The following is a 144,179-nucleotide window of genomic DNA, read 5'->3' as shown; positions in this document are numbered from 1 at the left end:
CTTCATCCCATATGTAGCAGAGTTGGAAAAGTCATATCACTAAGATCTGAACTATACAAGTTGAAAGCATAAAAGGATGAAGGGATATCTTCATGTACTACCAAATCATCACAAATAAGGAATCAACCTCAAGATCTAGGAGAGATGATATCTGATAACGAAATGATTACCATTGTGTTAAATGCATTAACTGATGAACAATGTAACCTTGTATCAAAGGCTTATGAAGAGAATAAATCTATCCCATTCAATAATTTATGGTCACTATGCAAGATTGAAGAAAATAGGTTGAAGGAAAAAAGTGATGTAGGATCAAATGAGCAGGTTCAAACATTTGTTGTCATGACAAGAAGAAAAGGAAAATTTGGAAAGTTTGGTCCTCAGAAAAAGAAGAAGATCAATATGTCGCAGATCCAATGCTATGGATGTCAAGAATATGGGCACTACAAGAGAGAGTGTCCTAAGCTCAAGAAGGACAACAACAAACGAAGAAGGGAAGAAGCCCATATCATTGAAGAAGTGGAAGAAGCTAAAAAGAAGAAATTGAAGGAGGAAGTAAACTATATCTACTATTGTTGAGATAAGTCTTCCTCACCTAGCTCTTTTTAATTTTCTGTTTTCTATTGTAAAGTATATCTATCATGATATGCATAATTATAAGCATGATAAGATGCATCATGTTAGGAGATGGCATCATAGAAACATACAATTTAAAGCAAGAGCTCATGACATCATCATATAAGCGTATGAAAGATAGTTGAAATAGATGTCTATAGAAGTCACCTGTAGAAGGATGTAGCTCTCGGTAACCTCCTTATAGGCATAAGTAGTACTTATGGAAGAATAAATTCATTTAGTATGGAGCTCATCATGCATCCTTCAAGAGGAGCATTTGTTGGATAAGGATGATCAAGATCCTTCGTTGAAATATTCATTGGAAGGTTCACCTACTGAAAGAAGCAAGTATCTCATCGAGAATTCCACCTTGTATGAGATTCACGGAATGATGGTATGATGTTGTAAGAGATGAAGCAATTTAAAGTGCTTGAAGTTATTTCGATCAAGGAAGCTGTTGAAGGAAGTCTAGATGACCTAAAGGAAGAAATGAGGTATGTATGTATATATTTAATTGAGTCATGTCATACGATTGTAGATAACATGGATAAATACTCTACCTCATGAGAATGATCAAGAGAAAGGGATGTGCTTCTTTGAAAAGATTCCTGAAGGCATGGTTCACATATTGACTAAATATGAAACAAACATAATAAGTCATATGAAATATGAGGTGGTTGACAAAAATAAAGGAACTATGGATAGAAGTTCCTGGGATGTAATATGTGAAGAAAATAAAGCAAGATCATGAAAAACACAACTATGAAGAAGGATATCAACATCCAAGGACTAAAATATTTGACTATGATACTCCATGGGAAACATATGAAGATCCTAATGAAGTATGAAAAACAAAGGGACCCTTGAAATTGTATATATTTATGGAGATGTGTCAATATATATGAAGGATGTTGATGCAAACAAGGAGATGTCATGATGAAAGACCATCACAAAGGTATTTTTGATTTAATGTTCATTTTATATTTTTGAACAATATCTAGATAGACTAATGTAGGGCTACCAAAGGAAAATTTATAGATATCATTTATGTGGTAGGATGAAAGATCCTTAAGGAAACATGATGTGAAGAAGGTAGAAAGGTATGATAGAAAGACCAGATATGAACTAATGGATAAATTTCCAATGAAAGAAAGGATGACATGACTGACATGATTCATGAATGAAGGTGATGGATGGTCGGTGCCCTATGAAGAAGTCCCAAAAATATGAACACTCATGAATAAATAAAAGGAAGCTCATCACATAGAATGGAGGAGCTCTTCAAGCAGTTGGTTGTCCCATGGTCTCCACCTAAAGAGATGCTGGAAGCAAGTCCCTGGTCAAGAGGGAGCTTGGTCAAGTCCCTAATTAAGAGGGATCTTGGGTACATTCATTTTATAGGAATGGGTACATTCCTTCACTGGAATGGGCATATCCTCCCTAATTGAGAGGGAGAGATAGACACATCATTTTTGGCTTCAATTGGGAAGATAGAATGGAGGATTGGGTAAGAATTTGGCATCCGATACTCTTTGAGGATGTGGTAGAGAATCCAAGATAAGAGTAGTTGTAAAGGACTGATATTGTTTGAGGACTAGGAATCCAAGATAAGAATAACCCTAGTGGAACATACTATGAGAGAACCCAGGTGGGGTATGTTCCAAGAGAGACAATGATGAGGTTGTTTATAAATCATTGGTCTTGCCAACATCGTGATCTGATCTTGTAGAGAGATAGAGATGTTATTCAAGGCCTTGATATGTGACAATGTTGGATGATATGATGCTATATAGAAGGGTTACCAATCCGACTCTTCTTATGAGAATTCTTTAGACCGAGAATGTACAAGTACCTTGTATGATTATGAATACATCCCTAGTTAAGAGGGAGTGTTGAAATATCTAACTAGGTTCAGTATTCATAATGACATATGTAATGTTGATTTTATGTATTCAATGAAAATATAAAAATAAATTTATTATTGTTGTTCTTGAAGCATGGGTTTCATGCTCAAGAGAAATTTATTTTTAGTTCAAGCTCCCATTGTGAGCTCTTAGGGTTGTTCATTGAGTTATAAAGTCAAGAATGTAATTGTCATGTATAATAGACCCTTCTTGGGAATGTTACATATTGTAAGAAAGTCAAAGTTAAGTCAAATAACCCCCCAAGGCCTTTTCAATTTCTTATGATCAATTCGGCCTACAAAGGAGAAATCCAACCTCTCTAGAAGATGAATTCGGCCTATTTGAGGGCTCATGAAGGGCTATATAGAGGAGTGCTCAGCCTCACTAAACGGTCACTCACTCATGCATCAAGAAAAGTTTGATCAAGGAAGAGTAAGGTGTCTTATTCCAAGCGAAGAAATAAGAGCGAAGCTTTTTCTGATCTATTTTGGACTAATTCTCTTCCACACGTTTGAAGGTTAGGGCATCATTTGTAGTAGTGAAAACCAAAAATTGTAGCCACTTAAAGGGAGACGAAGTTGGGTTAAAGAAGGTCAAATTAGTAAGCTGAATAGTCAAGGAAGGGAGTCTAGGTCAAGTGAAGTCAAAAGGAGGATGATCTATCCATAGTCTTGCCACATGTGTGATCTAGGGTTTCTGCAGAAGAGGCCGAAATTGCAGGTCTACAACAACTAGCCAAAATTCTAAGTTAGGGTTGAAATTTGAAGTTGTGGTACAAGTTTGACTAGTGTTGACTAAGAGAAGGAAAAGTTCATCAAGAAGAAGCATTGACTTGGTCTTGGAGGGGTTGTTAGTCAAGGATCTTGGTCTTGGTATTCATCAATTAAAGATTCTATAAGAAGAAGAATTCAATGGGTTTTCCTCTCAATATTGGAGAGGTTTTGGCCTTGGCTAATAGCCTATATCTTGTGTCATTTGTGTCATCGTTATTTTTGGTTTGGTATCTATTTGATGAAGAAGAACACACAATAATAAACAAGTCATGGAAGAACTTAGTTAAGAAAGAAAAAAAAAATATTCACAAGTAGTTATCATTGCTAGAGAAATCACCAAATCTCTCTAACCTAAATTTCTCAACAAGTAGACCCCCTGAATGATACTATCCTTCATGATATTATGTATTGTTGACTGATTCTGGTGAACTAGAAAGATATGAAGAATCAATGTAGGTAGAAATTAGGAAGAAGTGGGAGAAAGCCATGGAAGAAGAGATGGACTCCTTGATGCATAACCAGACTTAGGACTTAGTCAAGTTGCCTATAGGTAAAACAACATTGCAGAATAAATGGGTTTACAGGTTTAAGGAAGAAGATGGAGGTAAACATAGGTATAAGGCTATAATTGTGGTGAAGCATTTGCACAAAAGAAAGGTATAGCCTTTGATGAATTTTTTTCTCCTGTTGTTAAAATGACTTCAATGAGAACTATTTTAAGTCTAGTGGCAACATAAAATTTGCATCTTGAGTAGTTAGATGTAAAGAAAACCTTTCTCCATGAGAATTTGGAGGAAGAAATATATATGCAGTAGCCACAAGGGTATGAGGTAAAAGGGAAGGAGAAATTAGTGTGCAGGTTGAAGAAGAGCTTGTATGGCCTAAAACAGGCTCCAAGGCAATGACATCTGAAATTTGATAGGTTTATGTCTGAACAAGGTTATATTGGATGTCATTCTGATCACTGTGTTTTTCTTAAGAAACAAAATGATGGAAGCTATATTATATTGCTATTATATGTAGATGACATGCTTGTTACAAGGTCTAACATGTAGGAAATAAATGTGCTCAAAGGAAAATTGGAAAATTCATTTGCAATGAAGGATTTGGGTGCTGCAAACAAATCCTTGGTTTGAGAATAACTAGAGATAGGAAAAATCACAAATTAACATTGTCTCAAAGTGTGTACAGAGAAAAGGTGTTGAAGAGATTTAATATGCATAATGCAAAACCAATTACTACCCCTTTGGATAGCCATTTCAAAATAAGTAAGGATATGTGTCCCAAGACTCAGGAAGAGATGGATTATATGTGTAAAGTTCCATATGCATCAGTAGTTGGAAGACTAATGTATGAAATGGTCTACACAAGGCTTGATATTGCACATGCAGTGGGATTTGTAAGAAGGTAAATGAACAATCCAAGAGAAGAGCATTGTATGGAAGTGAAGTGGATTCTTAGTTTTTTGAGAGGTCCCACAAATCAAGCATTATGCTTTGGTGGTTCAAACATTTCTCTATAGGGATATGTTGACGCAGATATGGAAGGTGATAGAGATAATAAGAGGAGCATCACAGGGAATATGTTTACTATAGGTGGAACAACTGTCAGTTGGGTTTCAAATTTGCAAAACATTGTTGCACTTTAACCAACGGAAGCAGAGTATTTTGTTGCTATAGAGGCTAGTAAAAAAATGATTTGGTTACAAAAGTTTATGGATGAGTTGGGAAAGAATCAAGAGATGGGAAGGTTATACAGTGACAGCCAGAGTGCCATTCATCTTGAAAAGAACTCAAAATTTCATTCTAAGACTCAACATATGTAGCTCAAGTACCATTTCATACTATTAGTGTTGGAAGATGGACAGTTGAAGCTCGAAAAGATACACACTATCCAGAATCTTGCAGACATGTTAACAAAATTTGTAACCAGGCTAAACTGAGATTTTTCTCAGTTTCAATTGGTCTTCAAGTATGATGATGAAGATGAGAAACAACAAGGTCCAGAGTGGAAGCATTGTCCAACAAGTGAAACATTGATGGAGTTTTTATAATAAGTCTCCAAGTGGGAGATTGTTGGGTGTGGAGCTTGATTATCTTCCTAATTGTTTAGAGGTTTTTGTTTTAGTCACTTTGGATCCCTGTTCCTATCGAGGTGGAAAAAATGACCATTTAATCGTTGTTAGGGGGTCCAAGTGGGGGCGAAGACAAATTTTATGAGCCCCCCATGGTAGGGGTTCAGTGGTAGTGCCCTTGATGCTAAAAATAGATGAAAATTTTCCTTGTAAAATATTGTAATTTTGTAGTCAATATGGGCTATTCATTAGGTGAATGATATGATGGAAGAATTTATGTTAATTTAGGTTTTCACCCCCTTGGTTTATATGAGGGAATTGTATTGCAGTTGTGGATAATTATTCTGAGTGAGAGAGATAGAGGAGACTATGTGAGAGCAAAGAGGAAATTACACTGGATCTGCTATAGGTTGTATCTCTTCATTTTGCTTGATAATATAAAAGGAAGGACTGGTTGTTTCTCTGTGGACGTAGCCCAAATTGGGTGAACCACACATATCTATGTCTTTATTATTTTATGCATTTCTGTATTTGTGTTTCTGCAATATTTTGTGTATTTCATTTCTATGATAATTAATTTCTAATAACGATTACATAGATCTTGTCAATACCTTTCCAACGATATAACTTACAAAGAAAAATTCCTCTGAGATGAGAAGTTATAGCCAATTAAAAAATCTACATTAGTTGGGTCAAATTGAAAAGGGAAAATTATTGGGAAAAACCCAAATTATGAAAAGGTTAAATAGTGCTCATCTTTTGGGTACATCTACTATATATTGTATTGATCAATGGAATGTGCACACTTGTTAATCACGCTAAACAATGTGCACTTTCTCGCCAATTTGGTGGTTCATGATCAACATTGTTAAAATGGATGATGGATGAGAATGATAGTTTCATGACCTTTAACATATATTCATGACCCAATGGAATTGCACCACGTGGGCTAGTTTATCTATGACACTTGTCATGATGTCATTGGAACATAGCTTGGAAACATGTCAGACATCCGTAGGATGTGATGTGGTAGAAAAGACAACATGGAAGGACATGTCAATGCTAACATCATGATGATGATGTGGTGACGCTTGGGGATTCCACATGGCATGGTGATTTGGAAATTTTGGATTGGTCAAAAGAATGAAATAGGTGACACATGGAACCCCTCATGGCCACCACATGGCATGATGATATCATGCTAATGTCATCATGCATGAGACCTAGGATCCTTAAGGAGCTTGTCTCGAGGCACAATAACATGGAGAGGTTGTATTGAAAATAAGAGGCCAAGGTAGTTTATGAGCCCCAAGTCACATTAACATGGGCATATGGCATAGTTGACTTTGTTCAAAGCCTCAAGTTACCTAGCTTTACCATTGATGTTTTGAGTCATCTCCTACACATGGATCCTCTATATATATTAGTGCCTTCCTCCCAAAAAAACACAACAAAAATTCATCAAATGATATAAGTGTGGTGAAAATTATAGTCAAAGTACTTTGTTTGGTTTGGCAGTATCCGATTAGAATTTTGGTTACATGTAGGTCAGAGGCCTGGAAATCCAAAAAATTTGATTATGATGCAAGCAAGGTTTTGGTTTAAATTTATTTAGCGACATGGTTACATATAGGTCAGAGGCCTAATGATCCATTGTTGGTTACATTAAATTTTAATTGAGTATCAGTTTTGATTGTGGTTGGTAGTATCCACAGGAAGAGGGCCCAAAAACATTGGTTGTAGTTGCATTTAATCTGAGTCTCAGTTCTAATTATGGTTGGTAAGGCCAAGGGCCCAACAACATTGGTTTTGGTTGCATTTGATATGTGTCTCAGTTCTGATCATGGTTGGTGAGGATGAGATCCCAACAACATTGGTTGTAGTTGCACTTGATTTGAGTATCGTTTCTGATTGTGGTTGGCAAGGTTGAGAGCCCAACAATATTGATTAATTTTGCATTTTATCTGAGTCTTGTTTCTAATTGTGGTTGGAAGAATGTGTTAACACCTTTGTTGCAGATGAGTCGAGGGCCATTGATCCAACAAACATTGGTTGGGGCTTGCATCCAATATATATGGGGATCCATGGTTTATAAATGAATTATGGTTTTGATACCAACAGGCTACGATGTGCATCATGATTGGTATGGAGCTTTGTTAAGAACTCAATGGTCATAGGTTCAATCCTCGACGTTGAACAAGTCGAGTTATTTTTTAATTTTGTATAGATTACCATTTTTTCACATAGTTTTCATTATCTGGTATCTAGCATCGGAATCTGACAATTTGTTGAAGACCACCTAGAAATATTATGTTTGTAGAATATTTAAATTGTTATATAGTTATATTTGGTTATTTATTGTTTTTGGGCTCAATATTAGTCCAAATTTGATTCCCAAAGAAGTTGTACGATCAAGAATATTAGATGGATGTAACCAGGGATGCATGATTGTTATATGGGATTTACAATTGCGGAAAAAACGTATCTCCCCTAGATTTGGTGGCTAACCTAGAACAAAAGAGAGAAAAGGAATACAATGCTTTCCTTAAATTAAATAGATGATAGTATGAAGCCTACCTAGAATCCGCAGGTTTCGCTCAATTTATAGCTTGAATTCTCCAATTCCAACTTCAATTTCCAAAATTAGAACCTAAACAGTCAGATGACACAAGCCAAGAAACTACGAGATCTATGTAGTATCATCTAAATACTCTATTCAATAGATCAACACGATATTGAAATACATTGAATAACAACATCACATATGGGAAAACATAGAATTCTTTGCATTAATATAAATGGAAGGAGTTTACAACCATAAATGGGTGTTGATCATATATAAGAGCTCCTCCAAGGCTGACTTGTCCTTTCCTTGTCACAATGTGCACCTCCAATCACCCTAAATGCATGAAGTGAAACCTCTTACCACAACAGCATAAGGGTATAATCACTCGCCAAAATCCAACCTCTTGCATATGGAAGGTTGTAAATATATAGAGGAGTAGGGTAAGTTGGGAGTTCTTATCCAATTACTAATATAAGATTTTTATATCCACCTTTGATGGGAGGATGGGATCAAAGGATAAGGGATGGAAACTCCAAAGTAGGGTGGAATAGGATCCAAATGTTTTATTTCAGGTAAATGGTTGTGACAAATTCTGGAAGAGGAGGCTTTCGGAATTTCTCTTTTTTTCCCAAATTTCTAGAACCAACGTAGGTGAAAATGGGAGAAACCTATAGGTGATCAACGCAGGCCATAGTGGAGAAACCTGTAGGTGAACACAGTCTAGCGAGAGGCTAGGGTGTGTTGGTCCTAAAACTAGCTCAGATGATGCAGTTTCAGACAAAAACTTTGGGGAACGAAAGATGCATGCTTAGGGATTTGTCGAATGATGATGACAAGGGGGAATAGGATGTTGATTGATCCCATTAGGAGGCCTATTGATCATATGTGATAAAATGGCCTATAACAGAGTGCCCCCTAAAGTGCAAAGTTAGAAATGATGACTGATGATTGAAGTGATTTACCTTGTCACAAGTCAAGATCCAGAACAACCAACGAGCTTGATCTGTTACAATACATTTTGATCATGGAATCTTTGTTGCTGAGGGAGGCATACCCATACTCAAAACATAAGCTAACATAACATGTACAATGATAAAAAATACACTCCATGGATGACAATTGGTGAACCCATGAATGGATGACTGTCTACATGATCATGGTCATCATACATTGTGATCTCTGTATAACTCCTGAAATCGCAGGTCAGATGGATGAAACTAGATCCAGGGTCCTATATCTCCTTCACACAACCAACCAATGTACGAGTCTAACCATGTGAATCAATAAGCTGAGGTCAATCATGGTATACACCAACTGATTGCTGACTGATGATGTAAGCGATTAACAGACATGAGAGAAATCACTGATGTTTTTAACGATTCTCAAGGTACTACAATACAATCTGTATGGTATGAATAAATGAGTTGATGTCGAACACTACAAAAAGTATTTTGGTTGAAGTCCATTAATGTAAACCTATCACCGAGAGTGAAGAAATTTTCCATTGATGTATGCAAGCACCAAGGTAACAAAGGGTGTTTCTAAAACATTCCTAGATAATGTGTTGATGTTGACAAGAAGCAACTTGTCGCAAGAGGGCCTTGATGTATCCCCCATCAACGACACGAAATAGGTATCATGATTATGAAAAAATGATGTTGATACAAAACTAGCTCAGGAAAGGAAAACATGGAATGAAGGCTTAAGAGTATTATAACAGATATCAACTAAATGACTTGTCTTGAACACACCGATGACACTTAATGGAGTTGGCAGTATTGACCCAAAACTGAATTGGAGGCTTTGAAAATGGTATGATAACCAAAATACAAGAAGATTACCCAATCCAACAGCCATGGAGATTAAGTGGAATATTTTCATGGTCAAGAATGACTCACTGCCATTAGCAAATGGAATACCCTATTTTCCCAATTTCCCCAACCATACTAGTCATTACCTCTTTACTTTTTAACAAGCTTGAGGAGGATAACATATGCTTAATCTGTAAGTTCATCCTTTGGATGAATCCCTTTGAGTATATTTAATGAACCCTAAGAAGGAGAGGTTCGTCCTTGTCATGTTTTACAAGTCCATCATTTTTTGATGTTTTAATGAGTCCAGTGGAGGTTAAAATTGATATGTTTTTCATGTTCAGAGAGTTTGAAAAAGAGGTGAAAAAAAAACTCCAGATGCCCCTTCTCATATATAGTCTGTCATGTCTGAAAAGTTAGAAAACAATACTCAAGAGATCCTCTTAGCCATGATCGACTAAGGTATTCCTTTTTTATAAATAGTCTATCTTAGTCAAGAGAGGGGTTAAACTTATAATGAGTAGATGTCTTTTCATTTACTTTAACGAGTTCGAAAAGAGAAGTGATCGATGATATTTTCCTATTTTGGGAGTCTAAAAATAGCTGAAAGAGGACTCCTCCTGGAGGAATGAGTGGTATGAAGGATAGTAACTGGTTATGGCCATGATGGAACTGCTCAAAAAACACAGAGGTTAAGACACTGGCTAATAAGCCCACTCATCACAATGGTTCCTCAAGAAAGGGTTAAAACCAAGTGAAAGCATATGATCAGCCAGGTAGATGGTGATGATGGAATGAAAAAACCAAGGTTCATCTGGACAAAATAGGCTGATAGAAATGGAAATCCGAGGGATAAAATGGGAATGGTTTCATTTTTACATAAGCTTGAAACATGGGAAACTATGATTGGAATTGGTTTCATTTTTACGCAAGCTTGAAACATGAGAAACTATGCTTAAAATTAGTTTGCATGCCCCAATTATAATGAATCAATTCGAGGTACATGACCCCCAATATTCATTTCATGCACCTAAGTAGACTACTGTGTACTAACAGGTTGATGGAATGAAGGTTCATTTATGAGATCAAGTGAAAGACTCAACTAAGAATTTATGATATCTAATCAAAGACTGTAATTGAAAGGGGATTTGTTTAATTTTTTAACAAGCTTGACACAGGAAAAGAACTATGCTCATAGGAACCTATTTCATTTTTTAATGAGGTTGACATAGTAAAAGAATTATCCTCATAAGAGATTGTTTCAATTTTTTAATGAGCTTGACAAAAGAAAAGGAAATTTTCTCCGGGACCTTGTTTCATTTTTTAAGGAGATTGACACAAGAAAAAGAACTCTGCTCTAGGACCTTGTTTCAATTTTTAAGGAGTTTGACACACGAAAAGGAACTCTACTCCAAGAATCTTGTTTCATTTTTTAACGAGCTTAACACAAGAAAAATAACATTGCTCTGACCCTGATCATGGCCTCCAAGAGACCATGGCTTGCAAGATGTTCTCATTAGATGGGAGAACAACACTTTGGAAGGGATACATATCAAGGGATCCAATGGAAAGATCAGACTCTAATGCCCCTAGTAAATGATTCACTATATCACCTACTAGATCTAGGTTGTTAGTATTCGCGGGCATGGAACAGGTTGCCACAAAATTAATCTGTGGTGGGGAAGATACCACTTGCATATAAGGAACATTTAGTGATGCTATTTTATTAGGAGTCAAATTAGGACTAACAAACAAAAGTTAGTCAATGATCACGATCCTTCCTTCATGTGGGAAATTCTTCACATGAAAGAGTGAAGAGAGAAGAGCTCCCATGCCATAAAAATAGTCATGCCCAAGGAGTAAAATAAAATCCAAAGGGCCTTGGACTACCATCACATCAATATGTACAGTCTTTCCTCCCAAAGTAATAGGAAACCTAGGAAGGATCCCTAATGGTTGATTGGTTCCTCTGTTAAGAGCCAACAGATTTTGGGTAACAGAAACAAGCTGCAGAGAACCTAAATCTTGCCAATTAGTTAAGGACACAATATAACAAATGAACCTTCATCTATTATTGTGCTAGGTACGACCACATTATAATCCTGTACCATTGTCTGGAAGGGCAGGTAAGGAGGAAGACGATATCCTGTCAATCAACTCCAATCAAAGGAAGTGACCATGCTACATGGAGGGGTTGTCATGGGAACAGGAGAACTACCCCCTTGTGATATGGTAATGGGATAATTTCTCTCCATTGTTGTGGTAATGGGAGGATTTCCTCCCTGTTTCGTTGAAATGGGAGAACTATCGCCCCGTTCATTATAACCTGAAGAAACAATAAGAACCAGAGCGGTATGAAGTTCATTCTCTACGAGAAAGGTATGATCAACTAAAGGTGGAATCGATTCAACAATTTTCTCAACCAATGGTTGGTCAAGAATAGAATCATGGGATTCATGTTCAGAGAGAGAGATATTGATTGGATTTAGATTCTAATCAATCACTTCATAAACTAGTGGAGGATTGGGAGAAATCTTCTGGTAACCAATTGGAAGTCGTGGCTGAGAAGCTGTAAGGTTTTCCAACACTTTTGAGACTGCATACATATAATGAAAAAGATGAATAGGATGATTCCCTTCACATAATTTATAGCGAAATTACCCCTTTTCCCATGTACCTTACTATCGCTAGTTGAAGATTTGTCACCAGCATGATTTCCAGAAGCTGAAGACAAAGGTTGATGTGAGCTTGTGGACCACACTTCTAATACCTTGGGAACACCAGGAAAATATCTAAGAAGGTGGTCAACCTTACATAACATGCAAGGGAATTTAACTTTATGGGGATGATTGGAAGATTTGTCCATACTAGTTTCATCAATAGCAATGGTTGCTTGGTTTCCCCCATCCTTATTTTGCTTCTTCTTCTTCATCCTTTTCTTCTTCTTCTTAGCTTCCTAGTTAATAGAATAGGGAATTTAACCACGAAAAGAGGAAGAAAGGGATGAAGAAACAATAGGTGAAGAAGAAAAAGGGATAACTTTAAGATCAATATGAGGTTGATGTTTTTCAGGTGGAGGAGAACATGGTTGAGAAGCAGTTTGGGCAATCGGAATCACAGTGGTAAAAAAAAACCAAACTGGAAAACCATTGGTGAATCTGGGAAGGGACAACATTTCTATATAAGGAGCACCAATATTTCTGAAAGGAGGAAAAGGACTAGGATTCCCATCAGAGGGGTTTCCCTGACTAGTGGACTATGGAACTATTTCCATTAGTCTCAACCTAAGAACTACTAAGGAGTTGTTCCATGGGGAGGATGTTATTCCACAATAAATTAATTGATTTTAGAAATTAAAGACACAAACAAAGTAAAGGGGTAAATATGCATAAATTTTTACCAAACAACCGCGAATTGCAATAAACACCTCAGCGAACCAAGGACTTAACGTATGTGTAGGAAATCTCCCCGAATGTTGTGTTCAGTGTATCATGGTATATAAGACGGTCGACTTGGTAACCTATGGATGGATAGAAACCTATAAGGGACTCCCAAAATATACTTGATGGTATGTGGGAGTGCAGTCTGTAGTAGTGGTGTCTAATGTGTAACTATTCGATGAGATCATTAATCCCATATACGTTATGTTCGTCAAGCACTATCCTATATACCCAAAGGTACGCGGAGTATGATCCTATACACTTACCTATGTGGAAAGGGATATCACTCACGAGACGCAACACTGGAAAACAATGACAACTCCTATGTTTAAGGACATCGGAACACATCTCTAGCTAAGCCTCTAAGTGTTTGCGTTAATGTTACAAATTATCCTTAGGTTAATTAAGGTGAATTTTAGAGTTTATCTTGAATTAGATTTCAATTTCAAGGCTTAAAACTCGATATCACTTGAACACACCTATGATGCAACTAATATGATGAAAATAACTCTTTTCATTTTCTTTTTAATAATGAAAGGCCTAACTAAGTAGGGGAAGAGGTGCACACAATGATGCAACAATCAAATATGTAGCCAACAAGAGCTACCTAACTAGATATTTAATTTTCACTATTCCAATGAGATTTAAAGGATTAAAAGATGTCAAACCATGCAATGTAATCTATGCATGATTCCCTTGAAAACTATGCAAATGTAATCTATGGACAATTTCCTTTCCAGCTATGAAATGAGAGTTCTAACTATGCAAATGTGATATATGCAAGATAATTCTTCAAAAGAAACATAAGAGGATTCCAATGAAATCAAACGTAATCTGGGATTTCATGAATAGAGGACTCAAACTGAAATTGGGTGAAACTTTCAAAAATCAAAAGAGATGACACTCAAAGACAATTAACACTCGTACACAATTCAACCCCCCACACCCCCCCTACGATTGAGGAGGACTTTTTTTGCCAAAATGAAAGCAAAAACACACAATTTCACACTAGGGAATTCCAATTTCACACACAAAACCCTAGATGCAAATGCAAAGATTTTTCTTTTTAACACACTTAATTTTTTAAATGAGGAAAACTAAGATGAAAAAGTTTAATCACTGATCCAAATGAACTTTTCAGAATGAGGACTTGAACAAAAATTCATTCAAGTGGCCAACGACAAAACGAAATCAGTTTGCAAGCAACCAGATGATAAGAACAAAGAAAAATAAAAAAAAATTCTTACCAAAGGAAATCAAACACAAATGAAAACCAAATGGAGGCTTAAGAGAGACCACAAGATACTCAAGACTTAGGGAAGGTCAGCTAGAGGTAGGCTGATCAAAGAGACACTCAATACAAGGGCAAGTTTTGTGAACAAATAGGGGCCAATGCTAGTGCAGAAGAGGCACCAGTGCTTTGAAACACTAGTACAAAGTGGGCCCAGGTGAGGTGAAATGTTTTTTTAGAGGCATTGGGGGAGCATAGGTCCAAGGATAGAGGATTTCGACACAAAAATTGCAAAAGAGACTCAATGAGATCACTTCCCATGTCCGTTCTTGGCTGGGTAAAGCAACAAAGGTCTATCAAAGAAGTAATCAAACACAATGGAAAAAGAAACCACCAAGGGAATACATTGTTCCCTAGTATGGTCACCAATTTTTTATACAAGATTTATGATTGTGGACAAAAGTATCTCCCCTAGGTTTGATGGCTAACCTAGAACAACAAAGAGACAAGGAATACAATGTTTTCCTTAAAGTAAATAGATGATAGTATGAAGCTTACTTGGAATCCATCGTGGGTTTCACTCCTTCTTTAGCTTGAATTCTCCAATTCCAGCTCTGATTGCCAAAATTAGAACCTGCACAGTCAGATGACATAAGCCAAGAAACTAGGCGACCTATGAAGTATCATCTAAATATTTTTTCAATAGATCAACATGGTATTGAAATACATGAAATAACAACATCACATAAAGGGAAACAAAGAATTCTTTGCATTAATATAAATGGAAGGAATTTAGAACCATAAATATGCATTGATATTATAGAAGAGCTCCTCCAAGGCTGACTTGTCATTTCCTTGTCACAATGTGCATCTCCAATCACCCTAAATGCATGAAATGAAACATCTCACCACAATAGCATAAGGGTAGAACCACTTTCCAAAAACCAACCTCTTGCATATGGAAGGTGCTAAATATATAGAGGAGTAGGGCAAGTTGGGAGTTCTTATCCAATTACCAATCTAAGGTTTTAGATCCACCTTTAATGGGAGGATGGGATCAAAGGATAAGGGATGGAAACTCCAAAGTAGGGTAGGATAGGATCCAGATGTTTTATCTAAGGTAAATGGTTGTAAAAAAATTTGGAAGATTATGGAAGAGGAGGCCTATGGAATTTCTCTCTTTTTCCTGAATTTCTAGAATCAACGTAGGTGCAAAGGGGAGCAACCTGTAGGTGATCAATGCAGGAAACAATGGAGAAACCTATATGTGAACACTGTTCAACAAGATCCCAAGGTGCATTGGTCCTAAAAATGGCTCAGATGATGCAGTCTCAGGTAGAAACTCTGGGGAATGAAAGATGCATGCTTAGGCCTTTGTCCAATGATGATGACAAGGGGGAATAACATGTTGATTGATCCCATTAGGATGCCTATTGACCGGATGTGATAAAATGGAATATAACAATGATGCTATTTTAACTCTTATTTGATGGCCATAATTGCTTATGTATACTTCAAGGGTCCATAAGCATGTAGCAGGTGTTTTTAGATATATAATGAAAACAAGATCTGAAAGAGTTTGAGTGATCAAATTGGTGAACTTGTTGGAGCAGAGCATGGGCAAAAATTTTTATAAGATTTTTTTGTAGTGAAAGTGCTTGCAAGTTTATAGTGATGGTGGTAGAGATAGTATGAGCAAATTGAGATTATGGTATAGGTTGTGATGTTGACTGTAGATTATGAACTTACTTATAATTCAGTGATGTATGATGAAAGTGGATCCAATTTAAAAATGATATGAAGTAGAGGTCCACAAGGAAGTTGAAGAAAGAGGTTGGAGCCTAGAGCATGTTAGAGGCTGATAATTATGGAGGTTGGAGCTTTAATCAAGTCGAAGCCTAGAGAAGGTTGGAGTTTTCTCATTATCGAGGTTGGAGTCTATTCATTCTTGATGTTGGAGCCTATTCATTCTCGAGGTTGGAGCCTCAATCAGGTTGTATCTTACAGTGAACAACTACTTGCATCTTTAGAGGTTGGTGACTTAATCAGGTTGCAGCCTACTGAAAATGGCACTTTAAATATCTTGGGGGTAGTTGCCTTGAGGAGGTTGGAGCCTACAAATTGACGTAAATAAATTGAAGAGGAAGAAAAAGATTTGTGGTTTTCTCTTATATGGATTTCCATCTAAAACAATTGTGTTTGTTTGTGATGAGATGGTTTCTTGATCTGTTGATGATTCTTTTATGTTTATTAAATGATGATGCATTATTATAATCAATGATATAATGACTATGGTTCATTGCAATATGAATGTATGATTAATAAAGGTTTTGAAATTATAAAATTGACCTCACACTGATTCAACACCCCCCCCCCCCTCCCCAACTCTCAATGTGACCTTTGGGCCAATAAAATTATCATCCTATTCAAACAATATAATTTCATCAAATACAAAACTCTATGTGGCTAACCTGTCTCTCTTTTCCATTTTAATGTAATGTAACTAAATCACAAAAACAGAAGAAAGGATAGATCAACGACTTGACAATAAGCCTCTTCAAGGGGGAAACCTCCTTTTACATCACATAAATGAACAATTCTTGGATGATTCAAATGAAAATACCTCATTGGTATATATATGAGTCCAAGAGGTCTAAATATAATTAGGGCCAGAATAATAATTTAAGGGCACAACAATAACAATAGCGGCCTTCTATGGGGCACAACATTAACAATATGGGGGATACATTAGTATTAGAGGGACCTAACATGCCCCTGTCCTTAAAAAAGTGTTGTCCTCAATGCTTGAGTAGTTTTGGATGCATCTGAATAAAATACTCATCCTCTTAAAGAGATACTACGAAATTGATCCTTCTCGACCCTACGATAAGTTTTTAAAAATCTCGAGTCCCCTCCTATAGGAGAGGTGTGAAATTTTGAAAAAACCTTTTGTTTGAGATGGAAGTTCTTACATAGATATAAGTGATCCTTGTACCACAGTGAATTATTTCTCTAAATAAATGAATCAAATGCATTAGGATCTTGCTGCAACTTTTGAATGAGTGCCCATACCTAGTCATCATTCTTCAATTCATCCCTTGCTTCAGTTATCCAATCAGGTTGGGTAATATCAATGGCACAAAGCAATGCTTCCACATCCTCATCCCTTCTTGAGAGTTCATCCGCAACAACATTTTTCTTCCCTTTTTTGTAGATGATTTCAAAGTCATAACCCAACGTCTTCCTAACCCATTTTTTCTTCTCTTCTGAAGATAATATTTGTTCCAAGAAGTATTTAAGACTATCGTGATCTGTTTTTACCTTGGAGTGTCTTCCCATAAGGTAAGGATTCCATTTCTTTAGTGCATGTAGTATTGCCGACATTTCCTTCTCATAAATACATTTTTGTAAATAATTTCCATTGATTGGATGAATTTCAAAAGCAATGGATCTTCCTTCTTTCATTAAAACAACATCAATGCCATTTCTTGAGGCATCACATTCCAAAATAAAGGTTTTTGTGAAGTCTAGAGTAGCTCATACCGGAGCTTGGCACATTGCCTCTTTAATATGTTCAGAGGCGTTAGTTGCTTTTGGAGTCCCAAAAAATGTATGTTTCTTCAGTAATGTCGTTATAGGTTCTACTATCTTCCCATAATTCTTAATAAAATTTCTATAATACCTTGTCAACCTGAGAAATCCTCAAATATTTTGTAAGGTTGTGGTGATTTTCCATTCCTTGATGGCTTAATTCCGTTAGGGTCCACCTTGACACCCTCATGGGATACAATATGACCCAGATATTCCACTTAATTTACACTAAAGAAACATTTGGAGGATTTTGCATACAATTGTTTCTCCTCAAATAGTTTGAGCACTTTGCCAACATGTTGAACATGATATTTCCAAGACTTTCAATAGATTAGTATATCATCCAAAATACTAACACAAATTTTCTAAGGAAGGGTTTGAAAGTGGAATTTATCAAACCTTGAAATGTGGAGGGTGCATTAGTAAGGAAAAAAGGCATGACCAAAAATTCATAATGACCTTCATGATTTCTAAATATTTTTTTGAGATGTATTCTATCTTCATTCTAATTTTATGATATCCTGAAAAAAGGTCCAGCTTCTTGAAGTAAATTTCTCCATGTAGTTAATCTAGCAATTAATTAATGACAGGGATGGGAAACTATCTTTAATAGTAAGCTTATTGAGTTCTCTACAATCCAGACACATAAGCTATGATCCATCCTTCTTGTGCACCAATACTACTGGAGAAGAGAAAGAAATTTGGTTAGGTTGAATTTTACATGCCTATAACATTTCCACAACCATATGTTCAATTTCATTCATCTGGGCATAAGGATGTCTATAAGGTCTAATGTTTGGAGTAAAAATTCCTAGAATCAAGTTAATATCATGATCATGATCGTGCATAGGTGGGAGGCCTTTGGGAGTCTCAAATACCTTGGAATGATTGTCAAGGATTCTTTGGAGATTTGGAGAAACGGATGACTTATATGTTTTGAAATATAGTGAACATAATTGTGCAATTACCCCTCATTGTTCCTTCTTCAAAAGCTTTTTCATGTCATTAAAGCTAATTATCTTCCCAAGTTTTCCTGCGATACCCCTTAATTCAATTTCCTTTCCTTCAGAGAAAAAATTCAAGAAAAGTTCTTGAAAATTAAAATTTATCGTCCCCAAAGATTGTAATGATTGGAATCCTAATACAAAATCTATACCACCCATTGGAATGGCAAGCATTATGCTATTCAATACATATTCCCCCATAGTTATATTGATATTATGGTACTTCCATGAGAAAATTATAGTTCCTTTGTTTGCAACCATCACTTGACACTCTGGTGCTGGATATAGAAAGAAATTCAAATCCATGGCTATCTTACAAAGAATAAAATTATGAGTACTACATAAATCAATCAACACTATTACCTTTTTCTTCTTGATATATCTTTCTATCTTGAGGGTTTGAGGAGTGGTAATTCCTGCCAATGCATTACATGCTATTTTCAGATTCATTTCTTATTTTTCAACCCCTGGGGTTGGTTCTTGGTGTATATCTGCTTCTTTTTGTTGATAGGTGGTTGTCATTGATGTCAACCCAAGCAACACTAGGAGCCACCCTAATCTTCAATGGAAAATTTGACATGACAATTAATGGAATCTCATGTTAGGATCCTTTTAGATAGATTCACCTCAATGAGATGTTTCTATTGATATATGGTACACCCCATGGTTCATTCTGGTTTGAGAGAAAATTGAGTTTGAAGTTGAAGACCTAGTTTTGTGGGCTAAAACCCCAAGGGGTAGTGACATGACACCTTATTCACCTATAGTTTTCAATATATGACAATTATTCTCGCTACAATCTCATTGTGTATAAGTTGAATATATTCAAGAACCTAGGGTAGTAACTCAATTATTGACTTCACAATCTTGGTAGGAATAAATACACTAAGCCAATCATTGGTTTGCTTGCTATTAACATCAAATTGAAGGGTTTTCTTAAGAGTTATTAAGGGTATGTCACTAATAAGAGATCATTTCAGTCAATAAGAATTAATACAAATATTAGGAGGAATATTAAAGTGTAATAGCCCTTGGTTGATTTCCTATGTAAATAAATAAAAATAAGACCAAGGTCATGGGACACATATTCCAAGTTGAATGGTGGGAAAAACATAGTGATGGGGATCATTAGTGATTAATAAATTGCTATGGAAATTATCAAAGGCATTGTCAAAGGAAAAGTGGCATTAATTGGCATTTATTTATGAAAATAAAGGAAAATAGGAGAAAAGGAAGGTGAAAGGTCACATGTTTGCATGTGAGGAAAATTGAAGGAAAATAGAGGAAAATGAAGAAAATAGAGGCCTTAATGATAAAGATGCTTCTAAGGATCAGTTCATAGCTTTTGGCTAGTTAGCTTTTTTTAGCTGAACTTTTTGTCAGTTTTATCTTGGATCTCTCTCTCCATTCTCTCTCTCATACTCTTGCACACTTAGAGAAATCTTGGAGAATGCTTGAAGCACTCTAGTTTTCATTGGATTTTGAGAAAGAAGGAAAAAAAGAAGTGGTAAAGCGTAAGGGAACAGGTGGATCTACAACTACAACTGGATTTATTTGTAGGTGACATGTTCCCTGTGTGATTTTCCTTGTTGATTATGGATGCATGGTATATGCATGTTATTATCTGGTTATGATCTATCATTGGCATGGAGTATTGCCTGGATTGACAGTGGTTTTTCCTAACCTTTCCATTTCCTAGATAACAATGGTGTTGTGGGTTTTTCCACTTGTTTTTTTATTGGTGCTCCTGTTCCTTATGGATATGGGTTGAGTTACTAGTTCCTGGAGCTTTTGGTTAGAACAAATGCTCTGGAGCCCTGGAACAACTAGGGTTGCGTTACTAGTCCTGGAGCCTAGGTTAGAAAAAAACTTTGGAGCCCTTGGTGGGTTGAGTTACTAGTCCTGGAGCCGATTTGGACAAACACTCTAGAGCCCTTGAAGGTTGTGGGTTGAGTTATTAGTTCCTCGAGCCATGATTGGGACAAACATTCTGGAGCCCTGGATAGATTGGATAGTGTTGTAGCGGCTACAACCACCCTCCAAAATTTTTCCTTAGGTTCGTTTGGAGCCTCCCTACCAACCTTTCATAGCAGCATGTCTTGATTTGTTGAGTAGACAAGCTTCAATGTTTTTCTTGCAGAAAGGCAGCCTGTGTATCAAAGCTTGATGCGTCCCCCTCACAGGTTGTTTTTCCAGATTTGGTCCAGTTGCAAGCTGAGTGGCTCCCTCAATAAATTGCACAATTCAGGAGGGCAACTAGCCTTCCCTCTAGAAATTGTGCAATTTAGTCTGGTAGCCTACTAGGTTCCAGAATTACGCAATTCTTCTATTCATGCTTCATCCAGAAAATTGCACAATTCCTCCCAATAGGGCTGCTTAGCTCAAGAATTGCGCAATCCTGGGCAACAATCAGTTGCTCTTCCCAAAAATTGTGCAAATCTCTTGGGCAGCCAGTAGAGCTCCCTTCCAGAAATGTGCATTTTCTCCCAATAGTTGAGCAGCCTATTACATGTCTAATTGAGTTGACTGGTTCACTCCAGGGCCGAGAAAAACAAATTTGCATGCATGGGCTGCTTCTTCCAAAGTAGCATGTAAAGGAATTCCTTGATTTAGGGATCTAGTTTTAGCAGTTGGAGGTTGCATGCCAGGATCATCTCGAAAACCTGCCACCAAGTGTCGCTCTTCCTAGATTTGTGGCATGCACATCACATCTTCTTTTTTATCAAAACTCATGAACCGAACACTACAGAGCTCATTCCTAACATAAACCTTGTAGCTCTGACATTCCACATCACATCTAGGAGTCGTCAACACATTCAGCTTAGCTGTTTTGGGGTAAGACGGCTTCACATGTCTTATGTTGCATTTTTGGTGCATTTTGTCTTTCACTTTGTATGAATGTTGTCTACTTTATTTCAATGAGTGCTTGCTGTCACTTTGATACATACTATCTTGTACTAGCATTGTTTTAGTTTTCGTTAACATCTCATTGGTGTCGCATGCATGAAATTGTTTTTCACGAATGGTCGTTGATTCAGCGACTCACCTCACCCACATGCATGTTGTTCCATTTTTTGAATCTGTCATTCACTGTTTGCATGCATGATCATTCAATAATGCTTACACTCAGTATCACCATGCATTCACTTTCAGTTTCTCGTTGGCGAGTCTGCGCAACCTTGGCTCAGACTCTGCCTCACCAAGACAACATTGCGCAATCTTGAGAGGGAAGGATTTGTCTTCCTCTTAGGAAATGTGCATTTCTACCCAGTGACTGTCCTCCAGTCTTGCATTGCACAATTCTGAGGAATAGTGACCACTGGCCCAGAAAATTGCACAATGCACTCACTAAGCCTGCAACCATTGGAAACTGAGATTGTGCATTGCACAATTCCAACAGTTAGCATCCAAACTGGATTGTGCATTGCGTAGTTCCAATAGTCAGTCAGCCTCCCAGTAGCCCAGATTGTTCCTTGCACAGTCTTGGTAGTCAGTCTCCTGACATCCCAGTGGAAATTGTGCAACCTTCATGATCAGTCACACAAGTATGTTGTAAGTCAATTCTCAAGTTCATTTTGGTTTTTGACTAACAGATTGCTTGCCACGAATGTTTCCATATCTCCAGGTATTGCAGGTGTTCATTTGCCTCTTAGTAGTGCAGGAAAAATGGTTTCAAAGAGAGTAGAGTCGAAGACACCGTTCAAAGCACACTTGGGGATGTAGTCGATCAAGTGTCTATGGACTTTCCTACACACGAAGGCATCAAGTTATTTGTAGACAAGGACATCAAGATATGACGGTCGCAACATCACAATGAGTAGCATCATGAACAATAGCTGAAGGTATCATACCAAATGCAATGAATGCAAGAGGAAGGTTGTTGACAACACAACGGTGGAACAAAGTTGCAAGTTCAAGCAGATCCACTTGTGGTGAAAGCAACTTTGGAGACTCGGGCTATGAAGTGACGATGCGACATGAAGGCAAAGAACATAAAAAAGAAGGAGTTGCATGTGCTCAAGCATCAACTCAAGGAAGAACAAGAGCTGGATAGACAAGAGAATAAGTTGTAGCAAGAACAGGTATAGTAGCGGGCGCAACAAGCACTCATGGATGAAACTACACATGTACAAGTTAAAGATCCATCCTAGCAGCTAGCACAAAGAAAACATGGTGAGTAGTGTTGTTGATCACATGCAAGGGAATTCAGCAGCATGCATGTCATCGTGCGGACGCATGCGATCCCACCCATTCAGCACACTCACCGAGGCAAAGACAAGAAGCAAGTCCAATTGGAACTGAACATGTAGTTGATAGTTGATGCGCATGACCACTAGCACACACTGGAAGATCAACACAGACACTCTGCATCTGTGTGTTTCCATTTCTGCTGCACCCAAGAAGACCATGCGCATGTTAGCAGACGAGCTAGATGGAGGAGCCACACCAATGCACCCAGATGCAATAGAGGCAATAGTTCGCTTCAACAAGATGTCACCATGGAGCACATGCACATCATCACAGACGACCAATCTTGGCATCAGCTCACCACCTTCACCATCACAAGCATGTCAAAGAGTTTGTCTCACCACAACGGACCGAGTGTTAGTGATGTCTTGCATGGCTTTCTCAAGCCATTTTGTTTCACATGGGCACATGTGCATTGTAATGTAACGTCTTGTCAAGTGGAAGTTCAAGTGTCGATAGTTGGATGTAAAAACCATAGAGTAGATGAAGAGTCATGAGGGTAGATGAATTGTCACAAAGGGGAATGTCAAGGGTCACCCCACCCTTTGCTATAAATAGAACCTCATAACTCATTGTAAAGGCTTTTGGTCAGCCAAGCTTCCAATAATATTATCTTGGGGAAAGCTTGGATAGTATTGTAACGAGCCTTGGCTTCTCCACTGCGCAGAGTTAGTACATCTCTTTGTAGGAGTAGGCAGTTGTGGTTGTAACGTTCTACTATCGGAACAAGTGGTTGGACATGGATGTATTGTATGACTGGAACTTACACTTCTTAATATAACAAGAGCCAACATGTTTCATGCATGTGTTGTTTTGTATTCTATGCTATATGGTTTACTCTAAATGATATATGTATTGGTTTTTTTATGCATGCATATATAGCTATCTGTTTATGTATGTATGAATCTTTCTGATATGTGTTGTTGGTTTAACCATCACTTTGGATTGCTTGCTAACTTGCCTTCCATGTTGTGATGCATCTTCACTCGTGTGTTCCCTTCTTAACTGCATGCTATCACAGGTTTCCAAGGGGTGCACTCATCTCAAACCCCGTGTGTTAGAACCTCTCATGCACCTTCCTTATCTCACTGCAGCTATCACACCCTTGATACCAATAGAGTTATCCTACTTGCCTTTGTGCGAAATTGCGGTTAAGGCATTACCCTATGACCCACTACTAGGACTCCTACACCAAATAGTTTGAGGTCTAATTGGGACTTCTTACCGAGGAGATCCCCTTGCATGTTGGCAGGTCCAACACCATCAACATTTTAGTGCTAGATGGAGGGCCGGATGACAAGCTGAGTCCTCACATCTGTTTTGAATCTCTACATATCTATCATGACTAACTACCGAGTTTCTCTTTCGAAGTGCATGTCTTATGGAAATGATTTCATTATCTTGGAAAAGCTCTCAAATAACTTGTCTCATAAAACATATGATGGTAGAGGCCACATGGCCTTGGTTACACACGCGGTTGATGTTGTAGACTCATGCCAAAGACATGGATTCTCTGAGGAATACAAGACCTGCGCATTGTTCATCTAAAAGCTTCGAGGGCACCCAACGTACTGGTGTGCCATGCTACTCGAAAAATCTATTCATTCTCTTGCTCATATGATCACAGAGATAGACCATGCTTTCAATCACTTTAACTATAAAGCACTCAAAAAATAAATTCTAGAATTACGAAAAGGACCCGATGAATCCATTGAACAATTTTACACACGCTTTTGTAATCTTGCATACCGATTCCCTGAAGATGATATTGATTGGGAATTTCTTGATGGAAGATTTGAGTATCTTCTTCACATATCCGAACCCCACTCAACACACTTCGATGATGGAGCTGCGCCATCATAGGCAGGCATAGTTGTTGTCTCAAGCGACTATCTGCCTTCACCTCATCAAACAACTCCACCACTGTGGAGTGGTGTGGGAGATCATGCACACACATTTGTTGAACTATCACGTTCTCCCACCCCACCTGCTCTTGATATCTGTGTATATTTGGCTTGCAAGCCTGTTGGTTGTCACGTGGATTCGTTCCCTTGACCTATGTCCTTGCGGTCTGTTCATCTTTCGGATTGTATTGTCTTGTGTTCTCCCATTCCAGACTCCTCACTTGCTATGAATGAAGATCAAGTTGTTGACAGAGTTGGTGTTATGTAGCCAACCTGTCCCATCATTCATGATGAGTGTATGTAGGATCTAAAGAAGAACTTGCGGTGAAGGATGACTCCCTTCCAGCCGTGCCTCATCCTCTTTATCCTGACATCCCTTGTGATTTTTCCACTGTTGATTTCCCCTGTGAAAACCCATTTCCAGATGTTTCTACTTCTGATCATTCACAGGACACGTCGAATGTCAGTTTGTCATTATAGTGCAGAGAGGACACATCTTCCTCGGAAAATCCATCCAATCTGTCATCTATCTTTCCTGAAAACATAGAGGGTGAACATCTTTGCTTCCCATCTACCCCTCTGCCCGATTCATCAAATCATGAGGATGCCGACAAACATCCTGAATTTTCTGATCTTGGTTGTCATGATCTATCCACTTCCTCATCCGATCACGATGTTGATTCAATCATTGTTAATTTGTCCAAGACACTAGTCTACGATGATCTATTTGTCGACGAACTCGAAACCCTGTAGACTGTCGAGGCACTTCAACCTGAGCTGATGGTTATGTCAGGACCTTGCTATCCTGAGGTTGGTTTCACTTCCGGTCAGGAAATTGTTGAAACACTCAAGGCTCCTCATCACTCTCTGCTTTGCATTGAAGATCAACCAAACACCCGAATCTCGCTTCCTCCACTCGAACTACACGATCACATCGCTCATGCATTGGAGGAATCTTACATAGCAAGCACACATGCACAACGTAAGTGGTCTACCTTTCTCACATTTGCTTTCTTTTCATAGTCAAGAGAATGAGTACACTAAACATCTACATGCAAGTAAATCGTTGTCGCTAAGGTTGATGGCCTTGTATATCGAGGAGTCACCGATTTTCCGATTCATCGATCGCCGATTAGATCCTGGCTGTTGATCTACTTTTCCAATCTGATGGCTGAGATTGCACATCCCTGATCGGTGATCGGAACTGCAATGGCCCAAAGGTCTGGGTCTTGTGCCTTGGGTTTCGTCGACCCAATCCGCCGATGCCGACCACTTTATGTCCCCGATATCACCGATTGCCTATCCCCTGATTGCAATTAGTCGTAGATCACTAATCAGGGCTTTCGCTACCCTTGCTTCTCCTCCTTTTGACTTCTCCGACCCGATATATCGACAATCACTGATCGGGGGTCTTAAAGTCCACCCTTTGCATGATTTCCGATGTGATTCCCTTTTAAAGCTAACAACCCATTTTTTTAGGGAAAAATCCTCATTTTCCAAAGGAACAAGGTGACCTTCTTTCTTCCATAACTTCATCATCCAGACTCGGATTGGAGTGTCGTTTGCACCATTGGAATCAAGGTGATGAACACTTCGATCTAATGTCAGGATACTTGATTTTCTTCCACTTTGAATTTTGAGCTTTTCCATGTGACTGTATCCGAAGATCCATTGGATCATGAAGAGTCATGAGGGTAGATGAACTATCACAAAGGAGAATGTTAAGGGTCACCCCACCCTTTGCTATAAATAGAACCTCATAACTCATTGTAAAGGCTTTTAGTCAGCCAAGCTTCCAATAAAACTATCTTGGGGAAAGCTTGGACAGTATTGTAACGAGCCTTTGGTTCTCCACTGCACAGAGCTAGTACATCTCTTTAGAGGAGCAGGTGGTCGTGGCTGTAACGTTCCGCTGTCGGAACTAGTGGTTGGACATGGATGTATTGTATGACTGGAACTTACGCTTCTTAATATAACAAGATCCAACATGTTTCATGCATATGTTGTATTGTATTCTATGTTATCTGGTTTAGTCTAAATGATATATGTATTGGTTTGCTTAGACATGCATGTATAGCTATCTGTGTATGTATGAACCTTTCTGAAATGTGTTGTTGGTTTAACCATAACTTTGGATTGCTTTCTAACTTGCCTTCCATGTTTTGATGCATCTACGCTCGTGTGTTCCCTTCTTAACTGCGTGCTATCACAGGTTTCCAAAGGGTGCACTCATCTCAACCCCCGTGTGTTAGAACCTCTCATGCACCTTCCTTGGCTCACTATAGCTGTCACACCCTTGTTACCAATAGACTTATCCTACTTGCCTTTATACGAAATCATGGTCAAGGCATTAGCGTACAACCTACTATTGGGACTCCTACACCAAAGAGTCTAAGGTCTACTTGGGACTTCTTATCGGGGAGATCCGCTTGCATGTTGGCGGGTCCAACACCATCAATAGGTAGAGACCAACTTGGTTGGTGTTTGTGATGTCCGACTATGAGGTGGAATCACTAGTTGAGGGTTGAGGTGGTTTGGCTTATGGAATCCTTGGTTTAGTTTTTCTTGGATTATTCCATGAGATCCCACATTCATGCTTGGAATATGGCACCAGGATGATTGGATGAAAGAGAGATTTGGTTTAGCCCAATCTATGGTTAGTTGGTATGTAGAAGTCCCTACATTGGTTGGATTTTTCATATGTTAATAAGAAGTATTTTCCTTTTGTATTTTCATGAGTAATTGTACTTGTTATTATGTGGCTTTGATGGTTGTTCTATCATGGTTACTATTCTGGTTATATGTTGGTTATAAGTATGGGTTCTTAACAGGTTCTAGCTATGACTCTAGATATGTTTTTATTGTCGATGAATGGTTAATGAATGCATGAGATAATAGATGTTATTGAAAATATTATGAGAGAGATTTAGACATTCTTAATGATTTTCAGATAAGTGTCAAACCCCTATGTTTAATTATGCATTCATAACTTGTAGATTACATGTGCTCAACATGTTTTACGAAATGACTGTCATGGTTAGGCCTGGTTAGGTTAACTCTTTGATCAAATTTTGTATGAATGGATTTTTCAATGTATCTTATCATTTTGGAAGTCTCATTGAGTTCTAGGCAGTGGTCTGGAGGCTGATGTAGAATTTTAACTCAGAATCCATGACCACTACCTCTGAACTATAAAATTTTGGTTGCAACCACATGGATGTAGGCTTGTGCATGCATTTGAAGGCTTCAAACCACATGGAGGGATTGTTGTGGGTGCAGTTTGGGACCTGGGTCAGAGAAAAGGGTGTCCAACTCAGTTTTGGTCACCTAAGGTGGTTACCTAGACACTGAGTGACTTTTAGTCCCTATAGGATGTTATGAGATGTTATTTTTTCTTCTGCAACTAACCCCACTTCCTTAATGGGACCTAGAAGGTCAGGTCATGTCATAGTAGTTCCTCCTCTCATGTTTACCCTGACAGGTTAGTGAAACTAGGTAGATATGGGAGGGGTGGTTACATAAAGTGATCCACTTACCTTAGAATAAAAAGATACATATTTTAACATATATAAGATTCTAAATATATTATGAATTACTCCTCCAACATACATTAAGAATCCCGTCCTTAACACCCAATGGTCAAATGTTCATGGCTTATTGTCACATAAGGAAGTTATGTCTCCTACAACCAAGGATCCCTATTCAACATACATATGATATATATTAAGAGACCTTTGACATAAATGAAAGGGATGTGAGATTAATGAATATCATCTTTCTGAATCTTGATTACCCTACAAAATTCAATATAGAAATTCTTGTTTTGGGGTTTAGTCTACAACTTGAAATAGGTTTGAGTTTTGTTTAATCTAAATTGAAGGTTGGATTTTGGCTAGGCATGTGAAGATTATGATATTTTTGTCCTTTCTGTTGGGGTGTGTGTTATATTCTTTCCACGAATACCCCACATGCAGTGACGGGGTAGCATTCCCTATACGTTGCGCTAGGCACAGCAGGGGGGCGACATCCCTCCTACAACACTCCGGAATTTTTTTTTTGGACCCTATATTAGGTGGGCAGACCTACCTATGGTTTTGTGCATGGATTTTGCACATGGTTTTGGGCATGATGGTTTTTTGTCCATGGTATTTTGTAGATCCGGTCAAGGGAACTATGATTATGTTGTAATATAGGGTTAATGGATGCTTTAGCATGTATATATATGTATTGTAACATTAAAAGGAATATAATGAAAAATCAATCTAGTAGTCCTGATTTTTGGATCTAGGAGAAAATCTCTAAGTATATCATTTTTTATGTTTTATGCTTTCACTATTGTTTATTTTCTAGTTTTAGAATTCATATGCAGGTAATTTCTATACAAGGTTAAAACCTTCATTTGTGAGGTGAAGATCACTACAATACACTTATAATTGTCATCACATAATAACGCGAGGTATGTTTTTGTTCTTGATTGCATGATGGAGTTTAGCCTTAGGTAGGACTGCATTATAGGGCTTGCAAATGAAATTTGATAACTATGATCCCTTTAATAAAGATCATTGCATCTTAAGTGAAGAAGAGTCTTTGTACGAGACAACTTGTTTTTAGTATTGAATAAATGTTTTTGTCTTCCACTACATGGAAAAAAAACCCTAAAGGTCTCAACATTAAGGAATTTGCATTATTTCAGGATAACGAGGGTATCCAAAGGTTTTTTCAGGTCTTGGTCTTCCACAGGACCTCGTTGAAATACATGTGAACTTTTGCAAGAAAAAATTTATGGCACTAGTCTCAAATTTCAGTAAGTTGTGTTGCTTACAGTTTGTCTTTAAGTTATATTTGAAGCAAGTCTGAGTTCATGTCTTGCATTAGGAAAATTATTTTGAGCCTTATATTTCAATTTCAAGGTTTGTACATATTTAAATTCCTTTCATTGTGTACTTGAATGACTATTTTTATATGAAATTGAGGATTGCACAATAGTGTGTAGTAGGATAGTTTTGAGCTAAGTTGTAGTTGAATTAGTATTGTAAGTTGTGTTCAATTTTGATAGTTGTTGTAAGTTATGTCTTAAGTGTGTCTAGACTTCCTTGTCATCTTTGTATCTAAGGCTTCTAGCTATAGTATTCATTGGTGTCTAGTCTTGCTTAGAACCTAGGTCAGTGTCATGGTATGTTTTGGTTAAGAACTAGTTGAATAAGAAGAGTGTAGGTTACTGCAACAAGTCAAGAACAAAAGGGACATACTCAAAACACAAGCACATCTTAGGTACATATTGTAATCATTTAATTTTGTACTTTCACTATTATGTACTTACATGTGTATTGCAGGAAAAGGTAAGTTGAAGGGTATTTTGTTTTTGTTTGGGATTGGGTCTTGTTTGGGAAACTTTGTATGCAGGTAGAAGAAGACATACAAGAACTTGAAGTATCAAATCATCATCTCTTGAAGGCAACATTGCAACAAGGACATTTCTTGAAGACAGAGTAACTATACTTGTCACATCATCAACATTTGTTCCATGTATTAAGAAGTATTGTCAAGGTCAAGAGTCAAATCATTGTAATTGGGCCATTATCTCTAGTACGAGAGCCCATATTTGGTAAAGAGTCAAGCTGCCTAAGATTTGTAAATAGAATTATTGGGGAGATTCATTCTTATTTTTAGTTTCTGTCGGAATAAGGGTATGGTCCTTGTATTGTCAATCATTTATTGAAAATCATTGTAATGTGGATCATTGTCCCTGGTACGAGAATCCACATCTTTTATTATATTTTGTCTTTATAGGGTGGTAGGCTAGTGAATGAAGTCACCTACAAGTTGAGGCATGTAAATACTTCAGGGTGGTAGGGTGGTGCTAGGGCGAGTTTTGGCTCACTAGGGTGTTGGGGCATCCTTTAAGCTAACTGCTGATAAAACAAGGGCATTGGGACGTCCTTCTAGTGGGAGCTGGAGAAGAATGATTTTTTAGAGTTATAGGAAGTTGTAGCTTTATTTTTAGTTGGTCTTGGAGATTAAATAACTTATTATAAAATCATTTCATGGTTGTTGACTCGGAGGGGGTTTTCCACCTAAAAATATTGTGCCTATTGTCTCTATATTTTGCATTGTTGTATACTACTTTTATTGAATAATTATAATAACTGGAGATTAACTAATGCTCTAAAAAAAATTAATAAATTGATAATTGATAAGAAATATTGATTCACCCCCTCCCCCCCTCTCTTAGTATTTCCAACACTTTAGATGTTTGTTGTTCTTTTTCTTCCTCTCTTCACAATCTATGTAAAATAATTTCTTCTCAACACACTTATGACCTTTACTGTCTTTATTATCTTAAATATAACAAAGCCCTTTTGCTCTTTTTCCCACCAGTTGTTGTGGTGTCAACCTTGTAGGTTGTGGGAAGCTAGGAGAAACAACACTTCCATCTTTGTAGTTGTGAGTGCTAGACCTCCTTGTTTCCCTAATTTTTCTTTCAATTTTTCTTGCCACCCTGAATGCATTCTCCAATGACTTAGGTTCCAAAAGGTGAACCTCATGTTGGATGTTATCCTTTAAAGTCCATGTGAATACGTTAGTTAGATGCTCCTATGGAATATCCATTACCTTGATATTTAATCTTTGAAAGTATTCAATGTGCTCCCCAATTGAACCCTTTCATTTTAGATTTATCATTTGGCTAAATAAGGTATTTCTCTTGTATCCTCATAATTTGTTATCAATTTCTTCGTAAAAATTGTCCAAGTGAGTAGCTTTACGAGAAAAAATCCATTGATACCATCAAATTGATTGGGTTCTAAATCTAAATATGCAATGCGTACTTTTTGTGTACGTTTCACATTGTGGAGATTCCACAATCAAAGAACTTCTCCATCTATAGTATCCATGTTACCAAATCCTTGCCATCAAACTTCCTCATATCGATTTTTGAAATTTTTTGGGTCTTAAACCCAATGTTGGAGTCTCTAAAATCATAATTCATAGTCCATTTTTCCTCATCATGATTTTCATGGAGTACCTTGTCACCACTAGGAAGCATTTGTTGTAGCAAATTTGTCAAACCTTCCACGTCCCTTTTCATTTATGTTTTTAAACCATCCTTCAAACCTTCCATCTATTATTTTAAAACATTCTTCAAACCATCCATATTAGCTTCTAGTTCATTTTTGGTTACTCTTTGCAAGAGTGAAATTTGTTGCACTTGGCCTCGTAATTTTGATATATCATGTTGCATTTCTACCTCTTCTATATGTGTCACATTATAGCTTTCTATTGGCTTATTGGGTGTACCCATTTATTTTGTTTCAAGGAATTTAGGAACCAAATAATGATATCTATGCTTCATTATGCCCCTTGAATCACTTCAAACTATTTTTTAAAACAAAAATTTTCCAAATTTGAAAAAATACACACCTTTTTCTTTTTTTTAGGAGCACAATATTGTTGTATCTCTGTAATTTTGGCCTCCGAAGATATGAAAATTTGTTCGGACATAGATTTAAGTGTCATATTTCCAACCCCATAATTTTAACCAAAATAGGATTCTTCAAGGTGAAGTTATACCAAACTCTCCCACGATGACCTGATTATAGACTAGTACAGTATAAAAAACTTATACAGACTACCACGTGTCTGTTTCAACCTTTAGCCTTGAAACTCGTCATGAAGAAACTAAATTCATGTACTTTCAGTTACATTTTACATAATTCAAATGCGGTGCTCAAAGATAAATTTATGATGATTTTCCTTAGGTCACCTATTTGAGATTGAATTTTGGAGTATGCAAAAACCATAAATTCATTGGAGCATATCTCTGAAAATATAGCAAACCAAGATTTAAAATTTTTGCACAAAGTTTACAAATATTTTCAATCCACATGGTAAAGTATTCAACTTTTAAAGCCTTGCAGAAATAAATAAATAAATAAATAAATTATATCGAAAATACCAAAATGACCCATTTGAAGTAGCAAAACCTAGGATCCAAAGCTCTAATACCAAATGTTATGTAAATAGATCACAAAAATAGAAGAAAAGATAGATCAACGACTTGAAAATAAGCCTCTTAGAGGGGAAAACAACTTTTACATCACATAAATGAATAATTCTTGGATGTTTCAAATGAAAAGATCTCTTTGATATAAATAGGAGTATACGGGGTCAAAATATAATTAGGGCCTACATAAAAATACTAATGTAAGGGCACAACAATAAAATTAATGAGTGTTTATGGGGCACAACAAGAACAATATTGGGACTAAACTAGTAGTATAGGGACCTAACAATGTTGGACCTAATCATTATATAGGTTGGAGCTTTAATCAAGTTGGAACGTAGAGAAGGGTGGAGCTTGCTCATTATCAAGGTTGAAGCCTCGATAATGTTGGAGCCTCGAGAAGGTTAGAGCCTATTCATTCTCTAGGTTGGAGCCTCATTCAAGTTGTAGCCTACAATGAATAGCTACTTGCATCTTTTGAGGTTGCTGCCTCAATCGGGTTGTAGCCTACTACAAGTGGTAGCTTGCATATATTGGGGGTAGTTTCCTTGAGAAGGTTCGAGTCTGCAAATTGATATAAATAAATTCGAGATGAGGAAGATTGGTGGTTTTATCCCGTACGAGTTTCCACCTAAAAAACTTGTGTCTGTTTGTGATGTGATGGTTTTTTGATTTGTTGATGGCTTCTTGAATGTTGCTTATATGATGATGCATTGTTATAACTGATGATATAAAATCTATGGTTCATTGCTATATGAATGTATGACTAAGAAAGGTTGTGAAATTTTAAAATTAACCTCACACTGATTCAACCCCGCCCCCACTCTAAGTGTGACCCTGGGTCAATAGAATCATAATCCAAACTGAAATATTTACAAATATCACATCTATTCAAACAATATAGTTTCATCAAATCCAACACTCTATGTGGCTAAAGTGTCTCTATTTTCCATTTTAACTTGATTAAATTTTTGAGATTCATGGGGTGGAATTTTATCAAGGAAAAAACATTACCATGTTTAATATTTCACAACCTTCCATGATCGTCACCATATAAAAGGAATAATCTCCTAAAAAATATTAATGAAGGATAAACATATCTTTGTTATATTATATATAACTAAAGATGCATAATTATTAACATAATCCTATATTTCTAATATTGTTCATCTATACATTAACAATGTAGATGTATTTTATCATTGTAATAATGTAGATGTCCTTTATCATTGTAAACTATTATTTGATGGGCATACATATTCATATATTTTCAATATTATTATAAAATGTGATACCCAACCTTACCTTATATTATAAATCAAACAAAAATATATTTTATTAAGTTTAATTTAATTAGAATTAATATCATTAATATCATTTTGAAAGATATATATTGATGATATTATAAATAAAAATTTAAAATCAAATATTTAGTTTAAAGAGGTTATGAGATGTTCCATAAATATTATGCAAAATTGTAAACCTACGACTAGAATTGTAATTAAAATTTAGATAATAATTAGACAAACCTTTAATTACAAGGTCTAATCAATGATATGTTACTTTACACCTATTTTAACAAATCAACTATTTCAAACTTTATTATATACATATTAAACACGATTTATAATCTTAAACAAACTAAATTAATCAATAAACTATTAGTTATTAATTCAAGATAGCGCATAGTGGACCCTAAAACAATAAATGAGTACAAACTATAGGAAAAACTATGATAGTTTCACCCAAAAATTAAAGTGGTTTAACTTCTCTTTCAAACAAGGAAAATTTTCAGGATGGAAATCTATATTAAAGTGTAGAAACCTTGGAAAATCTTCCATAACATGTAAACTTCAAAATGTTGGGCAATATTTGAGAAATTTAGACCTCAAAATTTCCTATTTCAAATTGGGAAAATTGACTTTCATTGTGCCCAAAGGTGTTGTACAACTAGTATAGGGGAGATGTGTAGGTGTAATGTAAGAAGTTTGTCAAAATTTTTACATATAGACTCATTATGTTGAATTTATATTAATGGCATAAAGAATTTGTAAACATTTACATTAAACAATAATAAAAGGTTAATGTAGATGTTGTAATGTCCCTAAAAAGTTAAAAGTAATAAAAAAAAATAAAATTCAATTAATTTTGTTTTTATTTATAAATTTACCAATAACTTTTTAGATAAAATAAAGTAGTAGCTATAAATTAAGATCCATTTTACCTTATAAATTAAAATATTTTTGTAATTATATTTAAATTTAATTAATATGAACATAAAAACTTTAATACTTACAATGTAACAATATTTTTTAAGCATATATATATATATATATATATATATATATGCCCACTTTACCATAGATATTATTAACTTTTAATAGGCTTTGTTATAATAGCATGGGCCAATACCATGGATTATCAATACCACATGCCAAAAAACCATCTCTCATTTCTTTTTTTTTAACACGATCAGTTACTTTTGTATTATAAAAACTTCAAGGAATAAGTCCTATTACATATGATAGCAGGAACAGAGAGGGGAGGATCCAAAATGGGCATGGAGACCCTTGATCCTTGTTGGTGGACTTGTGGAATGTAGTTTGACAAAGATAATGGCTATATTGCCGTACAAACAAGCCTGCTAGGAAACAAAATTTACAAGACATATATCAATTTACAGCTGCTGGTTGACAGAGTCATCGGGCTGTGGCTCCTTTTTTGCGCTGGCCCTTGTTGAGGCCTTTGCTTGCATGCTCTGGGTTATTGCTTTGATGTGAGCGATGGCTTCTTCCATATGGTTGCATTTTTCCTTGAGACCTTCGATCTCTGCTTTCTGCTTCTCCAGCTTTTTTCTTTTTGATTTGCTGTCTGCTTGGAATTCCTCCTTGAGATCGTTGAAGTGATTTACAAATCTTGCTATCATGAAACAGTGAGCTTTGCATAAAGTACAGCTACTGTTGGTGATTACACGCTCTAGGGGGTTCTCAGCTGGCTCACGGTCTGCTGGATTCTCTGCCATTTCAGAGCCTCTGTTGAGGGAAATTTGGAGGAGATGATACAGAAGGAAGAAACAGGGGGAGCAGAAGGAAGATTGGGGAAGGGAAAAGGATGAAGGAGAGAACAGGAAGAGGACGCGGGTCTGAGGAGGATCGATAACAGCGATGAGGGGGAAGGAAGGAAGAATGGGGAGCAGCGGGGCGGATGAGACCAGAAGGCGGGAGAAGACTAAAGGGAGAGGGCACTGGATCACGCAAACAGAGCTCTGGTTAGAATGAAAATATAACAAGAACTTAAGAACACAATATTTACCACTGTGAATGGATGAAGGCAGCCTCCTGTCGACAGTGATCGTGATGTAACCTCTGAAATTGAAGAGCTTCAGAAACTTTCTGAGGTAGGTCGAGCCTTTGCGCTTTTGCACTAGAGAGTTGAAGCTCTAAGGTATGCGGAGAGGGAGGTTCTCTTGTGCATATAAAGTGGAAGGAGAGGCTGATCGACTGGGTCTGTTGATTGATATGCAGGGATTTGGCTGGTCTTGAGAACAGGCCTTGGATTTTTGCTGCAGTCAATGAAGATTTTGATGCGACAAGCGCCTAACTCCTGCTTGGGAATGTCACAGGTGTTCTAAGGTATCTTGAGCCCGTACCTGCTCATATTGGCAACAGAGATTTCATTTGCGTCATTCAAGGTGAGGAGGGGGTCAGTGTCAGGGAGGATGAAGGCTGCGGGCAGCTTGACAAGCTTCGGGTAGAGAGCAGGAGGAGTAGAACGATTACCGAGGTGACCGAAATTCAGAGAGTTTGGAGAATGGAGGATCGGGCTACGGTATTGGCTTGTCATAGATGGTGTCATTTTCTCTGACTTAACCGATGGATCTGTTGGTTGCCCTGGTGGAGAATGTATCAGCTTCTGTATTATTGTCCCTCAAGACGTGCTTGAAGGTGGTGTCCCCCAATTGACTGATGTTGTCCATGATCCTTAGTTTTTGATTGCTGAGAGCCACTTTTTTGAATTCTCCCCCTGTAGCCATAGCTGCGATTACTATTGCTGAGTCTCCCATGATGATTGGGTTCTGGATTCTCATCTGTTTCAGAATGGTTGTGCCTAGGAGGAGGCTGTAAGCCTCAGCCATGTTGTTTGACATTTGACCCAGACCCCATTCATATGTTAAAAGAGCTTTGCCATACTGATCCTTTATAATTCCCCCTGTGCCAGCTTTCCCCAGATTATTTTTGGAGGCTCCATCAAACTAGAGAGTGATTCGATTTTGAGCTAGAAGCCAATGACTTATGTCCTCCTTGGTATCTCTAAGTTTCCAGTTGTTCCTTCTCTTGTCTACTTTGGAGTGGGATTGCTTGTTCTTGTCGTAGCTGAGACAGAATTTGTTGAACCAGTCGTTCTCATCTTTGTGCCGACTGGATCGATCTGGTTGAGAGACAGAGTTGGCGCTTATTGTGTCAGAGATAAGAGCCATAGTTTTTTCCAAGGTGTGGGCTGGGTTTGGCTTCTGGTTGTTGAAGATACAATGGTTTCGGGTGAGCCAGAGTTGCCAGCTGATCGTTGAGGGGATGCATTTCCACAGGCAAAGGATAGGGGTCTTGTTTTTCTTAGGAAAGAGGTAGCATTTCTCCCAATTTTTGTATAGAGAGGGAAGCTGGTCAAAGGTCTCTCCAATTTTCAGAGGACTGATTAGCTGATTCCAGCAGCTTTGGGCATAGGGACAGTCAAAAAAGAGGTGTTGGCTGCTTTCCTCTTCTGCACGGCAAAGGCAGCAGATTGAGGGGCCAAGTTTACCTCTTTTTTTAAGGTTCTCAGCTGTGAGAATATTGCCTTTGAGAAGGGTCCAGTTAATGAACTTGATCTTTGGCAAGCACTCTGATTTCCACACTGCTGTACCGAGGTTCCGTTTACCTGTTGCTGTGGTTGCCTGTAGAAGTTTGTACCCCTCTTTAACTGTGAAGTTTCCTCCACTGGGGTCCCATATGTACCTGTCATTAGCTACTTTGTTTGTGGGGGCAGATCCTGAGAGAGAGATCTTAAGGTCGGCCCAAAGGTTCCTGAGATCAATTGGTAGAGGGAGGCCCTTCCAATCAAGCCAACTATTATGATCCCAAAGAGAGATGTCATATAGAGATATCAAATTTTTTGCTTCCATCCAAGTTTGCAGGGGTCTGAAGTTCTGGAGTAGGTTTCTTGGTTTTTCTCCCATGATTCTGTCTGACCAGATATTTGTTTCCTTATCATTGCCAGGCACTTTTATATGTGGTTTCTGAATTGAGGGAGGACTTTTTTGATGAGCTTCCATACAGGAGTGCACGAGCTTTCAACAATTGGTTCAGAGAGGACATTAGAATTTGGACCATTGAGATACTTTCTTTTCAAAACCTCCACCCACCAGGAGCCTTTTCCTATAAGCATTCTCCAGATCAGTTTGAATCCCATAGCTCTATTGGAGAGACTTGGGATTTTGATGGCTAGGCCCCCTTTTTCGAATGGAAGAATAACTTGGTCCCATCTGACAAGGCTAAATTTTTTTGAGTCTTGCTTCCCTCCCTGCCAGAGGAAGCTTCTCATAATTAGTTCCATATGCTTGTGGGTGATGGCGGGAGCCAAGGTTACTGCATATTGATAGATGGGGAGGGCGGAAAGGATAGCCTTGATGAGGGTAGTTCTGCCAGCCAAGTTTAGCCAAGATAACCCCCAGCTTTGGAGTAGTCCTCTCATTTTTTCTATGTGCTTTACCTAGATTTCGGACTTAACTGTTTCTTTTGCTAAGGGCAGACCCAAATATGAGAAATAGCTCGAATTTCTTTGCACTGGAATGTCCAGGATCGAGGAGATTCTTTGCATGATTTGAGGAGAGACATTCCAGGTGTATATCTTGCATTTTTTATTGTTTAGCTTTCCCCTTGAGGCTGCCAGGAATGAGTCTAGATATTTCTTGAATCTTTTTGCCATCAGACTTGAGGCTCCCCCGATTAGAAGGGTGTCATCCGTAAAGAGCGAATGATTGATTTCTTTGATCCATCTTTTTATACTGATCCCTGTGATCTCCTTTTGCTTGCGAAGTTTTTCCAAGTGGATGCTCAAGGTTTCCGCCATTATGATGAACAAAAATGGTGAGAGGGGGCAGCCTTGCCTCAGGCCCCTAGAGCTTCTAAAGTAGCTTCTTGGTCGACCATTGATCAGGGGGGCGGTCCAGGGGTTAGAGATGCACTCCTTGATGATGCTTATGAATTTTTTGGAGATCTCAAATTTTTTGAGGACTTCTGTCAGGAAGTGGTGGTCAACCTTGTCAAAGGCATTTGCCATGTCTAATTTGATGATCATGCCTCTTTCTTTTTTGTTGATGCTACTATGAATTGCTTCTTGTATCAAAATGACATTGTCCGTGATTTGTCTGTGAGGGACAAATCCGCCTTGATTCTCTGAAATGAGATAGGGAAGAAGCTTTTTCAGCCTGTTGGCTAGGATTTTAGTGACTATATTGTAAGAGACATTGCATAGAGAGATAGGCCTGAAACGGTCGAAGAAAAGGGGATTAAGGTCCTTGGGGATGAGGGCAAGGTGTGAGGATTTAGTATTTTCCCCCATTTTGAATTTTTTGAAGACATTTTTTACCATCCTTACGAAGTCTTTTTTTATTGTGTCCCAGTGATTTCTGAAGAAGGCGGCAGTGAAACCGTTGGGTCCCGGGGCCTTCTCCAGCTGCATGCTGAAGACCGCCAACTTGATCTCCTCCTCTGAGACATTGAGGTCCAGTTCTCTGTTTTGCAAATCAGAGATTTTACTCTCGACAGGACTAAGAAAATCTGTGTTGTCCGAGGACTGAGGAACTGCTGATAATAGAGCTTTAAAATGTCTGTGCGCTGCCTCTTTGATTCCTTCTTGGTCGCTGATCTCATTCCCCTCTGCCAAAATTTTGTCGATTTGGTTTCCGGCCTGTCTGCGCTTCATGCTGTTGTGGAAGAAGGAAGTGTTTTTGTCCCAGCTCTAAGCCAGAGACACCTTGATTTCTGCCTTTGTTCTTCTTCCTTGATTCTATTTTGCCTGTAAAATTCCTTGTCCATTTCATTTTCTTGGATTTGGTCTTCCTTTGTGAATTGGGTGTTCTCTTTGTCCTGGTTCCACTACTCCAACTGCTTATGAAGATCTGCTCTGTTTTTGGTTTCCATTGCTGCGTTTGTTCTTGCCCGCTGTTTTATAGCTGTTCTGAGAGACTTTAATTTTGTTTCCCAAATGTAGTGGGGCGAGCCAGTGACTTCCTTAGCCCATTGATCTTTTATAAGTGTGTGGAAGTCATCTTTGGAGTCCCAGACTTTGTTGTATTTGAAGGGGAGGGGCCCCAGATTTCTTCCCTTGTCCAAAGTCATGACCACGGGCTTATGGTCAGAGGCAGAGGCATGGATGATTTTGCTTTTGATTGAGGAAAAGCTTGCTACAATTCTTTCATGTACAAGGATTCTGTCAAGTCTCTCTTTAATGTTGTGAATGCCAATTCTTTTGTTGCTCCAAGTAAATTTCCCGTTATGAGGAGGGATGTCGATAAGATTGTGAGTTTGGATTATTGCTTCCAGTGAGTCTCTTGAAGGGTCCGCAAGAAAGTTCCCGCCTAGTTTTTCCTCAACATTCCTTATTAGATTCAGATCTTCGCCCAAGAAAATGTTCCTATCTTGAGCAGCCTGAAAATCTAAAGTTATTGAATCCCAACAGAGAGCTTTGTCCTTGTAGTGGTCTGGGGCGTAGATGTTATAGACAATGTATTCTTCTTTTGAGACTTTGTTTTTAAGGTCTGTTCTTACCCACCAATTGCAAGAATGTTGATTGGTAAGGTCCCATTTGTTCTTGTTCCATAAACTTCCTATACCTCCTGAGGCACCTGCTGTGCCTATTGCTGTACCTGTAAAGCTTTTGTATCTTTGATATGTTTTTGGAAGTCTTGTTCAGATATTTTGGTCTCCTAGATAAGGAGGAGGTCTGGTTGCTCTTGGTTGATTAAGTCCCGAACTGCATTTTCTTTTAGGGAGGAGCCCATCCCCCTGCAATTCCAAGAGACCAATATCATCATTTACCAATTTTTGAGTGAGTCCCGCTCCTCTCCTTTGTCTTTTCCCCATTTCCTTTTTGTTTGTCTAGGTATGTGTCCATTTGTTGCTCGGTTCCAGTGGCCATTTCTTTCACTGCTGTTTCATCTCTGATTTCCTTGTTTGACTTCCTGCCTACTTTTCTTGGAGGGTCAGAGGAGAGGCTAGCTTCTTTCAGTTTGTTTCTGGTAAGGATTCACTCAATGGTTGGGGGGGGGGAGGACGGGGGCAGCGAGGGGGAGGGGATGACTGCTAGGGCAGTGTCTCGGGGAGATGAGGGGGGAGATATGGGGTCTTCCACTGACAGGGATTCAAAGGGGTTGGAGGATGAGGGGAAGGGAGGGGCTGAATTGGAGGGGGGGAGGAGGAGCAATAGGGGATTCCGGAGGAGGCTTGGAGAGGGGGTATATTTTTTCCTTTTTACTTGCTCCCAAGAGCCTTCTGAGGTTTCAGAATTTCCATTAGACTCATTTAATTTTGACTTGCTACACCTATTTGCGAAATGTCCATATTCGTGACATACCTTACATTTGAAGGGCAGCTTCTCGTAGTTTAGCTGTTGGATGTGTGTCCATTGATCTACTTTGATCTTGATGGCTTCCGGCAGGCCTTTCCCAAGGTCGACTTCAACGCAAATCCTTGCGCAAGTGTGCATGTTCTCCTTTGGCTCAGATATGTCGATGTATTTACCGACTGTGTTCCCAATATCCTTTACTGATTCGTCTCCCCAGCAGTGGAGCGGCAGATGGGGTAGGCATACCCAAACCGGGACAACATTTGGAATGTCCATTTCCGGATCAAAGTCAGGAGACCATCTGTTCAGGTAGAGGCATTGAGAGTCCATGAAATAGGGCCCGTTTCTCAAGATTAGGTTCTTGTCCTCTTTTGATTCGAACAGAAAGGTGTAGAAGCCCCTTCCACAGAATCTGATGGCTATTTTTCCTTGTATTATCGCATTCCAGTTGCGTTCCACCCATTTTTGGACTGCTCTGGGTGAAGTCCAGAGGCCGATGAACTGGCCTACGAGGCCTCTTTCAGCTAAAGCAATTGCAGCCTTCCTCGGGAGGGTGGGGGGAAGAGATACTTCAGGGATTTCATCAAGTTTCTTGACGAACTTTGTCGCAGATGGGTGGATTCTTGTTGATGCGTTCTCACTTCTCAGGGATGAGAGATGCGAATAGTTTCTCATAGTCTTCCGGTTCTGGGGACGATGGATCAGTACCAGCCATTGGAGCGGATAATAGCTAGAGCGCAGTCAATCCGGGAAGAGAGCGAGAGCTGCAGGGATGGGCCCCAGAGCTGGGGCCGGGCAGGAGGCTCGAGGGAAAGTGGCAGGTGGAGGGGAGCCCAGGAGGGGCGTAGAGAAGACCTAGCAGCGGGGCTGCCAGGTAGGGGCCGGGAGGGCGCAGAGACCAGTCAGCGGTCGCGTGGGAGCTTAAAAAGTCACCCACCGAGCTCTGAGAAGTTCTCTTGGTGTAGAGAAAGAATGGGCATTGCAGGGCTGGATAAATGACTAAGCTCTCTTGTGGCCCCCTGTGGAAAGAAAACAACCAAAAACCATCTCTCGTTTCACAATCAAAATATTTTATAATTACTTTTGAGATATATTTAAACCCTTTATCACATTAAAGTATATAAGATATAAATAATAGCTATAACTTAAGATTTTGAACTATGGATATTCACATACGCTTTGTTACAATACCATGGGCCAATACTATGGCTCTTCAATACCACATGCGCAAAAACCATCCCTCATTTCATAAATAAAATAATTTTTAATTTTTTTATAATTTAATTTTATTACATATTTTTGCCAAGCTTAAGAGATGTTGTAATGCCCTGTTATGTTATGTTATACACACAGGTGAGTCTCTTTGCAAATCGATTAATATTTTGACTCAGCCAAATGACATATATATATATATATATATATATATATATATATATATATATATATATAAACATTTTGAGTAAGTGAAATTACATAAAAAATAATAATAAAATTATTAATTATAATTTTTAAGTATTAGTAATTAAACTAGCCTAAATTAAATTAAAAAAATGATTAATTATAATTATTAAGTATTAGAAATTAAACTAGCCTAGATCCATCTTAACTCTAGATCTATCAAGTTCCGAGAGAGATCAAATCTCTATGAGGTGCAAACCTTTCCTCAAGTTTGCATTCAAAAAAAAGGTTTGCACATTGAGATATTTGATCCCTCTTGGGGCTTGATAGATCTGAAGTTAAGATGGATCTCCATGAGGTGCAAACCCTTCCTCAAGTTTTCATTCAAAAAAAAGGTTTGCACATTGAGATATTTGATCCCTCTTGGGGCTTGATAGATCTGAAGTTAAGATGGATCTCGGAGCTAGTTTCATCTTTTTTCCCTGTCATTGTGTTGAAATCAAGTAAGTTACTGCACCGAAATATATTTTAGCCATAGATCACGGTGAGAAATTAAATTTGTGATAAATATACAATTTTAATGCAAAATATTATATATTTTCCCTTGCTTGATGTCATAACTATGATGCTCCATTACATACCCTCATTTTTATCCATGTGTAAAGTAACTTATAGAAACAATAATAAATTTTGGTGGTTTCACCCCACTTAAAAGCATATTTAAATTCCTTTTAAATATGGCAGAATCACATTGATTGGCCCGTGCACATGGAGAGTGGTACCACCTTTTTGTCCATAAACTATGACTAGAAACAAATTATTGACAAAAGCATGTAATTGTCTACAAATTAAAATGAAACTCCTCATAAAACAATAATGATAAAAAACTATACTAACATAAAAATCTTTAGGGGCCCCTCCCATCGAGTGCAAGAACGAAAGAGCTTCAATCAACGAATTATTCACCCACGCATTTGATCATAAACAGAACAAAATAGTTGTATTGAAAACAAAGGTATTCCGTACAGTGATGTGTGGTTTGACGGTAAGTCACATGGGTGAAGCCTGGGTAGACCGAAGTTCAAATCTCATTGAGTACAATGACCTGCTGTGGTGGCGGCTAGAGGGGCAGATTCTCCTTTCTCGTGAGTCTGCTCTTGCTAAAATAATAGGAACTTAGTATACCCGACTTGCAGGTGGTTGGTTATGCTCTTGGTGTTATAGTGGCAGCTATGAGGTTTGATCTTGGGTCTCCCATAGATTAGGCCTGACAGTTACCAATTCACGATGTGGTTAAAAAAAAAAAAACACAAGTCTTCCAATAGCAATGATTACAAAATTAGGAATCTCCATTTGTCCTCACTTCAAATCTATTTATAATATCTCTCAGATAATAGTTCGAAGAGTTATAAGTCGAGGAGGTAGTTTATATTTGACAACTAAATCATTAAGTCAAAACAAGAACTATGCTTCTCATGTTTTTATACAAGAAGAGAAAATCACAAGAATATTTCAAATTGACACATCATAAAATTTAATCCCAATCGTTTCTTATTCAATCCCATGCTCGTTTGATAATGCCATGAACTTCCTTTAAACTTTGTGCAAGGATAGAGTGTTGTAACTAGAGTTGACTTCTAGTTTGACCATCATGATTCTTGAACCATGTGAGTTACATGCTTAAAAATTTTCACCTACCTATATGATTTATTCTCCTTCGAACGTGTTGGAACCTACCAAATGATGGATTGAGCTACAAAATCTTTGGTTAGCTATAGAATTAGTGCATTTTGGTAGCCATAAAGATGTTTTGATTATATTTCAAAAATAAATTATAAATTATAATTATGAATGAATGATACCTTTTATTCTGTCTAAGCATATTTGAGGTGACCTTATAGCTTGAAAATATAGAAAAATTATCATGAAAAAGCTGGAGGCGAAGGTAAAAGGGTGTAAAAAAGAGAACAATTTAGGAACTCAATAGTTTGTTCCTTGAATGTCAAATATATATTGTTGTTACTTGAATTCTAATTTCTGAACCATCTCAAGAGAAATATTCTAAGTCATGCCTCCTTGACCCAATCCATAATCAACCCCAACACTACTCCTAATAATCCCTAAGATCTGACCTGAATAGATTTCAACCTAAACTTCTAAAATAGGTCAATAATATTCCTTATTCCAAAGCCTCCTTAAGCCCTAACTAGATTTTCCTTTTTCTCATCCAATAAGCCTTTATTTTCTCTTATTATGTGCTAGGAGTGGTTGTATTACATAACATAAACAATCCTTTGATTGGCCTTGGATGTGGGTTTTATACCATGCCAAAAAATTTGATCAAAAACTCAAAATCACCACAAACTGTTGCCTAAGTCATGACCAAAAATATGCTCGAGAATAGCGTTGATATATTCCACATATTCTATCACATAACAACCTCAAGTTTTTCGTCATAGGGTGCAAAAATTTCCTCATATTAGACCTCCAGAAGGACGAAAACATACCTCAGATGTGTCTACATCAAAGCCCCAAAATTTCCATCAGATAGCTCTTAGGAAAGACAAAAATAGACCTCAGAAGTGTCTGCATCACAGAACTAATATTTCTCTCATATAGGACAAATAGGAGCCTTAGAAACTGGTGTAAAATGTGCCAAAAAAAGATGTTTCTTCCCAGCAGAGAGTCATCCCAAAAAATGTAGAAATTAAGTTAAAAACCCTTCTTGAAACATGGCCTTCTCTAGATCTTCAATATAGATCTGGCCTCCTACTGCTCTTGATTTGTTACTTCCTCAAGTCATCTAAAATCCTTGCCTTAATTTCTCACGACTAGTGTGAATACATATGCAATTTGGAGGAGGCTATATTAGGGACGAATTGGAACAAATAAAAAATTATTTTGAAAGGTCAAATCTATACTGGAGATGACTCGAGTTGTAAAAATAACTCCCTTTGGAGAGCCACCTCTATTTAGGATGTAACCTAAACAAGAAGGATTAGGAACATTAAAAACAAAAAAAAAAAACTGTCCCTCATACTGTCTTCATTTAAGGCTGATTTGGACATATGGATTTGTGATAGTTTCAATTTCAATTTTTACCTCCTTCTACAAAAACAATGGGCTTCCTTTTGACATGAATTTGTGGGACAAGATTTTGGTGCTAAATCCATCCATTTTGGGCGTCATACTTCAAAAATAAACATCTCTCCAACTAGGAGGACTCACAAAATGTGCCACCTATCAAATGAAATGGCATGAAGAGGGATATCAATATGGGAGGTCCTTGTATCCAAATTCATTTTCCCTTGTATGCATATCATCAAACAAATGTTGGCCCATTCACCATTTGACACCAATGAGAACTCTTCCAACAATCCCTCTCTTTTCATTGATGTAAAGACTCACACTCCCCCTGTCTCCATGCTTCACTTCCTTCATCTCAATGCTACACTTCCTTTTATCTCCCCCTTTGACATCAATGGAAAATGGTGGCTTACATTTGTTGGGTTACTCCCCGTAATGATATTTTTCTTTTTTCTCAACATGTTTTCTTCTCCAAACATTACTGGGTTTTCTTTCTTGTCTGGTCTCCTTAGGAATGCACTTCATGTCACTTCTACAATCTTAAGAAATATGTCCAAAATTATGATATTTAAAGAATTATATGATGTACCTAAATGATGGAGAAAATGTTGTGTACCATTTGTTGTAGAATCCATTGACTTGTTTTCTTTGATGATATCGTTTGTAGTTAACCCTACTATAATATTTACAATCCCTAGACTTATGCCTAAATTTTTTACATGAAGAACAATAGCCAAGAAATATATTTGGGTACCTTGGTTAGTTAGATTGTGATGATGGTCTACTCAAATTATTCCGCCTTAAAGGAGGTCTAGTCCTCACTACTCTTCTTGATAAGGTATCTTCTTGAGAACATTAACATAAATTCTTAGATTGGAAACTTCATGTTTCTTATGATTCTCACTTGGAATCTTAAGGACAAACATTTTTATTTTAAGTGTTTCTTCAATTTTTTCCTTTTGGGAAGTGGTACTTGCATCTTCTTTTCATGAAGGTTCACATAGACTTGATTTTTTGCAGCTGACAATGTTATCCAACACTAACGAGTTGTTCAAGTTTTTATTAATCTTATCAACTTCAACCATTAATTATGAAACATATTCTTCATGATTCTTGCAATATTCTTCCATCTTCTTAACTTGGAATTTGGTCACTTGTTCAATTTTTATTGCTTCCTCGAGTTGGTTCTTCAAGGAGATAATTTCTTCTCTAAGCCTTCTCTCTAGTTGATCAAATTCATGTCGTAGTTTGATTAAATTCTAAGATTTTTCTTTTAGATGATTTGTCAAAATTTCTTCTCTCCTTTTTCCTGTTGAACCTCAATCTTTAAGTGAGTAGTTTCCTTTTCATCTTGTATTGTATAAATCTCTTCTAGTCTTTCCAAAATATCTTTAGCCAAGGATCGTTTTCCCAACTTGTTTTTTACAAAATATGATAAGCCTCTTAGAATGGTATCCATTTCTCTTGCATGATATTCCTTTGACTCCTTTATGGTGTATCTCTGGTAACAACTGTGAGCCATATATAATGTAGGGTTTTCAAATAGACCACCATAGACATGCTCCATAACTCATAGTCTATTCCATAAAAAACGAGAGGTTGTGAAGACATGACAGCTAGGTCAAATTGATATTAATAAATGACTTTAGTATGTTTTGGCATCATTGCAATATAGGAGATTCCCTTTTCCTTTAATAATTTGGAGGCTAGATTTTTTTCCTTTAACATATTTATTACCAAGATCTACCTTCCAGTTGTTAGACTATGATGAAAGAACCTACTTTGATACCAATTGTTAGAAATATTGAGATGGGTTGGGGGGGGGGGGGTGTTGAATCAATATTTCATAAATTTCAATAATTAGAGATCACAGAGAATTCACTAATAACATTACATCAAGAGCACACAAAATTTGTAGGAACAATTTATTTATATTAAAAGGGAAACTACAAGTTCTAGTTTACTAGCTACAACTAGAAGGTCTACAACCCAAAGATATTAACCAACTACTATTGGAAGGAGCTACAACTCCTAGTTTAGTAGCATCCACTAGAAGGAGACAAAAACCTCCTGAAGGAAGCTACAACTTCCTTGTGTAGCACTACCCTGCTACCCCGCCACCCTTAACAATAAAATATAGAACACAAATCTTAGGATCTCATACTAGGGATAATGGCCCACTAACAATAATTCTCAATCCTCTTCAACAAATCACTATTAAGAAATGTCCATTGTAACTGTGTCATTTAACATTCCTTGCATTCATTTACAATTTTGGTATCACTACAACTCTTGTACTTGACCTGCTTCCTCAAGCACAAACCAATGTGCCATTGGTTTTCCCTATGACCAACCTTAATCTACCTCAACCTTAGCCTTAAGAAAAATAATTTCATCAACCCTTCATCTTCATCTTCAAAATTATGCCTCATATTTTTCCCTAATCAAAGAACATAACTTCACAAATGATATTCAAAAACTTGCTGCAAGTTTGTTCCTTGAATGCCAAATATATATTGTTGTTACTTGAATTCTAATTTCCAAAATAATTCAAGAGAAAGATTATAGCTCATACCTGCTTGAATCAATCCATAATCATCCCCAACACTACTCCTGATGATCCCTAAGATCCTACTTGAATATATATCAACCTCAGCTGCTAAAGCAAGTCAAGAATATTCCTTATTCCAAAGCTTCCTTAATCCCTAAAACGATTGTCCTTTTTCTCATCCAATACACCTTTATTTTCTCTTATTTTGTGCTAGGAGTGGTTTTCTTTTGTAGCCTAAAAAATCCTCTAATTGGTCTCGGATGTGAGTTTTATATCTTACTTCAGATATTTGATTGGATCTCAAAACCACCACAAACGGTTGCCTCTGTTATGGATGAAAATATGCTTGAGAATAGGGTTGATATTTTCCAAATATTGGGTCACAAAACAACCTTATATTTTCCCTTTGAGGGTGTTAAAATTTCCTTAGACTATGCATTAGGAAGGCCAAAAATAGGCATCAATGTGTCTCCCTCAGAGTCTCAAAATTTCCCTAAGAGATGCCTCAGTAAGGATGAAAAAAGACCTCATAAGTGTCTACCTTAGAGACCCAATATTTCCCTTAGAGAGGCTAAATAAGAGCCCCAGAAACTGGTGTGAAGTGTGATAAGAAAATAGGTTGTTGCCCAATGAAGAACCATCCTAGAAAATGTAGAAACTAAGTTAGAAACACTTTTTGAAACCTAACCTTATTTAGATCTTGAATATAGCTCTAGCCTCAGGAAGCCCTTGATTCGTTGTTTCCTCGGGTCATATTAAATCCTTGCCTCAATTTCTCAAGACTAGGGTGAATATATATATTCATTTTGGAGGAGGCTATACTAGGGACGGCCTGAAAAAATAAAAAATAAAAAAATCTTTTCAAATGTCACGTCTACGCTAGAGTTGACCTAAACCATTTCAAAAAAATTCCCTTTGAAAAGTGATGTCTATTTAGGAGCCAACCTGATCAAGGAGGATATATGGATTTAGGACAATTTGAATTTCAATTTTTACCTCCTTCGAGAGTATAAATGAACTTATTTTTTACATGAATTTGTGGGGAAAGATGTTGGTGCTAAACCCATCCATTTGGGGCATCAAACTTAAAAAATCAATCTCTCTCTAACTAGGAGGACCAACAAAATGTGCCATCAATAAAAAAAAATGGCATGACAGGGGCTATCAATATAGGAGGTCCTTGTATCCAAATTCAATGTCTCTTGCATGCATATCATCAAACAAATGTCGACCCATTTACCCTTTGAAATCAATGACAATTCTTCCAACACTTTCCCCCCAAAAATTAAAATTTCATTCATGTTATTTATGTTTGTATTTGGGTTTTCATAATGCTAATGCTAACTTCAGTTTTCAAGAACATAGAATCGAAGGTTTGTTTTTGTTTATGTGAAGGTCATAGATGAGAATATTCAATACAAAATCAAGATCTCAAGGAATTCAATCACTACAATTGCTAGAGAGCCACTTTCTAGGATAAGGTGAATCTGAATCTTCTTCTTATTTACTTTTGTTTTTCACATTTGCATTGTGAATTATCTAGGTTAAGTAAACTCCATCACACTATTAAGCAGTGATTATCATTGATGTCAAGTTAAGTCATTGATGACAAAGGGGAACTTGTTGGAACAATATTGAGTAGTTGTGTAGGAATAAGGAATTACTGAGAAGGGGGAGGGGTGAATCAGTACTAGTGAGGTTTTTAAGAGTTAAGATCAATTCTTAAATTACATTTTAATTTTTCTAGTTACTTGTGAGATAATTCATACTATAATATGTATGTATATATATATATATATATATATATATATATATACAACAAAGAAAAACATTCACGTGAGAACATAGTCCATCAATTGAGAAACACACATATTGACGCAAGCATTTTTACATGGAAACACAAAGGGGGAAAACCACCAACATGTTTATTATTATGATGTAAATTAAGCACCCACTTAATTACATCAAGGTATTTGTGAGAATCCACTCACAAGAGGCGCTGCATCCAACACTTTACCTTCTGCTCTACAGTTCCATTATGCACTGCTCTCTTCACTGTTCAACCAACACTTGTATCTTCCCTTAGACACTCTTCATTTATAACACTCTCATACAATACCTCGCACCCTGTATAAATTCTCACTGTAGATCACCTGATAATGCAATATACTAAAGCAAAATACTTGATCTACTTCTATAAATAAATTTGTGGACGCTTAAACGATTTTGAGAAAGATCAAATAGAACACATATAATAGATGAAGAAGAAATCAATCACACATGAACACAAAAGAATACTCTGGGGAAAGCCTCAACTAAAAACCCCGCTATCTGTATTATCATACAAGCGGAAATATCTCAGGATTACACAAAGCTTTAGCTCACAAGATATCCAGCTCTCAGTACAATCCCTCATTAATGCTCATAGACAGAATAGACAACACATATGCCTTTCCTATGCCCTCCAAGCCTTCTATTTCCTTGCGCAATTTCTCCTGGGTCCTCAAGCTGCCACCTATGTGTAATTACCTCACGCACTGCTCACTAACCTATGAAATAACTACGCAATCCTCAAGGAAAGAATTCCTTCTGCATGCAAGAGATATCCTCATGGGAATATTCTTGCAACTGATAGTACACTATCCCATCCTTTCATCTCAATTGGGTCTCTGTTTGAACTGACATGCATGAGTTATTTATGACAGAATATTAAGTTATCTGAAGTACACTAGTTGCATGCATGCATGCATTGACTAACTGAACTCACAATCAGTTCCACAAACTGTTGGAACTAATCTAACTGGACTTAACTCAGTTAATTGAGCTAACTAATTACAACTCAAAGTACAACTCATCTTGATCTCCTTAATTAAGGGATAACTTCCTCAATCAAAGGGATAATTGTTTCATGTCTTCACATACAGTTCATGTTTGATTTTCTCCAACTAATTTACTCAAGATGAATTAATTAATTATTTTACAAATAGCTGTTGAGATCAAATTCAAATTTTAATTCTGAATTTTAATTTAGGGACTAATTAAAATTAGAATGTATCCCGAAATTCTATCTATAGGAATGTTATTTTTAGCATTTATATTTTTATAATTTCTTGTTGCTATTTTCAACACTCCCTCTCAAAAATAAATGGATTATCTGTCACCTCGATCCTGTCTCTGTGGAACTCGAATTTGCATTTTGACAATTCCTTCGTCAAAATGTCTGCATCCTACTCCTCGGTCGAAACATACTACAACAACATGATCCTCTTCACCACACAGTCTCGAAGATGCTACTACTGGATATCTATGTGCTTGGACCTGTCATGAAATACTGGATTCTCAGAGAGATTGATACAACTCTGATTATTGCAGTAGATCACAATTGGATCCATCCTCTGATCAGACAATCCACCTAGAATTTTCCACATCCAAATGGCCTCACATGCTGCCTGGCTTGCAGCCATGTATTCAACCTCTACTAAGCTAAGTGCAACTGGCCTTTGTTTCCTGCTGTACTAAGAAACTACAACTGAACCAAGGTTGAAAATTCCTCCTGAAGTGCTCTTCTGATCTAATGGACTCCCTGCCCAATTTGCATCTATGAAGCCCTGAAGCTTCACTCCCTCTATCCGTCTGTACCATAATCCATACTAAGATGTGCCTCTGATGTATCTCAGCACATGCTTAGTTGCCTTCCAAAATAGCTTGGTAGGCTGAACCGTAGCTTGACTCGGCTGGTTCACTGCAAAGCACAAATCTGGTCATGTGTTCACTAAATACATCAATGAACCCACAAGCTATCGATACACAGTAGCAACTACTACCTCACCTGAAGTAGCATCCTCCTTCCTCCAGTTACCTGCTAGATGAGTCTACATGGGCTTTCACTTCTCCATGTGGAATCTCTTGAGTATCTCATTGGCATACTTGCCTTGAGACACAAACACTTTCCCATCCTTCTGCCACACTTCCATGCCTAGAAAGTAGTGCATGAGACCCATGTCTTTCATCTCGAACTCTCTTGCAAGGTCCTCCTTGCAAGACATGATCAAGTAATCATCACCTATCAATATCAGATCATACACATAAAGAACAATGATCAACTGCTACCTTCCACCATGATGTGGTATAAGTTTGCATCTTCTTCACTCTTTGTGAAGTCCAACCCGGTGAAATAGTTGTCGATCCTGGCGTACCAAGCACGAGGTGCTTGCTTCAGCCCATACAAAGCTCTCTTGAGTCGGAACACATGCGACTCACGATCGAAGGTCTCAAATCCTTACAGCTACTCTATGTACACCTCTTCCTAAATCTTTCCATTGAGGAATGCAGTCTTCACATCCATCTGATGGATCTTCTAACCCATCTGTGCTGATAGTGCCAACATCGATCTGATAGATGAGTACCTTGATACAGGAGCAAAGTCTCATCATAGTCGATCCCCTCGACCTGTGAGAAACCACGGGCAACAAACCTTGCCTTATGTTTCTCCACACTACCATTAGCTACTTGCTTTACCTTGTAAAGCCAACAGGAACTCACCACTAACTTGCTCTCCGGTCTTGGAACAACATCCCAAACACTATTCTGAACTATGGAGTCATAATCCTCTACCATAGCATCAACCCAAACTGGCTACTACATTGCTTCGTCGAAGGAAGATGGTTCGGTCTCTATACATTCCCCAACAAGGGCCATGTACCCAGTGTGCCACTCACGTGACCTCCGCTGTCTGCGCTGAGAAGATGGCTCTCCCACATTCTCTCTCGCATCCATCAACACTATGTTAGCTTCCCTTGAGCATTTCCTCCCATCTCTGGAAGACTCTGCATGGGTGGATGTCTCCACTCTTGGATCCTTTGCATGCGGCTGCTCCGCATCAATCTGAGGCTCCTCCTCCTTAGGAACCAAAAGTTACCCCTCTGCATGCAACTTGAGATCCCTCTCAAGGGAAACTCTCATGGCCTTCAGCTCATTGAACTTAAGATCTCTGCGAACCACTGTCGTTTGACTGGTATGAAAATACACCCGACAGTTGTGGGGAGTATCAGTGTATCCCACAAGTATCCCCAACTCTATTGTTGGCTCTAGCTTCTTCAGGGCATCTTTGGTCAAATGGAAAAATACTAATGAGCCAAAGATCCTGAAGTGACTCACATTTGTTCTCTTCCCGGAGAAAGCCTCCTTTGGTGTCTTCATCCGAAGTATGTAGTGCGGGCTTCTATTCTGCAAGTATACCATTGTATTGCATGTCTCAGCCCACAAATGAAGTGGTAGGCCTTGGTCATGCAACATCGCCCAAGCTGCTCCCACAATCGTTCTATTCTTGCTTTTGGCCACCCCATTTTTTTGTGGGTTATGGGGTGCCGTCAACTCTCGTTTAATTCCTTCTGCTGCACAGAAGTCCTTAAACTCTTGAGAGACATACTCTCCACCATTGTCGCTTCACAAGGTTGTGATCTTCTTTCCTGATTATTTCTCAACCAAGGCTTTGAACTCACAAAACCTTGAGAAGGTTTGATCTTTCTTCTGCATGAAATAGATCCAGCATCTACGAGAAAAATCATCAATGAAAATAACATAGTACCTTTTTTTAGCTGTGGAGGCTGTCAAGAATGGTCCACACACATCTGTATGAACTCGCTCCAAGATTGCTTCAACTCGACTGTCTCGATCATGAAAGGAAGATTTTGCATACTTACCCAAGGTACAACCTTTGCATGCATCCACTTGCTCAATTTTACCCTTGGGAAGTCCGATACAAATCTGTTGCATGATCTTCAAGGCCCCATGGTGCAAGTGGCCCAATCTTCTATGCCATAGCTTGCCAATATCTTGTCTTTGCACCAAATTTTCTTTGGAACTCAATGTAGCACAGTCATATACCTCCAGCTTGTAGAGATTCTTTACTCGAATCCCAATCCTCTTGGTCTGACCTGTGGCGATGTGTCTTAGGAATGCCTTTCCTTTACTAAATACTACATCATATCCTTTGTCTTCCAACATTGCGACAGATACCAAGTTATTCTTCAGTCTAGGCACATACTTTACATCAGTCAGGGTGAGAGGAGCTCCATGCTCCCTCTGAAACACAGCCGTGCCTTCACCTGAAACACAGTACTTTCCATCATCACCCATCTCTATGCGCATATGGAGGTCCTTCTCCTCCAAGGTACTGAATAAACTCTTTTCGTTGGTCATGTGGAATGAGGCTCCACTGTCTAGGTACCAAACACAACCCACCATCAATGAAACCATCCATGCGATGAGGGAAAAATCCAATTCGAGCTATGAGGCCAGTGCCTCACCATCTGATCCTTTTGAGGATCCCTTCTTGGATTTCTTCTGTGGATAATTTATTGCATAATGGTCCACCTCATGACAATTAAAGCATCGCACTTTAGATTTGTCAATCTTCTTCCCACCATGGGAAGAACTCGATTTGGAATGGGAAGCCTTCCCTTTCCCTTTCATCGCCTTACTTTCTAAGGATAGATTTTCTTCATCATCATGCTTTGATGAATAACCATCTCTGGTGCTTCTCTTGATCTCCTCTTGCATAAAATCTGACCATATTCGTTCCCAATCTGGTAGTTTCTCTCTTCCATTCACTGAGTCTTGGTAGCTATAGTAGCTCTTAGGAAGACTAAGGAGAGCAAGACTCACCATGTCATCATCGGCTGTTGTGATTCCTACACTTCCAAGCTCATCCATGCAGGTGGTGAGCTTGTTCAAATATATAGAGATCGTGTCGCCCTATTCACACTTGATTTTTCAAAGCTTGTCTTTCAGTGCCAGCTTCCTTTGATCATTGTTGTTCTGTTATAGATCCTTCAATGTCTTCCACATTGAAAACAATGTCTCCTTCCCATGAAGACTTGAGACAATATGGTCTCGAACTCCCTCCAGAAGAATCCTCCTCGCTCTAGCCACACATTTCTTCCATTCATCCAATTCTTGGGCATTAGCTACTGCAGGCTTGGGGACTTCTTGATCAATGAAGTCCTTCAAACTGTTGTCCTCTAATACCGCTTCCATGCAATCCTTCCAGGATATATAATTCAAGCTGCCATCCAGGGCATACTCAAGTCTCAAACCATTGAATGATATTGGTGAACTTTGAGATGTGATAAGAATTCGATTTCTATAATCAAGAACTTAAACCTTCAAACCTCTCCCTTCTTTGTATACTATTTGTTGAATTATGATTCAGGTTTGGCGCTATGGCACAGGGGTTGTACTTGATGGCAACTCACTCAAGTGGAAAATCTCTGTTCAAGCTCTCAAAATGATGAAAATAAGGGGTTCGCAGGTACACCGTTCAAAAGGTACGGGCCCGCAGGCACGCCATTCACAAAGTGCGGTCATGTCCGCAGGTTATCCAAATAGAAGGTGCGGACCCCAGTTCACTCACTCCAATGCAAAGAAGCACACACACATGGGAATTCTTATGTTTGGCCCATGGTATTTAGCCCGACGTTCATGATCCTATGGTTTTGGTCCGTGGTATAGGATCTAAATTATTGAACCCCGGTTTGGATCCCTTGTATTGGTTTTCGATGGTTTTTTGCCATGGTTTGAATAAGGGCTTGCCTATAAAAAGGAAAGGAGATCACTTGGCTAGTCACTTGTGAAATTTGAATATCTTAAGATCTAAAATTTTGGGTGATCGGTTTGAAAAGCTAGATCTAAATCAAGGTGAAATTTAAGGCGAATCTATTGATAGGTCATGATCTCTCGGGCGCATGATCAGATCTGTGGATCTGACTGTCTATGGCACATTGGAGGACTGTTAATTTGGCTCTATTTAGAGGTCCGCAGGCGATCCACAACGCAAGTGCGGGGGTCCACAGCGCAGCAAAAAGTGCAGGCGCGGGGGTCTGCAACGAAGGAGAAGGCGTTGGTGCAGAGGTACGCAGCGCAGCAGAAGGCACAGTGCGGAGGTGCGCAGAGGAATAGAAGGACCAGGTGCGGAGGTACGCTATCAGGCAGACAATGCAGGTGCAGATCTGTGCAGAGGTATGCAGTGCAGCAGAAGGAGTAGGTGCGGAGGTACACAGAGCAGAAGAAGGACCAGGTGCGGATTTGCGCAGTTTAGACACGGAAGAGCTGCGTATATTCGCAGGTTTCTATTGGTGAAGTTGCAGACTTTTCTTGAAATATTTGTTGGCTGCCTTTTATCTATTGCTGAAGAGTTCTGGGTTTAGATTACTGGTATTGCTGTTCTGGTTACTGCATTCTGAGAAGTTATTGGTTGATTCATTGGTTGATTGAAAAAGGAGATTGGTTGATTCACATGTACTTGATGATTATTTGATATTTATGGATCCAGTTTGAAAGTTTATGAAAAGTGGTCCTTGGAAGAAAAGAAGTAGGTCAGCACCTACGTAGATTAGCTAATACAAGAGCTAAGAGGGTTGTATCTCCCTTCCAGGAGAGACTGAAAAATGAGAGAGGGTTGTAGCTCTCAGCAGGTTGCAGCCTGTGTATTGGTAAAGGACTACACTAGTACAAAATCATTGTAAAAGGATTTTCTAATTGAAAGAAGATAGAGACATATTGTAGTAGGTGGCTTTCACCCACATTGGGTTTCCACCTTATATCTGGTGTTCTTTGGTGTGATTATCTGTTTTTCCTGTTCTTTTCATTATTATATGGCACTGACATACAAACTCATGATCAATATCTGAAGAATAAATTAAAGTATAAATCTGGAAGATATATTGAAAAGAATTTAATAATACTGATTCACCCCCCCTCTCAGTATTATTTCCAACAATTGGTATCAGAGCAGGTCCTTCTAAAGAAGCTTGATCGCTTGAAGGAAGATCCATCATCATGAGCAACTACGAGAGAGAAGCATCTATTAGGCCACCAATTTTTGATGGGACAAACTTCGTATATTGGAAGGTAAGAGTTACTGCCTATCTTCAATCTCTTGGGACAGAAGTCTGGGATATCATAGATACAGGGTACACTTTTCCATCAGCAACTCCTATAGATCCGGTTGAGAAGAAGAAATATGAAACAAATGCAAAGGCTGTCAATACTCTACTAGGATGTCTATCTCAATCAGAATTCGTGAAGGTTATGCAGTATAAATCCGCAAAAGAAATATGAGACAATATTGTTCTGAGCTATGAAGGAGATGATCAGGCAAAACGAGCAAAACTTCAAACCCTCAGAATTCAGTATGAAAATCTTAGAATGCACAACGATGAAAGTGTGGCTAACTATTTCCTTCATGTAGATGAGATTTTTAATTGTATGAAAATTTTTGGTGAAGAAATAAAAGAGGCTGCTGTGGTTGAAAAGGTTCTAAGATCTTTGTCCCCTAGGTTTGAATCTAAAGTTTCTGCAATAGAAGAAAAGGAGAATCTACGAAACCTTACCATGTCACAGCTGCACAGAATTCTGACTGCTTATGAAATGAGGAAAGGAGGACCATCAGATAGGAGAGAAGCTACCTTCAAGGCTTCCGGCAAAGGAGATTACTATGAGTCAGGACACGTGTCAGAAGAAGAAGAAGAATCAAATTTTGTCAAAAACCTTCAACGGGGTGTTGGACGATTCTGAGGTAAGTTACCTTTCAAATGCTTTGCTTGTGGAAGAGTCGGTCACTATGCTGCCAAATGTCCTCATAAGGATAAGATTGACAAGGGGAAGGAACCTGTTAGGTAGAACAAGAAACATAATGCAAATAAGAAAAGCTATTACACTCATGAAGATAGTGATGGACTTTCAAATAGTGACGAAGATGAACGAGGTAATAATTATAAACTTTTAATGGCTTTTGAAGATGATGATTATATGGATGACATAGATGAAGAAGGTCTTTATGAAGAGATTTCTAATCTCAAAATTTGTTTAGAAGAGAAAAATGTGATTATTGATTCTCCGCAATGTCAACTGGCTGAAAGGGAAAAACATCACGAAAAATTGGAATGTGAAATTGTTAGTCTTAGAAAAGAGATTGAGAAAACAAAAGCTCTTAGTCTTAAATTTGTTAAAGGGACTGAAAATCTAGATGAGATTATCAATGTGCAGCGTTCTCCACTAATCAAGACAGGTCTGGGATATAATGGAGAAGCATCTCAAGCATCCACCTCCAAAAGTTATCTTGATGCAGCAAGGAGGAGCGAGCAAAGACCTAATAGAAATCATCAGGTAAATCAGGGACAATTTACCTCAAGAACAAACAAAGACTATCAAGAAAATCGGGGCCAAGCTACCTTAAGGACAAACATAAGCTACAACCAGCCACAGGTAAAATCTTCCCAATTTTCCTCAAGAATGGATGTCAGTAGAAACTACAATTGGTTGGTTGATAGATTTGATAATCGCAGGAGTTTATTCAATGGCCAATGTTTCTCTTGCCATAACTTTGGTCACAAAGCAACTCAATGTGTTGCCTATAAGACAATCATGACTAGAGAAGCTCAAAAACAAAGAAGTATGACTAGAATCATGAAAAGGACCTATAACAACTTTTCCGCCCTTGAAAGTGAAATTGAATGTTCTATTTGTAATAACTTCAGTCATGAAGAGTCTGAATGCAGGAGCAGGTTTCAGAAGACAACTCAGAAGGAACAAACCTCAAATGCCAGAACATGGAGAATGAAGGAACCGCAACCAGAAAGATGTGGGATAGCTTTATATGCAGAAGGACAGGAAAATCAATGGTACATCGACAGTGGATGTTCGAAGCATATCACAGGTGATAAAGAAAAACTTCAATCATATAGTGCTTTAGAAAAATTAAAGAAAGTTTCTTTTGGAAATGATACCCCTGCAGTCATAAAAGGAAAAGGCATTGTTTAGTTGAAAGAGAAAGTCAAGGCTGGAAATGTTTTGTATGTTGATGGCTTGAAGCATAATCTACTGAGTGCCAGTCAGATGTGAGATCAAGGAACTGAGGTAATATTTTGATCAAATGGATGTAGTGTTTGTGATCTTGATACAGGAAAAACAGTGATCAAAGGCATAAGAACTCCAAATAATTTATACATATTTGAAGAAGGACAACAACAATGCTATTTGAGCAAGAATGATGAACACTAGTTATGGCACCGGAGGTTGGGGCATCTAAGCTTTTCACAGATAAGGAAAGCATGCAAATACCAGGCAGTTCGTGGTCTTCCAGACATCAGAATTCCAAACAATACAATATGCAAATCATGTCAGTTTGGTAAGCAAACTAGAACTAACTTCCCTAAGAAGGAAGGATTAGCTAGCAGGCCTCCTAAACTAGTCCATACAGATGTATGTGGACCATCTAGGAAAAGGTCACCTCGAGGAGAAGAATTCTTTATATTATTCCTTGACAACTTCTCCAGGATGGTTTGGATAGGACTTATGAAGCACAAAGACGAAGCCTTCGAAAAATTCAAATCTTTCAAAGCCTTGGTTGAAAACGAATCAGATCACAAAATTAAGTGCCTCAGGTCTGATAGAGGTGGGGAGTTTACCTCAAATGAATTTTTCGATTTTTGTGAAGAACATGGAATAAGAAGGGAATTCTCTACAGCTAGGACTCCTCAGCAAAATGGAGTAGTGGAAAGGATGAACATAACGGTTCAACAAATGGCTCGTGCAATGCTTGATGAATCTGGAACTCCCGCAACCTTCTGGGGTGAAGCTGCATTTGTTGTGGTTGTTATTCTCAACAAAACAAATGTCCAGGTGAACAACACTCAAACTCCTCATGAGCTCTGGTATGGTGAGACTCCTTCGGTAAAACATTTCAAAATCTTTGGAAGCAAATGTTATATTAAGAATAATGATGAACATCTTGGCAAGTTTGAACCTAGAGCAGATGAAGGGATTCTCCTTGGTTATTCTCCTCACAGCAAAGCATATAAGTGTTACAACAAAAGACTTGGAAGAATAGTTGACAGCATTGATGTAGTGGTTGATGAAGAAGGAAACATTCCTAGGCAAGTAAATTATGAAAATATCGAAGAGGATGAAGATCATCCTTCAAATCAGACTGATGATGAAGAAGAACCTCAAGAGGCACCAGAGGAACAGATAAGGATAGAAGAGAAGACTCCATCCAGGTATGTTCAAAAGAATCATCCAGAATCTCAAATCTTTGGGCAAAAGGAGGCATGCATACAAACAAGAAGAACAATTGTAGAAGCTTCAAGTTATTTGGCATTACTTTCCTCCACTGAACCACAAAATGTAAGAGAGGCATGCAAAGATGAATGCTAGGTCAAGGCAATGGATGAAGAACTTGAGCAGATCGAAAAGAAAAACACTTGGGAGTTGGTTCCTAGACCAAAAGATAAGAATGTCATAGGGACAAAATGGATCTTAAAAAATAAGTTGAATGAAAATGGGGGAAGTAATTAGAAACAAGGCCAGACTTGTTTGTAAAGGGTATGCTCAACAAGAAGGAATAGACTTTGAAGAAACTTTTTCTCCCGTTGCTAGACTTGATGCCATCCGAATGTTCCTTGCTCTCTCAAGCTTTCAGAAGTTCAAAGTATTTCAAATGGACGTGAAATCAGCCTTTTTGAATGGAGACTTAGAAGAAGAGGTGTAAATTGAGCAACCAGATGGTTTCATTCTTGGGAATGATCCAAATCTTGTATGTAGACTAAAAAAGGCTCTTTATGGTCTTAAATAGGCTCCAAGGGCTTGGTACTATCGTTTGGACAAATATCTTCATCAACAAGGATTTTCAAAGGGATTAGCAGATAGCAATCTTTATATAAAAATTGAAAATGACAAATTGCTAATACTTGTTGTGTATGTAGGTGATATTATCTTTGGCAGCAATGAAGAAACTATGAGTCAAAACTTTGCCTTGATGATGCAGAAAGAATTCGAAATGTCATTACTTGGAGAGTTGACATATTTTCTTGGTCTACAAATCCAACAAAATGAAGGCGGTATCTTGTTTTCTCAAACCAAGTACCTCAAGCAGATTTTGAAGAAGTATGGCATGGAAGATTCAAAACCAGTATGTACCCCTATGGTTACAGGATGCAACCTCAATGCAAATGATGAATCAGCAGCAGTACATCAACCAACCTATAGATCCATGATTGGAAGTCTACTTTATTTGACAGGTACCCGACCAGAAATCATGCATGCAGTGGGAATAGTTGGAAGATTTCAAGCAAATCCCAAGGAAACTCATCTTCAGGCAGTTAAGAGAATCTTCAAGTACCTTCAAGGAACTCAAAACTATGGCTTATGGTATCCTAGAGATACAAATCTCACAGTTCATGCTTATACAGATGCAAATTGGGCTGGAAGCATGGATGACAGGAAGAGCACAAGTGGTGGTGCATTCTTTATGGGTTCCAAATTAGTATCTTGGTTCAGCAAGAAACGAAATTTGATTGCTTTATCTACAGTTGAAGCGGAATATGTGGCTGCTGCATCTTGCTGCACTCAACTCCTTTGGATGATGCAGACCTTGCAGGATTTTCAAATCACTTGTACACCACCTATCTCCATCTTATGTGGTAATACAAGTGCTATCAGCATTTCAAAGAACCCAGTCATGCATTCAAAGACCAAGCATATACCTATCAAATATCATTTTCTTCGGGAACAAGTGCTTGAACAAAAGGTCAAGTTAGAGTATGTTCCTTCTAAAGAACAAGTTGTTGATATACTCACCAAACCTCTACCCAGCGAGACCTTTGAATACCTCAGGAAAAAGCTGGGGGTAGTTGATGCATCATCTTGATGTTGAATCTCATCTGTTTCAGAGATTGTTGGTTGTACGCGAGTTTCACATGGGGTATATGCGTACATTTGCTGGGTTATGGATTGGTCGAAGATCGAATGGCATAGGTTCAGGGGGAGCATATATTCTTCTAATAATGCATTGTTGGCATTATGGTAGAAGATCTTGGAGGAGAAAGTACAGAAGGAGAACATGGATGCTGATCTGAATATTGCTGCTAATATGTCTCTATCTCTTTTGTCAAGGTCATGTATGGTGTATGGTAGATTATGGTTCTTCTTGAAGAATTTTTTCTTTTGCAGATCTGGTCTATAGTCAGGGGGAGCGTGATCAACAGAGCAGAAACTTCAGCATGTTCTCAGGGGGAGCATAACCCTTTGCCCTTGATGTCAAAGGGGGAGAATGACTTTAAGGATCTTGGGGTTGCCATCAAGTCCAAAGGGGGAGATTTTTGGCATTATGATTCAGGTTTGGCACTATGGCACAGGGGTTGTACTTGATGGCAACTCACTCAAGTGGAAAATCTCTGTTTAGGCTCTCAAAATGATGAAAATAAGGGGTTCGCAGGTACACCATTCAAAATGTGCGGGCCCGTAGGCACGCCATTCACAAAGTGCGGTCATGTCCGCAGGTTATCCAAACAGAAGGTGCGGACCCCAGTTCACTCACTCTAATGCAGAGAAGTGCGCACACGTGGGAATTCTTATGTTTGGCCCATGGTATTTAGCCCGATCTTCATGATCCTATGGTTTTGGTCCATGGTATAGGATCTAAATTATTGAACCCCGGTTTGGATCCCTTGTATTGGTTTTTGATGGTTTTGTCCCATGGTTTGAATAAGGGCTTGCCTATAAAAAGGAAAGGAGATCACTTGGCTAGTCACTTGTGAAATTTGAATATCTTAAGATCTGAAATTTTAGGTGATTGGTTTGAAAAGCAAGATCTAAATCAAGGTGAAATTTACGGCGAATCTATTGATAGGTCGTGATCTCTCGGGCGCATGATCAGATCTGTGGATCTGATTGTCTGTGGCACATTGGAGGACTGTTAATTTGGCTCTATTCAGAGGTCCACAAGTGATCCACAGTGTAGGTGCGGGGGTCCACAGCGCAGCAGAAGGCGCAAGTGCGGGGGTCCACAGCGAAGTAGAAGGCGCTGGTGCGGAGGTATGCAGCGCAGCAGAAGGCACAGTGCGGAGGTACGCAGAGGAATAGAAGGACCAGGTGCGGAGGTACGCTGTCAGGCAAATAGTGCAGGTGCGGATCTGCACAGAGGTACGCAGTGTAGCAGAAGGAGTAGGTGCGGAGGTACACAGAGCAGAAGAAGGACCAGGTGCGGATCTGCGCAGTTTAGACACATAAGAGCTGCGGATATTCGCAGGTTTCTATTGGTGAAGTTGCAGACTTTTCTTGAAATATTTGTTGGCTGCCTTTTAACTATTGCTGAAGAGTTCTAGGTTTAGATTACTGGTATTGTTGTTCTAGTTACTGCATTCTGAGAAGTTATTGGTTGATTCATTGGTTGATTGAAAAAGGAGATTGGTTGATTCACATGTACTTGATGATTATTTGATATTTATGGATCCAGTTTGAAAATTTATGAAAAGTGGTCCTTGGAAGAAAAGAAGTAGGTCAGAACCTACGTAGATTAGCTAGTACAAGAGCTAAGGGGGTTGTAGCTCCCTTCCAGGAGAGACTGGAAAATGAGAGAGGGTTGTAGCTCTCAACAGGTTGCAGCCTGTGTACTGGTAAAGGACTGCACCAGTACAAAATCATTATAAAAGAAGTTTCTAATTGAAAGAAGATAGAGACATATTGCAGTAGGTGGTTTTCACCCACATTGGGTTTCCACCTTATATCTGGTGTTCTTTGGTGTGATTATCTGTTTTTCCTGTTCTTGTTCATTATTATATGGTACTGACATACAAACTCATGATCAATATTTGAAGAATAAATTAAAGTATAAATCTGGAAGATATATTGAAAAGAATTTAATAATACTGATTCACCCCCCCTCTCAGTATTATTTCCAACACTATTTTCTACTTTGATCTTCTTTGCTCTGATACCATGTATAAATTCTCACTGTAGATCACCTGACAATGCAATATACTAAAGAAAAATACTTGATCTACTTCTATAAACAAACTTGCAGAAGCTTAATCAATTTTGAGCAAGATCAAATAGAACACATATAACAGATGAAGAATAAATCAATCACACATGAACACAGAAGAATACTCTGGGGAAAGCCACAGCTAAAAACCCTGCTATCTGTATTATCATACAAGTGGAAATATCTCAAGATTACACAAAGCTTTAGCTCACAAGCTATCTAGCTCTCAGTACAATCCGTCACTACTGCTCATAGACAAAATAGACAACACATATGCCTTTCCTCTGCCCTCCAAGCCTCCTATTTCCTTGCGCAATTTCTCTTGGGTCTTCAAGCTACCACCCATGTGTAATTACCTCACACACTGCTCACTAACCTCTGAAATAACTGGGCAATCCTAAAGGAAATAATTCCTTCTGCATGAAAAAGATATCCTCATGGGAATATTCCTACAACTGATAGTACACTATCCCATCCTTTGATCTCAACTGGGTCTCTGTCTGAACTGACATGCATGAGTTATTTATGACAGAATATTCAGTTATCTGAAGTACACTAGTTACATGCATGCATGCATTGACTAACTGAACTCACAATCAGTTCCACACATTGTTGGAACTAATCTAACGGGACTTAACTCAGTTAACTGAGCTAACTAATTAAAACTCAAAGTACAACTCATCCTGATCTCTTTAATTAAGGGATAGCTTCCTCAATTAAAGGGATAACTGTTGCATGTCTTCACATAGACTTCATGTTTGATTTTCTCCAACTAATTTACTCAAGATGAATTAATTAATTATTTTACAAATAGCTGCTGAGATCAAATTCGAATTATAATTCTCAATTTTAATTTAGGGACTAATTAAAATTGGAATGTATCTCGAAATTCTATCTATAGGAATGTTATTTTTAGAATTTCTATTTTTAGCATTTCTTGTTGCTATTTTCAACACACCTCTCCATGCTTCAACATGCAACATTGTTTCCTTCCCACGTTTGCACTACTTCAATCCAACGTTTTGTTTTGTTAATGTACAAGGGAGGATGCAGTCCCTGATGTCCTCCATACTATCTAAAGACATACATCATAAATACCTACCTATGTTGTTTTTGCATCAAACTGTTTGACCTTTGCAACCACATTGAAATCATGGAATGAGATTTGTTTACGAAACTATTGTTGCTGCATTAAATCACATAATGGACACCTTAGTATATCCCATGCTGAGAATAAATTCTCAGTCAAAATGCACACTACAATAAAGCACCCCATGCTTATTAATTTCCAGCAGAACACAAAATGTGTCTTGGGCATCTCTTTGTCCTTTTGTGACCAAATATTCTGTGCTCAGTGATCTTATCAATTTATTTCCTTATGGCATGAAAGTGAGAATAAAGGAAACTTTCTTTTTTTCAAGACGGACTTTGCAGTCACCATTAATCTAGTCACCAACCTTGCTATATGCATTTAAACAATTAATGACTCATTTATCTAGGTGCTTAAGAATTTTTCTATATACCCATAGGCCTTGTCAAAATTGCATTGCCAAATTAGCTTACCTCAAATCCTTTTTATTTTACTAAAGAGTGCTGCCAAAAACTATTTTGGTCTGAAGCCCCTTTCATGTTAGCACCAGTTCGATTTTTTGCCATAGGACCACTGCCTGTGACCATCGGATAACCATTTAGGCATTAATCCACTCTATACCCTTCGCGGACCAAATTCCCTTTGTTATTTTCTTTGCATGTTTGGTATCATTTCTACATGAAATGACCTATGCCTGGTGGTAAGGCTAGAGCTCCCAATCCCAACACTTTTAAACTTGTTCCTCTTTATAAACCATTGGGCTAGGCCTTGCATGCTTAGTTTTTTTGCAGGGTCCTCCTTACACCTTCTTGATTTGATGTCACTCTGCCAAAACACCACATGATCCCATTGCCTACTTCCTGGCTCCATGTTATGAAACATCTTCAGGTTACATACCTTTGGGATGAGCTATCAAAGTGGGGACATCCCGCTCACTTTCGTTGGTTTTTTCTTTGTTGTTGTGTCCCAATGAATATCTCCTAGTTCATTCGTTTTGTGCTCCAAAAGGTTATGTCAGGGTGATACTTTCTGGCTTACCTCCCATCAAATAGACTCCTCTTGCGCCAATAATAATGCTCTCCACTACATTGCTGGCACTCTAAGTCAACCTACTTGATTTCATATTGACACTTTAACTTGTGTTCCCTTTGCAAACTATTGGGGTACATCTGCCAGGGTAACTCCTTCAGGTGGGCTCTAGTCAAGCCAATAAAAAATACTCCCACTATTACGCTATCAACCACATTAGCCCGATCCTCCTTTGGATACTCTGCTAAATTTTCCGCTAGGTTTGGAACTTTTGCCAAACATGGCTATGTGCTAAATGGATCTCCATCCCTTTTATCTTTACACATTTTGAATTTTGGGGTCCATAGCTTTGACTTGCTCTATATTTTGATCTAAGAGGCCATTTGCAAACTTCCACGTGCCATATTTTTTATTTAGCTTATTTTTGAAGACCCATTTGGTGCCTATGATATTTTTCTCTTTAGGTCTTGGAACAAGCTCCCAAGTTTCATTCTTCTTAATTTTATCTATCTCTTCATTCATGTAAATGCCCCACCCCAAATTTACCCTCTTTTAAAAGCCCTCGAGGTAAATGTGAAACATAGTGTCACTATGACATGACCCAACCTCTAAGCTTCACATATGGAATTGCCGTCGACAATTGAAACTGACGGAAAACAACTTGACATTGTATAGGCCTTACAAGGCACTCAAGGGCCAAAAGACCACCCCAGGTAAGAAAACCCTGAGCTAAATTGGTTTTTTAGTGACCTAACACCCCAATCGCATGCACAAGCCTCCATGAGTGTGGTTGTGACCCTCCAACCGCATGCATAAACCATCCTGAGTGCAGTTGTGACCCAAAATCCTCACTTCAGTGCTTACGGTCTTGAGACCTGATCCATAATTGTAGGCCAACCTCCATTCCACTGACCAGAACTTCCTAATACCTTCCAGAAGTATAAAATACTTGAAGATAGTGCTAATTAAACAAAATTTGATCAATGACTTGACCTAACCATGCCTAACTATGATAGTCATTTCGTCAAACATATGGGAAACATGTAATCTACACATCATGAATGTATATTTGAACATGGGAGTCTGTAACTTATCTGAGAATCACCCAGAAGGTCAAATTCCCTCTCATAATAGCTGCAATAATACTTGTTAGGCCATGCATTCATTAGCCATCAAATACTTATCAAATCTTGAACAAGACATATCTAGAGTACATTTTAGATCCATGCTTATAACCAACATATAACCAGATTACTAACCATGAAATAACAACCATAAAATCAACATAATAACATGTACAAATTGTGATAGAACACAGCAGGAAAATAACATTTATTAATTGATGCGAAAGCCAACTAAGTTAGGGACTTCCACGTACCACTTGACCATAGATTGGGATGAACCAAAACTTTCTGTCAGCTAATCACCCTCCTGCCATATTCCAAGCATGAATGTGGGATATCAAGACATAACAACGAGGGACTCCCATAGATTAAACCACTTCCACCCTCAGGCTATCATGATCCGGCCAAAACCATTCAAGAGATTACTAAGCCCAAAACGAGCTTGGATGCCTAAGAGTTTCTTCACCAATACCTTGAGGATTTTTCTTGTCTCCACCCACCTGTTGAGCTCTTCCTGTATATTAAACCACCTCCACCCCCAACCCTTTGGAATTTTCCTAATACCACCTCTCTTGGTTCGAAAACCTTATGGAAATCCAAAGCTCAACCAAATAAAAGAATACCATCACACGATGGCTATCCGAAAATGGCAAGGCAGGGATGAAACCACTGTCACACCCATAAAAACCCATGCCAATGACAACAAGATCAGAACCAAATACACAAATTTATGTATCATGCATTCATAAAACAACTAGGAAATCACACATGCAACCTATTACCTACAAGTCTTCCTGTTGAAGTTGCTTGATCCAACATTCCTTGCTTGTCATTTGCTTTCCTTCTCTTTCCTTTGCTTGATTTCTCGAATGCTAGAGTGCTCCAAGAATGCTCTAAGTGTGCAATAGTATGAGAGAATAGAGAGAGCTCCAAAACTGAACTAACACAAGGTAAACCAACAAAAGTTGTGAGCTGATTCTTATAAGCCTTTTGATTATTGAGTCCTCTATTTTCTTCATTTTCCTCTATTTTTCCTTCAATTTTCCTCTCATGGAAATATGTGACCTTTCACCTCCCTTTTCTCCTATTTTCCTTTATTTTCATAAATAAAGTGCCAATTCATGCCTCTTTTCCTTTGCTAATTTCCTTAGCCACAATAAATCGAAAATGGAACCCACTAGGATGTTTTGCCCAACATTCAACTTGGAATACATGTCCCATGGCTTTGGTATTATTCTTTTTTCCTTCATTAAATTTATTAAATGAACGTTAACCAGTGACTATTACAAACCCCTCCCCATTAGGGGAAGATCGTCCTCGGTGTTCTATGACACCTATGACCAACAAGACCATTAAAAATGATCCAGGTGGATATTGGTAACCACCCTTCTATTCCACTTGGACCCCCAACACTATCTCTTTCAGTTTTTTAGTTTCCTTAATTGTAGCACTTTTTTCTATTTGTGGTAGTCTTTCGGGTCCTGAACTTTAGAAGCTATTTTGAGGCCCTAATCTACGTTTTTAGGGAAAATGGAGAGCACAAATTTATACCTGTGGGCCTCCTTAATTTTTTTAGCCTACTCTTTGAGATATTCAAAACGAGGTATTATGATAGCCAAATTGAGACTGTATGCCAAAGTTAGCATCTCAGGAAATTGATGTATCAATTTACCCAAATGGGGCCCATATTTTTTGTGCTTCATCTCCTAGGGTTAGGTTTATGGATGTTTAGGGTTTTCCATTATTTCTCAATAATAAATAGGCCTTGGAGCCTCATTGTAACACAATTCAGAGGCATGTAGCCACCACATCTCTTCTTAGAGATAAGATACTATCGCCCGAGCTAGTTTATTTCCATTCTGTTTGTAAGCATATTTCAGTATTGTGATATTAATGAAATGAAGTGTTATTTCTACTACATTTCTATATTTATAGTTATATCTGTAATTTTTTTCATTCTTGTTTAAGTTCGAATCAATGGTATCAAAGCTGGTCCACATACGTGCAACAATTCCATTTGAACATTAAGTATAAGAAGGCAACAACAATAATGTTGCAGACTGCCTCATCCGACCACCAGTCATGTGTTGATCACTTTGCTCGACTCATGTGAGCATGAGACTTCGAGGCAACCGCATCTGTACAAGAGAGATCCAAAATTCAGCAACACATACCAGACACTCTTAGAAGGTAAGCAAGTTCCAAATTTTCACCTCCAGGATGCACTGTTATGCCACCTGGGACACATCTGTGTTCCTTCAAGTGAGCGTGCCAAGATGATTTGGGAGGTGCACTACAATCGGGTTGCTGGACATTTTGAAGTAGAGAAAATAGTGGTATTACTACAAAAGTAATTTTAATGGCTGAACCTTCATCATGATGATGGAGGTACATTAAATCCTGCACTTCCTACGCCATTTCCAAACCAACCATCAAGAAGCAAGGCCTATATACTCCTCTTCCTACACCTAGTCGACCTTAGGAATCCATCTCCATGCATTACATGTCGGTCCTTCCTTCTATTAAGCACTAAAACAACTGCATTTTCATGGTTTTTGACAAATTCTCTAAGATGACCATTATGGCGACCTGCAAGAAGAGTATCACAATAGAGGCCACTACTAAGATCTTCTTTCAGGGAGTATGGGTACACTTTGAGATCCCATAGTCCATTGTCTTTGATCAGGACAACATATTCCTAAGTGAATTTTGGTCAAGTCTCTAGTCGATCTTGGATACCAAACTCGCTAAGTCCACGACTTTCCAACCCCAAACTGATGGCCAAACAGAAGTTGTTAACATGATGATCATACACATTTTGCACATGTACAACTCAAAGCATCCACGAACATGGGATGAAAGCCTCCCCTATGTCCAGCACAACTACAACAAAGCTCTCTATAGCTCAACAGGCCATATCCCCTTTCAGGTAGGGTTGGGATTTCATCCATTATGTCCCATTGATGTGGCCATACCATTTGTAGTTACTCAGGTAGATTTTGCTCATCTCTAGTCTGAAGTTGACAGAGCTAACAACTTCATTGAGCACATTCAACACATTCGCTAACAGGTCCATGATATATTGGACAGAGCCAATCCTAAGTACAAGTAGCGCTATGATCAACGTCGGGTGTCGCACAAGTTCTAGGTGGATGACAAAGTTTGGCTAAATTTGCAAAAGGAGTGCCTTGGTGGACCCCATTGCAAGATTTTCCTGCTCTGATATGGGCCATACACCACCACCAAGGCTATAGGGGATAGTTCCTTCAAGCTCAACACTCCACCATTCCTTGGTCTGCCCCTAGTGTTCAATGTAAACTACTGTCGACCATACTTTCCACCAATCTTGGACACATCCGACATTGTAGAACAACTCACAACAATAGAGCTAAACCCAGACTGCATGGAACAAGCCATAACTAATAGGATCATGGACACACAAATCAATAACAATTGCCAACATAAGATCCAACTGTATCGGGTTGTCAACGCTAGCCAACTCCTGCACCAAGGAAAGTGGCTCACCAAGGACCAAGTTTAGCAGTTCTTTTCCCATCTCATGGAGGCACTCAACACAATGGAGACCATTGCTTCCTAAGGGGGGAGGACTGATCTAGGTGGATATTGGTGGCCACCCTCCTATTCCACTTAGACCCCCAACACTATCTCTTTAAGTTTTTTGGTTTTATTAAATATAGCACAATTTAATATTTTTGGTAGTTTTTCAGGACTTGAACTTCCAACGTTGTTTTGAGGCCCTAAACGACATTTTTAGGGAAACCAGAGAAACTAAAAAGGTACCGAATGGGCATGGTTCTCTATGAGCTAACTACTCTTTGAGATCTTTGAAACGAGGTATTATGATAGCCAAACGGAGATCGTATGCCAAAGTTACGACCTTAGGAAATTGATGTACCAATTTACCCAAAAGGGGCTCACAGTTTTGGTGCTTCATCTCCTTGGGTTAGGTTTCTGGATGTTTAGGGTTTTCCATTGTTTCTCAATAACAAATAGGCCCCGAAGCCTCATTGTAACATAATTCATAGGCATGCATCCGCCACATCTCTTCTCAGAGATAAGCTACCATCACTCGAGCTAGTTTATTTCCATTCTGTTTGTAAGCATATTTCAGTATTCTGATATTAATGAAATGAAGTGTTATTTCTATTGCATTTCTGTATTTATGGTTATATCTGTAATTTTTTGTGTTCCTATTTAAGTTCGGATCAAATGGTATCAAAGCTGGTCCACATACTTGCAAAAATTCCATTTGAACATTAAGTATAAGAAGGGAAACACCAATAATGTTCCAAACTGCCTCAACCAACCACCAGTCATGGCATTGATCATTGTGCTCGACTCATGTAGGCATGAGACTTCGGGGTGGCCGCATCTTTATGAGAGCGATCCAGAATTTGGCGGCATATACCAAAGACTCCTAGAAGGTAAGTAAGTTCCAAACTTTCACCTCTGGGATGCACTATTATGCCACCTGGGACACATCTATGTTCCTTCAAGCGAGCGTGCCAAGATGATTTGGAATGCACACTATAGTCGTGTCGTTCGACATTTCAGAGTAGATAAAATAGTGGCAGTACTGCAGAAGTACTTTTATTGGCCGAACCTCCATCGGGATGTTGGGAGGTACATTAAATCCTACACTACCTACGAAATTGCCAAACCAACCATCAAGAAGCAAGGCCTATATACTCCTCTGCCCATTCCTAGTCGACCTTGGGAATCCGTCTCCATGGATTACATGATGGGCCTTCCTTCTACTAAGCATGGTAATGACTACATTTTCATGGTCATTGACAAATTCTCTAAGATGACCATTATTGCGTCCTCCAAGAAGAGTATCATAGAAAAGGCCACTGCTAATCTCTTCTTTGAGCTAGTATGGGTACACTTTGGGATCCCATAGTCCATTGTATCTGATCTGGACAACATATTACTAAGTGCATTTTGGTCAAGTCTTTGGTCGATGGTGGATACTCACTAAGTCCACGAATTTCCATCCCCAAACTGATGGCCAAATAGAATTCATCAACAGGATGATCATACACTTTCTGCACATGTACAACTCGAAGCATCCACCCACATGGGATGAAAGCCTCCTCTATGTTGAGCACATCTACAACAGAGCTCTTCGCAACTCAATGGGCCACAACCCCTTTCAGGTACGACTAGGATTTCAGTGATTATGTCCCATTGATGTAGCCATACCATTTGCAGCTACTTAGGAAAATTCGGCTCATGTCAAGTCCGAAGCCAACAAGGCTAACATCTTCATTGAGTGCATTCAACACATCTACTAATAGGTCCATGATATAATGGATAGAGTCAATACTAAGTACAACCAGCGCCATGATCAACATCGGGTGTCGTACAAGTTCTAGGTGGGCGACAAAGTTTGGCTACATTTACAGAAGGAGCGCCTTGCTGGACCCCATCGCAAGCTTCACCCACTCCAATGTGGGCCATAAACCATCACCAAGGAGGTAGGGGAAAATGCCTTCGAGCTCAAAATTACACCGTTTCTTTGTCAGCACCTAGTGTTCAATGTAGATTGCCTTCGACCATACTTTCCACCATTGCTGGACACATCCAACATTGTAGAACAACTCACACCAACAGAGCTAGACCTAGACTGCATGGAACATGCCACAACTGATCGAATCATGCACACAAAAATCAAGAACACTCACCAACAAAAGATCCAATTGTATCGGATTGTCAAAGCTGGCCAACTCCTGCACCAAGGCAAGTGGCTCACCATGGACCAAGTTCAGCAAAAGTTTTCCCATCTCATGGAGGCACTCAAAGCAATGGGGACCATTGCTTCCTAAGAGGGGAGGACTGATCCAGGAGGATATTCGTGGTCACCCTCCTATTCCACTTGGACCTCTAACACTACCTCTTTTAGTTTTTTAGTTTCCTTAATTTTAGCACAACTTACTATTTTTGGCAGTTTTTCAGGTCTTGAACTTCTGAAGATGTTTTGAGGCCCTAAACGACATTTTTAGGGAAAATGAAGAGACCAAAAATGCACTATATGGGCTTTCCCATTTTCTTCAACTTACTTTTTGATATTTTCGAACCGAGGTATTATGACAGCCAAACAAAGATCGTATGCCAAAGTTACAACCCTAGGAAATTGATGTACCGATTTACCCAAACTAGCCCATAGTTTTGGCCCTTCATCTCCTAGGGTTAGGTTTCTAGATGTTTATGGTTTTCCATTGTTTCTCAATAATAAATAGGCCTTGGTGCCTCATTGTAACACAATTTAGAGGCATGTAGCCACCACATCTCTTCTCAGAGATAATCTACCATCGCCCGAGCTAGTTTATTTCCATTCTATTTATAAGCATATTTCAGTATTCCGATATTAATGAAATGAAGTGTTATTTGTACTGCATTTCTGTATTTATAGTTATATTTGTAATTTTTTGCGTCCCTATTTAAGTTCGGATCCGTGGAATCAGAGCTGGTCCACATATCTCCAACAATTCCATTTGAACATTAAGTACAAGAAGGGCAACACCAATAATGTTGCAAACCGCCTCATCCGACCAATAGTCATGGCGCTGATCACTATGATTGAATCCTTTGGGCACGGGACTTTGGGGTGGCCACATCGTTACGAGAGCGATCCAGAATTCAGCAAAACATACCAGACACTTCTGGAAGGTAAGAAAGTTCCAAATTTTCACCTCTAGGATGCATTGTTATGCCACTTGGGACACATCTATGTTCCTTCAAGTGAGCATGCCAAGATGATTTGGGAGGTGCACTATAGTCAGGTCGTTGGACATTTCGGAGTAGAGAAAATAGTGGCAGTATTGTAGAAGTATTTTTATTGGCCAAACCTTCGTCGGGATGTTGGGAGGTACATTAAATCCTCTGCCAAACCAGCCATCAAGAAGCAAGGCCTATATACTCCTATGCCTACTCCTAGTTGACCTTGGGAATCCATCTCCATGGATTACATGTTAGGCCTTCCTTCTACTAAGCATGACAACGATTGCATTTTCTAAGATGACCTTTATGGCGGCCTGCGAGAAGAGTATCATAGCAGAGGCCACTACTAAGCTCCTTTTTGAGCATGTGTGGGTACACTTTGGGATCCCACAGTCCATTGTCTCTAATCCGGAAAACATATTTCTAAGTGCATTTTTGTCAAGTCTTTAGTCGATGTTTAATACCAAACTCACTAAGTCCACGACTTTCCATCCCCAAATTAATGTCCAAACAGAAGTCGTCAACAGGATGATCATACACATTATGTGCATGGACAAAGCCTTTGAGCTCACATTCCACCGTTCCTTGGTCTGCACCCAGTGTTCAATGTAGACTACCTTTGGCCATACTTTCCACCATTGTTGGACACATCTAACATTGTAGAACAACTCACATCAATAGAGCTAAACCCAAACTGCATGGAACAGGCCACAACTAATCGAATCATGGACACACAGATCAAGAACACTCGCCAGCAAAAGATCCAACTATATCAGGTTGTCAAAGCTAGCCAACTCCTGCACCAAGGCAAGTGACTCACCAAGGACCAAGTTCAGCAGAAGTTTCCCCATCTCATGGAGGCACTCAACGCAATGGGGACCATTTCTTCCTAAGTGAGGGGGGATTGATCCAGGTGGATATTGATGGCCACCCTCCTATTCCACTTGGACCCCCAACACAGTCTCTTTCATTTTTTCAGTTTCCTTAATTGTAGCACAGTTTACTATTTTTGGCAGTTTTTGGGATCTTGAACTTCCAGAGCCATTTTGAGGTCCTAAATGACATTTTTAGGAAAAACAGAGAGACTAAAATTACATAAATGGCCTCTCTTATTTGTTTTTGTCCTATTATTCTAGATCTTCAAAATGAGGTATTATGGTAGCGAAATGGAGATCGTATGCCAAAGTTACGACCCCGAAAAATTGGTGTGCCAATAAGTAACACAGTTTAGAGGCATGTAGATGCCACATCTATTCTCAAAGATAAGCTACCATTGCCCGAGCTATTTTATTTCCATTCTATTTTTAAGCATATTTTAGTATTATGATATTAATGAAATGAAGTGTTATTTCTGCTGCATTTATGTATTTATGGTTATATCTGCAATTTTTTGCGTTCCTATTTAAGTTCAAATAAAAAAACCCACACATAATTCCTATGGATATTTATAACTTAACTCGATGCAGTATTTATAGTAATAAGGTGTTGAAAAGAAAAACCAACATGAAAACATGACAATCATTCCTCTTATTGGAGATTCATAGCATAGCTCATTGTGATATTTTCAATAAAATACATACACAAATATGCACATATACCAAAATTCCTTTGCCTCAACCGATAAATAATGAAGGATACATAGTCCTCATCTAATTAGACATCTCCCATGTAGCTTCATTGGGTCAAAATTACTTCCACTACACTTTAACTTGCTCAAATCTTCGGTTCTAGAGCATTAATTATTTCCGCTGCAATACGCACTAAGGTTCGAGTTGAAATTCTACTTTTAGTGCCACCTATAATACATACCAGTCAATCAAATTATCAACATCGTTCACATATCCTTTAAGTAATGAAACATGGAAAACATCATGGAATTTAACTATCAATGGTAGTGCAAGTCTGTAGGCCATTGGTCCAATCATCTCAAGGATCTCGAAAGGCCCATAATACCGAGGTGCCAACTTGGAACATGAACCAATCCTCAATGAACTCTTCTTGGGCTTGATGTACAAGTACACATGCTCCCCATGCCTATCCTGTGTTGCCTTCAAATTCCTATTAATAACCTACATGTCTTGTTCCATCTTTGCCAACATGTCTAGTCCAATCAATGCCATGTTTGCTGGATCACTCCATATGATAGGAGTATTACAACTTCGCCCATAAAATGCCTCAAACAGACTCATATTTAAATATTCCTAGTACAAATTATTTTATGCAAACTCTACTAGTGGAAGATACTCCTCCGCTCTCCTCTACTAATGCATGGCGTACATCCTTAACATGTCCTCCAAAATATTGTTGACCCTCTCTATATGTGCATATGTATGGTGATGCTAAGTTGTAATGAAAGCCAACTCTATACCCAAACCTGCAAATAACTCCTTCCAAAACCTGGAAGTTAACTTGGCATCTCTATCGAATATAATCTTCTTAGGAATACCATGCAATCTCACTACGGCCCTAATGAAGACATGAGCTACCTCACTAGCTAAATTAGTAGACTTCACTGTAATAAAGTGAGCTACCTTGGCCAACTCGTCAACCACAACCATAATGGAATTGTGTTGTCTAGATGTCCTCGGAAAACTTGTACTGAAATCAATGGAAATGACCACCCATTTCCATTCTAGAATCAAAATCAACTGCAATAGACCACTTGAATGCTTACACTCTCCTTTTATCGGTTGAAAATCCAAACACCTTGTGACAAACTCAACGACCTTTTTATTCTGATTTGACCAATAGTAGAACTTCTTGATATCTGTAAATTTCTTCTGATATCCCAGATGACCTAAATACAACTTAACATGAAATTCCATCAAGATGAGATTCTTCAGTTCACTGTTTTCCAGCACATACATCCTATCCCTAAATCTCACCAAACCATCTATCGTGAGATGATAATCGACATCCTGCCTACAAGATCTGATGCTGTAAATTTGTCCCATATGAACTCATAGTTGCAATGTGATTTACCTGCACTCTTCTACTAAGAAAATCAGCGACCCCGGTCTCCTTACCCTTAATGTACTTGATCTCGAAGTTGAAATCACTAAGCATAGCTAACCATCTAGCTTTCCTAGCATTCAGATTATCCAGTTGGTCAAACAAGTATCTCATCCCATTGTGATCAGTTATTATCACAAACCTCTTGCGAAGAAGATATTGCCTCCTCATATTCAATGCATGAATCATTTTTTCCAACTCAAGATCATGTGTCACATAATTCTGTTTGTGCTCATTTAGTTTTCTTGATTCGTAGAATACCACCTGTCCCTCTTGCATGAAAGTGAGAATAAAGGAAACTTTCTTCTTTTCAAGACGGACTTTGCAGTCACCAATCTTGTTATATGCATTTAAACAACTATTGACTCATTTATCTAGGTGGTTAAGAATTTTTCTATATACCCACAGGCCTTGTCAAAATTGCGCTGCCAAATTAGCTTACCTCGAATCCTTTTTATTTTATTAAAGAGTGCTGCCAAGAACTGTTTTGGCATGAAGCCCCTTTCGTGTTAGCACCAATTCGATTTTTTTCCATAGGACCACTGCCTGTGACCACCGGATAAGCATTTAGGTGTTAATCCACTCTATACCCTTTGCGGACCAAATTCCCTTTGTTATTTTCTTTGCATGTTTGGTATCATTTCTACATGAAATGACCTATGCCTGGTGGTAAGGCTGGAGCTCCCAATCCCGACACTTTTAAACTTGTTCCTCTTTATAAACAATTGGGCTAGGCCTTGCATGCGTAGTTGTTTTGTAGGGTCCTCCTTACACCTTCTTGATTAGATGTCACTCTGCCAAAATATCACATGATCCCATTGCCTACTTCCTAGCTCCATGTTATGAAAAATCGTCAGGATACATACCTTTGGGATGAGCTGTCAGAGTGGGGATATCCCGCTCACTTTCGTTGGTTTTTTCTTTGTTGTTGTGTCCCGATGACTATCTCCTAGTTCATTCGTTTTGTGCTCCAAAAGGTTATGTCGGGGTGATACTTTCCGGCTTGCCTCCCATCAGATAGACTCCTCTTGTGCCAATAATAATGCTCTCCACTACATTGCTGGCACTCTAAGTCAACCTGCTTGATTGCATCTCGACACTTTAACTTTTGTGCCCTTTGCAAACTATTGGGGTACATCTGCCAGGGTAACTCCTTCAGGTGGGTTCTAGTTGAGCCAATAAAAAATACTCCCACTATTACGCTATCAACCACGTTAGCCCGATCCTCCTTTGGATACTTTGCTAAATTTTCCGCTAGGTTTGGAAATTGTGCCAAACATGGCTATGCACTAAATGGATCTCCATCCCTTTTATCTTTACACATTTTGAATTTTGGGGTCCATAGCTTTGACTTGCTCTATATTTTGATGTAAGAGGCCATTTTTAGACTTCCACGTGCCGTTTTTTTTTATTTAGCTTACTTTTGAAGACCCATTTGGTGCCTATGATATTTTTCTCTTTGGGTCTTGGAACAAGCTCCCAAGTTTCATTCTTCTTAATTTTATCTATCTCTTCATTCACGTAAATTCCCCACCCCAAATTTACCCTCTTTTACAAGCCCTCCAGGTAAATGTGAAACATAGTGTCACTATGACATGACCCAACCTCTAAGCTTCACGTATGGAATTGCTGTCGACAATAGAAACTGACAGAAAACAACTTGACATTGTACAGGCCTTACAAGGCACTCAAGGGCCAAAAGACCACCCAAAGGTGAGAAAACCTTGAGCTAAATTGATTTTTTAGTGACCTAACATCCCAATTGCATGCACAAGTCTCCATGAGTGTGGTTGTGACCCTCCAACCACATGCACAAACCATCCTGAGTGCAGTTGTGACCCAAAATCCTCACTTCAGTGCTTACGGTCTTGAGACCTAATCCATAATTGTAGGCCAACCTCCATATCACTGACTAGAACTTCCTAATACCTTCCAGAATTATAAAAGACTTGAAGATAGTGCTAATTATACAAAATTTGATCAATGACTTGACCTAACCATGCCTAACTATGATAGTCATTTCGTCAAACATATGGTAAACATGTAAATCCTTCCAAAACCTGGAAGTTAACTTGGCATCTCTATCAAATACAATCTTCTTAGGAATACCATGCAATCTCACTATGGCCCTAATGAAGACCTGAGCTACCTCACTAGCTGAATTAGTAGACTTCACTGTAATAAAGTGAGCTACCTTGGCCAACCTGTCAACCACAACCATAATGGAATTGTGTTGTCTAGATGTCCTTGGCAAACTTGTAATGAAATCAATGGAAATGACCACCCATTTCCATTCTAGAATCAGAATCAACAACAATAGACCACCTAAATGCCTACACTATGTTTTTACCAGTTGAAAATCAAAACACCTTGTGACAAACTCAACGACCTTTTTATTTAGATTTGACCAATAGTAGAACTTCTTGATATCTGTAAATTTCTTTTAATATCCTAGATGACCTAAATACAACTTAACATGAAATTCCCTCAAGATGAGATTCTTAAGTTCAATGTTTTCCAGCACATACATCCTGTCACTAAATCTCACCAAACCATCTGTCGTGAGATGATAATCGACATCCTGTTCACATGTACCCTGCTACTATAACATATGCTTAAATTGTTGGTACCTATCATCTTGTTGTCCTGCCTACAAGATCCGATGCTGTAAATTTGTCCCATATGAACTCATAGCTGTAATGTGATTTACCTGTACTCTTCTACTAAGAACATCATCAACCCCGGTCTCCTTACCCTTAATGTACTTGATCTCAAAGTCAAAATCACTAAGCATAGCTAGCCATCTAGCTTTCCTGGCATTCAGATTATCCAGTTGGTCAAACAAGTATCTCATCCCATTGTGATCACTCATTAGCACAAACCTCTTGCGAAGAAGATATTGCCTCCTCATATTCAATGCATGGACCATTTTTTCCAACTCAGGATCATGTGCCACATAATTCTATTTGTGCTCATTTAGTTTCCTTGATTCGTAGCATACCACTTGTCCCTCTTGCATCAAGACTCCACCAAGTCCTCTATTGAAAACATTTGTACACACCAAGAAATATTTATTTGGGTCCGCAATCTTTAGAACTAGAGGATTTGTAAGAAACTGCTTCAACTACTCAAAATTGGCTGCACATTTCTCCGTCCATTCAAATTTATTTCTTTTTTTGTAAAGATGTAATAGGATAGGAAATCCATGAGAAGTTCCTGATGAACCTATTGTAGTAACTTTAAAACCCCATGAATGATTTGACCTCATCCACATTCCTAGGAGTTTCCCATTCCATTGTAGCTTTGATATTTTCTAGATCCACTGCTATGCCTTCCTTGGAAAAAACATTTCCCAAGTAATGCACATTTATCTGAAAAAAGTTGCACTTACTAAGCTTGGCATACAACTGATGCTCTCTTAGCAATCTTAACACTTCTGCCAGGTTTTCTTCATGCTCTTCCTAATTCTTAGAATATATCATTATATCATCTATGAATACTATCATAAACTTGTCTAGATAAGGGCGCAACACACTATTCATCAAACACATGAAAGTAGTTGGAGAATTAGTGAAACCGAAAGGAACCACAAAAGACTCATAATGCCCATACCTAGTCCTGAAAGAAGTCTTGTAGATGTCCTCTTCTTTGATGTGTACTTGATGATATCTTGATCTCAAATCAATATTCGAGAACACCGTTGCTCCTTTCAAGTAATCAAACAAGTCATCGATTTGAGGAAACATATATTTGTTCTTGATTGTCACCTAATTCATCTCCCTACAATCAATGCACAACCTAAGAGTACCATCCTTGTTCTTCACAAATAACACTGGTGCACCCTAAGGCGACACACTTGGCCTAATGTATCCATTTTCAAGAATTTCCTTCACCTCCAACTTCAATTCCACTAACTTTGGAGTGCTCATATTGTTAGGTGTGTTTGATGTTGGTGCTGCTCTTGATACCAACTCAATAGAGAAATCCACTTCCCTATGAGGTGACAATTCTGAAATATCTGCTAGAAATACATCCTTAAACACCTACAAAACCAGATACCTCTTCAAGACTTCCGCATCCTCAACATCCTTACCTTTATCACTAGAAAAATGCACTGCAAACAATACACACCCTTTATTAAAACTGCACTTTGCTTGCATGGTTTCAACCATTCTTACTGATGTAGGATTCTTCTTACACTTCAATATTCTCTTCTCTCCATCATCATCCAAGAACTCAATAGCCTTCTCATAACAATCCACCTTACTCCTGTGAAGGTAAAACCAATCCATAGCCAAAAGAAAACAATATGATCCCAATGGAAGCACATTTGTGTGCATTGATGTAGGAATAACATTAAGCTCAAATGCAAAATATCCTACCCAATGATGAACACTTTTATTAGTGCCTGTAGCCAACTTCACTAACCAAGACTCTGCATGCACTTCTTTTCTCAAACCACACTTATCCACAAGGTTAGGGTTAACATAAATATAATTAGATCTAGGATCAATCAAAATAGAAACAACTCGATCACAAAGCTTACCTTCCATCTTAATAATGAATCCCTGATGATCTTCCTGCTTTTTATCAAATGCTGCATAAATCCAAGGAATGCTCTATCCAACATCCCCGACTGCCTGCGTCTCCTAAGCATTGTAGATCTGAGATCTTCCACCCTAATACAATGGAAAATACTTCTTGCAATGATCCTTGCAATACATCCAAAAATGGAATGGTTCCCTTCGACTAGCCTTATTATGTTGCTCTCTAGGTTGAGGTCCGTGTCCCTTCTCAAGTATATTAAACTTCTTGTAAGGAATAATATTTTCCTTCTTATCGGCATGCTCAGGTCTTCCCCACTTCGGTGGCTACTTTCCTTTAGTATTGTCATTCCCTTTCGAACCTTTATTAGACTCATACTTACACTTTGATTGCTCATAATAGTGCTTCAAATTTCTAATGACTTCTTCTAGCGACCGAGGCTCATCATATTCAATCTAATCCTTAAATTCTAATGGTAGTCCACTGATAAATATTTGAACTTTTGTTATGTCATCCTTGAGTTAAGGCACATACCTCAAAAACTCCAAGAACTTATTTGTGTATTCCTCGTCTATCATAGATCCCATATTTAGCTCATATAACTCCTTTACCTTACCGCCATAGTACATTTCTAATCAATACTTCTTCTTGAAGAGTCTCTTGAATTCATGCCAACTCAACTCCTCTATTTTGATGTCTCTAACATGCTTCACATCTTTCCACCATAAGTCTTATTTCCCTTTGAGACTAAAAATATTTATCATGGCCTTCATGTTCTCTGTATAGTCATGCAACTCAAATAACATCTTCATTCCAAGCAACCATGCCTTTTCATCTTCCATATTCTTCAACTCTCCATCAAATGTAGGTGGTTTAGATTTATTTAACTCATATGGCAAGTATCCCCTCTCATTCATTTTGTAAGGATGATAATGATGATGACCATGATACCTGTATGAGCCCAACCTAGAGTAGAACCTGTAGCCACTACCTCTCTTATCAGGTGTATCCAAGGACCTACCATCTCTGACTATGCCATCCCTATCTAACCTGTGCCCACCATGAGACCTGCTACCATATGCCCCGCCAATCCTATCCTCCTGTCCATAACTGATCCATGGCTATCCCTGTCTCTACAAATTTGACAAACTCTAAAGAATAATTTCATTAACCTATGCTTGCTTTTCCTGTGATTGAATGATTCTATCATTATCTGCCTTGCAACTTCTAATTTTTTCCTTTGGACTTCTCAAATTATCTACTATGTTAGGAGAGTACTCATCTTTGTGTTTCTCATTTGATCTATAAGGAGAGTTTCTTGAACTATAAACCACCATTTTACTAGTCATCTCTAATATTCTTCTTCGTGTAAACATACCATGCCAAATCAACCAAATATAAAATTAATCAACATACCTCAATGAAGTTTAGGGGAGGTTATCTCATCTGGAAAATCAATCTATATTAGCATGATACATGTATATAGATGATCATATCAATATATATACATCATGCATGATAATACTAACTGCATATAATGATCTCATGCATGAAAACCATAAATATGACAATGCATCCATAACAACCACATTGACATTGACATGAATGTATGACAAAACATTCTGCCCATCCAATCCAAGTGTTGAACCTGGGAACTCTGATACCACTCTATAAATTCCCCAACCCACATTTACCCGCTTTTATAAGCTCTCTGGATAAATGTGAAATGGAGTTCCACTATGACATGACCCAATCTCCAAGATTCACTTATGGAAGTGGGGTCGACAAATGAAACTTATTGACCACAACCTGACATTCTATAGGGTTTATAAGAAACTCAGGGGCCAAAAGACCGCCCCAAGCGACCAAACCCTGAGCTAAACTATTTTTTCAATAACCTAACACCCCAACTATATGCACAAGCCTGCATGAGTGTGGTTTTGACCCTCCAAATGCATGCACAGGCCTACTTGAGTGCGTTTGTGACCCAAAATCCTCAGCTCACTGCTTGCGGTCTCAAGATCTAAGCCACAATTCCAAGTTAAATTGCAGATCACTACCCAAAACTTCATGATATCATCCAAAATGATAAAATACTCGAAGAAAATGCTAATCATATAAAATTTGATCAGGGAATTGACCTAACAAGTCCTAACTATGACAATCATTTCATCAAACATATGGTAAACATGTAATCTAGAGGCCATTAATTCATATCTGAACATAAGTGTTTGGAACCTATCTAAGAATCACCAAGAAATTTTAATGCCCTCTCATAATAGTTACAATAACACTTGTTAGCCCATGCATTCATTAACCATTAAATACTTATCAAATCCTGAACAAGACATAGCTAGAGTACATTGAAAATCCATGCTTATAACTAACATATAACTAGATTACTAAACATGACATAACAACCATCAAATCACCATAATAACATGTAAAAATGATCATAGAGCACAATAGGAAAATAAATCTTATTAATTGATGCAAAATCTAACCAAGTTAGGGACTTCCACGTATGACGTGACCATAGGTTCGTCTGAACTAAATATTTCTTTCAACCAATCACCCCTATACCATATTCTAAGCATGAATGTGTTATCTCAAGACATAAATAACCAGGGATTCTCGGATATTAAACCACGTCCACTCTCAAGCTACCCCAATCCTACTAAGATTGGTCAAGAGATCACTAAGCCCAAAACAAGATTGAATGCCTAAGAGTTTCTTCACTAATACCCTGAGGAATTTTCCTGTCTTCACCCATATGTTGAGGGCTTCCTAGAGATTAAACCACCTCCACCCCCAACCCTTGGGAATTTTCCTAAGACCACCTCACCCAGTTCCAAAACCTTTCGTAAATTCAAATCTCAACCAAATAAAAGAATCCCATCACACCATGGTTATCTAGAAATAGCAAGGCAAGGCCAAAACCATTATCACACCTGACAAAACCCATGCTAATGACAACAAGAGAATCAAATACACCAATGCATGCACCATGAATTCATAAAATAGCTAGGAAATCACACATGCAACTTGTTACCTACAGGTCTTCTTGTTGAAGCTACTTGATCCAACCATAATTGCATGTCCTTTGATGTCCTTTTCTTTCCTTTGCTTGCTTTCTCCAATGGTAGAGTGCTCCAAGAATTCTCTAAGTGTGCAATAGTATGAGAGAATAGAGAGATCTCCAAAAAGGAATTAACGAAAGTTAAAACAACAAAAGTTTTGAATTGATCCTTAGAAGCCTTTTTATTATTAAGGCCTCTATTTTCTTCATTTTCCTTTATTTTTCCTTCAATTTTCCTCTCATGCAAATATGTGACCTTTCATCTCATTTTTCTCATGTTTTCCTTTATTTTCATGAATAAAATGCCAATTTATTCCTCTTTTCCTTTTACAGTGTCTTTTCCAATTTTCATAGCCACATAAACCGAAAATGGCACCCAATATGATGGTTTACCCAACATTTAGCTTGGAATATGTGTCCCATGATCTTGGTCTTATTCTTTTTTCCTTTATTAACTTTATTACATGAAATTTTCACTTTTGGTTGTTACAATTCATTTCCTTTACCCAAGACTCATCCTCACTTTCTTAACTGATATTCTTGGGCTCACTTTGAGATAACAGAGAAATATTCACATAGTTTGGGATGTCGAGGAATCTCCTCCTTGTTTGAACACCAAGTCTTTTATCTCCAATAATTTGAATCTGAGGATTTTCTTCTGCACATACCTGGAAGGATTTTTGGGCCTTAGAGTTGCACTTATTTCTTCATCTTCATCACCTGCCTATGTTTTTTCTTGATTGGAGAATATGATGGCTGAAGTTTCTTCTGCTTCTAAACTCATGTTTCCTTTTGAAGACTCTGATTGTGGTACTACTTCATCCACTAGTATGTTAATGCAGTATTCAACTCTCTTTGTTCTTTTGTTGAAAAATTTGTACCCTTTGTTGCCGACTGAGTACCCAAGAAATATACCCTCATAAGCATGAGGATCAAACTTTCCAAGTTTTTTGTCATTCCTTTTGATAAAGAATTTTCTCCCAAACCCCTTGTAGTGTTTTACTGGTGCAGGTCTCCCCTTCCATAACTTATCGGTAGTCTTATCACTATTAGGCCTGAGTTGTGTTATGTTTCCTAAGTACACTGTTGTTTGTGTTTCTTCTCCCCAAAAAGTGTGGGATACGTCTACTTCATCCATCATGGCTCTAGCCATATTTTGAATAGTTATATTCTTTCTTTCTGCTACTCCATTATGTTGTGGAGTTCTGGCCACAAAATACTGCCTCCTTATACCATGTTCTTCATAATACTCTTCAAATTCTCTCAAAGTGAATTCTCCACCTTTGTCTGATCTTAAACATTTCATATTTAGATATTTCTCATTCTAAACCTTAGCTTTGAATGCCTTAAAATGTTTAAGAGCTTTTTATTTTCCTAAAACATTATCCATTTGGTTCTCGTAAAGTCATCAATAAATAAAATAAAACATATTTCTCCTCTTGGGGTTTTTTTCCTTGGAGGGCCAAAAAAGTCAGAGTGAATTAGATACAGAGGTTTGGATGATGAGAACTCCTTTGTCTTGAACTGAGTACTTGTCTACTTAGTAAATTGACAAGACTTGTAGAATGAATTACCAAGCCTTTATAGTCTTGGCAATCCTCTTACAACTCCTATCTTTCTAATTTTTATTAGACTATCAAAGTTCATATGACCAAGTCTCCTATGCCATAATGAAGTTTGATTTTCCTTGTTGAAGTAGAAACTTACTCTGGATTCATCAAACATACATACATGATTGTGTGTCCTTACTTGTTTTCCTAACATCTTGCCATTTTCTTCTTTTCATATTTCATAGTCTTTAGATTGAAAAGTCACATTGTAGAAATTATCACACATTTGAATCACACTGAGAATATTATGCTTGAGTCTGTCCACATATAAAGAATTTTGAGCCTTGGTTTTTTCATCAAGACTTACTGTGCTCTTCCCCTTAATCCGCACTAGAGCATTGTTACCGAAGATGACATTGTTTCCTCTCTATTTTTCTTTCAGAGACACAAATTTACTCTTATCCCTAGTCATATTCTTGGAACAACCATTATCCCGATAACACCTATTTTCTTGATCATTCATAGACAGTGAAAGTCCACATTCCATGTTATTTTCATAATTACATTTCCAATTTTTCTTGTCTTTCGGGAGCTGCCAAGCATTTTGGGATTTAGATGCATAGTCAAACCTCCTTCTACACTCACTTGCCTTTTGCCAAAAATTATTACATTTGAAACATTAAACATCATTCATCAGGGGAGAGAAGGGATTTCTATTTATGGGAGGAGAGTTTGGAGATCTAAAGTTATGATACTTATTGTATCTAAAATTTTCATCTCTTTCAACTTTGACTCTTCTACAATCAATAGCTTTATGTCCAAATATATGACATTTATAACAATGACCTTAGAACAAATTAGAGTACCTAAAGCTAGAAAGTTCACCAATTGGCATAGATTGTAGATACCTCTAATGTCTTGCGGAATGATCCATTGTCCTTTGGTATGAGTCCTTTGAGAAGTTGGAATTCTTGTTCCAGTGTTGGGTTTGTCTCTTGCTTTCTACCCTTTTATCTTCATTGATTATTCCTTGAAGCACCTTTGCATAGCTCTGAGGTTCCTCAAATCCTGTGGACCTGAAGTTCATCTTTCTCATAGGAGATTCCTGTGATCTAGAATATCCCAGGCCTGTCTTGTTTTTTGGATACCTTTGACTGTTCAGAATATGATCTAGCTTTCTTGTCCCTTCTGCAAATTTTTCATTTACACCATTCTCAGTTTCTAGTCTCTCAAACTCCGTTCTTAGAGAGACAATTTATACCTCAAGACTCTAGAAATTTTCTTCCCATTCATGAATTAAGTCATTAAAAACTTCTTCCTTCTACGTTGCTTCATCTCACCTGACTTTTCAGGATAGAATCTCCTCTTTTCATGGTTAAGATATTATCTCCTTCTTTTTCTTAGTGTGCTCTTCGTTTAAGAGACTATTCTCTTCTTCTATTTTCTCACAAATTATTTGTTTTTCTTTTGATTGGTGATCTAAGCTTTCTCTACTTTTAATAGATTCTTCAAGTTTTTCTTTTTGATAAAAAATTCCCCATTGTCTGAGATATCCATACCTTCCTCAACTCACATCAACTGCTCTCTTAGTTTCTTTCTCTTTCTTATGGCCTTCTTTAAATCATCAAGAGAACTAATATGCTCTCCTTCAAGATCCACTACTCCCTCTTCTTCTTCTTCTTCTTCTTCTTCTTCTACAGAGTTTGTAGCATTTTATTCGTTGGAATGAACTCCAAATTCCAGATGTAACCACTCATTTGACTCATCCTTTGAGGGTTTGTCACCATCAAAGTCTAGTGTTGAGCTATACTCTTTGGAGTAGAGCCCCTTCTTCTTAAAGATATTCTTATTTTGATGTTTCTGAGCTTTACCTCTAAACTTTTGATCATTGCCCCTTTCTATTTTTTTTGTACGGGAATTTGAATGTGAAGTGTCAAAATCTTCTAGAGTTAAAGCATTTGAAGGGCAGATTTCATCTATACTTTCCTTAGTCACGCTTTAGTTTCCTAGAAAAGTGAGCCAACTCCTGATCAGATTCACAGCTGGAACAATCTTGATGATATTTGTGCTCCTTAGCCTTCTTGGACACCTTGAAAGCTTCCTCCTTTGGTTCAATCTTCTCTTTTCCTACTCTCATCTCATAGGTTGTGAGAGTACCAAGTAGTTGGTCCATTGTGAGACTTTTCAGATTAGACATCTCTTCAATGGTTGATATTTTGGCATTAAATCTCATAGGTAGAGATCTTAATACTTTTTGAACAATTACATATTCTTTGATAGCTTCACCAAGTCCTCTAATCATATTGGTTACTTCATCAACTCTGAGGGTGTACTCTTCTATGCTTTCTTATTCACTCATTCTTAAACCCTCAAACCTCATTATGAAAGTTTGAAGTTTTTCATGCTTGACTTTCTCATCTCCTTCATGACTTTGAGTGAGCTTGACCCATAATTCCTTAGCATACTTATAATGCATAACATTTACAAGTTCAAATTGACTAAGGTCAAAGAGAATGGAATTCTTGGCTTTAGAATTATTTCCATACACCTTTTTACTGTTTGCATTTGTTGGAGGGGCATCAAGGACATCATACTCTACCAATAGATATCTCCAAACATCTACTCCAAGGGACATAAGTTAGGCTTCCATCCTAACTTTCCAAAAGGCATAGTTTGTCCCATCACATACTAGCATTACTTGAGTATGCATCCTACCTCTCTTGTATAAACATGCTTCTTTTTAGATCTACCTTCCATTGGGTATATTGTTCCTGAAGAAACTGGATTCTAATACCAATTGTATGAATAAGGAATTACTAAGAGGTAGGGGGGGTGTGAATCAATAATAGTGAGGTTCTTAAGAGTTAAGTTCAATTCTTAAATTTCATTTTACTTTTTCCAGTTACTTGTGAGAGAATTCATACTATATATAGATATATATATATATATATATATATATATATATATATATATATATATATATATATATATATATATATATATATATATATATATATATATATATATATATATATATATATATATATATATATATATATATATATATATATATATATATATATAGATAGATAGATAGATAGATAGATAGATAGATAGATAGATAGATAGAGAGAGAGAGGTAAAACATTCACGTGAGCACATAGTCGATCAATTGAGAAACACACACATCTTGACACAAGTATTTTTACGTGGAAACCCAAAGGGATAAACAACAATCTATTTGTTATTATGATGTGAATTAAGTACCCAATAAATAACATCAAGTTTTTTGTGAGCACCTACTCATAGGTGGCCCCAACCCCCTCAAGGTAGCAAACCACCACTTTCCAAGAGGCTTCATTAACCTCTTATGAATGTAGGCCACTATCTATTTTAGCAAATGTTTTACTTTTCATGCAATTTTCAAATTGAGAATAGCACCCCAACAAATGCTCAAAATTTAAACTTGATCAGCTACTGCATCCAATCCTTTCTCTTCTACTCTGTAGTTCCTCTATGCACTACTCTCTTCACTGTTCAACCAACACTTGTCTCTACCCTCAGTCACACTTCCACTATAACACTCACATACAACACCTCACACCTATCCACACTTCAACACACAACAATGCTTCATTCCCGCATTTTCACTATTGCAATCCACCATTTTTTTCCGTTGTTGTACAAGGAACGATACCTTCCTTGTTGTCCTCCATACTTCCTTGAGGCACGCACCATAATACCTACCCATGATATTGTTGCATCAAAATGTATGACCTCTGAAACCACAATAAACTCCAGGAATGGGCTTCATTTACTTAAATATTGTAGCTGCATTAAATCACAAAATGGACACCTGAGTATCTTCCATACTAAGAATAAATTCTCAGTCAAATTGCACACTACAACAAAGCTCCCCATGAATATTAATTTTCCATAGAACACAAAATGTATCTCACGCATTTCTTTGTCTGTTAGGTCCCTATAATACTAATGATGCCCCTGTTACTATTGTAGTTGTATCCCTTATTAATATTGTTGTGCCTTTATATTATTATTGTTAGTTCGGCTTGGTTATATTGTGACTCCTTAGACTCCTATATATAGAAAGGAGGTTTTGTCATTTGATTCATCCAAGAATTGTTCATTTATGTAATGTAAAGGAGGTTTCCCCCAAGAAGAGGCTGAATTCTAAGGCGTTGATCTATCTTTTTCTATCTTTTTGTGAGCTGGTTTCATAACATTTGGTATCAGAGCTTTGGATTCTAGGGTTTCACTGCTCCAAATAGGTCATCGTGGCATTTTCACTATAAATTTGTTTTTGCGATGTTTCAAAAGTGAACAAAAAAACCCATTTGAGATGAAATTGTGTTGAACCTTGGTTCCGAATTTTAGATCTTTTCACGCTATATTTGCAGAGATATGATCTGAGGAAGTTGGTATTTTTGCAGACTCGTGAATTACATTCCAAATAGGTGATCTTTGGAAAATCGTCATAACTTTTCTTTTGAGCATCAGATTGAAATTTCATAAGAAGTTACAGAAAGAAGACGGATTGTAGTTTCTTGTGTATATTTTTTAGACCCAAAGGTCAAAACAGTGACACGTGGCATCTCATACAAGTTCGTTCTTTTGAAAAGGTATATAATCAGGTCATCTTGGGAGATTGTGCATAACGCTTTCTTAGAGAATCTAAATTCGATCAGACTGGTGGCATTGGAAAGAGGACATAGAAGGCTACTGCAGGTCACAATTTCAAAACTGAAAGATCCGAAATTACAGAGATGTATCATATTCAGTATCGAGTGCCTACAAAGTGAAAAAAGGTGTGTATTTTTTTAATATTTGCATAAGCTTGGTTTGAAAGATTAGTCTGAAGGAATTCAAAGGGAATAGTGAAGAATTATTATCGGTAATTGATGCCCCGAAGAAAGAAAATGGAAACACCTAGTAAACAACCTGAAAGCTCTAGCATGACTCATGAAGAAGAGGAAGAAATGCTACATGATATATCAAAATTACAAGACCAAGTGCAACAAATGTCACTCTCACAAAAGCTAACAGAAGCTAAGATAAATGGCGTGGAATCTAAGATAAAGGGCATGGAAGCTAAGATGAATGGTGTGGAAGCTAAGATTAATGGTGTGGAAACTAATATTAATGGCATGGAAGCTAAGATGAATGGCATGGATGCTAATATGGATGGCATGGATGATAAGATGGAAGAATTGAAGATAAATTTGAATAAGTTGCTACAAGAAATGGTTGCTAATGGTGAAAGGGTAGTAAAGGAAACTCATGATGAGAACAAAAGAAATGTTAATCATGATTTCATAGACTCTAATGTTGGATCGAAGACCCACCATATTCCAAAAATCGATATGAGGAAGTTTGATGGCAAGGATCCCGCAACATGGTGACCACAGAGGGAGGAAAAATTATATTGGAACCGGAAGCAGTCATAGAAACAAGAACTTGATAGCTACGAAATCGATCCATTTCCAAGTATCTCATCAAGTGGAAGAACTTATCCGCTGAAGATTCCACATGGGAGGATGAGAATTTTATACAGAAGCATCCAGAACTACTCAAGCGTTGAGGACAAAACTTTTTTGAAGGAGAGGGGCATGTTAGGTCCCTATAATACTATGATGCCCCCATTACTAATGTAGTTGTATCCCTTATTAATATTGTTGTGCCCCTATTGTCCCCATATTGTTATTACTGTGCCCTATAGAATCCCTCTATTGTTATTTTTGTGCCTTTATATTATTATTGTTAGGTCGGCTTAGTTATATTGTGACTCCTTAGACTCCTATATATAGAAAGGAGGTTTTGATGTGAATCATCCAAGAATTTTTCATTTATGTAATGTAAAGGAGGTTTCCCCTCGAAGAGGATGAGTTCTAAGGAGTTGATCTATCTTTTCTATCTTTTTGTGAGCTGCTTTCATAAGATTGTCCTTCTATGACCAAGCATTATGCACTCAATGATCTTGTCAATTTATTACCTTATGGCGTGCAAGTGAGAATAGAGGAAACATGCTTCTTTTCAAATTTTGTAGATGATATTAATCCAACCGCCAACTTTGTTATGCGCATTTACTCAGCTGAAGATTCATTCATCTAGGTGCTTAAGAATTTTTCTATAGACCCACAGGCCTTTTCCAAATTGTGTTTCCAAATTAGCTTAACTTGTTTTTATTTTATTAAATAGTGTTTCCAAAAACTATTTTGGCCTTAAGCCCATTTCACGCTAGAACCAATTCTATTTTCCACCATAGGACCATTGCCTATGACCACCAGCAAAGTGATCCAAAATGGATCTAACATAGACTTCTAAGTCTATGAATTCCCCTCACAGAGGAAAAATGAAAGTCAAAGGATGATCTTGGAAATAGTTTCATTGCATAGATCTCTTCATTCTGAATCTAACGCAATTTGAATGGGCTAAAATGGACATCAGATGAAGAAGTTATTGTAAAAAGAAATTTGCCCAATGTCCTTAGAAAAGGAGGCAATTTCTCATTAAATGGGACTTATTGGAGAATATGCATCCCTTAAATAAAATCACATCAGAAGATTTTAGAGGGTGGAATAGTAGGCCTTAACTGCTCCCTAATAGCGATCTCCTTTATATCGCATTGAAGGAAGGCCTTCGCGTGACATCAGAACCCTGGGTAGGCCGATTGGCGATATGCTGATGTTGCGACGTGCGACAAAGCGATCGGCGATGGAGCAATGTGGAGGTGGACCAGAAATATTATGTTCCACAGCCTAAACCCTTATCAGATCCGTAAGATGTAACGAATCAGAGCGTTGAAGGGATAAAGGCCTGGCGAGAGGATAGAGTGACTTGCGATTGTGATGGATCAGCGATCGGCGATCGGCGATCGAGATTGCAACCAATACAAAGGGCTATTACATGTGACATACATCAATGCAATGGCACCGATATGTGATTGTGATAGCGCGATCAGTGAATCCCCGATAAAAGGGCTAATGCACTTGCAATTGCAATATGTGATTGAGGCACAAACTCGATGAGGTTTATGAATGCGATTTCATGTAATTTGAAATCCGAGTTATGCGAATTTTCAATGTATTTTCGTGTATTTGGTTTGTTTTGGCCTACACAATGCGATTGCGATATTGCGATAAAGGGATGGACCCAAAGGGTTTATAAATGTGGCTACATGCTATTTGAAGTCCAGGTTAAAGGCTCATGATGTGTTTTTCATGAGTTTTCTTGTGTATTGCTGTTACAAACCAGAATGCGTTATTTCGTGGATTTCGTTCTAGAAAGAGGCCGTTGGTTCATTTCCATTTGGAAACAGCCATCACACCTATGCCATGCTATGAGTGGGTGTTTCTATAATAATGATGTGTTATGTAATACGCAGAGCCACAGAGCCAGTGAGCCAGATGGCTAGTCGCAGAGCCATAGAGCTAGAGAGCCAAAGGGCTAGTCGAAGAAACGCAGAGGCAGAGGAATGATTACACACAGAGAAATGGATAGGAAGTCATAGATCCAGAAGGATGCCTCACAAATTCCAGAGAGAACAATTGATAGAGGGAGTTTTGGAGTCTCTTAGAGGTCGAGTGAAAATAGAGGGCTCAATTGATGGAGAGTCGCTTGGAGGTCGAGCGAACCTAGAAGCTCGTGAGAGCCAGAGCTGAGAGCTAGAGCCAAGAGCCAAGAGTTAGAGCCGAGAGCAGAAGAAAAGGCTGCCAGAGGTTGGAGGAAGTTGTAGAGAATAGAACCAGCGTTCATTCTCAAGGTTCCAATAGTCGAGGTGACTATAGGGGACCACTGAATCCACTAAGATGGAGTTCAGAAAACCCTGAAGACTTCTAAGAGCCATGGAGTGGTAATGAAGTTTCAGAACAGAAAAGAGATCAAATGATCAAGCTATTGCTGATGTCAAAAGTGTGTTGAAGATAGAAGAACGAATTCTAGAGACAGTAAAAGAATTCTGAGGGAGTTGGTGCAAGCTAGAGCTCAAGATAGCTCAGAGCGTTGATTGAAGGAGTCGAGTCTAGAGAAGCCTAGATCTATTTGCAGAGTAAGGATAGCCAGGGTGAGATGGTATTCTAAGTCCATAGGTACAGTTGTAAACCTATGGAGTTAAGTGTGGAACTTGTAAAAGAATCATTACCATAATCCCAAAGAGCCTAGTCAAGTTGATTAGTGCTCAAGGAGACGTAGCCCAAGATATCAGGGTGAACTCCATATTATATTGTTGTCTTATGTATTTGTTTATTTGTTGCATTTTACTATTATGTGTGTTTATATATCAATCATAAGCAAATAAACTGAAGGAAATTAAGAAGTTAAAGGCAAACACAAGCATACACCTATTTCAAGTGCTTATTTTCGCAAATTATCAATCATAAGCATAGATCTTGGGAATTGTTTAAGCTTTGGAGTGGGAGAGGTTCTTGTAAGTAGACAAGAAGCCTTTAGTGCCCCATTTCAGATCAGCTGGTATCAGAGCTGGTTATATCAGAGCATCAAGTTGATTAACCCCACCTTCAAAGAAGGTGATATTGGAGTTAAGTTATACCAGAGCAGGTGGTATCATGATGCTTGATCAATCAAAGCAGAATGCTTGATTGATAGAGCAATCTATATGTTTGTTTCACTTGAAAGGTGTTTAAACAATCAAGTATTGATTGTTTGATTGTTTGTAAACTGATTGTTGTTTGAGTTTGCAAAGGTTCAGGGAAATCTGCTATTAGCTAAGTCTAGAAGAGGACAAGAAGGAAGAAGGGTTGAAGGCATTCTTCTTATCCCAAAGGACCTCAGAGCAATCCTTGAAGCACAAGAGGTTTGTTGCAAAAGGTTGCTTGAATAAGCTCTTTGTTAATCTTGTTAGAAGTTCTTTTATTCATTTTGATAATGACTACTTCTACAATTGAGTCCTCAAATCCTTCCTTCATCAAAAGATTCTTTGATGAAGACATGAAGCAAGACTTGCTCATCATGATGGATATGGTGAGAGAAATGAGTGTTGGACTTCGAGAGCAGTTGAATTCCATGAAGGAAGAGAAGCAGTTGCTTTCTAAAAAATTGTAGGAAATGGAGAAACAACTTCATAGTGCAAATATGAACCTGGAAAGGGTGCATGAGTTGGAGACACATCTCCTTGTTGCCAAAGAAGCCTTGGTCAAGTATCAGCTTGAAGAAGAGGTAAACTATTCCTGTTTGTCTTCAAATTCCTTTAAGAATGTTTATGTTGGTTCTTTTGAAAAACATATTAGAGGCATAGGTTCCAAGTTAATGTCCAAGATGGGCTATGAAGAAAAAGGATTGGGCAAACATGCATAGGGTATAGTTGAGCCAATAATGGTTGAGGAAAGGCCTAAGTATTTGGGTCTTGGCTATGGACAAGCTTATAGAGAAAGTTCCAAAGTTGCCATGAAGACAATTGAAACAGTTCCAAGAAGGAGTTTCATTTCAGGTCTTCTACCTCAAGAGTGTGAAGATTGTATTCTTGGGGAATGCAATAGTGTGAAGCATGCTTTGCAAAAAGAAGGTGTATATCAACATGCACTTGAACCAAAGAGTTGTGGAAACTCTGAAATCCTTGAAGAGATTGATGGTGTTCCAAAGGGAGCCACTTCATTTGATTCACCTCCTCATGAAGGTAATAAAGGTGAAAAAGAAAGGTATAAATCTGGTTCTAATCATATTCCTTTTGATTATGTAAATCATGGTAAATTTCCATATAAGCATTGGAAAAAAATTGCATGTTCCTTTTGTGGTTGGGATAACCATAATGTTTCTAGCTATTGGAAGAGGATGGCCACATGCAGGAAACTTTGGAAGGAAAAGAAGCAAGAAGCCAAAGGTCCCTTGGACAAGGCAAATCATGCTGTTGAGGAGATGCACATGTGTTGCACTTACTGCCATAAGCAAGGACATATCGCTGCAAAATTTTGGACTCTGAATCCAATAATGCTTCCACGAAACTTGAAGAAGGTGGAAAGAGAAAATTGCAGGAATGGAAAGAAAGTTTCCATAAATGATGTGTTTCAAGATGATTCACATGTTGTTGTTGATGTGCAGACAAAGGAAGGACCTTTGAAATGGATTGGTAAGAAATGGTTAGAGTTCTTATCCAATTAAAGTTGCATATCTTTTGATGTGAACAGAAATGTATCACATCTATTTGCATTTATTTGTTAATGAGATGCAAGTTGCAGGGTTTTACCAAGAAGGTGAATGGAAAAGTTGAGTAGGAGACTCACTTTATTGCTACAACATTATGTTCATTTCAGCTTCGATAGTATAGTGTACTTAAGCGAAAGTTGAAGGACGAAATGCATGCATGAGAATGATGTGCATGAACATAGGGATGTTGATGATTTCCTTGTATTCGAACATGTATGTGTGATTAACTTAAAGGGTTGATCACTTTGTTTTTAAAAAAGTTGATTTGGTCTCCAAGATGGAGATAATGATGAAGTGTTTCATCTTTGAAAAAGAATCCTAAAGTACTTTTTCTACATGCTTGACTTGAAGGGTCAATTGTCTTAAGAGCATGTTTTATTGACTTGTTATCTAGTCAATCATTTGTATGCAGATGTAAGACATGGAAGTAATTCACAAGATGTGAAATCTGTTTCTTTTGATGAAGCAAGAGTTTAGGCCATCCAGTTGTTGTCTGTAATATTGTTGCTATTAACAGTTGTTGTTGACAATATGTCAAACATGTACAAAAGAAAATTTTGTGAAGAAGATGTAACTTCACATTGGTTTGAGCCACTTTGGATCAATGATCAAGGTAGAGAAGTTCAAACTACCTTTTATGACCTTCTTAGCAGGAGTTCTACAGGAAGTCAAGGAGGAAGATAGTTCTTCCTAGGAGGACAAACACATCCAGGAAGGGAGTGTTCAAAGGCTTTGGTTAAGAGGCACTATGCAAGGCAAGTGTATGGAGGCTAAAAGAAGAGGGTGATGTACTCTCATTTACTGTTCAGATCAGTATATCAATCTTTTGGAGTCCAAAATATTTTTAGTGGGAAGGTGTGATCCAAAATGGATCTAACATAGACTTCTAAGTCTATGAATTCCCCTCATAGAGGAAAAATGAAAGTCAAAGGATGCTCTTGGAAATAGTTTCATTACATGGATCTCTTCATTCTGAATCTAACACAATTTGAATGGGCTAAAATGGACTTCGGATGAAGAAGTTATTGTAAAAAGAAATTTGCCCAATGTCCTTAGAAAAGGAGGCAATTTCTCATTAAATGGGACTTAATGGAGAATATGCATCTCTTAAAGAAAATTGCATCAAAAAGTTTTAAAGGGCGGAGCAGTAGGCCTTAAGGGCTCCCTGATAGTGATCTCCGATATATCGCATCGGAGGAAGGCCTTCACGTGACATCGGAACCCTGGGTAGGCCGATTAGCGATATGCTGATGTTACGACATGTGACAAAGCGACCAGCAATGGAGTGATGTGGAAGCGGACCCGAAATATTATGTTTCGTAGCCTAAACCCTTATCGAATCCATAAGATGTATCAGATCGGAGCGTTGAAGGGATAAAGGCCTAGCGAGAGGACAGAGCGATTTGTGATTGTGTTGGATTGGCGATCGAGATTGCAACCAATACAAAGGGTCGTTACATGCGACATACGTCGATGCAATGGCACCAATATGTGATAGCGCCGACATGCGATTGCGATAGTGCAATCGGTGAATCCCCGATACAAGTGCCAATGCACATGTGATTGCGATATGAAATCGAGGCACAGACCCAATGAGGTTTATGAATGCGATTTCATATAATTTGAAATCCGGTTTATGCGGATTTTCAATGTATTTTCGTGTATTTGGGTTGTTTTGGCCTACGTAATGTGATTTCGATATTCCAATAAAGGGATGGACCCGAAGGGTTTATAAATGCAGCTACATATTATTTGAAGTCTGGGTTAAAGGCTCATGATGTGTTTTTCGTGAGTTTTCCTATGTATTTCCGTTACGAACCAGAATGCGTTATTTCATGGATTTCATTCTGGAAAGAGGCCACTAGTTCATTTCCATTTGGAAACAGTCATCACACCTATGCCATGCTATGAGCAAGTGTTTTTGTAACAATGATGCATTATGTAATACGCAGAGCCACAGAGCTAGTGAGCCAGATGGCTAGCCACAGAGACATAGAGCCAGAGAGCCAAAGGGCCAGTCAAAGAAACACATAGGCAAAGGAATGATTACACACAGAGAAATGAACAGGAAGTCACAAAGATGAAAGGATTCCTCACAAAAGACAGAGAGCACAATTGACAGAGGGAGTTTTGGAGTCGCTTGGAGGTCGAGCGAAACCAGAGAGCTCAATTGACGGAGAGTCGCTTGGAGGTCGAGCGAACCCAGAAGCTCGTGAGAGCCAGAGCTGAGAGCCAAAGCCAAGAGCTAGAGCCAAGAGCCAGAGCCAAGAGCAGAAGCAGAGGCCGCCAGAGGTTGGAGGCAGTTGCAGAGAATAGAGCCAACATTCATTCTCAAGGTTCCAATAGTCGAGGTGACTGTAGGGGACCGCTGAATCCATTGAGATGGAGTTCAGAAAATCCTGAAGACTTCTAAGAGCCATAGAGCGGTAATGAAGTTTCAGGATAGAAAAGAGATCAAATGATCAAGCTATTAATGATGTCCAAAGTGTGCTGAAGATAGGAGAAGGAATTCCAAAGACAGTGAAAGAATTATGAGGGAGTTGGTGCAAGCTAGAGCTCAAGATAGCTCAGAGCGTTGATTGAAGAAGTCTATTCCAGAGAAGCCTAGATCTATCTGCAGAGTAAGGATAACCAGGGGTAAGATGGTATTCTAAGCCCATAGGTACAGTTGTAAACCTATGGAGTTAAGTGTGGAACTTGTAAAAGAAGCATTACCATAATCCCAAAGAGCCTAGTTGAGTTGATTAGTGCTCAAGGAGACGTAGCCCAAGATATCAAGGTGAACTCCATATTATATTGTTGTCTTATGTATTTGTTTATTTGCTGCATTTTACTGTTATGTGTGTTTATATATCAATCATAAGCAAATAAAATTAATGAAATTAAGAAGTTAAAGTCAAACACAAACATACACCTATTTCAAGTGCTTATTTTCGCAAGTTATCAATCATAAGCATAGATCTTGGAAATTGTTTAAGCTTTTGAGTGGGAGAGGTTCTTGTAAGTAGACAAGAAGCCTTTAGTGCCCCATTTCAGATCAATAAGACTTTGGGCACTAATCCACTATATGCCCTTCGCGGGTCAAATTCCATTTGTTATTTGCTCTGTGTCCTTGGTTTCATTTCTACGCGAAATGAACTATGCCTGGCACTAAGGCTAGAGCTCCCAAGCCCAACGCTTTTCAACTTGTGCCTCTTTATATAATGTTGGACTGGGCCTTATAGGCTTTTCCGTCCTTCGGGGTCCTCCCGATACCTTCTTTATTGGTTTCCACTCTACCGCAACACCACGTGAGCCTGTTGCATATCACCCGACCCATCCTCTCTACATACTATTAAACACCACTGGTCTCCATACCTCAAGAATGAGTTTTCAGAGTGGATACATCTCTCTCACTTTCATTGGTCTATGCTTCAATGTCGTGCCCTGATGACTATCTCTTGGTTCATTCCTTTTGTGCGCCCAAAGGTTTCTCTAGGGTGATACTGCTAGGCTTGCCTCCACTAGGTGGGTGATCTAGAATTTTTAAGGAACGAAATGAAATACATATATGAATAGAAACATAGAGATAAAATGAAAACTCAACTACAATTCATTAATAACAAAGTATTGAAAATTGTTTACATGCACATGAAAATAAAATAGCTCAGGTGATGGTAGCTTATCTTTGAGAAGAGATGTGGTAGTTACATGCCTTCTGAACTATGTTTAAAGGAGGCTCGAAGGCCTATTTATTATTGATAAACAATGGAAAACCCTAAACACACAAAAAATCTAACCCTAGGAGATGGAGCGCCAAGCGTCTATGGGCTCCATGGGGTAAGTTGGTACATCAAATTTCCAAGGTCATAAATTTGGCATGTAATCCTCGTTTGATGCATATTGTTGGAATATAATTCTAACATCTACATTTATTTTTTAGTCTAAGTATCCTTGACTTAGCCACATGCACTAAAAATCATGTTCACACTTGGTTTTTGGTAAACTAGCTCAATGGACCAACTTTCCCTTGTTTTTTGCCTTTAAAGGCTTAATATGATGGAAATATTGGTCCACCCACTTTCCTAAACCATTTAGACATCTAAGTGCATGCTCACACCTAACCACACCCCATCCACTTGAGTTATTTGAGGATTGACGCCCCACATGAAGATTCCCCCTTAAATCAAGGGATTTGGTCCCCTAGACCATTTTAGCAAGTTTTAAAGTTTCCTTCCTTGGGAAATGTGCCCCTCCTCATGATTTCCTTGTGGTTGATAGTTGGCATAGGTTGTCTTGATTCATTGTTGCTATTTGAGGCCTCATAAAACTCCCTTTAGCCTTTTCTAGTTTTTTACTAGTTTTTTCCTAGTTTTCTAGATTCGACAATTTCTATATAAGCACCTCCCTTTGGGATTAGAGGTTTGGTTGCTCATGTATTATTTTGTTCATTAATTTAATACATTGATTTTATGGAGAAAATTCTTTCTCTCCTCTCTTGAATATCAGAAAATTACTTGTGTTTAATTTAACTAGAATTCTAGATCTATTGGAGTTTCTGCAGGAATTCTACATGGTATCAGAGCTAGTTCGAATCTAGTGGATTGTACACGGTTTTATTTGCAGGTATAGATCCTTAGGAGTCACAGCAAGAAATAATGGATCATCTCTCTCAGCCCACAAAACTCATTCTAAATCCTTTCAATTATTTCAAATGGAAGACAAAGCTTACCCTGCTCCTCCAAAGCAAAGGGCTTTACAAGGTAACAATGGGAATGGAAACTGAACCGACTTCTGCAGTGGAGAAGATCAAGTATTTCAATGAATTAGATGAAGCAATTGGGCTAATATGCCTATCAATTTCTAGAGAACTCCTCTTTCATGTCAGTGGAGCCACTACTCTGATGCGGTCTAGACCACATTGGAAGGACTATTCAGCAAGCAGGATGAAATGAGAGTGCATCAACTAGAGAATGAACTCATATCCCTCAGTCCAACTCATTTCATCAACCTGCAAGAATACTTCACCAAGTTTAAATCCCTCCTCGTTGAAATTGATGCATGTGGAGTCAAGAAAGAGGAAGATCAACTCATCCTTTCAATTGTCTCGAAATTAGGCCCTGAATATTCCGTATTTGTATCATCTTTTCAAGCATGACTCAGGAAAAATGGAAAATTCCTCCATTGAATGACTTAATTGTAACATTGACTCAAGAGCAAGCTAAGTTAGTCCAAATGTGTGCCATCAAGCGTTCAAAGAACCAAGCACTTGCGGCTACTAATGCTCGAAAGAGCAGTGGAAGAGACAAGCAAAAAGGGAAGGGTAAATTTAATGAATCGAAGAAGGAGAGACCTGTACAATCTTCATAGAGCTCTTCTTTGCCTAAGGGTAAGAAGAAGAAGGGAAGAACACTTTGCAGCTACTTTTCCAAAGGTTTTCATCCCAAAGAAAATTGCATGAGGAAAACAATCGATGGGATGTCTAAGCAATTGCAGCAGCACAATATCACCGTGCCCAAGAATGAAAAGAAGGATGATAACAGAACGAGAGATGGGAGAGGGAGAGCACGAGATGGTCATGCTTTAATGGCTATCACATCCACTCCAACAGCTTGGATCCTTGATTCAGGTGCATCAAACCATATGGCTGCATCAAAAGATGAATTTTCCTCCGTCGAAGAAAGCACTAGATCCCTAATTTACTTGGGAGATGCCACACCCGCAAAGGTGTGCGGAGAAGGAATTGTAGACCTTGAAGGGGTCTGATTCACAAATGTGCTTCATGTTCCCTTGCTATTTGTAAATCTTCTCTTGATATATCAGATCACTCATTCCGGCTCTAGAAGTAAGGTGGAGTTCACTCCAGATTCCGTAGTTCTTACCGACATTTCCACGGGCTCACAGCTTGCACATGGAATTGCAGATCATGGTTCTCATTTGTATTTCTTCTCCCACTTTGTTCCTAAATATATTAGCATTATATTTTTGTCACAATCTAATGCTATCAACTGGTTATGGCATGAAATATTTGGCCATCTAAACTATAAGTACTTTCATCAACTCAGCAAGGAAAACATGGTAGAAGGATTGTCCGCTACTAAATTCACAAGCGGTGTATGTCAAGGATGCATTCTTGGAAAGAATCAGGAGAAAAATATTGACAAAGGGAAGGCACAAAGAGCTTCTTCACCTCTTGGGCTGATTCACAATGACATCATGGGCCCATTCCCGCAGCCTTCAATCAGTAAGGATTGATATGTACTCACCTTCATAGATGATTTCTCTCACTTTACTTGGGTATTTTTTTTGAAATTAAAATCGGAAGTATTTGAATGCCTTATAGAATTTAAATCACTTTTTGAGAATGAGTCTGGGTGTAATATTAAGATGCTCTATACTGATAATGGTGGGGAGTATGTCAAAAAATATGTGCATCAACTTTGTATTGATGTAGGTATACAGCTACAACACACAGTGCCATATACACCACAGCAGAATGGTGTCGCAAAGAGGAAAAACCGTTCGTTAAAAGAGATGGCCAATTGTATGATACAATCCAAATCATTAGCTCCTAAGCTATGGGCTAAAGCCATTAATTATGCAGCATACATTCAGAACCGCATTCCTCACAAAGAACTCAAAGGCACCACTCCATTTGAATATTGGACTGGTAAGAAACCGAAAGTGTCGCACTTTCGCATTTTTGGTTCATGTGCATGGGCTCACATTCCGATAGATAAGAGGAAGGATTTGGAGCCTCAATGTGTTGAATGTATCTTTGTTGGATATCCTAACAGTTTCAAAGGATATAGATTTATGGACTCTCGCACTAAAAAGTTCCTTGTAGCTCAAAGTGTGAAGTTTGAAGAAGAATCACTGCATGATTTTTCAGCAGACCCTGTCGAGCAACTACTTGTTGCCACTGATGCGGAGGAGTTTGAAGCTTATTTGAGCACTTCAGAGCAGCCATCATAGAAGCCTCTTGGGTCTGATTTAGAGGATGAGGATTAGGTCATGGCTGCTCCAACACAGGTGCCAACTTGGGCAGAGAAAACCATGCAAGATGCAGGTGAACTAGTTGGTGATCCCGCAGATGCGAGAAGGACTAGATCACAGTTTCTTGGGGATCCTCAAGCCCTGGCTACCACCGAACCATTGCTTCCCATAAATTTCTATATGAAACTAGGTTTATATCCATAGTCACACTCTAAGGCTGCTAGAAACCCGCTTTGGTAGGCTGCCATGGATGAAGAGTACTCTGCTCTAAAGGAAAACAACACATGGGACTTGGTTTTTCTTCTGAAAGGAAGAAAGATTGTTCGATGTCGATGGATCTATCAAAAAAAGATTGTTGCAGATGGTGAGATCAGAAAGTACAAAGCTTGACTTGTTGCAAAAGGATACTCATAGGTACATGGCATAGACTACATAGAGACATTTGCACCTGTTGCAAAAATGGACTCCATTCGACTAGTTTTAGCCATTGCTACTTCTCGCAGATGGGAGGTTCATCACATGGATGTGAAGAGTGCATTTCTTCATGGAGATCTCAAGGAGGACATATATATGGAGCATCCACAGGGATACATTTAGAACTCTTCCCTCATTTGTAGATTAAAGAAATCTTTGTATGGCTTAAAACAGGCTCCCAGAGCCTGGTATGCAAAGATGGATTCTTTCTTGCTTTCAATTGGATTCATTCAATGAAAATCGGATCTGAATGTTTATTTACTGCAACATGATGATTCCATTTTGCTGATATTACTTTATGTAGACGATTTACTGATGACAGGGAACCTTACCTCAGCTATTGATTCAGAAAAATCATGATTGCATGATCAATTTTCCATGACAGATTTGGGACTGTGACACTACTTTCTTGGTCTTGAAGTTTCTAAGTCTACTTCATGGATCAAGATGGCACAATGTAAGTATGCATCATATCTACTTGTCCACTTTCAGATGAAAAAATGTAAGCCAACAACATCTCCCTTTCTTTCGGGGATTAGATTTGAGGATGCGGGTACTAAACCTTTGGTGGACAGTTCACTGTATCGACAGTTGGTTGGGAGTTTGTTGTATCTTACTCACACTTGACCTGATATGTCTTTTGCAGTACGAGTTTGTTCCAGATATATGCAGGAGCCCCATGAGCTTCATTGGAAAGTTTCAAAGAGAATCCTTAGATATGTGAAAGGTACTTCTAGTTTTGGTATCTTTTATGCTGCAGATTGCCCACTTTCACTGATTAGGTACACAAATTTTGATTGGGCTGGGGATGGTATAGACTGCGAGTCCACCTATGGTTATGTTTTTAGCTTTGGTTCAGGGACTTTTTTCTGGTCTATCAAGAAGCAATCCACAATTTCTTTATCTACATCCAAAGAAGAGTATAGAGGTGCAGTGAATGCAGCTATATAGGATGTTTGGTTGCAGGGGATTCTCTCCGAGTTTGGTATTCAATATCCACTTCCGACTGTCATATTTTGTGACAATCAGGGGTCCATTCAGATATAAATTGATCTAGTTTAGAGGCAGAGGACCAAGCACATTGAGATTCACATGCATTACATCCGCGAGCTGATTCGTGACCGAGTCATATCACTGTAGTATTGCCCCACTAAGTAGCAGGTTGCAGACATGTTCACCAAGTCTTTCATTGAAAATAAATTTTCAGAATTGAGAGCTATGCTTGGAGTGGTGGAGACAGCTGAGTAGGCCCTTCTGGCCACTTAACCCTTTTTTCCTCTTTTTTTTTTTTTGGGGGGGGGGGGGGGGGGGGGGGGGGGGGGGGTGTTCCCACGAGGTTTTCCCTCTTTCTTCATTTTATGAGGATCTTTTATTTATTGTACCTGAGTACCTAACATGGCATCTTGGTCGGGACTCAGTTTAGATAAGTGAGTTAGGATGAGGGGGGGTGTTGGAATATAATCCTAACATCTACATTTATTTTTTAGCCTAAGTATCCTTAACTTAGCCATATGCACTAAAAATCATGTTCACACTTGGTTTTTGGTAAACAAGCTCGGTGGACCAACTTTCCCTTGTTTTTTGCCTTTAAAGGCTTAATATTATGGAAATATTGGTCCAACCACTTTCCTAAACCATTTAGACATCTAAGTGCATGTTCAAACCTAACCACACCTCATCCACTTGTGTTATTTGAGGATTGGTGCCCCAAATGAAGATTCCCCCTTAAATCAAGGGATTTGGTCCCCAAGACCATTTTAGCATGTTTTAAAGTTTCCTTCCTTGGGAAATGTGCCAATACTCATGCTTTCCTTGTGGCTGATAGTTGCCATAGGTTGTCTTGAGTCATTGTTTCTATTTTAGGCCTCCCTTTAGCTTTTCTTAGCCTTTTCTAGTTTTTTACTAGTTTTCTCCTAGTTTTCTAGATTCGACAATTTCTATATAAGCACCTCCCTTTGGGATTAGAGGTTTGCTTGTTCATGTATTATTCTGTTCATTAATTTAATACATTGATTTTATGTAGCAAATTCTTTCTCTCCTCTCTTGAATATCAGCAAATTACTTGTGTTTAATTTAACTAGAATTCTAGATCTATCGGAGTTTCTGCAGGAATTCTACACATATGACACCTCATTAGAAAAATATATCTGAGGACTACAAATATTGACTTCAAAACCCTATTCTAGGATATGGGTTTTCTTGTTTTCCATAAAAATGTCGTTTAGGGCCTCAAAACAGATCTCGAAGTTTAAGACTTGAAAAATTGCCAAAAATAGTAACTATGCTACAATTAAGGAAATTGAAAGAGACATTGGTGGGGGTCCAAATGGAATATTTGGTTAGCCACCAATATCCACCTATATTAGTCCTTCCCCCTTAGGAAGAAATGGTCTCCATTGCTTTGAGTGCTTCCATGAGATGGGGAACTTCTGCTGAAATTGGTCCTTGGTGAGTCACTTGCCTTGGTGTAGGAGTTGGCTAGCTTTGACAACCCGATACAGTTGGATCTTCTTCTGGTGATTGTTCTTGATATGTGTGTATATGATTCAATTATTTGTGGCCTATTCCATGCAGTATTTATTTATCTATATTGGTGTGATTTGTTCTTCAATGTTTGATGTGTCCAATAATGGTGGAAACTATGGCCGAAAGAGGTCCACATTGAACACTGGGTACATGCGAAGGAAAGGGGGAATGCTAAGCTCATAATAATTATTTCCCACAACCCTAGTCATGGTGTAAGGCCCATATCAGAGTGGTCTGAGATTTTGATGGGCTTCGATAAGGAATTATTTATGCAAATGCAACCAAACTTTGTCTCCTACTTGAAACTTGTGTGGCACTTGATGTTGATCATATCGCTACTTGTACTTGAAATTGAACTTCACCAAGATGTCATGAACCTGCTGGTGGATGGGATGGATGCTTTCAATAAACCTATTTTCTTTATCAGCCTCAGTCTGTACATGTGTGGATTTTGTCTGCATAGTTTCATGAGGCATGAAGACATCAATCAAACACAATGGTTGAAATCACTGACCCACTTGAAAGGGATTGCGACTAGTTGAACTATGGAGAGATCTATTATAGTTGTGCTACACATACGGAAGGATCTCATCTTACGTTCATGGGTGCTCAGAGTTGTACATTCATAGTATGTGCACTATCATCCTATTGACGACCTTTGTATGGCCATCAGTTTGGGAATGGAATGTAGTCGACTTGGTGAGCTTGGTGTCCAATAGTGTCCAGAGGATCAACCAAAATGTTCTTAGGAACCTACTATCCTGATATGATATAATGGTTTGTGGGATCCAAGATGTACCCACACATTCAAAAAAGAGTTTGGCAGTGTCCTATGTTGTAATACTCTTCTTGTTGGTCGCTAATATAGCCATCTTAGAAGAAATTTCCATGACCACAAATACATAGTCATTACCATTCTTAGTAGAAGGAAGGTTAGATAGAGAGTCTATGGATATGGATTCCTAGAGATGGCTGGGAGTAGGTAAAGGAGTGTATAGGCCTTGCTTCATGATGGTTGGCTTGGTGATGGCACATGCAATGCAGAATTTGATCTATTTTCCAACATCCTGTTAGAGTTTTGCCAATAAAATAACTTTTGTAGTATGAGCACAATTTTATCCACACTAGATTGCCTTGCAACTTGACTATAGTGAACCTCCCAAATTATCTTGGCATGCACACAACTTGAAGGAACAAAAAGGTGGCCAAAGTAGCATAATAATGTGTCTTGTAGGTGGAAATCGGGAACTTGCTTGCCATCCACTAGCATATGGTATGTGGTGGCTAACTCTGGATCATTTTGTATAGTTGTGGCCATCTAGAGGTCTCCTAGACCCAAGAGTTGAGAACATTAGTTAGCGCTCCAACTGGGGACCAGTTGAGGCAATCTACAACATGATTGGTGCTGCCATTTTTATATTTAATGTTCAAGTGAAATTTTTGTAGATATGTAGACCACTTCTGATGGAGATAGTTTTGCAACTTCCCTTGTGTCTATATGAACTGAAAAGGTTGATGGTAAGTGTGGATGACTATCTCATAGGTTGGGTACTTCAGAATTGCATTGGAAAGTGTCTCACTATGATAGGCCACTAGATGCTCGTGTTGGGTGAGGACTGCACCAATAGAATAGCTAGAGGCATCCGCCTCAATTTCAAATGGTGGCTGCAAGTCTGGAAATGTGAGTACAGGTGTAGAGCAGAGGCGGTGCTTCAACTTAATGAATTCCTTCTGTTGGGACTCAGAGTAGGAAAAAATTTCTTTCACTACACCCTTGGTAATATGACTCAAAGGCCAAGTGATATGGGAGAATCCCAACACGAATGTCCTATAAAAATTTGTGAGGCCCAAAAAGCTGCGAAGCTCTATTAGATAGGTCGGGGCTGGCCAATCATGAATGACTTGGATCTTAGCTAGATCCACATGCACGCCTTGCTTATCTATGATGTAACCGAGATATTGGACCCGGTTCATGCCAAAGGTGAATTTCTTTAAGTTGGCACACAATTTGTGTTGTTACAGGGTTTGAAGGACCTGCAAAATGTGTTGCAAGTGCTCTTCCCAACTCTTGCTAAAGTTGAGGATGTCGTCCCGATAAAAAACCATGAAGAAGCTGGTGAAGGGTCACAAGATGTCACCCATCAGCCTCATAAAAGTATCAGGGGAATTTTTCAACCTGAAGGGCATGACCAATAATTGAAAAAGGCCTTCCTTGGATTTGAAGGCAATCTTCAATACATTTGTGGGCTCTATTGGAACCTGGTGATAACTAGACTTTAGATAGATCTTGCTGAAATAATTGCCCCCCTTGAGATGGTCCACAAGGTCATCAATATGTGGGATTGGATACCTATTCCTAACAATGATTTTGTTTAGTGCCCGATAATCAATGGAGAGCCCCCAGGTCCCATCCTTCTTCTTTACAAGTACAATCAGGCTCTCATTGGCTGAGGAACTTGGTTGGAAGTGCCCTTTTTGTGGAAATTCCTAGATCTGTCGCTTAATCTATTCATTTTTCAGAATGGAGAAATAGTATATCGACCCATTGGGTAAGGATGCTCCAGGAGTCATATTGATTGAATGATTGACATGACAGTGCAAGGGCACCCCTGTGGGTGAGGAGAAGATGTCCCTATATTATTCCACAACCTTATCCACCAGCTTCTGCTACATGGAGGATCCCTTCCTGGGGGGCATAGATGTGACCATGATATTCCCTTTGATTTGAGATTGAATTATAAATAAAACAAATTTCCTGATATGGGAGATGATCTTACTACATTTCATAGCAGATATCAAAGAGATGGTCGTAGGGGGAGCTACCTCTTGTATCCTGTATAAATTATTGCCAAAAGTAATAATAACAATGTGAGGCCTAAAATAATACACAACATGACACTTCCACAAGTATGGTTGGCCTAATAATACAATACAAACTTCAAGAGGAGAAATATCACACAGTAACTCATTTGTGAAGGGCTTGATGCTATAGTGAAGGCACCACTGCTGGTTGATGTGAAGATCTTGTCCTTGGTGAAGCCACCTGATCGCATATGGTTGTGGGTGTGGCATGGTCAATCGGCCCAACCTCTTCATGACCTCTACTAAAATGAGGTTCTTTTGACTCCCACTGTTGATAATGAACTGCAGCAGAGAACCCTTCACCCACATCTATGGGTGGAAGAGATTCTCCCCCTCCTCTAGATCTTCATGCTCAATCTTCTCGATCTTGGTCGTGGAAATGGTGATACTAGGATTTGTATAAATAATCTTCTTCCCTTTTTCATCCCCCTTTTCAGGTTCTAACTCAAAGTCCCTACATGCATCTGACTCTGAAGCCATCAGTTTGGCCACCAATGATTGCTTGGCTTGACACACACTTGTGTTGTTAGTGGGGATTTTATGGAACTCACACAAGTTACCTATGTCCTTCTTTGTCTTCGCGGTGTTTTTCTTTGCTTGTGGCTTTGGTGGGTTTTCCTGGGTCACCCCGCCTTGGCTTTGTCCTTTGTTATGTGGTTTGCGGGTACTCTTTCCTTGCTTTTGATTCACAGATCTAAAGTCGTGCTTCTTTTGTTTACATTTTGTTCAATCTTGGAAACATATCGGTATGTTGCACCAAGCGAGGAGATGTTCAAGAACTCCATTTCTTCTTAAATGTATTTGTGTAGACAAACATGGTACTTGAGTGCTAGATGTAGCTCAGAGTCTTTGATACCCAACATTGTGCGTAGAGTATGAAAAATATTTGTGAGCTCATGCACATCTTGGTACCTTTGCTCTCATAGTGTGGTCAATGTATGTACTTGTCCTCATTTATCACCACGGGGTAAGATTGTTCCTTGAAAACATCTCATAAAGAGTTTTAAGAGGGGTTAGCAGTAAATAGAGAGGGTTCCTCAGCCCTTTTCTCACAGTAAGTTTACCACTAATCCTTGACATGGGGGGTAGCTTTAAGAAGTGCAAAAGCAATCTTCTCCCTATCGGAGAAACTATGGACTGAAAATTAATCTTCCAATAGATTCAACCATTTATCTACAACATCTGCATCTATTTGACCTTCAAATATAGGGATATCAAAGTTTACTTGTACCTTTAAGGGGGCGACACCTCCAAAGTGATTGTTGGATGAAGATGCGTCATTGGTGGGCATACATTGAAGGATATGAGAAAAGTTGTCCATCATTGCATTCCTTTATCGGTCGAGGGCTACTTTGAGTAATATTTTGAAAGGATATCCTACTCCCTCATATTTATTTTCTTCCACAATGGGAGGTCATCATGGTCGGTGAGGCTGGTGTTGCAAAGGTTCGACCATTGCAAGCCCTAACTCCTTATACCTGAACCTCATTGGGGACATGCACAAAAAAATAGAGAAAGAGTAGACCGCTGTGATACCCCTAATACCGATTTATGAAGGAATGAAATGAAATACATATATGAATAGAAACATAGAGACAGAGTGAAAAAAAAAAGTCAATTCAATAACAACAAAGTACTGAAAACTGTTTACATGAAAAATGGAAATAAACTAGCTCAGACGATGGTGGCTTATCTTTAAGAAGAGATGTGGCTGCTACATGCCTTCTTAATTGTGTTACAATGAGGCTCCAAGGCCTATTTATCATTCAGAAACAATGGAAAACCGTAAACATCCAAAAACATAACCCTAGTAGATAAAGTGCCAAAAATTTGTGGGTCACGTTGGGATATGTTGGTAAATCAACTTCTTGGGGTCGTAACTTTGGCATGCTATCTTCGTTTGATGTGTACGATATCTCATTAGAAATATCTATCTGACAACTAAAAATTTAAACTACAAACCCTTACTACAAGCTATCGGTTTTCCTATTTTCCAAAAAAACGTCTTTTAGGGCCTCAAAATGGCTCTGGAAGTTCAAGACCAGAAAAACTGCCATAAATAGTAAATTGTGCTACAATTAAAGAAACTGAAAGAGACAATGGTGGGGGTCCAAGTGGAATAGGTGGGTGGCCACCAATACCCACCTAGATCATTGGGCTCCATTGCACCAATAATAAAGCTTTCCATTGCACTACTAGTGCTCTAAGTCAACTCACTTGATTGCATCCTTACGCTTTAACTTGTCTGCCCTTTGAAAATTGTCGGGGTACACCCACCAAGGTAACTCCAACAGGTGGGGTCTATCTGAGCCAATAAAAAATTCTCTTGCTACTATACTATTAACTACATTAGCCCAATCCTCCTTTGGATACTCTGCTAACTATTCCATTGGGTTTGGCGATTGTGCCAAACTTGACTATGTGCCAAAAGGGTCTCGAACCCTTTTATCTCTACACATTTTGACTTTTGGGGTATGTAAAATTAACTAGATTTATCTTTTGATCCAAGAGACCATTTTTAGACTTCCACATACCATTGGAAAGCTCTTTCTGATCACTAACCAATTATGCCACTTCCATGAGACTTTAAGCGGATCTCCTAAAGTATAATCTCCCCCAAATTCTGGGACTCCCAACCATCATAGCTATAATATTTTATAGCTTCTTTTCATATCCTGATACTACGATGATTCTCTACCTAATACTGCAACAACCATGGGACTCCCCTTGAGACCAACGCTAGCTTGGTTGACATCAACTCCAGCACATAAGATGCCACAAAACATTCAGGAAATGCTAACTGTCCAACAATTTGTGTCAATCTCATGGGGAACTTCATCAATATATTATTATCGGTGTATTAATGTCTGTTGTTTCATAGCCAAGTTCAAGGATGAAAATTTTAGCTTATTGTACTAAAGGATGTGGAGTATTGATCTCATCATACAATTCGTAAATTAGATTAGCATAGGTAAACTCAACACAGTGAGATCGCAAAAGAATTTGGAAATGTTAATAGACAATGACGATGAATGTCCAAGATCCATTTTCGTAGGGAATATTGATGGCTCTTATATGCATCTAGCATATGACATATGAACAATGTACCATGTGAACTATTACATGATGAGATCCAAAGGTGGGCATAATTTTGATCCAACAATCGAGGAGTAATATTAGACACCAACGTCTATTAGGAATAATGTACAATCCAAAACACAATGAATTCCTATGGTAGAGAAATATTCAAATTAACAACTTAGGTTTAATATCATAATCTGACCTACGCAGATGCTAACCAACAATCCAACACGTGACAAAATCTGATGGTTAATTTTGTTTTGCATCGACAGTCCACATTTGATATTGAATGGAACACGCACATGATTTGAGTATTATCAAACCTAATATGATCCAATATGGATATTAGTTTAGTTTAATGGTCCAAATTTGATATCATATATGAATAAGCATTGAAGTTAGCATGAAAAATTTCACACGATGTGATTCAACTTTTGAAAACATTTTGATTGGATGGTCCTGATCAAAGTTATGGTCTCTACATTCTTGAGGTTTAATGAGAAAAATTCACGCAGTGCATAATTCAAATTCTAAAAGAGTAGCTCTCATGGCATTAGGTAATAGTATCGTGGTTTAAACAATGACTTGGCAGTTTCAAGTGTTGACACGTGGCAGTGTCCTAGCGATGACATGACTTCACATGTGACAATTAGTTATGGAAAATTAGAAGATGACAGATACTCATGCTAGGTGGAAGTCAAAGGGGTTAAGCTCATGAGTTAAGCCTTAGATGATGGAAAGTAGTTAAGGAATAGTTTTGGGCATCTGGCATTCGAAAGTTGTAAAATAAAATATTATTATCAAATCCAAAAAAATAATATCTAACAATTAAGAAACATATATTGTCTATATAATAAAGAATTATTTACATGATGCATGTGGGGTTGAATATTAAGAACGTAGGTTAGGGAGTCAAGAAAGGATGCTTTGCAGTTCGATGATAGTAAAGGAGATAAGGTCACAACTAGATCAGTGAAGTGGCTCAAAAGAAAATCAGAAACAACAAACAAAACTTTAGAGGTCAGAGTCCACCATGCATATAAGAAAACAAATTCAGATCGAGTTATGAAGGAGATATGAGATCGAGAGTTGTGGATCTAAAGAGTAAGATTTAGGTTGCAGAAAATAAACTTAAGGAAAGATTGGTCAACAAAGAATATTCTCAGGGAGATTTAATTGAATCAATAAGTTGAGGAAAGAAAAGTTAGTTGCAAATGAATGGAACATGGATATGATTAATTGAGAGTCAAGTTGAAGAAAAAAACTTATTAAAAAATATATAAGATATCTAGGGTTGTAAAGTGATTTAATTAAATCATAGAATTAGAGGAAACATGTAAATGAGGAGAGACAAACCAGTGACTCGACAAACTGTATCAATAATATTTCAACTATATATCTACAAACATGAGTTTGAAAATTGATGAAAGAGGGATTTGAAAGTTGTGCAAGTAGGTGCTTATAGATCAAGGAATTGAAGCCTCTTTTAGGCTAGTGCCAATAAAGATCAAGGGGTTGGTGCATTTTGCAAGTGGGTACTTACAAAGAAGGGATTTAGTGCTTCCTTTTGGTTGGTGCCAGTAAAATTGATGTAATAGTGGATTAAAGCTTGCATTAAAGGAAAAAAATAATATTTTTGGTTTTCTCCCTTCATGGGTTTCCATGTAAAAATTTGTGTCTCGTGTGTATCTATTGTTTGACTTATGGTGTTGTGGTGTTATTCTTGACTGTGATTTAAATAATTCCAAATATTGCAAAAAAGTACATAATACTTATCCATCCCACCTCTTATTGTTTTCCTGGTTACTAAAAATTGGTATCAAAGTGGGTTCTTTCACAAACAATCTTGCTATTGGAAGGCAGATCTAAGAAAAAAGGCTAACTAGGAAGGAAGTTCAACCAACAAAGGCCCATAATTTAGTAGAACACATTATTCATTTTGGAAGGTTTGAATTAAAACCCAATTAATGTCGCTTGGTGTAAATGTCTTGGTCACAGTGAAAAATGGGTATGGAAATCCATTTGCATTACAGAGTAAAGATGATAAGAAAGCATTCACCAACAATGCTAAATCCATGAATGCAATCCTAAGAAGACTACTTGAATCTTAGTTGGTCAAGGTTATGCATTGCAATATATCTAAAGAAATATGGAAGAATATGATGAGTATTTTCGAAGGTGATAATAAGGTGAAGAAAGAAAAACTTCAAGGCTTCAGAATGCAACTCGAAGGATTGAAAATGAAGGAGGATGAGCAAGTTTTTTCTTAGATTAGATGAGACAATTATTACAATGAGACGACTTGAAGAAATTGTGGAGGATTCCTTTATATTTCAAAAAGTATTGAGATCATTTCTAGCCTTATTTGACTCTAAAGTATCAATTATAGAAGGAATGCAAGTTTTGAACTCACTAACTTTAGATCAATTGCATGGAACATTGGTAGCCTATGAAATGTGAAATTCCAAATGTAAATCTGTATTAAGGGATCTTTCTTTCAAAGAGGATAGGAAGAGCAAGGAAGAATTAGAAGAATATAGCTATGAATCCAATGAGGAGGAAGTTATGTTCACTAGAAGCTTAAAAAGAGGATCTGGAAAATAAAAAGGTAAGTTAATTTTTAAGTGTTTTAACTATAGAGAGGTAGGTCATTATGCATCAAAATGTACTTACAAAGAAGAAAGGAATGAAAATGACCTCAAAGAAAAGAAAAAACATAGGAAAAGAAACACAAGAATAAGAGTTTATATACTCAAGAAGATAACCCTTCCTCATAAGAACAAGGTGAGAAATCCTCTAGCGAAGAAGAAACAAAAGAAACACAAAAAGCAATGAAGGATTTTATGCTTTTTGAACTAGATAATTTGGATGAAGAAAAAATGAATTTAATGAAGAAGAGGCAAAAGTTGATTTGTAGGGTGAGCTAACTAGTGCTCTAGCAAAATTTCAAGAACTCAGAAAGAAAAATGAAAAAAAATAAGGAGATGCTTATAAGACTAAATATTCAAAAGGATGAATAAGAAGAATCATCACTTCTTCTTATAAAATTAAAGTTGGAAGAAACAAATAAAGTTGAAGATACTCTATTTCAACAACAAAAAGAGAAAACTAAGTAGTGCGAAAAGAGACAATAGGAAATTGTGTCCCTTAGAAAAAAATTGGAAAATATCGAGGGTCAGTTGAACAAAAACATATTGTTTATTAAAGGGTCAAATAAGCTAGATGATATTTTAAGTATCTAAATATATCCTCTCATCAAAATTGGTCTGGGATATGAAGGAGATTCAAGCAAAAAGGAAGTTGAAGAAAAAGGAATAGTTAGCTATGTTCAAACGTCCAAAGGTTCCGTTAATGATGCACCCCTAGGAAATCAACAACCAATAGAAGTAAATGAACATTCATCTCAACAAAAAATAAATAAAATCTCATAAAAAAAAATCTAACAGTCACAAAAAATTCTTAAGGAATCAACCAAGGCGTTAGTTCTATTACAAAGAGAGTTATTCAAGAAACAATAGACCAAATTTACAAAGGCGATTTACTTCCAGGTACCAAAGTATTAATGTTTATTTTTTTTTATTGTACAAATTTTTCTCACAAAACTATAGATGTAGATCTTAACTCAAAAATGAGTACGATTAGACACATAAGTGGCAGATTTGTAGACCCACAAAGAAAGAGTTTCAAGGATAGAAATCCATTTGCACCCTTATTTGATGACATGGAATGTTACAACTATCACAATTATGGATACATGGTGGTTGAGTGTAAGAAAAAAATATGTCAATAACTTCTCAAATTAAACAAACTCAAGAATATAAAAAAACATAGACAAATAAAAAGGACAAGAAGAAGGAAGAATCTAACATCATGCTATATACTTAAAGTCAAGGAAGTCACTGGTATGTGGATAGTGGATGCTCCAAGAAATTTACTAGAGATAGGAGCAAGTTCTTGTCATTAAATGAAAATAAGATAGGAAGTTTCATTTGATGGTGCACTAGGTAATATAAAAGGAAAAAGAATAATAAGCTTGGACAATGAAATATCTAAAGCCCATAATGTTCCTTTTGTAGAAGGAATTAAGAATAATATCTTAAGCATGAGTCAAATGTGTGACCAAGTATATGATGTTACTTTTTTATCAAAAGAATGTGTTGACGGTGTTGGAAATATGCCAACAATGGTTGCCTCCCTGATATGAAGTCCCAGCTAGGCCTCACATCATTTGGAGTAGGATCCCCATTCGGATGACAGGCATGACCACCATTATTCTTAGGGATTTTTTGTTGGCTGCAATTATTAGCATAAGAGGTTATACAAATAATCTTTAAAATGAGAAAGTAATTTGACATTGAGGCATACAATTGCAATGTATATAAGATACTTTCAGGGAAGGGAAAAGAGAGAGTGATACTCTAGAAGAAAAGTAATAGTACTATACTAAAATAGACACATAAGAGCATGGAAAGAATCATTGATTAAACTACAAAATAGTTCACGAGTAACAACAATCATAAAAAAAATAACAATGCACATTCAACAAGACGCATACCAAAGCCAACGAAATTGTTCATTTTCATTAGTTTGTGTTAACATAAACATACACCACAAACAATGAAATAATAGTCTCACTATTATTCACAACATATGCATGAAATTGCGTCGGATCCAAGATCTTCATATATTAAGTGGAAGTTCCAAGATATATGATTACAACGATGCAACACTAGCCCCAATAATGGAACACTAAGTCACCACTTGCTCCTCCAAAGAAAGATCTTCTCTCCTATGCCAAGCTAGAGAAGGCAAGGTGAAAAGTCCTTTACTTGAGTTATGGGGGTGTATATACAACAAATGAGGTGATTCTCCACCTCCCTTGTGATTCTTGACCTTCCCTCATGAATCTTGAGCTCCCATGTGACTTTTCGAATTACTTTGTGACCTTTGAGTTTCTACATGTATTTAGAATTTTCTAGTGACTTTTCACATTCCATATGGGACCCTTGGGTTTCCACACGTTTTACATTTTCTCTTTTTTTCGGAAATACAATATTACATTCCATAAATTGTGGAAAAATACATTAACGACATATGACTCTTGTGGTGACACTTTGCGAATCCATGACTTGGTGACGATGACATAAGAATTCATTGTATTAATGCCAAGTTCTTCTCCTTTCTGTTATAAATTTGACTTCTTCATGATATATCTTTGCTAGTACTTCATCTTTACCCTCCAAAGGGTTTAGATAAGTGTTGGATCCTTCTAAGTCAGCATGAGTTTCCATTTCTCTACCATGGTACAAAATTCCTTTCCTCTCACACGATAACATATTTGTGTCTTGTCTCCACAAGTGCGCTTCTTGTAACCTATTCTAACCTCCTTGAGAATCATATTTCCATGATAGGATGACATCACCTGAAAATGAAGTTCACTCATGACAAGAGAACATCAGTCCCAAAATCACCTATTCTATCTGTGTTTTCTCATGTGAGATTGACTGTGATGGAATACTGCACAATAGATGAAAGAAAGGGTTTCTTGGGCATAGTGCATAGAGTTAAGAGGTAGGGAGTGACAAGACTGGGAATTGAAAGTGTGAAGTACACAACAGTAACGAGTGAGGGTCATTATTACATAGTTGAGCAAGTTAGGGAGGCAGAGATAGCAAGCTGCTCACTGTGAATGCACAATGAACAATGCTTGAGGGAGAGAACCCAGGGACTATGAAGTTGCGCACTGTAGGGACTAAGGGATGACCTCATTGTCTAATAGAAATGCATAGTGCATAGTGAAGGCAGGGCTGGTAAAGGTATTGCACATAGGACAAGTTCAAAAGACAAGAGTGACATGCTTGGGAACTATGATTGCACAACGCACAATTAATGAGGGTGAGGAATTAAGGATTATGTAGTTGAGCATGGAAAGGGTGCAAATATGACTCGAATATCCACTAGAAGTGTATAGTGTGCAACACTAGGCAAGGTTGGTCAAGGATTGCACATTAAGCAAGTGTAGTTAGTAGAATTGATTGACTTAACTCTCGAATTGTGCCATGCATAGTTAAAGGGGGTTGCCTTCTATGATTTCATAGTCCACAGTTCTAGGAGGTAGGAACTTCATCTCTGTGGCATGGGAATGCACCGTGTGTAATTGAAGAAGTATGAGGGGTTAGTCATGAATTTTTCAAGTTGAGAAGACCAAGAAAACTCTGAAATTGACTAAGTGTGGGATCAGTGAGAAAAGATGTTGGCTTGTGTTATATTCTTTACACGACTAGCCCACGTAGTTAACTGGGGGATTAGAGGGGGCCGGAGCTCCCCCTTCGTTACGTCGATTATGTAGCGGGGGGGTCACAGGGGGTTTGAGGGGTGCAGGTAACCCCACTCTATGGGGTTTTGGAACCTATGTTAGGTTGGGCAGACCCATCTATGGTTTTGTGTATGATTTTCACACATGTTTTTGGACGGGATGGTTTTTAGTCCATGGTTTTGGATTCTTCGGCATGTATAAATATGTATTGTAACATTGAAAGGAACATAATGAAAAATCAATAAAAAATATATATCAGAAGCACAATAGTGTGACTTTTTATCCAAGTTTTATACAAAAATTGAGGACCCTTTCTAAAGACATGAAAGGGTCTATAAATACTATCTAAGCTAACTGATTATGAAATAAAAATGCTATTAGGTGGTATAACCAAATCATGAAAATCTCCTTAAAATAGGCCTGCTTGCAGTCGGTAGAATGATTCACTGTTTCGGCCGATCATCCTTTGGCTTGAGCTGGCAGATAGCAAGCATTGGTTGCAATTCTGGAGGGTGACTCAGACGTGAATGCAGTTGGGTTGAATACGTAGCATCGTGAATTTCGGGAATCATGTAACCGATCACATCGGTTAAACATTTGAGTGCTGCCCTTTGACTGTATGGTTTAACTAGGAAGAACCAAAAGGTGTCCCAAGTTAAACTTTGGATGCCTGCGATTAATCTCTCCTTCTTTTCCAATTCTTGATTGCATGTCTGTTCCAATGCTTTGGCTGATGGCAATTTACCTAGAGTGCACTGTGAAATCAAATTGGACAGATAAAGAGTATCATTAATTAACTCAATCAAATTACTAGTTGCTGATCTACATCTTGAAGTTTCCCTTTCTGCTTTCATCAATTGTGATTGCCATTCTAGGAAAAGAATTTCCTTGTGTGATTCTAGAATTTTAGGCAGATTTGCAGCTTGCCCTTCACTGGTTTCTTGCCAGGCAAGAAAGTTTGTTAATGTCTCATCGGCTTGTTCCAAATTCTGTCTTGCATCAACTGATTTGTCAATCATTGATGAAGCAATCTCACAGAGGGGCTCAGCAAGGGAAATATTATGACATAGTAAATTTAATTGTTTAATCAATGCCTTATTGATTTGGAGAGCTTCGGACTTGAACTCTGCTGGTTGAGGAAAACTTTTGAACCTTTCTATTTGTTGTGATAGTTGAGCGATTTGCTCATCTTTTGTTTTGCTCATTTGTTCATTCATTGTCTTTAGCTTGGTCAATGCTAAAGATAATTCCTTCTGTTTCTGCACTGCACTCTGATCTATTCTCTACTTTTCCTTGAGCAATTGCTCGTTTAGTTGGTTGTTTACTTGTTGTTGTGCTGCTAATTACTGTTCTAATTGCTCTATTCTCTGTTGTCTTTCAGATACCTGTGCCTCCAATGAAACAATTGTCTGATCTTTTTCCTTGAGTAAATTGCTCACTTCTGATGCTTTATCCATAGTGGCTGCTGAATATGCCCCAACATATTGAGAGAGTTTTGTGAGGTCTTCGGAAGGATTGAATTCTTCTTTCCATACCACATTAGCCATCTCTGTTTGTGCAGGTAAAAGGGAATATTGATCAAGTCTTCTCTTTTTCCTTTGTCTTTTTACTACAACCCTATGCTTAGGGCTGTAGAAGACATCTAAAGGTGGTATTTCTTCTATATGCAAAACAATTTCATCCGATGGATCCTTAGGAATTATCTCTACATCTTTACTCATAGGTAGGCCGTTGGTTCCTTCAGTTGGAACCGTATTTGTTGCTGTCTTGTGACCCATTGTCACTTCAGGCGTGCTAAAACCTTGTGAACTCTCAGGATTTCTTATAATGGAATCGAACTATTGCCATTCTTTAAGGAGCTTGGGATCAATATGAGTATCTATATCCATGTGTTCACTGCCTTTTCTCTGTTCTTTCTACTATTCTTTCTCCTAAGCTGGCGCTTTTCCTTTCTCAGCAAGTATTTCCACAGCAGGATATTTGTCAATAGTTTTCTATTCAGGCTTGCTTGACTGGATTGTCGGGGTGGTGGCTAATAAGTATAGAGGTAGAGTTTGCAACCTCTGCACTCTAAGCCTATTAAATACTTCCAACCCTTAATCTTGATACCTAATCCTAGCCAATGTTTTTACCTGAAATAATGATTCTGCTGAGGAAAATAGGTCATCAAAGTCATCCTTCTCATGATCAAACTTTGCAAGTTTGGCTTGTTCAAGAACATTATAGGCAACTTTTCTTGGATCATATTGTCTGTTGGGAATTGTTGCAAGATTGAGCATTTTTATTTTTTCTGTCTCCTTTTCTGCATGTTTGTAATCATGGAGAGTGTAAACATCGCATCTTAAAGGAAATGTAGGCCATACCTGTTTCTTGGAATTTTTAAGGGTTTTGGATGTTCCTTCCGTTGTTATCTGGTAGGCCAATTCCCGAGCTAACAACTTATCAGGCACATACAGGGGAAGGACATGGGGTTTTGTAAGGCTACCAAAAAGCCTTATATAAGTGAATTTGTCTTCTCCGAACCAATTACCTACTGCAGTCAAGTCGATCCCTGCTTCCTCGGAAATTCTGGGGGCAGGCTTATCAAAAATAGCATAGTAGACAGGCAACATAAAACCATTGCAAATTTTGTACAAATGATCTTTGTAGTGAGCCTTCCATAATATTTGATGATAGATATGGATTGGCTTAGGGTCTTCAGGAGTCCATCTCCATCTGAGTATCGGATATTTGGAATTAAAGCAAAGAGTATCCATAATATAAGCACTGTAATAAAAAGGGGGAATGGTCCTGGTGGTTTTTCGTGAATTTGATCTGAATTCGAGAATTGTTGTGGCTAATTTGTCGGACAAAATGTTTTCCCAATCCATCACATAACTGTTGATGGCTGCCTCCATCAGAGGGACCATTTCAATAGTAAACTTGGCAGAGTCATGTATTCCCCACATTCTACACATCATTGCTCCGGCATAACAGTAAGGAGAAGCTAATGAGTCCACAAAGTACTTACCTGATGATTCATGCTTGTGCTTCTCGGGAAAATGTCTCCACTACCTAATCGGGGCTGATTCTGTCTCGTTTTCATTTGCAAATTTTTCAAGGAAGGCTTTGTTGTACCGCTTTTCAGGCTCAGGCAAGTGATACATTTTCCTTAGATCATCAGGTTGAAACGAGCCAAATATCCTCCCGTCAATTGTGCAAAATGTTCTGTTCGAGACTGGAATTTCCTCTACCACCCATCTCACTACGTCAGTATATGGGAGGATTTTTTCTCGTGCTGCTATTCTGTGCAAATATGAACAAGCTAAATCTTTGAGGGACGCTTCTGATTTGTTACTCGAGTCAGCTATGGCTTCTTCTGATATCTCCTCAGGCTCCTCTACTTCTATTAGATTGTAGATGCTCTCCCAGCTCGTATTTCCAAGACCGAGGCACGTAGTGTCTGAGATTAACCCTTTTTTGCTTGGTCCAGGATCCTTGGCTGGTTGCACTGCTGTTGTAGGAGCCACTGCTACGGATTTCTTTGATCTCTTTCCCATTTGTTTCAAATTCCTAATTTCAGTGGAATTCTACACAAGTGATTAGAAAAACAGTGATATAGAGAGATACTACTACAGACCAATATGATAATGAAAGAGTTATGTTGATCAGCAGGTGATAATGGACTAGAGTAAGATTGCCGCGGATAAAATCTAAAGAAAATATCTACCCTTAACTACTTCATTGATTAGCCATTTAACCTGTCAATCATGATAAAAGAAGTTTTAAATTCCCATCATGTCGTTTATATGCCAAATGATTCATTCAAACGTGGCTTAGATTTCTTTGATGGATAATTAGTGATAATTCGCAAATCGGCGATCAGTAACATGAAAGGAAAGGCTTTAATGCTTGTTTTAAACATCTCCGATCACCGAAAGGTGATATAATGCATGCAAACCTTTAAGATATATCCTCGAGATACATGCCTCATTAATGCATCGCAATCGGGGAATGGATTCGGGCTTTATTGCTGTGTCAATGCGATTTCGCTGATAGCTGATTGCGATATGCTTTATCGCATCAGAGGATTTGAGTTTGCCTTCCATCATGTGTTGACTTGTTATTGCCGATTGCCGATGGCGATACGCTTTATCGCATCGGAGGATTCAAAAGGCTCTATTACATTGGTGCTTTGGCATTTACCTTTTCTGATATCCGATTGCGATATGCTTTTTGGATCGGAGAGAATGGATGTATCTTTGTGCATGCTTCCTTTGTTATTGTGATATGCGATCTTGCGATCGCTTTATCGCAATAACGAAGAGTTGTATAATAGTTTAAAGCCATACTTTATTTCTATTCAAAAGGCTTTTAAAATTTTCATTTACGTTAAACCTTTTAATAAGGGTTTTTCTTATGATGGGTTAATACCAATTTATTTACACATCTAAGTTTATTTTAAAAGGGACCCATTTCATATTATGATTTTGTGTAACAATTTTATGAAATGGGGGGTTGTTGTATAGCACAATAGAGATCTGTGAGATCGATTCTGGTGGTGAAAGAAGATGGTGAGAAGTGGAAAGATAGAGATTGAGAAATTTAATGGTCAGAGTTTTGAGTTGTGGAAACTCAAGATGGAGAATTTGTTGGTGGATAAAGACTAGTGGATCGCGGTAGATTCGGGTACTAAACCAACGAGAGTGCCCGATGAAGAATGGAAGAAGTTATATCGGAAGACAAAGAGCACAATAAATTATGTGTCTCAGATTCAGTATTGTTGAATGTATCAGGGGAAGCTATGGTGAAGGCTTTGTGGGATAAGTTAGGGACTTTTTTCCAATATAAGTTTCTGGTGAATAAACTATTCCTACGGAAAAATCTGTATAACCTGAGGATGAAAGATGGAGATTCTGTGACAGAGCATCTGAACACATTTAATATTGTGGTAAGTCAGTTAGCGTCTATTGATATTAAAATTTTAGATGAAGATAAGTGCATCCATTTGTTGTGTTCTCTACCAGATTCGTGGGATAGTTTGGTTATTACCATAGGTAGAACTGCAACTGCCTTGTAGTTTGATGAAATAGTCTCATCCTTGCTAATAGAGGAGATGAGACGAAAAAATATGGAGAACCAGAATGGTGATGCCTTGTTTGTACAAGGATGGTCCTAGAACAGAAACAAAAATAAGTCATCCAGTGGGAGATCTAAATCTAGAGGGAGATCTAAATCTCTAGGAAAACCTGTAAAGGTGGTGTGCTGGAAATGCAGAAAGGAAGGTCACTACAAAAGGGACTGTAAATCTAAAGCTCTTGATAAAGGAAAGGGATCTGATGATGCTCCTTCTGTAGCAGCGAAAACCACCTCAGATGAAGGTGGGGATGTGTACTTAGCTTCTTCAAGTACACATGTAGATCATGAGGCATGGTTGATTGACGCAGGTGCATCCTTTCACTTCACTCCCCATAGAGAGTGGTTCTGCGAGTATGAGAAATACGATGGTGGTGATGTCTTCTTAGGGAATGATAGGAAGGCTAGAATTGTTGGTCATGGAAAAGTAAAGTTGAAGTTGCAAGGTGGAAGGGTTAGAACACATCGGGGTGTTCTGCATATTCCTGCATTGGCCAGAAAGCTGATTTCTATAAGAAAGTTGGATGATGCAAGTGTAAAAACAGTGTTTGAGAAGGATACCTGCAAGATGGTTCGGGGAGCACTAGTATTGATGTGGGGAGTTCAGATTGGAACTCTATACAAGCTACAACGTAGCATGATTGTTGATGGGTGCAACAGTTTTGTGGTTCCTGAAAGTGGAGCAGAAAATCTAGTGGTCTTTGGAGAGAAGACCATGCTGTGGCATCAAAGGCTTGGACATATTGGAGAGAAGGGCCTTCAAATACTTCATGGTAAAGGTATGGTAGAAGGTATGAGTAATAGCTCTCTGGATTTTGATTTCTGTGAAAATTGTGTATATGGGAAGCAGAATTGGGTGAGTTTCCCCTTTGGTGGTAAGAGGGTGAAACATATATTAGAGCTTGTGCATAGTGATGTGTTTGGACCTGTGAAGGTTCCATCACTGGGTAAGTCTATGTACTATGTATCATTTATAGATGACTTCTCAAGGAATACATGGATATATTTCCTTAAGGAGAAATCTGAAGTCTTTGACAGGTTTAAAGAATTAAAGGCTCTGGTGGAAAACTAGACAGAGAAGAAGATAAAGGAGCTGAGGAAAGAAAAAAGTAGAGAGTTTTGTAGTAAGGAATTTGAAGAATTTTGTAAGAAGTGTGGTATAGCATGACAGAAGACTACTCCATATACACCTCAGCAAAATTGAGTTGCAGAAAGAATGAACAAGACGTTGATGGAAAGGGCAAGGACGTTGATGGAAAGGGCAAGGAGCATGCTCAGTGGTGCCAGGTTAGGACAAGAATTCTGGGCAGAGGCAGTGGAGACTGCATGTTACCTGGTCAATAGGTCACCTTCATCAGAATTGGAGGATAAGACTCCACAAGAGGTATGGACTGGTAAGAAACCCTCTCTTTCACATTTGGGGGTATTTGGATGTGATGCATATGTACATGTTCCAAAGGAGAAAAGAACAAAGTTGGATAGTAAATCTAAAAAGTGCATCTTTATTGGGTATAAGGATGGTTTAAAGGGTTATAAGCTTTGGAACCTAGTAACAAGGAAGGTTATGTATAGCTGAGATGTCGTGTTCAGAGAGGTGAAAGATGTTATTAAACATGAAGTTCAACCAAAGGAACCTTAGAAGATAGAGTTTGAGATAAAGGAAGAAGAATCAGACTCTACAGTAGAGGAGGAATCAGAAGATGAAGAGCCACGGACTCCGAGTGTGAGAATATCATCTCGAGAAAGAAGGCAGCCAGAAAGGTATAGTCCATCTGCTTTCTGTTCAAATTTTTCTTTATCTATTACTGGTGATGATCCCAGAACTGTGAAGGAAGCAGTAGATTCAGAGGATGGAAAACTCTGGAAAGAGGTCATGGTTGATGAAATGGCATCTTTGCACAAAAATGATGCTTGGGATCTGGTGGAGTTGCCGGCTGCAAGGAAACCCATTGGCAGCAAATGGGTGTTCAAGAAGAAGAAAAATGTAGAAGGAAAGGTGGAGAAATACAAAGCTCAGTTGGTAGCAAAAGTTTATTCCCAGGTGCCGGGAATTGATTTTGGTGATATTTTTTCTCCTGTTGCCAAGGTAACTTCTAATAGATTATTGTTATATGTTGCTATTGCTTTTGATTTTGAGGTAGAATAGATGGATATGAAGACAACATTTCTTCACGGGGATCTGGAAGAGGAGATCTACATGAAGCAACCTGAAGGTTTTGTGGTGAAGGGTAAGAGAGAACTGGTATGCAAGTTAAAGAAGTATCTGTATGGGTTAAAACAATCACCAAGGATGTGGTATCAAAAATTTGATATATTTATACAGGGACTTGGCTTCATCGGAAGCAAAGCAGATCACTATGTGTAGTTTAAATTAATTGGTGACCATGTTATTTATCTGGTCTTGTATGTGGATGATATGTTGCTGGTTTGAAATGACAAAGAAATTATCCATAATTTGAAGACCCAATTGTCCTCCAAATTCGACATGAAAGATCTTGGTGCTGCAAACTATATTTTGGGCATGGAAATTAAAAGAGACTGCGAAAAGAGGAAGCTCTAGTTAAACCAGAGGAAGTATATCGAGACAACATTGCAGAGGTTTAATATGCAGGATAGTAAACCAGTGAAGGTTCCGATTCCTGTAGGTGTAAAGTTATATGTTGAACAGTGTCCCAAGACATAAGAAGAGGAAGAGGACATGTCCTGTGTTCCATATGCAAGTGTATTCGGTAGCCTGATGTATGCAATGGTCTGTACTAGACCATACATTACACATGCAGTGGGAGTATTGAGCAGGCTTATGTCAAAATTAGGAAAGGAGCATTGGATAGTAGTGAAGCGATTTTTTAGGTATTTGCTTGGCACTAGTGATTATGGTTTGTGCTACCAAGGAAGACTAGGATTGGATAGAGTGTTGGATATTCATGGATTTGTTGATGTAGACTGGGCTGGAGATCTGGATCAAAGAAGATCTACAAGTGGGTATGTGTTTAACGTATTTGGAGGTGTAGTCAGTTGGATGAGTAAGAAACAATCTATAGTGACACTATCAACTACAGAGGCAGAATACATGACAGCCACTCATGCAAGCAAGGAAGCAGTTTGGTTGCAAAGATTGTGTTCAAGTATGGGGTTAGTACAGGGAGCTATAAGGATAGACTGTGACAGCCAAAGTGCAATTTTCTTGGTAAAGAACCCTGCATATCATTCAAAGACAAAGCACATTGATGTTCAGTATCACTTTGTGAGGGATATGATAGAAGACAAAAAGGTGTTGCTGGTAAAGGTGGATACTTTGAAGAATACTATAGATGCATTGACAAAATTTGTGAGCTCTAAGAAGTTCTATCGGTGTAGAGAAACAATGGGCATTGCAGGTTTGGATAAATGGCTAATCTGTCTTGTGGTCCCATGTCGAAAGAAAACAACAAGTGGGAAAATTTTGGGTTGTGTTATATTCTTTCCACGACTAGCCCATGTAGTTAACTAGGGGTTAGAGGGGGGTCGGAGCCCCCCCTTCGTTGCACCAATTGTGTAGCAGGGGGGTCATAGGGGGTTTGAGGGGTGCAGGTAACCCCACTCTATGGGGTCTGGGGCAGCACCCCAGAAAATTTTGGTTTTGGAACCTATGTTAGGTTGGGCAGACCCACCTATGGTTTTGTGCACAATTTTCGCACATGTTTTTGGACGCGATGGTTTTCGGTCCATGGTTTTGGATGCTTGGGCATGTATAAATATGTATTGTAACATTGAAAGGAACATAATGAAAAATCAAGCTGGTAGTCCCGATTTTGGGATCTAGGGGAAAATCTCTATGTATATGTGTTTTATGTGTTATGCTCTCACATTGTTTATTTTCTGTGTTTTAGAATTTGTATGCAGGTAATTTCTGTATGGGGTTAAAACCTACAAAAGAGAGTGAGAGTAAGAGCATACGAGAAGTCATAAACATGATGAAACACACTTATACAATCCAGCACATGACTAGAATATGTTTAGTAACCAAAATCAACATGTATACAATGAAATGACAAGAAACAACACTTGTCTCCAAGTGCAACACTTAGTATATACCTTTACTACACAAGTGTCATAGTGTAACCAAAATATGCACTATGCTATAAGAATGTGTTAAACACATGTTCTAAGAATAAATAACATCAACTAGTGCCAAAGAGTGTGATGGATATTCCTCTAAAATTGTGTTAAGGTTCTCTTTAAGATGGGTGAAAACAAGTGAAAGAGACACATGCCAACACAAAGAAAATTCATGCGACACATGTAAGAATTAAAGAAGGAAAAAGAAACACTTGTGAGAGTAAAAATAAGTGAAAGTGACACTTAAAAAATATAAAGAAAGAGAAAGTGACACATGTGAAAGAAAAATAAAACAAAAGTGACACTTGTGAAAGTGAAAGGAAGCAAAAATGATAGTCACAAAAGTGAAAGAGATACGTTCGCAAAAAAAAAGCGTGCAAAAGAGATAATTTATTAAACTCACATGAATGATAGTACAATTGCAACTAAGAGTGAGATAATGCTCCTTATATTCCAAAGTTCACAAAGCTCGGAAGTGAATGATGACTGTGAAAAGAGCTCTGAGTTAGACTCTTTATACAAGGAGAGTAGAAAAGAGTGAGGTGGTTGCCACTAAGAGTTGTGACAACACTGATTATAAGAATTGCACTCTCATTATAAACTAAAATTTCACACTAACAGTGCATAAGGAATGAGCAGTCACTATCCCTAACAATTGTGAAACTACTATCATCAGGGACTGCACAATGTCCAGAGCTACACAATGTTTGCCACTAATGACTGTGTAGTTACTGTCACTAAGGACTCCACAAGAACTATTTCCAAAGAATATGAAAGCACTGATTTCAAAGACTGTGCAATGCTTGTCTTCAAGGGTAGACAGTGACTGTAAGACTTGCTAGAAAGGTGTGCGCTTATGAATGCATCAAGAGATAGGCATGTGTAAATGAGTGGTTTCAACACTTAGAGTCTTTACAAAAACAACAACCAATCATGAAGTGACTATGAAAAAGTTGAAATGATAGATCATAAGATCACAAGGCTCCAAAATTCAAGTGTAGGAAAATTTTTGGAGGGTGGTTTTCATAGCGACAAAACTTAGCGACACAATGGAAGAACTTCAACTTATCTGTTTAGGCCTAGCTCTATGCATAGATTATAGTCTTTTAGGAAGTGTTGATTCACCATGTGGACCACCTCATCTTCCCCATTTGTCCCAGTTATAAGTATAGTCTCTCATGTCCCCTTTCTTGGCAATACACATTTACAAGGTTTACCATATCTCAATTGTTTTGATCTGGCAAAAGGATAGTATATATTCACGAGTTTAATATGATCAAAGTTTTAGCTCCATCTCTAGTGCTACTTCACTACCAGCAAGCCTATTTAGTAACCTGACAGAGTTACTTTCAAGAAAGACAAGCATTGCTTCCTTGCTAGCGAGCCCATTTAGTACCCTTGTGAAGTCGCTTGCTTCACCTCTTTGTGTAGGAAGCCTTTCTTTTCTTTCACACCTTATTTTATTTTCACTATGCTCATTAGAATTTAATCAATGTTTATATTTCTAGGGTGGAAGAGGGATCCATAATTATTTAGAGCAAGAGAGGTTATTCCTATTGCAAAGACTCTTATATACCTCTAGAATTAATATGCTTGATTTTAGTTTTCTACTTTCCCTTCTCTACTAGATTGGATCGGTAGGAAACACCATTCAATTACAATACCATAGATTTCCATTTGCATTAATTGTATTTTCCATTCATACATCGTTGACCTTAAAGATATCAAACCCAAGAAAAGAATAGGGACCAAAAGTTAACCAAGTGTTGATGTGTGTCACAAAGCCCTTTCAAAGCTTTTCCAAATTGTCTCTTGAGCCAGACAAGAGAAATTTCCATGCACTGTGTTATTAAACAAAACACGAAAGAAACGAAATGACACAACAAGAAAAGAAAAAGTAGGAAAAGAAAAGAAATGAAAGACTGAAATGAAAAGAAACATGCAAGACAAAAAATAGGACAATAAAGAAAATGCAAAGACTAGATAGGGAATAAAATGCAAGGTTAGTGCAGTGAAAGAGAGGAGATAAAATACAACAAGGCCTGCTCCTAATCTAACTAGCTAGAAGGTTAGGGCTAAGTGAAGTGAAGTTTCCAATGTAACCATTCAAGTTTCTCCTGATTAGTAAACTAAAATATGTTGGGCACAACCCAACTTGGTCCAAGTTTTCGTCAAAGACTTCGCATTTTGAGGAGCAGATCTAGAGAAGTTCTATTCATCGCGTAGTGTTTAGGGGATTTGGGGTGGGTCAAAAGTCCCTTATTTTGGATTGAAGAATTCGCCTGCTATATTTTCTAGAGTTGTAATTGTGGCCTTCAAAGAATATATACACAAGTTTCTGAAAGTGTACTTCGGTGATTGGATCGTATTTGGTATATTAAAGAAGCATGTGGGAAGCTTAAGGTTGATACTGGATACATGTAAGCAGTACCAGATCTAATTGAGCTTAAAGAAGTGCATCTTTTGTGCACTATTTGGTATACTATTGGGACATGTGGTTTGTAAAAATGGATTAATGGTGGATCTTGTGAAGATCACAATTATTGTGAACTTGGCAGCACCAAAAAAAATGAGACAACTGCGCATGACACTGGGACACACTCGCTACTAATTTTTTTTTATAAATGGGTATGTGCAAATAACTACATTGATGGAGAAATTCTTGAAGAAAGATGTGAATTTCCAATGGAGAGAATAGTTCTATAAGATCTTGGATGCACTAAAAGAGAATATGGTAACTGTGCCTATTCTAGTTTTCCCATATTGGAAGGAGTAGTTCCATGTACATGTTGATGCATCTTACATAGCATTGGGTATAGTTATAGTGCAGCTAGGAGCAGGGGAAATTGATCATACCATAAAATTTGCAAGAAAGAAACTATCCAATGCGGAAAAAAACTATAGTACGATAGAAAGAGAGGGATTAGCTATAGTGTATGCATTACAGAACTTCAGGCACTATTTGTTGGGGGTGCATTTCAAAATGTTCACTGATCACTCCGCACTGAAATATTTGGTGAATAAGCCTGTTTTAGGAGGAAATATCTGTCGATGGTTGTTATTATTCTAGGAGTATGAATTAGAAGTTATAATAAAGCCAAGAAAATTGAATGATGGGGTTGATCATCTATCAAGAATAGAGATAGGAGAAGAACCCACAAATATTGATGATAACATGCCTAATACACAACTATTCGCAATTAGAGTCGCAAATGATCACTTCATGAATATTATTTAGTTTTTGGCCACAAGAATGACACCCACGAAGTACACTATGAAGAAAAAGAACGAGTTGGTGGTTCGAGCATCTTATTTCTCATTGATTATTGGACACTTGTACAAAATGTGATCAGATAAAGTACTACACATATACGTCCCTAAACACGAACGATAGAGTATTCTAACAGAAGGTCATGTAGGAGTCGTAGGTGGGCACTATGCAGGAAAATCCATTACACAAAAAGTCTTGAGAGAAGGGCTATGTTGGCCCATAGTACACAAGGATGCAAAATAATTCTGTCAAGCATGTGATGTATGTCAAAGAACAAGAAAGCCATCTAGAGGGGATGAGATGCCACTAGTGTTATAGGTAACTTTGCAGGATTTTGACAAATGGGCTATTGACTTTATTGGACCTATCAGTCCATTAGGAAAGAAGACTGGTGTGAGGTATATAATCACTACAACTGATTATTTGACAAGATGGGTTGAGGCACAACTAGTGAAGGATTGCAGCACAAAAACTACTACGAAGTTCATCTTTGAATATATATTATCCAGGTTTGGCTATCCAAAGATCTTGATGAGTGACCAAGGCACACATTTCTTGAACAAAACCATTGAAGCACTAACTGAGGAATTTCAGGTTTACCACCAGAAGATCACTCCTTATCATCCTCAGGCAAATGGAATAGTGGAAGCTTTCAAAATGATTCTGGAGAATGCATTGACCAAGGTATGCAATGTGAACAGAGATGACTAGGATTTGAGAATTCTAGTGGTGTTGTGGCCATATAGAACAACATGCATGATGCAAAAAATTGACAGGGAAAACATCATTTAGGTTTGTATATGGAAAAGAGGAAATTATGCCTATGGAATACATTATGCCAAGTTTGAGAATTGCAGTTGTCATAGATATGGAAGACCCTGACATTATGAAGGAAATAATCTCACATATACTAGCTCTAGAAGAAGATAGGTTTGTAGTAGGGTTCCATCAGCAAGTACAAAAAGCAAGGGAGAAAGCCTGACATGACATGCATATAAAGAATAAGACACTACTAGAAGGATATCTTATATATTATATGACAGAAAATTCATGAAGTTCCTAGGAAAATTTAAAACACATTGTTTAGGACCATATGTCATCAAGCACATCTCTGATGGTGGTGCAGTTCAACTCGTGAAGTTGAATGGTTAGCTGATTCTGGGATGAGTGAATGGGAGAAAATTGAAGATATACAGGGAAGAATCTATCCTTGGAGCTTCGCACTGAAAAATGAAGGGAAGGAAGTCTTAGTGCCACTTGTAGTTGAAAGTGGGCACGAGACTATAAAATACTCTGCAAAAAGGGACTTTGTTGTAGGAAGATTATTGCACGATACTTAGGAATATGATGAAGTCCAAAGAAACTGCGACAAGGAAAAGGTGACTGTACCATGAGGAAAGGTTCGTCAAAGTTGAATGGAAATATGACTGTTAGAAGGAAAAAGCTACCGTTAAAAGGAAATTTACGTTAAGGGATGCAGGAAAAGAGCATTTATGAAGCACAACTGGTTGTATCTAGCCCCATACCTACATAAAATGAGAAAATCTTGGAGAAATCATGAGCCTAGAATTCAAATATGTTATAAAAACTATATCCCACACCATATTTGACACTTTGTTGTCTGGAGAAGTTGAGAAATTGCATCTAACAGTGAAGAGAAATGAGCTATTGTATGTCTGAGAGGAGTTTTTTTTATAGTTTCATGTGTTCATAAGGAAGAGGTCGCCTTAGAATGGTCAATGATAAGGGGTAGGGCTCCTACATTACATAAGGTGACTTGGGACAAGTTTTGAAGGAATTTTGCTCTTGATGGTAATAGGAGGTCGCCATCCTCTTTTTCTTAGAAGATTTAGGAGTTTTGAGGAACTTTGGAATATTTGAAGAGAAGGGATTAGTGGGTATTATGGAGGAACAAGGAGAAAAGGTACCCATGTCCCTAATATGCCAGAGGTCACTGAGAATGTAGGTACCCACACAACCACAACCACAAAAGAAGCAGGTGAAGAGACCAACTGAGATCTCTGGGGCGGAACTCAGAACATCCCTGAGGAAGAAAACAAAGAAGGAAGTTTGCACAAAGAATAAAGAAGATAAAGGGAAGAAGCCTATGTAGAAAGGAAAGAATTCGATGTAGCAGAAGGCACCTCAACAGATCAATGATAGTGAAGAGGAGGCTGAATTTCAACGCATGGAGACAGAGGATGAAGAGATTCTTGTTGTGCTCCCACCTTACATGCCACCAAGAAAACCAAATGCCAAGCCAGTTAAGGAACCAAAGGAGGGTAAGAATGATATGTACAATCTGTTGTTGCTGGAGGAAGTGTTGTTTGAAGGCAAAGTGCTCGAGAAGATCCCCCAACTAAAGATGGAAGACTAAGACTTTAACAATCAGAGAAAATAACCTCAATTTGAACCAAGTAGATATTTGAAGCAGGTTCAGTACCCAAAAAGTGGAGTCTCGAGGCTAGAGCTGTTCCAGTGGGTTGTAGGATTTCAGAGAGTGGAACTCCTGAATATGTTGAATGTGCCACACTTCGGTTAAAGAACATCCAATACAAACTTTGTGCAACAGCTCCTCGCATTAGTACATGATGGATGCATCTGGCTAGGGACAAGGATCCTAATTGATGAGATGTTAATTAGAAAAATAACAATGTTGCCTTATAAGCGAAAAGACTCCACGAAAGAATTTTTGGGCAAGAATAAGGACAAGGAGATGGAAAAAATGATAAAGGAAAAGTTTAGATTAGTGAAGTCGTGGGGATATGAGATCAATTCCATTGATGACCAAGGAGTGCATTTATCTTGCACATCTTGGTAGGTAAGATAATGAGGAAGTGCAGGGCCAATGAGATGCCTATAGCTATAGTATCTTTGGTTGCATGGTGCAACACAGGGGTCTAATTTAACTAGGTTGCCTATCTGTGAAAAGAATTTTTGATAGATTGCAGGGAAGCACAAGAAGAGGGGAAGACGTTCCACTACGCTTGGGTGATAATCATCATCACTCTAATTATGTGGAAAGAACCAGAAGAATCGCAGTTTCCATCTGTCAAGGTGGATGCTTGTGAGGCAGCGAGGTATGCCTCCCTTTGGTTTATTAAGGAGCCAATGCACGCAATAGAGAATAGGATTTTCTTTGTGGTGATGGCAATGGATCAACACATGGTGGTGAATAAACAGCCAAGGTTGTCACCTAGTTTATATACGTAGTATTGTCACATTGCAGACTTCAAAGCAAACTTCCATAGAGCCTATGTAAAGGCAATGAAGGATCCAACTAGGACATGGAACCCATTTCCATACATAGTAACTAAAGATGCTTTGCTTTTTGTAGTATAGAAATGGTCGGAAGAATGGATTACTCCACTCGAGGGGGTGCTTGGAATAAAGAAGGGTACCCCGCAAGATGCAGGTACAAGTGGAAAGGATACATAGATATAATTAAAAGAAATAGAGAAGAAGCATGAGGAACCCCTCAGTGATGCAGGAGTATCAGAAGAGTCACCTTTTATTGTCATAAGGAGAGACACAAAAACTGTGACAGACAAGAGGAAAAAGAAGAAAGTGGATAAGTCCAAGGGTGTAGAAGTGCTTGTCCTCACTAATGGGGACATCGACGAGATCAGAGAGAAGGTCCAGGAGATCACAATGGAGACCTGGGACATAATTGATGATCAATATAGAATGATCTTGGCTGAGGTACAATAGGGCATCATAGAGCTAAAGGCATTGTTGTAGGTAGAAAAACAACCAGAACAAATAAATCGGCCACTACAGGTAGAAAAAAGAATAGAAAAGCAATTCGACATTAGAATTTTTCAGGTGTAGCTTGGGGAACTTCAATGGTACACACTTGAGGAAAAATAACAAGCCAAGGAATGGAAGACTGTTAGCATAAATATTATCGCACTACCCATTCAGGTGCTACACAAATTCCATCAAATTTTAACAACCAAGGTGTAGAAGCGGGAACAACGAACCTCGACGTTGACGATGCGGGTGGAAAAGGAGAAAGATGTGCTAAAGAAGGAGATGGAGGAGGCTAAGAAAAGAGATGTAGCATGTCAGTGACAAGAGTAGTTAGAAAATTATATCGAAGATAGTTGCAGCACAGTCTCAGATGTGAAGGTCAGTGAGGAGGAACCACTAGTAGATAAGGTCGCGAAGCTCACCCTCACGATCAAGGAATCAAAGAATACACTGGAAAAAATAAAATTTGAGTATGAAGACAGATATCAGATTTTCAAATAGGGCTACATCCAAGCACACCACCAAAAGTGTGGGAGGAGAGGTAGAAATAATTAAAGGAAGCATTGAAAGGCATAGATGACGCAGTGGTATACTGCAGGAAATTATTGGATGACACGATGAAGATTTTGACCTCACTGTAGGAGGATCCAAACATATAGAATATTGAGGAGGAATTTTAGGTGAAGCAAAAGTTTTGCGGCAAAAGCTGTGCGACAAAATCTTGACACCTGTAAAGACCTTACCAGTCTTATAGAAACTCATTAGTATTACTGAAGGGAAGAACCTCCAAAATCAGATAGATGATCTTTGGAGGAAGGAGAAAATTTTGCAAGTGAGGACTCAGCCATGGCAGGATGACTCCCTAAAAATATCTTAGGAAGTGGATGAAGGCTCAAATAATTGAAGAAAAGGGAGGCATAAATACTCTAGAAGACTGCTAGCCCAACCATAGAGGAATTGCTAGAGAAGGTGCGCAAAGAGGAGAAACAAATGGTAGAGACAATCCATCAGTATAATGCAGTTTACAACAGAATTGCAACAAAAATCAAGGGAACCATAGCTAAGTGACTCGGGATGAGTCACAGGTCAGTGTTAGGGTCCTGTTGGGCACAACCCAACTTTGTCCAAGTTTTGGTCAAAAACTTCACATTTTGAGGAGCAGAGCTAGCAAAGTTCTATTCATTGCATAGTGTTTAGGGGCTTTAGGGTGGGTCAAAAGTCCCTTATTTTGTAATGAGCTTCAGGTAATAGTCCATTTTTTTGTTAGATCCATGGTATGTGGACCATGGTATTGTAGTAAGGAAGTCTATATAAAGAAGATGTAATACATTGTAAAAAATAGAATGGAATAACTAACTAAGGATAGATTGTTCGTATTCTCTATCTTGAGTCTATATTTTTAGGGAAGGCTTCACAACTGAGCGTACGAAGGCCTTGAAGATTCTGCAACTAAGTGCACATACCACTTGTAGCTAGGTGCGTAGGTCAGGGAAGAGCATGTATTAAAGATACTTGTTAAAAAATAATAATTTTTGGCGAAGTGTTGTGTATTTTTCTGTGTTGATTCTTTGTTATTATTGATATCATTATGCATGCTTTTTACTGAAAAGAATACATGTTATACTATTTTATGTTATGTCTATGCATTAAGTACCAATCTGTAAGGTTAATCATCAATGTGAAGTTATTCATGTACATGAAGTTGTAGGAAGATATAATACATAAGTGAACACATGGATGCCACAATGCGCATATCCCTCTCACTGCAGAAACCTAGTTCTGCAACCTCCCATAACCGAATTGGGTGAGACTGCGATATGCTTGTAGGTCGTTGCTGAAAGGGCCAGTGGTTAAGGGATTTTTTGGTGCACAGTACACTTTGAACCTGGGTCAAACCCCCTTAAACCAAAAAAATATATGAACAACCAAAGACCATATAAAACAATGTACAAAGACAAATATGCTTACCTAAATTACCTGTACCTAAGAATAAAGGTCAAATATGTAAGCATAAAGGTGTTCTTTAGAAGACCATTTTATCAACCTACAGGCCTTCCACTATAATAGGGATGATGAACATGAATACCTTGAAAACACCTCTCAAACATACATCCATACATTTTAGGTTAGATATAACATTGGAACTTGTTCTCAGCAATTGAACTCATCAGATATGATTCCTCTAACCAGTGAGCAATTCATGAGAAGAACTAGCTCCAAAAGATTGAAATTCATGCAAATATAGTTCTTCAATCATCAAATCCATATTATGAGAAAGACCAGTTGAGGATAACATAAATCGATATTTCTAAGACACTTTATCAAGACTACAGGGACCTGACATAACCATCAACAAATGTTGAAGTGCCCCAACTTCTTGATATGTATCTGAGAAATAAAGAGATGAATCAAATATAAACCAACAACTGTCATCAGATAAGTTGATGGGAAAATAATTAAGGAGATGACAACTGTTAAGGTTGGTGTATTGATCAAATATGATAGCTAACGCATGAGGTGTTCCATTATTCAGAGATATAAATGTATTAATTTGAGAGATTTTACAAGTGCTCAAAATTATTGAATCTTATTCCTCGTGTGATGATGCCTGGAAATGATCAATTCCTCTTTTCAATTGTAGGACATCATTACTTTGTATTCAATTATAAACTAGACCAACAATACGAAAGTTGAAAGAATTAACATTGATTAGTGGTATAGAAAAATCTGAAAACTTGTTAAGATACAAATAAATATAAAACTAGGTTAACCAAAGATCAGAAACGTGAGTCGAATAAGATGCAACATTGATATCAACTTGATGGATTATGTTCACCAAGTGATTCAAGCATTGACATAGACTGATGAGGATTGATTGTGCCAGAAAAATAATTAATTTCATTACACTAGAAAGATAAGAAGTTGGTGGTCTTTGTCTTGACAATTGGAATGATAAGTTGTGAATCTCTAGGGATCATTAAATATATGCACTCAAGAATTAGGTATGATACAAGGGATTCACATGAAGGAGTATTAACCAAACAATAATATCTTATCTGATCAAAATATCCATCTTAAGGATTATGAATATTAACTTGAAAATGACAAGAATTCTTTAAGATCTAGTTCTAGTCTATTTCGAGGATCTCATCATGATTATGAGAAGCTCACATAACCAGATGAAGTACATCGAATCCCTTACAAGTCGCTAAAATTTCAAGTCACGCATCATAAAATTTGGGTGGCTTAGAAAGGTCAACAGGTAGGTACATACCAATATCCTCAAATTTGTCAATGAAAATATTGTCAGTGTCACTAATTTGATCAGATTTAACATTTATCATATGAGATTCTTAATGGATTGTGAATTGTGATACATCAATCAGAAAAATCCCTTGAACATTTAAAGTTGTAACATCTTCCTCCTGACCTATGAAATATTTACGATTAAACAAATCATGAACAATGGATTCAATCTCTTCATCATATGATTGTGAAACCACACCATCCTGTACTAGGTTATGATCAAGGTCAACAAAATAATGATCTATAGGATTTAGAGAAACTTTTGGTATAACACACTCATTAAACACATATGGATACAATGAATAGTGTCCCAAAGATGAGAAATGATGAGAGGACTTAGAAGGAGAGAATTCGGTTATGGTTGAATCTGATTCAATCTTAAAATTTTGCGTACTTGTATCATCTTGCAATAAAGGTGGATTGTCACGCATGTTATGATCTCTGAGATTATTTGAACACACCCCACCGCTTAGGACACTACTTCGGTCATGGTATGGAGGTTAATACAAGAGAATATCATGAGAAAGATGAATATTAATTGGATCAACATAATCTTCATCAACATAATGGTCAAAGAATGGCATACCAATGTGATTTTGGAATTGGCATTGCTCTTCTTTAATAGGGTATATTAAATCTTCAAGAACCTAACCATCTTATTTTGTTGGCTTAATATCTGAAGATGTATGTACTAGATGGATTCTAAGAGAATTTTGAACTAAAATATCATCCCATCCCACAACTGGAGATGATAAACCACTCAGATTAGATTGTAGATCGAAGGCTTGAAAATCTAAGTCTTCTAAAGAAAATAAAATATCCTCCACAATTCTTGGGAACTTATCACTTCTTATATCAATAGAAACATGAATTTCAAGGTGATGGTTGTCTAAGGTTTCAACTCAAGTAAGGATTTTTAGATCATTTGATTGGTTACTAAGATCACAAGAATATTGGAATCATCATTTTGACATGGGGGAATCTGAAAGAGGGAAGAAATATGGAAAGTGTCTTCACTCTTTTTCTCCTCTACCTATGTGATATAGCCTCCTTGTACTTGATCACCACGTGAAACATAAAATTGAGAGTTAAACATGTCTGGGACCATTACTGGTAGGGCAGATTGATTAATTGAATCAAGGTACAAAGGGTCATGAGGTGTAAATGATAGAGGATGACAGGTATCCCTTGAAGAAACACTACTTTCAATGGAATCAAATTCAAGATTAAGATTATGCATGTTAGTGTTATCTTGAAGAATGAAGGGATCAATCTCCACATTATATTTGATGGAATCATGAGAACCATGAATGCTTCTTTGAATGAAAATTGGTTCATGAGAAGAAGATGAATGTGGGAGAAATGGATCAGAAATTTGGTTTTTAGATTTCACAACTCCAACCTTGACATGGGGGGAACTTTATTTTGTAAGAACATAGGAGGAGGACAAGGAAAAAAGGTAGTAATATATTCCTCCTCTAAGGACGGGGTGCCTCATGATAGAGAAAATTGGAAGATTAAAATCATTAGGAAAATATGATCTAAATGATTTCAATGAGACTAGAACCAAATGCTGAAACTTCTCACTGAAGAAATCCCAATCCATATCTTCTTTAGGAAACTCGTAGAGAAGGTGAAGAAACCGATTAAGAAAATCCTCTACTGATTCATTGGGTTTCATTATAAGTTGATTGATCCTTTTATATACATATTTATAATCATACCTGTCAAAAGCTTCACGAAGCTCCTTAACAAGTTGCTCAAATGAATGAATAGAAGTAGTTGGTAATGTATGACACCAATGCTTAACACAACCTTCAAGTGTGAGGATAAAATGTTTAGCCTAAGCATCATTACAAAATGTTCCATTAGGAAGACAAAATAAAATGAATGAAATAATATGCTCAAGGATGGTTGTTGGACCCTTTCCATCAAAATTGAGATGTGACAAGTTATGAATCAGTTTCTGTGGGGATCATAAGATTTTATTTATTAGAAAAGCATCCCAGGATTATGATTTTGGAAGTAACCATTTAAGATGAGAGATTCAAAATAGACTTAATGGTCTCAAATTGCCATCTCACCCTCCTTATAGCACAACTTGTTGACGGTACTAGAAATCCACCAACAAAGGGGCTCTCCCTGGTATGAAGTCCCAACTAGACCTCACACCATTTTTATTAGGAACCCTATCAGGATGATAGGTCCCACCACCATTATTATTAGGGATTTTTTTGGGCTACAATTATCAACATAAGATATTATACAAACAATCTTTGAAACAAGCAAGTGAGTTGGCACTGTAAGGCATACAATTGCAATGTATATAAGGTACTTTCATGGAAGGGAAAAAAGAGAGTGAGCTGCTAGAAGAAAACTAATATTACTATCCTAAAAGAGATGCACAAGAGCATGGAAAGAATTTTTAATTAACCTGCAAAGTAGCTCACAAGGTAACAACTATCATAAAAGAGAAAAAAATGCACATTCAACAAGATGCATACCAAAGCCAACGAAATAGTGTATTTTCATTAGTATGTGTTAACATAAACATACACGACAAATAATGAAAGAATATTCTCACAATTATTCATGACATATGCATGAAAGTGCGCTAGATCCAAGAGCTTCATATATTAAATGGAAGCACCAAGATAAAAAATCACATTGATGCAACACTAGCCCCAATAATGGAACATTAAGCCACCACTTGGTCCTCCAAAGAAAGATCTTCTCTCCTATTCCAAGCTAGAGAAGTGAACATGAAAAGTCCTTGCTTGAGCTATGAGCATGTATATATAAAAAATGAGGTGTATCTCCACCTCTCTTGTGACTCTTTACCTTCCCTCATGACTCTTGAGTTCCCATGTGACTTTCCGAATTCCTATGTGACCTTTGAGTTTATACATGACTTTAGAGTTTTCTAGTGACTTTTCACATTCCATGTGGGACCCTTGGGCTTCCACACATTTTTAATTTTCTCATTTTTTTGGAAATATAATATTAGATTCCATAAATTGTGTCGAAATACATTAACAACATATGACTCTTGTGGTGACACTTTGAGAAGCCATGATTTGGTGATGGTGACAAAATACTTCATTGTATCAATGTGTTGACACGGGCATTGACACGCCTATGTCAACAAAGGAGAAAATTTAACAACCTCAGGTTAAAAGTTCATGTAATACAGGTTAATAAAGGAAAAATAATAAGACAAAGGTCATGGGACACATATTCCAAGTTGAATGTTTGGAAAAACATCGTAGTGGGTGTCACTTTCAGTTTATTTATCGCTAAGGAAATTGGCAAAGGCATTGGAAAAGTAAAAGAAGCATTGATTGGCATTTATTTATAAAAATAAAGGAAAATAGGAGAAAAAGGAGATGAAAGGTCACATGTATGTATGAGAGGGAAATTGAAGGAAAAATGGAGGAAAATGAAGAAAATAGAGGCCTTAATGATAAAAAGGCTTATGAGGATTAGTTCACAGCTTTTGTCTGTTCAGTTTTGGAGCTTTCTCTATTCTCTCATACTCTTGCACACATAGAACATTCTTGAAGAACTTTAGCATTGGATAAAGGAAGGCAAAGGAAGGACACAGAAAGAAAAGGAAGGAAAAGGACAAGCAAGGAAACCAAATTAAAGCAAGGATAAGGTTGGATCAACAACTTTAACAAGAATATTTTGTAGGTAACAATTTTCATGTGTGATTTCCTAGTTGAGGTGTGAATGCATGGTACATGTATTTGTTTATTTAATACATTTTCATCATTGACCTGGGTTTTTCCTATTTGAGAGTGGTTTCAGCCTTTCCTTTCCATTTCTTAGATAACCATGGTGTGATTGGATTCTTTTCTTCTTTGAGTTTTGGATTGCTGGAAGGTTTTGGAACCATGTGAGATGGTCTTAGGAAAATTCCCAAGGGTTGGGGTTGGAGGTGGTTTAATATCTGGGAAGATCTCGATAGGTGGGTGGAGACAAGAAAATTCGTCAAAGTATTGGTGAAGAAATTCTGAGGCATCCAAGATTTTTTTAGGCTTTGTGATCTCTTGAATAGTTTTTGCAAGATCGTGGTAACGTGAGAGTGGAGGTGGTTTAATCTCTAGTAAGACATCGTTGTTTATGTATTGATATCCCACATTCATGCTTGGAATAGGGCATGGGGGTGATTAGCTGAAAAAAAGAATTGGTTTAGCCCAATTTATAGTTGGGTGGTACATGGAAGTCTCTAACATGGTTGGATTTTGCATCAATTAATAAGATCTATTTTCCTATTGTAATCTATAATCACTTGAACTTATTGTTATGATGATTTGATGGTTATTATGTCTTGGTTTATAATCTAGCTATATGTTGGTTATAAGCATGAATTCATAATGTGATCTAGCTATGATTTTTTTAGGATTTGATAAGTATTTGATGGTTAATGAATGAATGGGATAACAAGTGTGATTGTAGCTATTATGAGAGGGAACTAGACCTTATTGGTGATTCTCAGATAAGTTTCAGACTCTTATGATAAGATATGCATTCATGACCTATAGCTTACATGTTCACTAGATGTTTGACGAAATGACTGTCATGGTTAGGCCTGGTTAGGTAAACTTCTTGTTCAAGTTTTATATGAATAACATGGTCATTATGTCATTTATCACTCTAACAAGTTACAGACAATTCTGGGTAGTGGTCTAGAGGTTGGCCTGCAAAAGTGGCCCAGATCTCGGGACCACACCATCTGAACTGGAAATTTTTGGCTATAAACGCAGGGAGGGAATCTTGTGTGTGCAATTGGAAGGTCATAATTGCACCCTTTCAGGCTTGTGCATGTAGTTGTGGGCCCATGTTAGTGAAAAAACTATCCAACTCATGGTTTTGTCACCTGGGGTGGTTATTTGGCCCCTGAGTGTCTTGTAATCCCTATATGATGTTAATTTGTGGTCAATAAGTCTCAGTTGTACACCCCACTTCCTTATCTGGAGCTAGGAGGTGGGGTCATGTCATAGTGGCACTCCACTTCACATTTACCTGGAGGGCCTGTAAAAGTGGGTAAATGTGGGGAGGGGGCGACACATATTAGTATTAGAGCATGGTTAAAATACTTAGACTAGATGGGCTAGATGCATGTTTTTATGCACACATTGTCACAGTTATGGTTGGCATGCATGAGGTCATTGTATACAGTTAGTGAGATCATGCATGATGTCGACATATTGATATGACATGTATATATGTATCGTGCCAACCTGGATTGATTTTGTAGATGATATAGCCTCCCATTAACTTCAATGAGGTATATTAATTATGTTTATATTTGGTTATCTGACATGGTATGTTTGGAAGAAGTAGAATATGATTAGAGATGAATAGCACAATGGTGGATTACAGTTCATGAGACTATCCTCATAGATCAGATGAGAAACAAATACA

Source organism: Pinus tabuliformis, chromosome X, assembly GCF_031772625.1.
Source record: "Pinus tabuliformis cultivar Carrire ecotype Pingquan chromosome X, CPIR1, whole genome shotgun sequence".
Lineage (NCBI taxonomy): Eukaryota > Viridiplantae > Streptophyta > Pinopsida > Pinales > Pinaceae > Pinus > Pinus tabuliformis.
This window is presented reverse-complemented; position numbering follows the sequence as displayed.